Source organism: Chelonoidis abingdonii, chromosome 1, assembly GCF_003597395.2.
Source record: "Chelonoidis abingdonii isolate Lonesome George chromosome 1, CheloAbing_2.0, whole genome shotgun sequence".
In the NCBI taxonomy this organism is placed as follows: Eukaryota; Metazoa; Chordata; order Testudines; family Testudinidae; genus Chelonoidis; species Chelonoidis abingdonii.
Window position 1 is genome coordinate 260,497,085 of NC_133769.1, and position 138,328 is coordinate 260,635,412.

Sequence of the window (138,328 nt, forward strand, 5' to 3'; positions counted from 1 at the left end):
AAGGATATAACCGCAAGGATGTTGTCGTCAGCTAGGTCCAGCTTCCCATACAGAGAGCGCCAGCGGCCCTTTAAACGGCCAAAAGCACACTCCACAGTCATTTTGCACTGGCTCAGCCTGTTGTTGAACTGCTCCTTGCCGCTGTCAAGGCTCCCTGTGTAGAGTTTCATGAGCCACAGCATTAAAGGGTAAGCGGGGTCTCCAAGGATCACGATGGACATTTCGACTTCCTCTATGGTGATCTTCTTGGCTGGGAAAAAAGTCCCGGCTTGCAGCTTCCTGAACAGGCCAGTGTTCTGAAAGATGCATGCGTCATGCACTTTTCTGGGCCAGCCTGCGTTAATGTCAATGAAATGCTCACAGGGATCCACAAGTGTCTGGAGAACCATAGAGAAATACCCCTTCAGATTAATGTACTTGGAGGCTAGGTGGGCTGGTGCCAGAATTGGAATATGCGTCCCATCTATCACCCCTCTGCAGTTAGGGAAACCCATTTGTGCAAAGCTAGCCACAATGTCATGCACGTTACCAAGAGTCACAGTTCTTTTGAGCAGGATGCAATTAATGGCCCTGCAAACTTGCATCAACGTGATTCCAACGGTTGATTTTCTCACTCCAAACTGGTTAGTGACCGATTGCTAGCTGTCTGGAATTGCCAGCTTCAAGACTACAATAGCCACCTGCTTCTCCACCATGAGGTCAGCTCTCAATCTCGTGTCCTTGCACCACAGGATGTGGGCAAGCTCCTTACATAGTTCCATGAAAGTGGCTTTTCTCATCCAAAAGTTCTGCAGCCACTGCTCGTCATCCCAGACTTGCAGGACGATGTGATCTCACCACTCAGTGCTTGTTTCCCGAGCCCAAAAGTGGTGTTCCACGGTGGTGAGCATGTCTGTAAATGCCACAAGCAATCTCGTGTTGTATGCATTACTCAAGTCGATATCATCGGAGTCCTCACTGTCAGTCTGGATCTTAAGGAGTAACTTGACTGCCAAAGATGACATGCTAGCAAAACTCGGCAACATATTCCTCAGCAGTTCGGCCTTCATTCCCACAGACTGAAAGGGAAGACAAAGTGTGCAGTATAAAAAAGGTTGAAAGATGGCGCCAAATGTGGACGGAAGCACAGGGATTGCTGGGATGCTAACCGATGCATCACAGGAAGTTGGGACAGGACCCAGTATGCCCCCCTGCCCCCTTCCCACAAGACACAGCACCAGAATGTGAAGAGGTGCACCATAACGCACCACTCTCAATACCGCTGCAAGTGCCGCAAAGGTGGCCACGCCAGTGCGCTTGCAGCTGTCAGTGTGGGCAGACTGCAGCACTTTCCCTACTGTGCTCTACGAAGGCTTGTTTAACTCAAATCACTCTATATTTGCAAGTGTAGCGATGCTCTTAGATTGTAAGCTTTTGTGGGGCAGGGACTATCTTTTTGTTCTGTGATTGTACAGCTCCTAGCACAATGGGGTCTTGGTCCATGACTGAAGCTTCTAGCTGCTATGGTAACACAAATGATAAATAATGATACCCATGATATTATCTCAGAAGCATAAACAAAGAATATGGTTTTGTTGTGATTTAGCAGTTGGAAACGTAAATGGATAATTGCATGTGTGTTCACTCATGCATGAGTATGTGCATTTTAACAGTGTGTTCTTATTATTCTGCTTCATAATTTTTTTTCGTTTTCGAGCCATGACCTATATAATAGTCATAATTAGAAATGATTAGCAGGAGCAAAAACTGTTATAGTTAAAGTGTGTCCATTTTACAAACTGAAAATATGTCAGTAACAAAATGTTTGCTAGTTGTTAGGTTTCCTTTGGATCTAAAGAGTTTGTGATGCAACAATGTTTCCTGGCACTGTATTGTCAATGTTCTTTAAAGGGTATACGAGTAACCACTCATGTGCTTTGATAGATTAAATGTATTTACATTACAAAGTCAAACACTTGAACGTCAGGAAATGCCAGTTTTATGATAAGCCATTCAACCTTAATTCTACCTGTTTGGGCATCCATCATGTGCACTGAACGAGGAAAAAGTGTGTGGAAAAAGTGATAAGTGATCATCTAATTAAAGACTATACCATAATGCATACACACAATAGAGCTGAATTAAGGTTGCACAGGTAACTACAACAATGACATTTCCTAACTTTTGAGTGCCTGACTTTGCAAACTAAATAATGTTCCTTTATATCATTTTATAGATTTTTAATTTTTTTAAAAGACTCAGGTAAAAACAAATTTTATTATGTACAGGTGTAACACCTCCCATATCATGCATTATCAGCAGGGTTTTAGACCTTGAATATTCAGCACTGCAGAACAGATTGTTAGCCCTTGAGCTATAGCAATAACTACAGGAACTGGCTGCAGGAGAAAATTGTCCTGGTGTGGAGGGGCAGGTGTCATGGACTGTTAGTTCCAGAGGGTTGTGATGGTCGCCTGGTCCAGCTCTTTCTAATCCCTGCAGGAGTTGCGGGAGCTTCTGTCCTATGTGGGACCACCTGAGGAGAAGATGGGATTCTGGGACTATGTGCCATGCCAGTTCAGGGTTGGGAGTGGAACTTTTACAAAGGATAGTGTTACGCAATGTAAATATATGGTTACTTCTTCCTCCCTCTATAATTTAGTACAGGCCACTTATATGAGTAAGAATTTCCAGGAGTGGCCCTTAGTCTTCTTTTAACCACAAATGCACACAAGCAGCATTTTGCAAAGATGAATATGTAACCCAGGGGTCAGTGTGTGTTATGTGTGATATCTCTCTGCTGTGTCTACACAGTCTATAGGTCTATTTCAGTACTTAGCTAGAGATGCTTGCTCATTAGCTCAAGTGGAGACTCCTACTTTTAGTGCTAGGGCTTCTAGTGTTTTGGTCAAGGTGGTGGTCCATAACCAAGATGGAGGTACACATACACATATCTGCTTTCAAGAGGAACATGAAAAGCCTGCTATTTCTGTCTTTCCTGACATCCTCAGCCACCTCCCTCCAAATAGCAAAATTTTCCCAGTGTCTCTTTGTCTTTTCTGTTCAACATCACTATTAAGCGGTGGAGCTACATAATCCCTAGCCAAGGTGAAGCCCAAACTCCAGAGATTATGGAGGCTGTAAATCTCCATCAGATCCTGCATCTGTACCTAGGTGGCCAAGCAGTGCAGGCATCATATGATGGTTTCTTTTGGGCCACAACCTTGTTTGCATGGAAGATAGTTGAAATTTTTCCAGTGAAACAGTTTTCTGTCAGAAAATTCTGATTCCACGGAATGGAAATGTTTCAAGGGACAGTGAATTGATAACAAGCATGTGTGAAAGGAAATTATCAAAATGTTTCTTTTTGATGTTTGTTAGAGTAAGATTTATAATTTCAACTTTTCTATGAACTATGGGATAATGTATAACATAAAAATCACACTGTTAAGCTGCACGGAGCTATTGGGGAACACAGCATTTGGAGAAAGCAGATGAAATTTTGATTTCTCATCTCAGTTCAGGATGGAAACAAGTCTTGGAATTTTGCAATCTCCTGGGGGCTGGACGGTCCGTATTTTGGCCAGCCCTCATTTGCAGCATGACACAATTCGGTGACATCACAGTGTGGTGGTGCAGCTGGTAACATAGAGCAGATAAGGTGACAGCCTGAATCAATCTTGGGGCGTCACCCTAGTGGGAAGCAGGAGAGTCTTGGGTCTGGCAGGGGCCCTCTGGACCCTCCAACCTGTCATCATCAAAGGGGGGGGGCAATCTGAATATTCCTGTCCTGATTTCTGTGCTAATCCCAGCCGCCCCCTGCGATGGTAACGGACTCTACGTGGGGGTCTTGGGTCAGGCTCTGGCCGAGAGGCCCGGAGGTCAGTTTGTGCCCCGGAACCTCTTCGCCGGGGATGCGTGAGGAGGGCAGGAGGTGTTCGGCGCTGCGCGCTCCCTATCTCCCCGCGCACAGGGGCATTGTGGGCGCTCGCTGCTTTCCGCGGGTTCAGTTAAAATGGCGCCCTAGGTAACGGGAGGCGGCGGCGGCCGTTAGGCTGTGAGGCGCAGGGCGCGCGCGCGCGCGGCAGTTGCAGAGGGAGGTTCCCAGCCCCCTCCCCACGCCCCGGGGTGAGGATGGCGTGTCCGGATCAGAAATCCCCCAACGTTCTGCTCCAGAACCTGTGCTGCCGCATCCTCGGCAAGAGCGAAGGTAACAGCGCGCGGACAGCGCGAGCCAACAGGGCGCCGCCCCGCGCCGGGTCCCAGGGCTGAAACTCAGGCCCCCTGCGTGCGTGCGGGTGGCGGCGGAGGCTCTCAGCCCGCAGCCCGCTGGAATAGTAGGGCCGTGCCCGCCTTGAGCGGCAGCCAGGCGCGGGCCGGGGGGTGGAGAGCCCTGCCCCAAGGGAGGGAGTGGGGCGGCGGCTGAGAACCTGCTCCTTGCCCCCCTGGGGAAGTGGAGGAGAAGGAGCTCGGGGAATAGGTGGTGAGGGTGGGACGTGCTCTCCTTGTGTGTTTCTAGGATCCAGAAGAGGGAGAAGAGAGACCCAGTGGAAAGAGTGAAACTTCCATTTGCCTGCTGCTGTGGTAGTTGGAAAAAGGGGACACCTGTGAGCGTGTGTCTCTTTTCCCTCCAAAGGGCTGCAACCAAGGCAGGGATTCAGCCTTTAGCTGCAGCAGCAAAATACTTAGGACTTGTCCACACTTACAGTGCTGGAGCGGTGCCGCTTTAGCGCTTAGTATAGACTCTCTCCAGTTGGTTTAAGTGCTCCACCTCTCTGAGGGCTAGTCTACATTACTCATGCTGATGGGTGAGCGCCCCTCTTGGCATGCTACTTACTCTACCTCAGTGGTCTCCAACGTGGTGCCCACGGGTGCCATGGCCCCCCTGGGGGCATCTTAATGTGCCCATGTTCTGGCCCCTGGGAGAGCACCCGCCAGCATTTCGGCCGGGACGCCTCTCACTGATGCTGCTTGCCGTCGATAAGTGACGTCATCAAGAGGCGTCGCTCTCAGATTTTGGCAGGGATGCCTCTCGATGATGTCGCTTGTTGATGGGTGCTCCACCGCTGCAGTGGTCCTTCGGCTGGCGTTTGCCAGCCAAAAAGGTTGGGAACCACTGCTCTACCTCCAGGGGGGAAGCATCTGCTGCTGACATAAAGGCTGTGCACAGTGGCACTAGGCTGATGTAATTTAGGTCGGTTAGGGGGATATCTTTCATGCTCCTGAGTGATGTAAGTTACATTGATTTAAGCAATAGCGTAGACCAGCTTGAGAGGCGGTAGTTATGTCAATGAGAGAAGGCCTCCTGTCGACATATCACTATCTACACTCAGGGTTAGATTGGTATAACTGCATTGCACAGGGATGTATTTTCCATGCTTCTGAGTGACATACTTATAGTGACGTGTGTATTGTAGGCCAGGGCTTAATTTAATTCTGCTGCTCAGAGCCTGAGGACAGCCACAAAACACTGTCAACAGCTGTGTGCCTGGCTCTTGCCCTGGGGGTTGCCTGAAAAGTGTGTCTCACTTACCCCTTCTGTGGGAATGTTCATCCCCTTCCCCTGCTCTGTTACTGCCCTCCTGTAGCTCATCTCTGACGTGCTAATGGCCTGTACTGGGCATGGCAGCAGCTATCTCTGGGCTGGAGCAATGGGCTAAATGCCTGCTGGCTAGACACTGAGCTGAAAGGCTGTGCTCCCTGAGGCGGGGTGCTGCATGGCAGCATACAGATCCTTGGCCTGTAGGTGTTACATTTTGAAGTTCCCTGTCCCTTGCTGATTCTTAGACTACGTCTACACTACCTGTTTTGTTGATAAAGCTTATGTTGCTCAGTGGTGTGAAAAACCTCCCGGATGCGATTGGTGTGGACAGTGTCTCCTACCGCTGCTCGTTGGGAGGTTGTTTAATTATGTCTATGGGAGAGCTCTCTCCCATCAGCATAGAGCGGCTACATGAGATATCTTACAGCGGTGCAACTGCATCAGTATGGCTGTGCTGCTGTAAGCTCTCTAGTGTAGATATGGCCTTAGAAGAAAAAGCTGCTTTCTGGATAGAGATGCTCTCCCCTGGAAGATGGGGGGGTTGTGGTGGCTTGTCACTCTCTTCCATGGGGAAGGACATGCCTCTCCTCTCCCTCTTTTGATTCCTAGAAATATATAAGGAGAGCACTTCCAACCCTCTCCATCAATTCCCTGTCCTAATTTTCCTCCCTTCTCCATCACATAAACTCTTCTTTGCTGCCATCCTGTCAAGCTGCCCTTCCATGTCTACAAGGGCTTAGACCAGTGGTTCTCAACTTATTTATCATATATGCTGCCCACAATATGTTACCTGGGCCGCAGGAGCCGGGTGGCAGGGCAGCAGCAGCTCCCAGACCACTGCCATGTGGGGCTGACTGGCTACCCCGGACCCCGTGGGGCTGGCTGGGAGCCCCGGACTCCTGCCACGCAGGGTGGGCCAGCAGTCCCGACTGGACCCTGTCATAAACAGATAGCTAAGGGTTAATGTTTCTTTTACCTGTAAAGGGTTAACAAAGGGAACCAAACACCTGACCAGAGGCACCATCAGGATCCGATGCAAATGAGGGAAACTCGGGTAGTTTTTGTCTTTGGTCTCGTCCTGTCGTTGTTCTCTCGGCTATGAGAGGAAGAGAGGTTTTCTTGTCTATCTCCAAGCTTCTTTCCTACCCTTACTGTTACCAAGGTGTGAGACCAAAAGGAAAAAGCAATTGGTTTATAATTGTTATTTTTTTTTAGTTCAATTGGTAACCGCTTGGAATTCAATTGGTTATCTTTGAATCAGACTGTTATTCTATCATTTTCTTATAGCCATACCCTGTATGTCATCTTGATGCAGAGTTATATGTTATGTCTTCTTCTTTTTTTATATAACTCCTTTTTAAAAAACCTCTGAGGCCTTCTCTGAGTTAAGGCTAGGACGAAGGGAGGGGGAAATCTCTTTGTGTTAGCTTGACTAGTTTTGAATCAATAGCCTCAGGGGAGGACAGAGAGAGGTAAATTGCCTCGTTTGTTATGAGCTGCCGACAGTAATTCGCCAGGTAAACCCGGAGGGAGAGCGGGATGAGATAAAGAGGAGACAGGAGAGGGAGGAGTTGGTCTTGTGTTGAAGACTCAGGGTTCTGAGTCTATGGGGCCCCAGAAAAAATTTGGGAGACCCGGGAGAGAGTTATCAGTACTCCGAATCGCATTGGTGGCAGCGAGATCGGTTCAACGAATAAGCATGGAAGTGAGTTTCACTGCTAGCACCCAATTGCTGCTAAAGGCCAGATTTGGACAGGGCATTCACATGGTGGCAGCGGCTAGGGATGTAAGATCCAGAAGACAGTAGGAAATATTATTTTTCTTTTCCCTGCTTAGGGTTTAACAGAGAGAAAGTTTGGGTTTTAAAAGTAGCCAGAGACAGAAATTTTTTTTTCGTGCCTGCTCGTTGCGCTTTGCATGTTTTGAAGGAACCATTAAGGGAAATTAAGGCTCTATGTTAAGCAATAGGATTCCATTGGGAATTCAAGTACCAGCCAAACACACACAGGTAAATTAAAGTGGCTTTTGTTGTTGGTTAATTTACATATCAAGAGTAGCAAGAGAGAGAAAAACGAGTTGCTAGGCAGAACCCAGGAGGACTAAGGAGAGCCAGCAGTTCAGACAATAACCAGCCAGAGAGCACCACCACACAAGAAAACAGAAACCATGAGTCCACAGGCTGCCCTAAAGCAGGAACCGTGCGCGAGACCAGAGCAGAGGAACAATAAAAAATTGCCGATACAGGCGAGACCTGGAAAAAAAAAATTACAAGAGATGGAGTGAAGAAGAAAATAAAAAACGCTGCGTACAAAAGAGAACAAGCAGCACCAAGAGGCAGCCTTCCAATACGAGAGATGGAAAAACACCCGCAGAGATCGGAAACAACAGAGAGGCCGCCGGCAGGCCCTTGCAATTAGACAGCTATAGCATCAGAACGCAGCCAATCCTATACCCCGTCGCCAGTTGTTTCAAATCCGCACAAGAAATTTCCGCACTAAAGGCAGGTTGATGACATCTGAGACCTCTCTTAGAAAATTTTGAAAGAGCCTGTCTTTGGTCAAGATCCCTGAAGACCAGTACAATGCATAGAGCTGCAGGTCACACCTCAGTGGACCTTAGCAGATGTGGACGCTGAAATGCCAAAGGACGCAATGAATGATTAATAAAACTATTTCCAAACCAAGGCCAGATACAGAATGGGGATAACCCCGGAACATGCCCATCGGCGGTTCAGAACCGAAAAGTGGAAACCAGATGGGTCATTTCCCAAACACGCCTACCACGTTGGGAAGCATTATGACGCCTGGATATCAGGAACCAAGGTTCAAACCATTGACAAACTGCACCTCCTCATGGCAATGAAGCAGTTCTTGGATGGTGTTCCTGAGGACATAACACGGTACATCCTAGATGGAAAACCCAAAACTCTCACCGAGGCGGGGGAGATTGGAGCCAAATGGATGGAAGTGGCAGAAAGCAAGAAAGCTACTGTAAAGGGAAATGAAAACCCCAGGGGGCACGTCGACAATAAACCCTACAACGGAGGGCAACCCAAAACCCCACCTACAACCCAAGGGAAGCCACATACACTCTATCCTTCCACCTCACCAGTCTCCAGTAACTTACCTCAACCCAGTGAAGAGGCTTATTACAGACCCCAATCCTGCTGCGATGGGGCAGCCTGGATCCCACTGCTCTGGGAAGCCAGGACCTCGGACTCTGCTATGTGGGCTGGCCTTTAACACACAGCTGAGCTGGGCCACAGCTGTGTGCTAGTTGGGCTGCATGCGGCCAGCAGGCTACAGGTTGAGAATCGCTCGCTTAGACAGATTTGTGTGGCTGTCCTCAGGCTTTGATCAGTAGTACAAAGTACTTAGTTGCTGCTAGAAGCTAAATCCCTGCCTTGCCTCCAGCTGCTTAGGACATGTCTACACACAAAACCCTGCAGTGGTGCAGCTGTGCTGGGATAGTGCTTCAGTGAAGATGCTACTGTGCTGACGGGAAAGCTTCTTCCATCGGTGTAGTTAGTAACCGCCCTCGCAGAGGTGGATTATGTCGATGGGAGAAGCCCTTCTGTTGATACAGTGCTTGCTACACTGGGGGGGTTAGGTTGGTATAACTGTGTCACTCAGGGGCGTGGATTCTTCACACTCCGAGCAATGTAGTTATATCAATGTAAGTTTATAGTGTAGACGTGGCCTCAGGGAGATGAGAAAGAGATGCTCATGCTTTGTCCCCTTTTTCCAACTGCCATAATAGTGGGAAAATGGAAGTTTGACCTTGCCAGAGAAAATAACTTATTTGCTAACTGGGCAAATTAACTATTTTAAAGTCTGGATAGTATTGTCTTATAATACCTACAACTTCTCAAGTTGTATCCATTTCAACAAATGTATGTGAATGCCTTCTGTCCTACTAGTATTCCTCTACCCTGATATGACGCTGTCCTCAGGAGCCAAAAAATCTTACCTCGTTATAGGTGAAACTGCATTATATCGAACTTGCTTTGATCCGCCACAGGGCGCAGTCCCCCCCCCCCTAACACTGCTTTACCACGTTATATCCGAATTCGTGTTATATCAGATCGCATTATATCAGGGTAGAGGTGTAGTTAAATGACAGTTCCTGCCAGCAAGTGGTATTGTTGACTCAGTAGGCAAGATCTCTTCCCTGCCAGTCAGTTCTGAAGCAATGAATTCCCTGACTTTGTACTAGAGGCATTATACAGCAGGAGATGTTGCCTTTTTGAGATTAAATTTAAAACCAAGTTATAGACTACCTGTAGTCATTAGAGATTCATGGCCCTTGCAGCATTTATTTTTATTTAAAGTTAACTTTATTGATGTTATATTATATCATTGAGGGTTTGGCTCTGGCGGCTAAAGTCTCAAGTTAACAGTTATCACTGCTTGTTTTAAAGCTCATCGGAACACGTGAAACCATAGGCAAGTAAAATATACAGTCACAAGAAAAAGGTCCACTATCTTTTATCAATTTTATTAAAGTAACCAACAAAGTTATGAATGTCACAGCATACACAGCTCCTAGATATATCCATGCACCAGTTATAACTACAGATATACATCCTCCTAGATAGTGTTAGGGACTGGTGGGTCTTTTATGGATTGATCATCAGTAAAAGGATGGTTCCTGCTGGAGTTCTCTCATAGGAAACTCAATTTTCCTTCTCTGGGCAATTCCTTTGTATAATGTGATTCTGCCTATCTCTACATTCTGTGCATGTACAGGAAAGTGTCAGGCCTCCTTTTTTTTTTTTTTTTTTTTTTTTTTTGTATTGATATGGTGTCCCTAGAACTTATGGGACCCTCGATTTCTATAGGTCGTGTGGGTTCTCTTTATTCTCATTAGCACTGATGCACGACCTGTATCCTGTGGTTAAGACACGTGTTGGAGGCAGAAGTGCCTCCACAGCATTTTGTGATTTTTAAAATTAATCCTCTAGCTCAGGGGTAGGCAACCTATGGCAGCATGCTGAAGGCGGCAAGCGAGCTGATTTTCAGTGGCACTCACGCTGCTCGGGTCCTGGCCACCGGTCTGGGGGACTCTGCATTTTAATTTAATTTAATTTTAAATGAAGCTTCAACATTTTAAAAACTTCATTTACTTTTACATACAACAACACTTTAGTTATATATTATAGACTTATAGAAAAAGACTTCTGAAAACATTAAAATGTATTACTGGCACACGAAACCTTAAATTAGAGTGAATAAATGAAGACTCTGCACACCACTTCTGAAAGGTTGCTGACCCCTGCTCTAGCTATTTTTTCCCGCAATATTGCCACTTAGTTCCTCTTTTCCCATAATCTTAGGGCATCAGGTTATTCTTCTGTCCCTTACTTATCTCAGCGTGTCTTATCTTCAAGGCCTAAAATAGCTAAGCTAAAAATCTTGAAGGCCTCAGCCTTCTCGTGTTTCAGCCTTTCTTACTTAGATATCTAATACATGATTATTTCTTCTAAATACTGATCAGTCTTATACTTCTATTATTCTACAATTTACATACAGTGACGTGTGATGTTATGACTAAGGTGTTACAATAAATGAATAATAAACTAAAATAATGGACTACACCTTTCAGACTTAGGGGACTTAATTCCAATGTCCTGGACAAAAGACAGTTTTTATACAGCTATAAATTCCCTGTCTAACAATTCCCATGGAAATTTCAGTTGGAAAAGAGATTGCTCTAACTACACCAGCTGTACAGAATTGTCACTTTTGAGTCCTTGATCTTTAGCACAAGACTACAACTACTCTCTTAGTTCCTTAAGGTTTTTTGATGGTTGTAAGCAGTGATTAGCCCCTTGTTAGCTATTTATGCCATCCCTTATTGAGATCAGTACTGTTATCTGAATGTCACTCAGTTCCTTCTTTGGTAACCAGGAAAAGAGCATTACTTATTAAATTTTTGGAATTGAAGACTTTCTTTTCATGAGACTCCAGTGCCTGTCTTGATATTTTGGGGCTGCTTCAATGTGCCTATGTAGATCTAGCTCCAGCATAAAGAAGCTTTCCAGTTGGTCACGTCCTTTGTATTTTTATTAAAAAAAAAAAAAAAAAAGTCACTCTCATAGTAATTCATCTGTGTCATGGAAATGCTTCAATTGAAACTTCTAGTTCTAGTGAGGCGTGTAAGATGCTCTGTCTAGTGGGATTTGGACTGTGGTACAGCTTGAAAAATATGAGGAAATATCTGCCAGTATAGTTATCACAGTCTGTATCTTGGAGCAACTCCAAAAGTGTATTAACCAAGGCAAAGCTGGCAGACTTTATGAATTTTCCAGATCTGTCAAGTCCACTTCTTGAAAAACTTTTCTTGCCTGAAGACTCAACTCTTGGTATCTTTTGTTCTTTAAATAACTAACATGCTTGAAGTCTCTAAGATGATGTTTCCCTCTGTTTCTAAGGCCATTTTCACTGATGTGATCATTTAGTTTTTTGAGATCTCATTAATGACTCTTAGAATTCTGGTTTGATAACTTTTGTCACAGGGATACACGGGTAGAGTTAGTTTTCCTGTTCAGATTATATATTTATAGAATTCCTACCTGTTTATGATCTCTAGCTGAGTATTGGACAGCTAGCTCCTTTAATCTGTGGTGTCTCCTTGCGGTTAGCGTGAAGGAAAAATCTGTAGCTGATGATCAGTATAATACACAGTTTCATACAGTAATGTACTCTGATATATTTTATAGCATCTTTATATCCAGGGCTTTCAGAGAGCTTAGAAATATTGAGTGAAAACAGGTTTTATCTCACAGTTGAGTTACATATCTCCTTATGTCAAGGGAAGAAAACATATGAATGGTTGGCTAAGCTGGCAAGAAATTCACTCTGGGGGGAAAAGGTCCTCCAGAAAAGTTTATTCTAATTGCTGATGAACTCAGAGGAGCCTTCTTCAAATAGGCTTGTTTACTACACTGCAAGATGAACTGCTGTTTTTGCCCACCAAGGATTCTCCCTCCTTCCCTCTTTAGTTTTTCTATGCTTTTCACATGTGGTTTGTTTAAAGCTCCTTTTAGGCTTTGAAATGGAACATGAAAACTGCCTCATACGGTTCTGATAGATCACACTGTGGAGGGGGAGGGGAGGAATGAATGCATGCATAAAGGACATTCTCTACTAAGCTTCGGAAATTTGCATTTGCAGATGTAACATAAGAATCTACTTTAGGCAATTCAAATTAAGATTTTATAGATCTTGAATTATTGTTTTTTGTTTTTTTTCTCCTCCTCCTGAATGTAACAAGCTTTTTACACTGTTTTTAACTTTTATGTATTTGGTAAATATAGTCACTTACAATTAATGGCATTATTCCACTATGTTTGCATTCATAATTTTTAGAATTTTGACAGTCTTCTGCTTGCTTCCTTTCTCTGCATAAAAAAACTCACATCAGAACAATGAAAATTAAATCACCTCTTCCATAAACGATTTCATCCTTCCCATCTATTAGGCATATCACGATGACAGTGTTGTATAGCAGTTGCACTTGTTTACATATTTATACAATGAAATGTGTGTATCCTGTGTGTACACTTATATTTTAAGTTCATCTCATGTCTCATGGACGTTTGGGGGACAAAGACAATTCAACAATACATCTGCTTATGTAATTTCCTGTGTGTGTTGCTTTTGGACATATTACTGTTTAAATATATCTTTCTTTCTTATGACTTCTGTATGCCATCTTGCTTGTCCTGTACATGAAGTCAGACACGAAAAGTACTCCCACAGAAAGTCTCTTGCAAATCAGGGACTTTGAAATCTTGGTGGGATAGGTAAACATTTTGATTCAAAGCTATTATATGACTGCAGGTTCAATATGAATCTTAAGAAAAGTCTCAAATTCTGAAGGTTAGTCTCGTGAATTATTAAAGGAGGGACCAAAAGTTCATTGGTTCAATCTTAGCAGAGAGGAAGGACTGAATGGATAAAGAGACTGAATTACCATTTTGGCAACAGATGGTCTCTCCAAGTCAGGATAACCCTAAAAAGGATATTTTGGGTTAAGTCTCTCACTGGTGAGGATTTGTTTTAAAATTTTGTTGTTAAATTGAATATGGATAAGATTTCAAAATAACTGTTTAGAAACTTTGCTGCTTTTGTCCCATAATCTGCACAGCAAAATCATATTGCACCACAGAACTAGAAACATAGGTAGACTTTTACATTGGCTCATGTAGAGGCAGTTTTCAAGGGCACAGATACCATTATTTCAGAATTAAACATTTTGTTAATTTCTTAGACACACAGAAAGCAATACAGTTTTACTTGCTACAAAGGAATGTGTTTGTAATTGTAACACATGTACACCTTTAACTGTGACCCAAAATAAATGTTATTTTTACTGGTAATCTCAAAATGTAAATGCAATAGATTTGAAAAACAGAAATTGTATTGATCAGCTTCAAATGCAAGTCCCCATACCATAGTGGGGCTATAAATCAATATCATAGTCACTGTCCTAATAGACAGTATATGCAACTCCCTCTCAAGTAGGTGCTTTAACAAAAGTTCTACTGCCTGTAATGAGGGGGATGTATAGTGGTGGTATAGCTGTGTCAGTTCCAGGATATTAGAGAGAGAAGGTGGGTGAGGTAATATCTTGTATTGAACCAACTTCTGCTGGTAAGAAAGACAAGCTTTGAGATGTTGACTGACTGCTCTCCCATATATCCCTTAAAAGTATCTCTAGATAACAAAGTAATACACTTAAAATTAATATTTCAGAGTTAAGGTATTGTAATTAAAACATACATTTATTTATAATAGTAAAAATGTGGTGTGCATGGCCAGTGGAAGACTTTTGATGTACTGCTCTCAAGTGCTTGAATTTATAAAAATATGGTGATTTACCTTGCACTTTAACACCCTCAACAGTTTTTGGAATGCATATTTTGTTTTAAGATAGTGCTGTAGCTCAATTTCTGTGGCTTACATAAAGGTTTTCACTTTATGCTTTTGCAAATATATTTGTAACTCTGCACATATACAGAGCCAAACCTGCCGTAACAACTAGTAATATCTGAATACTTACACAAAAGGTCAAACGATATGATGGCATTGTTATATAATACAGTTTGTCAGACTTTTCCACCTGGGACCTCAAATTCACCAGTTATTGCTTTTCAGGACTTGCTCAAATTCTATAGCCCACTAATTTGAGTTTGCTGCAAAAATCCTTGGAGAGTGGGGTTGGATTAGTGGTATCTGAGAGGTAGTGCTAGGGCAGAAGGAGCGGAGAATGTTGTCTTCCTCCCTTAAGCTGAATCCTAGTGCCAGTGGAATTTTGCTGGGTTTTTTTCTTTCTACAGCGCAGATGGTACCTGCGTCTAGGTTGCTTTGCGTGGTGGAAAAACTGAGGATTAAGCTGATTCTTCCTTTGTTAGTGTTAGATGTTGATCAAGGTTAAACTAGCACTCAGATGTGCTGTTAATTGTCTTCCATTGCCAATTTGAGATGAGAGCTCAGTCTTTGAGTGGTTTTTCTACACCTTGCCCTTCTGTGCCATATGATTAGCATGCTGCTATATTTAAGTGCCTCCACTATGAATTTTATCTCTAAAACAAGTATATGATAAGTTTATTGTGATCATAATGAAATTGATTGTGACTAGTTGGGTTTTTGTAGGTTTTAAATGGAACTGGAGGCGTACTCTTATTTTTTTTGGTAGAAAGTTACTGGGGTAAAGTACTTGGTCCTTGTACATAACAGTTTAAGAAACTGAAAGATAATTTTGGTAGGGTAAAAAGTAAGTAGGTTTAATTGATTTGTCAAAACTAATGAATAAACGTGGTGTGAGAGTTACAGCTACAGCAGATCTCTAAGCAGTATGTTATATTACTATGGAATTCTGTAGTTTGACTTCAATAAATCTCCAGTTTGAGTCATGACCTTGACATCTGCTCTTGGGGAGCCTGGAATTCAGACTTGCAGAATGCTTAGACTAAGGAGGAAAAAGAGACCATGCACCCTCCTTTTTCAGTTTGTGTGAATATTGGCCCAGACCGAAGACATGTTATTGACTGAACTGTTCATGTTTGTAGATAGTACTGATGTTTGTTGCATGAAGCAAGATGCTAAGAAATATGCTGACAAAAGGAGGTGCCAGCATTTTTAAATTGCGTTTACTTCTATAATTGGATATGTGCTCTTGTGACTGTTTCTGCATAAGAGCATACAGGACAAAATACCCATGCAAGGTAGTATTAGGGGAAAGATTTGATCTAGTTGCTATCATATTTTATCTCGCATTTGAAACATCTACATTTTTTGTATTTTTATTTGACTTAATCACTTAGTAACATGGCAGCTCTTATTTATTTCTTCTTCATTTTAAAAGTTGGCTTAACTAACTTTTTTCCCTCCCTCTTTCAGCTGATGTAGCCCAGCAGTTTCAATATGCAGTGAGAGTTATTGGAAGCAACTTTGCTCCTACTGTTGAACGAGATGAATTTCTTGTTGCGGAGAAAATCAAGAAAGAACGTATGTCTGGCTTTCTTTCATCTTCAGTAATGTAGATCTGAATAATTTTAAAACGAATCAATATGTTTTGTAGAAGGTGAACATTCTAACCGCATTCTAAGTGTGTTTTTTAAAATACCACTCCAAATACCAGAAACTAGCTCTATAAGCAATAAGGGTGAAACTTGCTCACCATTAAACCTTAAATTTGACTCTAACGGGCAACCATTAAAGTCAGGAAATGCCAAAATTAGTTTTACACACACATCTCAAATACAAAATACGTTTTGTTTTTTTTTTACTACAAAATTAGATATACTCTGTTCTATTGCACTTTCTCTGCTTTGATACAAGAGCACCAGATGTAGTATGATGCAGTAGGGGTGCAGTACATCCCTCTACCAAAAAAAAAAAAGCATACTTGCCCTCTACAGATTCTTGAGTTCATAGTAAAAAGTGTGAGCAAGTTGTGTAAGGGAATATTTTAATTACATGTAAGCCTCCCACTTGGTAGATATTCAGAGCTATTAAGCGTAAACCTGTTACATTGGATCAGGATTAACATACGTCATCGGTTAGAATGCCTCTTAAAGAATGTCTGAGGTAGAGTTCACATTCCCTTCTCCACAGAAGAATTGCAGAATTCTCCAACTCAAATTTTCAAAGCACAAATATTCTTCAATATGGACCTTCAACTCTGAAGCTTTTCTATGTATTTTGGTCATCATTACGTAATGCAGCATATGCACCTGATTTATACAGTAGATTTGACACCAAGAGTTTATAAACTTACTCTTTCCATTTCTCCCCACCTTGCCCTCCTCCCCTATTTTTGTAGGTTGAGTGAGCCCTCATGAAAAGAAATAGTGGGTTATATCCTTATTAACTCTTAAGAATTGTAGTGCAGGAAGTGATTTTAGTTGCAAAAATGTCCTTAATTGGTAACTTTTAATACTGGCATGTAGAGTATTTGACACATTTATTTTTGTTATTATGTAAAGGTTTCTATAGATTATTGCTTCATTTGGAGTCTATATGATTATTTTTACTGTAATGTGGTCTTTCAAATGGCTGCTTTAAAGCTTAAGGCAAAACTCCAATTTCCTGAAGAAGCCTTTCCTGTTTAGCTGGTTAGATGATTGAGACTGAGATACATTCTTTTGATGTATCGAGGTACTATGCCAAACCATTTCCACCTATGCTCTTCACTTTCTGTGTGATGTTGGGCAAATCACTTCACTTCTCTGTGCCTTACTTTTCCCATGTGTGGAATGGGAATAATTTGCTTTTCATTTATAAATCTCAAAGGACTTTACAAAGCTTTCTGTAAGAGTTAAGGATTAGACCCACAAGGGAATTTAGGCACCTGACTGCCATTCTAGATGCCTAAACTGAAGGTTTAGATTTTCAAAAGATCTCCTAACCCTGGAGAAACCTAAAATCCCGTTACTCACCTAAATTTCTGTTGGTGGGCATGCACAAAGTTGTCTAAATTCTGACACTACTGCACTGCTCTGTGTTTAACTCATGCCTTAATCCTGGTCACTTCCTCAAACTAGGCTTTCTCACACCATCCTGCCTCCAGGCCCTAATCCAGCAGAATGCTCAGAGACTGGCAACTGGCTCAACCTCCACACACAGCACAGGACTGGCAGTGATATAGTTCTCTCTCTCCCCACCCCACCCCACTTATACCAATAGCCCAGAGGTGAGACGACTCACCCAGGATGTAGAAATGTTGGTTCCAAATGCCCCTCTACCAGATGTAGACTTGAGCCCATGTCTCCCTCATCCCAAATGAGCACCCTAACTATTGGGTTGTTGGCTATTCTGCAAGGGGAGGTGGGTCTGTCCAACCCTCCAGTTGAAGCTGTTCCACTTTTTATAAAATATGTATTGGACCAGAGAGAGAATGAATGACTGTAACCCAGTGGTCAGGGAACTCATGTGGGACACCCAAATTCTAGTCTCTGCTCCAATGATTTATTTAACAAGTGAAAAACCATCGTGTGTGACTGACTGACTCACTCTCCTCCCAGAATGCCCAGTAGACTAGGTGTCTGGGCATTCACCTGAGATATGAAAAACCTGGGTTCAGGTCCCTGCTTCACATAAGGACATCAGGCAGAACTCAGGTGAGTGTGCTAACCAGTGGGCTATAGGTTAGAAATGGACAACCACCACCTTCTCCCCAGCACTTACTACTGGCTTGCTTAGGCAGCTCCCTACTTATCTTACTGGCTTTTGTGAATCCCATACTTAGGCAATTGCTATAAAAAAAATCAAGGCACTTTGAAGTGGAGACATACAAGTCATGAGAGCATAAGTACAACTTAATAAATGTGAGGCCAGGTCTGTATAGGGACATTCAGGAAAGTTAAGGTGACGCAGCTGAAGGTGCAAAGTCAGTGCATGCTAAGACCACCTTACTCTTGAATAACAACATCCACATGGGGTTTTAACGGGTTTTAACTTCTCATATTTAGTTGTTTTGACTTAACTTTTTTTCTGGAGTGTTGCTGTAAAGTAACTCCTCACTTAACATTGTCCTGGTTAACTTTGTTTCATTATTAGGTCGCTGATCCTTTAGAGAACATACTCCTTTAAAGTCCTGCAATGTTCTCTTATAACATCGTTTGGCCCTACCCCCCGCCTAGTGCTCCTGCTGGGGAGCAGGATGGGGGCACGGGCTTCCCCCATTCTGCTCACCTAGCTTTCCAGCCAAGGAGCACAGTTGGGGCGCAGGGGCTTGCCCCGTTCCACCTGCCCAGCTTTCCAATTGGGGAGCGGGCAAGCCCCCACTCTGCTCCCGTGGAGCGTCAGGTGGGCGGAATGGGACAAGCCCCGCGCCCTGACCCTGCTCAACAGCTGGAATTCCCAGTAGAGTGCCCCGACCCTGCTATGGCCTTGCCTCAACAAAGCTTCACAATCATCATTGGTGAATACAGTATTAAATTGTTTGTAAAAGTTTTAAATAATTCTAAACTCTATATGTATATAATGTCTTTTGTCTGGTGAAAAAAATTTCAATGGAACCTAACCCCACATATTCCCGTTAATTCTTATGGGGAAATTGGATTCGCTTACCATCGTTTCACTTAAAGTTGCATTTTTCAAGAACATAACTAGGACATTACATGAAGAGTTACTGTATAGTCAAGTCCTTACTTATATTTATTTGTAGAAAGTTGTAAATCATCAGAAAGAGCTACGATACCTTAGAATTGAAATGGAATACAATTTTATCTCTGTCAATGGCTTGCTTACTTATGGCCCAACTGGTATGGACCCAAAGTCGTTATCATTTAACACCTGTATAGTGATTGTGAAGTGAATAGATGACCTTTGCTAGATGCTATTTTGCAGAAAAAAATAGAATAACTCTTGGGACCTCTGTCTGCAGTCTGGGGATATGTCTTCATGGAGTAAAAGGCCAGCGGCATGGACATTGCTGGCCAGGATCTGCTGATTTGGGCTTGGACTGTGGAGCTAAAAATTGTTGTGTAGATGTTCGGGCTCAGGCTGGAGTCTGGGTCAGCTGCAGGAGTTTGATTAATCTGCAGACATACCCTTGGAGGCTAAGGAGTGCATGTGTATGGAAAATGAACTCTCTCTTTATCCTCTTGCATTCCTCCCACTCCATAAATTGCACAAATGTATCAGTACAAAATAATGTTACTAAAGTTTCGTACCATAAGAAGCTTTTTTCTGTTAACAGTTGTGCGACAAAGAAGAGAAGCGGATGCTGCTTTGTTTTCAGAACTTTACAGAAAACTCCATTCGCAGGTATAGTATTGTGTGGCTTTACCAATAATTTCATTCTTACAATCTGTTTCTTCTGGACTTGCTGTTAAATTGCCTATAGTTCAAAATGTAAGAAACTAGCTTGGATTAAAGTAAAATTGGAAAATATCAGCAGTATTTTGGTTTGCGTATAACCACATAAAGGACATTTTATGGGAAGGAAGTAGGTTTTGCAAAAATAGAAGTGTTTATTTTTTTATGTGTAAAATTGAAGGATTATCTCACTGCCACTTATTTTTAGGATAATGTGTCTTGAAGTGTATCAATGTATTGATTTAGAAGTTAAGCAATCCTCTTATTTTGAGTTTAAGTGATCTGAGGTTTTCATGTTGAAGGTTAAGGATTTTGCTGACTTTGAGAGTTCTGCTAACACACAAGCACTTATCAAAGAGCAGTGTATGTCAGTCTTTTCTGACAATAGAAGGTAATATGTAGAGTCTATGTATCAGAAGAAGGGGGAGTCTAAGGCTAGAATTTCAGATGAAGTGGAAAGAAATCAATACTTTAAATGTGTCCTGAATTCTCAAACTCAAACATCTATCATGTTTGACGAAAATCTCAGTGAAACTGAGATAGGCAATAAGACAGTATCTTACATCATCTGTTTTGTGTAGTGTGATAGGGAGAAATATTGTAGGGATATTTTTAGTTTGCAAAAACCAATGTGCAGGATTAAAATTTCCAGTATAATCAGTGGTTTTCAACTTTTTTTTCATTTTTAGACTTCTAAAAAAATTTTGAATCGAGGTGCAGACCCCATTGGAAATTCAACCTGTGATCTGTCGCCCCCTACTGTAGAAGTCTTAGACTGAAAACTGACTGACTGAACAGAGTTCAGCTATAAATGTTGCACATTCTTGGCATAGCATTTAATGTGGCATGAGAGAGGGTGCTAAACTGGGGGCTTCTATGATAATGACAACACTTCTGGGTTTTGACCTGTAGGTGGGGGTACTCACATATTTTTGGTTGATCAGAAAAACACAATGCCTCTTCTGGGATCTGAAACATTTTCATCATCACCTTATGTGGACACCTTAGACATAGTTTGTGGGCCCCCAGAGGTCTGTGGACTACAGGTTGAAAACCATTGTAATAAAGGATTGTTAACACGTTTCAGTGACCACCCCTTATCTTAAAGGGGAAAAATAACTTGTGTTAAGTAGGATATAAAAATGGTTCTACTAAGGATATTGTGGCAGTGAATTCTAAAGGCTAATATAATTGAGAACAAGAGCTTAGCAAGATCACATGAAAATGGGACACTTGTATGGAGAACATCCAGAGTTACATCTAGAAAGAGTAAAAATTCCATACAGTAGTTTGGAAGGAATATAAACCCTCATACTTTTGGGCTTAAGTCAGTCTCTGACTTCAGTGGGTTAGGAAGAAACAGCTGCTAACTCCAAGACTTTTTTAGCACTTTTGTGAAGCATCTGGTACTGCCCATTGTCAGAAAGAATACTAGACTCTATGGAACCATTGATGGGTAGTACCTGTCTCATTACAAATGAGAAACATTCAGTAAATCTGATTGCTGCATTTAGGTCCCAATCCTGAAAACGCTTATATACTTAACTTTAATGATGTCATTAAAATTAAGCATATGCTTTAGAAAAATAAGGTCCTAAGCCTGAAAATGTTGTTGCTAAGCTTATCAGCTCACCTTTACTCCTTTTTTTTTTTTTTTTTTTTTTTCCTTTCCCCATCCATTCTACATATCTACAAGATATCTTTTCCATCTTCTGTAGTGATGGACAGTGTCACCAGGTTGCAGTAGGCTCCATCATCGGTTCTTCCATTTCAGCAGCACTAACTTGCAGCTGTCCTCAGGCCTACTGTCAGCAGTCTTGCTACTTTATTCTTGTAAGGTAGCTTTTGTGTGTGTAAAATACATACACACACCCTCTGCTATTGATCTAATATAGTATTATTATAGCTAGCAGTTGGTAAGAGTAATATGAACACACAGCATATGAAAACGACCACAATTTAAACCATTATAACACATATATGCACAAGTGCCATACATTGCTTGAAGCAGAATAATAGATGTGAGCACAATTACAAGAATGTGAATATAACATAGTTAAACTTTTAAACAGGTTTAACGTTCTGTTCCCCCCCCCCCCCCCATTTTGTTAGTTGACATCTACCAGAACAAGCCTATAACTATTTCATAGGCATTGTTTGGAACTTTCTTCCTTCTTCCCCATTTCCCTATACCAATCTCTCTTAAATGCTTGTCATTGTAGTATCTAAGCACTAGAATGATTTTCTTTTTTTCTCTTTTTGAAAAGTGCACACACTATGGTTTCTGAATACTAACAGTAGTGTAAGGGGTCTGTTGGCCCCTTACTGAAACTTAATGGGATTTCTTTGGTTGTCCATCTCCCAGTTCCAAAAGAAAGGGGAAGGGCCAATGAGAAATCAAAATCATGAGACTGACAGTCCACAAGGCCCATGGGGAGAGGCCAACAGTGCAGGTTTACCTGATTGACAAGGCAGGTAGGCCAATGAGAGAGTCAGGAGCCTGGGGTCTTGTCCTCTTTCAGAAGTGCCTGAGCCAGAGTAGCACACAGCTAAGGGAAGAGCAGCAGCCTGAATTGAGCTGGAGGCAGAGCAGCAGCAGCCAGAGCCAGAGGGGCCAGATAAGCAGCCTATAAAGCAGAGCTGGGCTGGAGGCTCAGCAGCAGCATGGAGCCAAAGCAGTGCTGGACCTAGACTGGTGCAGAGCAACCACAACTGAGCTACAGCGGGAAGCTGCAGGCCCAGAGCTGGGGAACATATGCGCACTGTGCCATAGGTAACACTGGCATCAAGTGCAGTGAGCAGCTGGAGAGAACGAGGGCCCAGCGCAGGGACACATCACCAGACAAGGTCTTGCAGGTTGGACTTGGAGGGGAGTCGTGACCCTGCTGGGAGGGAGGGCTGGTGCTGGGGAGAGAGTGAAGGCATATGGTAACCACCAGAGAATGTCTGGCCCATGGTATCACTGCAGTGCAGCCAGGGCCTGGGAAGGAGTTCTGGGACATGTGAGGAATAGACTGTGAACTTTTCTTACATCCTAGAGCCTGGTGTTTATGGTTTCCCTACGCACATAGGGCACATAGTGTTTCTTTCTGTTCGATAAATTATATTTTGTTTGAACTTACTGCAGTGCTCACTGGGCCAGAGAAGTAGCTGGTGTGGAGACAGTACCCTGAGGTGGGGACACCTTAGCCCCATCCCAGGTGACCATGATGAGACTGGGGGCGTAGCCTCCCAGGAATCCTGGTCCCAACCTTATTGGGTTTACAAGGCTCTGCCTCACAGGAGAGGGAAAGGGAAGTCCTTAAGGTCAGGCAAGTGTCTGGGTAAAGGGTATTGGAGCAAGGGACTCAGGTACTTTTGCTGTCTGATAGCCAGGAAAGTTCCCCACAGTAGCAGGACCATTCCCCTGCTTAGAGTAGCTACACAACTGATTCCACAGAAATATTTTATTTTTTTTTTGTGCTGTTAGATGTTGTATTAGCCACGAAAATCCTTTTCCTCCACATTTTATGTGAGTGGTGATGGTGTGGATATGTGTTTTATGATTAACTTTTTTTGCAACAGTCTTGGAAACTATCTCTTTCAAAAGTGTAGTAATCACTTTTCTTTTAAAGTGAAAGCTGCTTGGTACTTGTGAATTCCGTCTCCGCTCCCTGGACTCACAAGGCCAGTTCATATGTATTTAGTGGGGTATATCTAATGATCCAACAAGCTATATTTGTTATTCATCAGTTGACATTAAGATTTATCACATCACGGCTGGCCAGTATGTGAAAATTTTACGTCATTGTTCTTCCTCCTGCTTCCCCTCTGTTAATGAGGTATTCGCTGGTTCAGTTGTTTCCAGCAGGTGGAATTTGGATGCCCTGTCCAGTTTGCTGAATATCTGAACTAATCACAGAAAGGAGTAGTCATCTGACCTATGGGGACTTCTAACATACGTTTTGTTTTTTTACAGCACCTAGTATAGTGGTCAAAATCCATGACTAGGGCTCTTAGGTGCTATAATAATACAGGAAAGGGGTAAATATCAGGGATGGGCAAACTGTAACTCGCGAGCCGCATGTGGCTCTTTTACCATTAAAATGCAGCTCACAAGCCTCCTTCCCACCCGCTATTCTCCCCCTACCAGACTGGGTCTGGGGGGGGAGGAACTTGGGACCTCTGCCTTGCAGTGAGGTGGTGGGGTAGGAGCTTCTGTCCAGTGGGGAGGAGGGTCTCTGGACTTCAGCCGTGTGGGGTTCACTTGCCGGGGTTTGGGGCTTCAGCAGGAGCGAGGCTGAGGCCCCAAGCCCTGGCTCCCAGCAGGTGTGCTCTGGCTCTTGAACTTCTGAAGATTGTTGTATGTGGCTCAGAAGGCCAGTAAGTTTGGCCACTTCTGGTGTGTATATATAATACTTATCTTTTAAACAGGGGATCAGAGAGAACCTAGGGAATTTATAGGCCAGTCAGCCTAAATTCAGTACTGTAAGATGCTGGAACAAATTATTAAACAATCCATTTGTAAGCACCTAGAGGATAATAGTGTTATAAGGAATCTGTCAAGAACAAATCATGCCAAACCAGCCTAATTCCCTTCTATTGACCGGGTTACTGGCTTAGTGGATGAGGTGGGGGTGGGGGGAAGATGACATGTTATCTTGATTTTTAGTAAGGCTTTTGACACACACATGACATTTTCATAAGCAAACTAGGGAAGTGTGGTGTAGATGAAATTTACTGCAAAATGGGTGCATAATTAGTTGAAAGATCATACTCAGTAGTTATCCATGGCTGTCTGTCAAAGTGATGGGAAATATTTAGTGGGGTTCCCCAGGAATCTGTCAATATTCTGGTGCTAGACAATATTTAATTACTTGGATAATGGAGTGAAGGGCATGTTTTTATAAAATTTGAAGATGACACCAAACTGGGAGGGACAAATAGAACTTTGGAGGACAGGATTAGAATTAAAAATCATGGTGACAAATTGGAGAATTGGTCTGAAATCAACAAGATGAAATTCATTAATGACAAATACAAAGTACTGCAGGTAGGAAGGAAAAAGTCAAATGCACAGCTACAAAATGGGGAATAACCATTTTGCTAGGCAGTAATAGTGCTGAAAAGATCTGGAGTTTTCTAGTGCATCACAAATTGAATGAGTCAACAATGAGATGCAGCTGTGAAAAAGACTATTATTCTGTGGTGTATTAACAGGAGTGTTGTATGTAAAACACAGGAGGCACTGTGTCTCAGCTGGAGTGTTGCCTCCAGTTTTGGTCACTATAGTTTAAAAAATATATGGATAAATTGGATGGAGTCCAGAAGAGAGCAACAAAAATGATAAAAAGTTTAGAAAAGTGACTCTCAGCATTTCCTGCTTACAAAATCTGACCTAAAAATACAACTGTCCTAGCACACTGTTACTGAAAAATTGCTTACTTTCTCATTTTTACTATATCATTATAAAATAAATCAACTGGAATATAAATATTGTACTTACATTTCAGTGCACAGTATATAGAGCAGTATAAACAAGACATTGTCTATATGAAATTTTAGTTTGTTAGATTTTGCTAGGGCCTTTTGGGCATCAGCTGTTCCTTCCTGTCCTCACTGGGGGCTCCATTATGAGGGTGGCACCACTACTCAATTCCAGCTTGCTCCTGGCAGCTCTGGCCTCTGTGCTCCCCTCCAAGAGATCCCTTTTCCTGCACAGTTTTAGAGCATCCTTTGAGCTGGCAGGTACTGCTGGTCAGGTGGGGAGTGTGGGTGTGCTCGGAGGGTAGGCCAGCATGGGGATGCTGCAGCTGGGGCTGGCAAGATAGCACAGGGGCCAGAGCTGCTGGAAGCCTGAGGTGAGGTGGAACTGGGTAGTGGGACCATCCTTGCAGTGGAACTCTCAGTGGCATAGTTGATGTCCAGCAGGCCAAACGAAGACCCCATGTGGCCAGATCTGGCCTGCCAGCCTCTAATAAAAGAACACTGTTCTAGAAAGTGACCTTTTACAAAATTATCTAGGGTTCTTCATTATAAATTATCTCAGAAGATGGAAGACAAAGAGTCCGTGACCATAGAAATCTAGTGATTGGACATATGATCTTACTTGGATCGTCTGTCTCTGTGTATTTTACACAGAGAGGGATACTGGAAACTATTGACATAATATTTAATTTAATTAAAGTTAAGGGCCTTTCTATTGACTCTATTGAAGAAATGGAAGAAGAAAGGTAGAAGTGCATGGAACACAATTTCTCCATTTTTTGTGATTGTAACACTGGTTTTAAACAAATTACTAGAGTTAAGTGCAAAACCTAAATTGTAAAGATTTCTTACCTACAGTTGAATTTCCTGATTTGGTAAGGTTGCACTGGTACAGAATTTAGACAAATAAAATTTAGAAGGGGGGAAAAAATCACTTTTTTTTTTTTTTTTGAAAATTCTATAAACTCTTTCTCCTCAACTCTGCTACTGATTCCCCATGAAGTGATACATCATTGACCTGTTTGAAAGTTGTCAGCCACCAAACTCCTTTATATTTGTGAGTTAGTGGTGTAGAATAGAGTATATGCTTCCATGTGCACTAATGTGCAGTGAAAACAAGGAAACCTTTATACACTTGTCTTTATTACTCCTTACAAGAATACATTGGAATTCATATGGCATGGCTGTACCATTAAGTTATCTCTTGCAGGTCAACTTTCCTACTGAGATTTAAAAGGTTGATAATACTGTGTTTCAATGCAGCCAACACAGCTCCACTTTTCCTTTCTCTTGGTTTTTGTTTTGGTCCAGTCCAGAGTTGAGTGATCTCTGTACTTCTGACTTCATAAATAGTTTGGTAGTTTCCTTTGTCTCTGTGTTCTTCATGGAGATTATAATCCCAGGTTAGAGATCCTTCTTATTGTGGAGCCTCCCTGAAGGGGGATCAGCAGAGAAAAGGCAGCTATTTGTTAGATTTCTCAAGGATTGGGTCTTCCACCTCACTTCTATTGTAGAGAGTAGGGATTAATCCAAGATGCTGACTTAAAGAGTAGCTGATGTATGGTGGACATGAAGCAGTATGTAAACTTTCTTTATAGTTAACTGTGAATTTTGAAATTTGGTATGCTGATTAGCTGATCTTTCAGTGGTACGTGAGAATTTGTGACACAAGAATACTGAATGCTGGAGGAAGTTTTCTTCATGGAACTGACATATGAACTTCAGTGTCACTACCTTGAGAACATGACTTCAGACATCCTCCTTGTGTATATTTAAATTATGTTTTTGTGTAAGTTTTGGTGTGTTAGTTTTAGCCTGCTCTTTACAACCACATTGTGGAAATTTAGTTCCTTATGATCTAGGTTGTGAGATAGGGGTAAAAATGCAATAAACTCTGGAAATAATTGTGAAGCAAATCTGTTTAACTCGATATTCTCTAATACGTGCCTATCTCTGAATAGGGCGTCCTGAAAAACAAATGGTCAATACTCTACCTCCTGCTCAGCCTTAGTGAAGACCCACGTAAGCAGTCTAACAAGGTAGGTAAGGGGTTCTGTGTTTCTTCAATAAATGTTTTAAAATTCAGTAGAAATTCTAAATGGGAATGTTAAGAGATGTTAATATCCAGAGTAAAACAAACCTCTTCAAAAAGGGGAGTATCTGCAAAGTCTTTGGAAAGGCTGGAAGCAAGAAATTTTTAATTAAATATAAGGATGCTTTAAAAATGTATTTTGTGTAAATACTCTAAAAACGAGAATTAAAGAAGCTATTCTCTTTAAGCATAAAACTGGATAATTAATTAAACATGCAAGACAGTCATTATCTGGAACACATTGGATAGATTTAATTTAGGTCAAGTCCATACTGGATGGATATTTTATTTTATTTATTGCTGATATAGCAATTTTGGTTGAGGATGTGGTGTTTTTGGCAACATTTTGCTAGTAGCAAATGTCCTAGTATAGTTGCAGTTATGCTGGCAAAAATGTCCTTTTGCTGGGATAACATACACCAGTTTGGCAAGTGAAATGAACTTTACTGTCAAATGCATTCTTTGGCTAGTATAAGCTGCCTCTTCATTAAGAGGGTTTTGTCGATACAGCTATACCAGCAAACCTTTTCTAGTATATACCTGATTTTAATTTACTATTAGGAAAGGCAATAACAGTTCAGACACATGGGTGGGGAAAAGATTATTTTAGCTACTGATGTGTTTGACTAAAGTAACTCACAATTAGATCTTTGTGTTTTATCTTTAAGCCGTCAAGTTATGCCACATTGTTTGCTCAAGCATTGCCACGAGATGCTCACTCAACTCCTTACTACTATGCTAGGCCTCAGAGCCTTCCATTGAATTATCAGGACCGCAATGCTCAGTCTGCCCAGAGTGCGGGCAGTATGGCGAGCAGTGGGATCAGCAGCATAAGCATGTATGCCCTGAATGGGCCAACGCCAACTCCACAGTCCCTCCTTCCAGGGTAAATTTTAAATGTTGCCTATAATGAAGACATTAAAAATATTTTTCAAGATTACTTAGCATTTTTATCCAGTGATTTCAAATTTCTTACCCATAGAGAATGTGCTTATTACTGTATCTACATACATTTTCAAAGCACTTTACAAAATAGCAAACCTCAAAATATTGTTATGGGTTTGAGATGATATATGGTTACCTTGTTCACTATTCCTGTTAGTGAATATCTTCATGTCACTCTCTTTTGCATTACACTCTGTTTCAACTGCGTGCCTGTGAAGTTTACGTGCCTTGCAGTCTTGGATACTGAGGTCCTCAGTTTATCTGCAGAACAGCTACGATAGAGGCAGCACTTGTGCAGACTTCACACGCTGTCCTGTTAACATTGTTTTCTTCCTGTCTTTTTAGACAATCCTATCAAGCTCCAGGGGTGGGAGATTGCCTTCGTCAACAGCTAGGTTCACGTCTTGCATGGGCTCTAACTGCTGGCCAGCCTTCATTACAAAGCTCTACCTCAAAAGGCCTTCCAAACACTGTGTCTCGCAATGTGCCAAGGTCAAGGCGAGAAGGGGAGACAAGTGGTGAGCAATATGCTTTTTGCTAAAGATTTCTTTTTTTTTTCCTGCAACTTATTTGTTTCCTTGTTTTGTTGTGACTATCCTATACTCTTCCTGGGAATAGCTTCTGTTCCATTGTGTTACTATATGTGAAGAACTTTCCCAAGAGGACAGATTTTAAGGCAGGAAGACAGCACATATACAAAAGAGCAGTGTGTTTGGCTATTAACTTTTCTACATTCCTACTGTGAGGGGGAAAAAATGGTTTGAGTACACATTCTCCCCATTCAAAATTAATCTGTTCTTTGCTATTGCAAGTAGCATAGACCCAGTCCATTGCTGTGGACAGCAGGACTAAGTAGCAGAGCAGATGTATTGTGAATGAATATGCTCTTGAAAGCTTCAGTGTCTATGATGATAACCAAAAGTTTTAGGGGAAATGGATAACAAGAGGGACAAAACCCCCAAACACATGGAACCACTTATATTCACATATACACTGGATCCCCGCTAGAACGTGGGGTTTTGGTTCCATGCGCAATCCCTGCGTTAACCAAATTCATGCTATAAAGACGCGCATTCTAGCAAGGATCTGCTGGATAAGTAAAATGTGTAACTGTGTTTTATTATCTGAGTACACAGTCCTTGAAGTACCACCTCGCTGACACAGTTTGCCGCGATAATATTGAATAGTGCAGTCCTTTTAAAAATTATAATTGGTTAATTTATCTTACTTACATTGCTGTAAATCTGGACTGAATAGACTTTGAAGGAGCCGCTCATGGATTTACATTAACTGAGTGAAGAATTTGACCAGTTTAACTAGCTAACTCAACTATGAAGCAGCTGTTGAGGAAAGTTAACCTTCCACCTACTTGTATTCAAAAAGCTCTCCCATTCTTGTATGAACAAGATCAACGCTGAATAGTGACTAAAAAGAGACAAGGTGCCTCACAATACCATATTTTTAAATTGCTTCCTGAATAAATGTGGTAAGTTAGCAAATAAAAGATTTCCTAGCTGTCAGCCCTGCTAAATGTGTCCTGGATTTGAAAATTAAGCTGGGTTATTCCAATTATGTGTGGTGTTGCTAGGAAAAAAAAAAAGACCAAATGGAGTGTACATTTGTAACTGAAGACAGAACTTGGCTTTGCAATTAGAATCTGATTAACAATACTGTGAATGCATGAGAGGAAATATATAATTTAGCCCATTCTCTTATTGTCCCGTTAGCTTTTTAATGCTAATATAATTTGAAAAGTAATAAATACTTATTTTTCTCAATGTACCAGCAGGTATGACTCTTAATTCATACAAGGAACAGATTATATTAAGTGTACATGAAGTGTCAGTCACTTTTTGGAGTAAAACCACATTCCCTATATAAGAACAGGCAGCTATTGAAATTTACAAAACATACAAATAATTACAGAGCTCAGTAAATAGGCTGATTACTGTTAATTGGCATTCTCTGATATTGCCTCTGCAAATGTGCAGTTCAGGAGTTGTGAACCTGTTCTAGAGCTGTCTTACAGTTGAAATGCTAGTTGTAAGAGTGCACCCACGTTTTAGCTGAAACTATAAAAGGATCCCCCACCACACTGTCGTATGCCCTCAGTTCCTCTCTCCTTCCTCCAGACTATTGATTTTCTGAAGAAGGGAGAAAGGAAGAGAAGGTTCATATGGATCTGCAGATACAGTGACTTTGGAGAACCTTTTCTTTTTTCTGTTGTGAAATAAACTTCTTCAGGTAACATTTTTCAGCTATGTTTGAGAATTTGTACCCTCTAGACTGATGGGAATGTTTTAAAGCATAACATAGACTAGCATTGTTTGTCTGTGAGGTGTTCAGAAAACCTTGCTACATTTAAGGTTCAGGATGTTGATATGATGCCAGTCTCTCTTGGCTTCTGTAGGTTGTGTCCTTAGATGACCTAGCTGGCTTCCTTAGCCTAAACCAGGCACATCTGTATCTTCTCCCCAGACTTCTGTAATAAGACAAAGGAACTCACTGGGGTTCCCAGATCAGGACAGCTCTCTTGCCAGTTCCAGAAGAGGCAGCATCCTATTAAGAAAGAATCTGTAGTTGATACTGAGAACATTGTCAACACTGAAATGTCTTAGTTCTTAGCCTCCAAATAGGGTCACAAAAGTACAGGATACTGGAAGACCCAGCAAATGAAGAAAAGCTGCTCACTGTCTTGAATTGCCTTCTGTAAATTGCTTTTGTGCCTCAGACTAGTTATCAGTCTGGACTTCAATCAGAGCTGTGAACTAGAGGACAAATTGGATGCTCCGGCACCTGAAGCTGTACATACTCAAGAGCTAGAACTTTTTCTAGGAGCATTACTTAAATTTATCTCTGCATTTACTTTGCCTTGGATTTAAAGGGTGTACAGGTGAAAATGTTTGAGTGATTTCCCAGCACCCAACATTGGAGTAGGTTTTAAACGTGAAACCAGGATATTTTTCTCATAAGAAACGTTTTTTTAATAAGCAGATCTCCTTCATGGATGAGCTTTATTGTCTCCAAAGGAGACTATTGAAAAATTAACTCTGAAACAACAAACAAGTTTCAACTGTGCAGTCAAGAAAGGACAAGGAATTATTCAGGGCTACCTGCACTTATTGTAAGATCGAAACGGAGTTGACCTTAAAGGCTGTCTGTTCCTTTCATAATCTCTGAAATGTTGTGCTCAGTTTAGAGCGCACGCATCTGACGGCTGAACTGCTTTGGTATGTTTTCAGGTATAGGCAAATGGCTTTCTTTGTGCCTCTCGGGACAATTTCATCATGGAAAACTTTAAATAAATAGAAGGAAGTAGTTTTTGTTTTTCAATTCAACTTCTATAACTTTTAAGAAGAATAATCTAAATATCCTTACAAATCTAAACAGTGTTAACCAATGTTTTCTTTTTTAGGTAATGTTGAAATAACTGAAGCAAACCTTGTAAGAGACATTTTGTACGTCTTCCAGGGAATAGATGGCAAAAACATCAAAATGTGCAATTCTGAAAACTGCTATAAAGTAGAAGGAAAGGTACTGTACAGTTGCTATCACTTTATGAATGGAATCAGAACAAGCAGGAAAGCTTAGGGAAGAGGGATATCATCGGAATGTACAATATTTATATACACTTTATGTTCAATTTAATTTTTAAGAAAACCCATCTTATCAGCAATACCCAACAGCTCTAAATGTATCCACTATCATTGGTCAAACCATCTTCAAGGCCACTTCTTGTGTACTGCCTGCAAAAAAGATGGAGGAGGAGAGTGGCTTTACAGACTAGTTCAGAGAGGGCATTGCATGCATAAAGGGGCAGTGTAGGATAAAGGATGGAGATGATCCTATCGACGTGGACGAGGCTGGTATTATTGGATGTTAGGTGTGTTAAGAGGTGGGGTGGATAATTGAGAAGGTGCGGACCTGTGAAGGGCCATGAAAGTAAGTACAAGCAATTGTGTATGATGGATAAAGAGGAAACTTACGATAGTTTGCAGGGTACCCTCTAACAAGAAGGAATCTTGCCTATAGTGGCTGGGTGTTAGCTTCCTAACATCTCTATCCTTTCAGCCATTGAAGCACTCTCCTTCGGACTATGCCAGCCCTGTCGTTGCCTTTCAGGTTAACAAGAAATGCATCTAAGTCCTTGAGTCTTTAAGCATTCCCCTGTGATATCCAGCCCCTTACACTTGGTACTCACAGAAATCCCAGAGCCTTCTGCTTTCAGAGGAGCAATGCACCCCAGTTTACCATTTTTACCTTTAAATCACCACTCCTGTGTAACACATAGTACAGGAACCAGGGTCCAATCTTTCCTGAAACAACCCTTCTCAACAAGATGTCTCCTCACTGAACGGAATGAATGTCTTTCTCTACCCTCTGATATATACTGAATCAGTCTTTTGTCTTTATTAACAAACAGGTAGATGCCCTGTCTGTTAAGTTTCCTTTTTACCTCCAGCAGGTTTTGATGTTTATAGTTTCTTTCATGGTTTTCCATTGACCTTTCTGGGCTGTTGCAACCGTGGACAGTTGAGCAGTACGTTACATAATTGGTATGATGGGATAGCTTAATTTTGGCAATTAATTGATCTTTGATTATTAGCAGATGAATATGCCCAGTGGTCTGTGATGGGATGTTAGATGGAGTGGGATCTGAGTTACTACAGAGAATCCTTTCCTGGGTGCCGGCTGGTTAGTCTTGCCCACATGCTCAGGGTTTAACTGATCACCATATTCGGGGTTGGGAAGGAACTTTCCTCCAGGGCAGATTGGCAGAGGCCCTGGAGGTTTTTTGCCTTCCTCTGCAACGTGGGGCACAGGTCACTTGCTGGAGGATTCTCTGCACCTTGAGATCTTTAAACAACAATTTGAGGACTTCAGTAACTCAGACATAGGTTAGGGGTTTGTTACAGGAGTGGGTGGGCAAGATTCTGTGGCCTGCGTTGTATAGGAGGTCAGACTAGATGATCATAATGGTCCCTTCTGACCTTAAAGTCTGAGTCTGTAATTGGCTAGCCAGTGAGGGGTGATAACTTCCTCATGCTTGAATGGACCAGCACTGAGCCTTCTGGTTTCTCAGTGACTCATTTGAACTCCAAGACCATAAAGGATATAATTTTCATGTTGTTCTGTATATATTAATTGTACACACATCTCGCAGTGATTATTGGTAAGTTACAGTAGAGACCGCATACAATATCCTTCTTGGATTAATGCCATGAAAGTTTTGTCATAGGTGAGGTGAGTTTGTCTGGTCTCAGACAGTTGCTTGTAAAGAACCGTGAATCCTTTGCCTGTTGGTACCAGTGGGTCTCTGTGTCACAGAGCTAATGGAGGAATTCGAAGGGAAGTATGAGAAATGCATATTGAGAAGAATAAGGAGGGAATGTTATCTAAGCTGTAGAATTTTTGTTGGTCTGGGAAAGGGCAATGTGGGTGTTACAGAAATTCTCCAGAAAGGGCCAGATTTTGGACTTTAATGTACTCACCCTACACACACCCACATAATATGTAATTTAAAAGATTATTATATATACATTCAGATAAGATACGATGTGGAGCAGTCAAGTGGTGCTGTAAGCAGGGTGAAACAATGGTAGCCAAAGTGAGTGTCATTTTTTGCGCAGTACTGGAAACACTGCAATATGATTGACTACAGTTTTTACTGTTTAAGTTAATTTCTACACCTTAAGGTGGTATTTATTGGTCAAAGCTATCAAATGACAATGTATTAAAAGATTTTTATTAGTTTTGCATGGACAAGTATTTTTTTTCCAGAAAAAATGCATGTAGCAAAAATGGCGAATATCCACATTTTGCAATATGCTAAAATGAAATGTTTTCACATCACATATTCTTAATTGTCAAAGTATCTACCAAGTGATTATAATAGTTTTGTATAATAGTTTCAGCTGAAATTTGCTGCCCAGATCAGTTTCCCATAGTTTGTACAAAATAATGGAAAAGCTTTATTTGTACGTTTATGTGTACGTGTAAATGTACTTGAATCCTAATGTAATACTTTTACATTTGTAAACCTTTGTACATACAATGTAGCATCTAGTCTGCCTGACAGAAGGCTTTAATTTGTCATTGCCTGTGCATGCAGTACTAGCCTTTGAACTATTCTGAAAACTAGGTTTTTAATCCAGTACTCTTATGCACAGATCAGTATTAATTGAGAGATGGCAATACACAGCTTCATATTGGACTTCAGTCAAAGTGCTCACCAAACAAAAATGGCAATTTTGATACTAACAGATCTAGTTTATATCTAATTTTAGCACATATCTATATACTTGTGCAAAGTGAGAAGTGGTGGTGGTAATGCTAACAATATCCTTTGGGAATTTTACCTCTACAGGGATGTTACAGTATAGGAAGATATGGCAGATACAAGGCTTTTAAAGCGTACATCAAATAGAAGAAGACTCTCCACAAACTTTGAAAAATGTTATTTGTCAAGAAAATCAAAAGAATGTAAAATTTGTCAAAATCCATCAGTGCTGGACAGAATTCTTGGTGCTGGCAGCGGAAGCCAGGAGAGAGGAATTGTGTTGGCAGCTACTGGATGAGTTTTCTAATTTAGATGATGTGCTACCTATACTTCACAGGGTTTGCTTTCAGAAATACATAAGTAGAATTTGGTGCATGTCAGAGTTGTACTAGACTCAGGAAAGAAAACAGACTCTGAATCCAATCAGAGAGTATCATATTCACCTGGTTTTGTAGCCACCAGAGCAAGCACGCTCTCCAGCATTTCCTTCTGTTGCATTGTTGGCTTGAGGCAAAGCACACAATATGGACAAGAAACATCATAAAATAGAAATATTTGAGAGAGCAACCAAACTAAGGGAGGCATCACTTCAAAGAAGAGATGACATTTCATGGAATATCTATGTAAGACTTGAGTGTTAAGGATGCAGTTTATCACTCAATGTGCCTTTGTTCCTACTTGAGTAAAATGAATCTTAAAGCAAAGCGACGTAGTTATACTGCAAAATAATCATCTTATGACATTGCATTTTACCAGCTGATTGAAGAGAGAGACAGTGATCTTATGTACAGCAAGAAGGCTGTTCTCCTTTCCAAGCTGCTACAAAGATATAAATCCCTACTTCCCTTAGATATAGATACTGCAAGCTATTTCAGTAGCAACTTCTGAAACTTCATGTCATGAATAGAATGGACAAGGCAAGTCTATCGTCATTCTGTCCAGCTCAATAACACTATCTGACTTTAGTCAAGCTGCTAGTAATCTGAAACAGTAACTTAAGTCATTTGAGATTGTTTGTAGATGTTCTTTTGGTGTGTGAGCCTGATGAACAGCTTTTAAATGAACAGGTAGCTTAGTATAATGCCACTTCAACCCTTGTGTCTGAAATAGTCAAAATGAAAGCCTCCGAATATTATCCAAAGTCAGGTCATTGTAATTTTCAGAGGTCGTTTGCTTTCATGCCCCAATTGGAACAGGAGTGTCTCGTTGGTTGGTTGGTTGGTTGGTTGGTTGGTTGATTGAGGCGTATAATTCAGCCAGCAGTTCCGAAGACACTGAAAGATGATGCCTCTTAGTTGTGGAGTGCATAGTATTAACAGATTCAAATCTCATCCATGAAGGAGATGATGATATACACATCAACGTAGAGGCCATTGATGGAAATAATACTTTCCAATGAAAGGCTAGAGTGGTATTTCAACAACAGGCTGCAGATAGTGATATTTCTTGTGATGCTGGACTGAAGTGCTGGAGAGAAGTCACTTGCTCTCTCCAGGCAATGAGTCTCTTGTGCAGTGTCCAGAACTGATTCACTGTGGAAAAAGTACTTGAGGAAAATGAACTCTTGTCACCTACAAATGACTGCTGTTTGAGATCTCTTTTGTTGTCTTTTATGACTTCTACCTCATGATGTCCTACCAATACCAAATGATGTTGACATTGTTCATGCTCAGGTGATTCCAATCTGGACTGATTTTCAGCCATAAGCTTGCAACTAAGAGCACCTACGCAAAAGTTACATCTACACTTTTTTTGTGGATGCCAGACCAGCTGATATGTCCACAGTCTACTACAATGCTGAAATGTAAGGTAATCTCATCAGCCCTAGAACAAGCAGTATACCATTCAGACCATGGAGCATTAGTCATATGCAGTTGCTCAACAAGTGAAATGGACTCTCCCAAACAAGCTTGGTACCAATGTAATTTGCCTGAATAGTTTTTCGCAGCCTGTGCTGTTTTTACTGCATTTTTGGGGAGATGACTGGAGAGGAGTTACTCCTGTATTTCTAGCATTTTGTCTGGCAAATGTTGGGTGACCACTCAAGATGTTTTGAGTCTGAAGGCACTGAGCCCTTGCAGCATCCTCAAGCTCTTTAATGACATGTTATAATTCAGCATATGCTGCTACTAGTATTGGAGGAATTTCAGACATGGGGGTGTTCCCAGTCTACTACATTCAAGTTTTGGGATTGCTTTCTTCAGGTTGTAGAGATACTACTTCTAAATGTCTATGCAGAGTGAGGAGATGGTTGGAAACTTCATCTGCACATACAGTATGTCATATTGCGTACTTCTTTATTGCTAACAGGCCCAACTATTCCAGGTGGAAATCAGTCTACCTTCTTGATGTGTTAAATCTTTCAAGTACACAGTGCTTTTGAACCTGGCGAACTTGCTGTGCATCAGACTCCGTGTTCTTTTAATGGAATTTGGAGTGATGTGGGAACAGAAAACTGTTATCAAAGACTCAAAGCGCAGCAGTAGGATTGTAGGACTGACCAGAAGGAAGCTAGCTTTTGTCAGGTGGACCCTCGCAAGACATGTCCTGAGTGGATATGCAAAAGCCAAGAGAGAAAAGTGACCTAACGAGACAGTCCCCAAACAAGTCTTTTCATCCCTCCTCAGTGCAGAGGCAGAGCATGTTACAGCTCTTACCAATCATATCTCGAACAATATGGCAAAGTCATGTAGCCATGACTCACATCCAAAGATGCTTATCAACATATCCACTAGGCTGCATGTGACATCAGATGTACGAGAGTCTTTACTGAAAATAGCAGATGTTGATGAAGAACAAATAGATTTGTGAGAAGTGCACTTGACTGGGCTGAAGAAGCTACATGTCCCATCAGAATCAAGAAATCTAGCAACAGAACATGGCCAAGACAACCAAATTTAAGTCTGGTAAGGGATGGACAGTCACAGCAGCCATCAGTCTAGAAATTTATTTTCTGAAGAGCCCTTTCCTTATCAAGAAGCAGAGATGATGTTTCAGTGGTAACTGTTGTTCACCTATTAGGGCTTGTGCCTCTGTTCCTCTTCCATGCTGATGAATGAGAAGAGCAGACAAAGCTGAATTTAAGACATCAGCTAGAAGCTCAAGCTGAAAGGATGTATGAGCTAAGAGCATTCAACAAAGAAACCCCAATGTACATCAGATGCCATGGCTATCATTCAAATGATATCTGGAGACAGATTTCACACAATTGATGAATTGGCTGCCAAGTACTTGAGGTAGGTCCTAAAAGGATTGACAAAGCTAATTCTTTAATCTAAGTCTTTGACAGATATGAGAACAGTAACTGTGAACTGCAGCTAGACAGAATCTAAAGTTGGATGCAAGAAATACCAGATAATTGCTGGAAGCCCTGTGCCTCCATAGAAGAAGTTTCTAAATATGGCGTCCAACAAGCAGTTACTTGTAACATTCCTCTGAATTTATCGTTCAAAGTGCACCTGTGTGTAGGAGCACACCCAGCACAAACATTCCTTCTTGCTGGAGGCTTTTCCAGTGGTGAAGCAGCAAAGTCCATCACCAGTAGAAGTGCTGAAGAAGCCCAGAGCTTGTACATTGCTCAAAAGGAAGCAGACACCAGCATGCTTCTGCCTGCTGCATGTGCCAATATGGCTTTTTTTTCTCTTAGTCCTGGTCTATGCTGGGGGTGGGGTGAGGTCAACCTAAGATACGCAACTTCAGCTATGCTACGTGTAGCTGAAATTGGTGTATCTTAGGTCAATTTACCTGGCTGTGAGGATGGCGGCGAGTCGACTGCTGCCCCTCCCCATCGACTCCGCTTCCACCTCTCACGAGCTGGAGTTATGGAGTCGACGGGGAGCATGTTTAGGATTGATTTATCCACGTCTACACAAGACATGATAAATCGATTCCCCCATAGAGAGATCACTACCCGCTGATCCAGCGGGTAGTGAAGACCTGCCCTTGGTGTGAAAGGAACCATAGTAATTAGGTCACCTGATACAGATATTTTGGTCCTTGCTGTTCACTTTTGGGCACTGTTACCAGCACAACTGACAAGCATTGCTTTATACCAGTGCGTACAGTTTGACACACACACTCACTCCATCTTGTGCAAGATACTTTCTGCTGTACATGCATTAACAGGGTGTGACTCTGTCATCTTTATAGGTATGGGGCAGGGCGTGGGATTTGACAACATTAAACACAAACATAAGGAGCTTTCTGCTTAAGAGATCTTGCTAAACTGGGAGTGAATGATTGACAAGGCACAATTTCTGCAGGAAGGAAATTGGTAGCAGTGCTGTATGTCCAGGCCAAGAAAGAAAAGGACACTCACAGAGACTTGAATTGCTTGTGTCTCAATGTAGCTATCAAAAAGGACAAGTCACTGCCAAACTCCCACTATGTGAGACAGTTTTGAAGAGCATGTCAAAAGAGGCATCTTTGCAAACAAAAGTTTGGATGTCTTCTCGACAGACATTGGATCACCATTGCAAAATAGATAGCAGTTCATCATCCACATTTTTCTTCTTCTATTCTTCGAGGGCCCAATGGCACCTGAGCTTCTGCAAAACTTATTCAGGCTTGTACTAGTAGGGGTTGCTGCACAATCAACTATGTCTGTAGTCAGAACAGTCTTCCCTGTACAGAACTGTGTTCATGCCTTGGAGATGAACACTGTAATAATCCTTGTGGTCTTGATAGTAATCGTTATGATCTCTAAGATGATAATATTGACTAGATATGTCACCAGTGCTATTATATTTAAATGATACTTGTGCAAATTTAATATGATTGTTGTGATGCTTTGAGGTTTAAAAAAAAATCTAATTTGGTCTCTCCAAATTATAAATAGTCATAAAACTAACAGAAATGAATGCACATATTTCAACATGGTCATTTGAAAGTGTTTGATGTTGTTTTTTATCTCTATGTTTATGATAACAGCACTGCTAGACAGCTCCACATCATACCCCGTCTTAAAATAGACATAATAAGCTTTCAAATGATGTATGATGTGCATGTGTAGAGACGGTACATTAAGTCAATCAAATTGGTGGTATCTGCTGCTCACCTAAGAAAATGAGGGCCTCAACAAGATTTCTAGCTGTGTGTATAGAAAGAGAGAGAGGTAAAAAAAACAACCAAATCTTAAAAGTGTTATGGGAGAAATGGGAAGATATGGCCATGATAGGAATCCGATTCATGTCCTGAAGAGTCAGGTATAGTGGTATTGTCAGCAGTGTTAGAAGATAGAGATGGAGCAGGTATGGATCTAAAGAGTTAACTTTTGATCCTGTTACTGGTGATCTGTCCAAACAGGCTCTAGATAGGCTGAGATGTGGGAAACGTCAGGAATGGGAAGGCTAGTCTGTAAGTTGCCATTATAAAGATAGTAGTTGAATCTATGTGATCTGATGAGCTCATCTAAGTAAAAGAGGAAGAGGCGGAGGGGCCATAAACTGAATTTTAGGAAAGCAGGAATATAGTAGAATTACCCATTTTTAAAATATACAGTCTCCAAAGAAGTAAGGAGAACCAGGAGAAGTCAGAGATGTTGAGGACAAGATGCTGTGAAAGGAAGTACAACTGTGTTTAAAAGCAGCAGGAAGGTCAGGGAGAAAGGAGATGGAATAGTGACACTGAGGGTCTGGTGACAGCCGTTTCAGTGAAGCAGACTGGAAGCCAGATATGCGGTGGAGGTGTTCTGTGGTGGAGCTGGAGGAGAGGATCACAAGACAATGATTGTCAATGGTGCATCTAGTGAGTTTAGAAATGAAGACTAAAGATGGAGCCAAACTTGGAGAGGCCAGAGAGATGAAGGATCAACTTTTTTGAGGCTGCAAGGAGACTAGAGTATGCTTGTATTGTAGGGGCAAGGAGCCAGAGAAAAGAGGTAAGGGTGGGGGAGCAGTGGACCCTTGGGTGGATCTAAATGCTTTCCTTAACCCCCTCTACACTTTTCAGCTGGTTGCTGCTGCTTATAGCATGAGTAGTACAGTGACAGTCCTTCAACTGCCTTTAAGTGTTCATTCATATGAAGGATAATAGGTTTGGTTCTCATGCACTCCGCTGCTCTGGCAGCGTAACATACCCTTATAGATGGTGAAAATTACTTTCAGGCCACTTCATGGTGCCAAAGCAGTGTAGAGTCGCCATCATAAATGAAAATCAGGCCCAGTTTTGTGTGTGTTGGGCTTTTTGTTCTTTTAGTTGGGGGTCTGCACATGTGAAATTCATAAACTACCTTTTCATGAGATGATCAGGTATCCAAACAATAATTGGGGAGATTTTTCATATCCAGGTAAATCTCTCTCAGCAGCTTGCTTTTACAAAGCTTTCCTTCTGCCTTTGCAGAATACAAAGCCTGAAAACTCTCCCAATCCCTTCTTTCCAGAGATTCCAAACTGCTCTGAGAGTCAAACTGGGTTCTTCCCTTCATATGCATCATTGCCAGTAATAAAAGTTCTGCATAGTGAATTAATTGTGTCTTCAGATACATCTGTGCAGCCCGAATGTCTTTGGCTTTTGCCCTTAGTGATAAAACTAATAAGCAGTTTTAATGCACGAGAAAGCAAGGAACTTGGATTCCATTCTTGTAGTTGTGTTGGATGTGCATTACTAATCAAAAAGTTGTCAAAACTTACATTTGCCCATGAAGGGAGCAGGTATGTCTCCGAATACACAGGAGCAGATTTATTTAGTAAGTGCCTTTTGCACATGGTAATTTTTCAGAGTAAAAACACAGAAAATATATATAGACACAGGTCAAATATCCATATTAATATTGTTAAGCCTGTTGGTTACATTCAGCAGTTAGTGAGCTTGTGGAGTCCCACACTTGACTTAGTTGGCGTGGATGTAATCTCACTAAGCTGTTTTTGTTCTTTCCTCTCATATGTCACTGAGGGTCACTCCTCACCAAGTGCCCTTGCTTGTGGAATTCTTAATGTGTTGCTGTTGTCATCTGTGTGCTAAAGTTGTGGGTGAAACTTCCAGTTCCACTTATTGTAAACAATTTCCAGTATAAAACCCTGCTTTCAGTTGTAACTTTGCCAAACTATAGCCATTTGGGCTGAAATTTTCCATGCTGGGTTTTTGTCTCAGGCCGATTTTTAAAAAAAAACAAAACCAAAAAACACTTTTTTTTCTTCAAAAACTATTCGGCCATATATGAGAGCAGAGAGGAAAATACTGTGTTTTGTCAACGTTAGTCTTACCACAGTTTCACAGAGAAGCTGTAGCACCTCTCAGCTTAGAAGCAGGGTCTTGAAATTTGGCAGGGGCTCTAAAGTCAGATGCCTTTTGCTGTTTCCATGAAAATGCACCAGATCTGCCTGAGTTATAAGCCTCTGAAAATGGCCACTTGCAAATGCTCAGAGACTTGTTAGCATTTGGCAGCTAAATTCTTCAAAGATTTTTGTCTGCACTGAGCATGTTCCCAGCCCAGGACTGACCAGGACTTTTCCAGCAGTTGCTCCTCCCAGCTGCTGTGGCACAGAGCAGCAAAACCACGAACAAGGCTTTCTCTCCTGTGCTCTTTGCTCCTCCTGTTGATACCCAGGCAATGTGAAGGAGGAAGCAGCCTGACAAATACAGAAGAGTGAGCACCTGGATGGAACAGAGGCAGGTTAGTGGAGGGGATGAAAGGGGATAGCAGGTCTGTAATCACTAAGAACACACTCCCTGTCCAGGACTTGGAATTGAGCTCTTGATTCCTGAGTCTCTGCTGTCTAGTAAATGCAAAGTATGGATCTTATTTGCTTCTAGTGGCTGGTCCACAAAGAGGATAATAGTGTAGTGCTGCTACCATTAACTTCATTAATTCAGGTACTAGAGGTTTGTGGATCTGAAGGTTCCAGCTCTGCTGCTCACTTACCTGGGATTCTCTGTGATGGAATTTTTTTATTTTTTTATTTTGGTTTGCATTTTTTTAAAAAGTAGGAAATTTCATTAAACCTATGTTAAAAGACCATTGAGGTTGCAAAGTCAAGCATTCAGAATTTAAGAAAGGCCAAAATTAACATTGCTTGTTCACCTTTAATGTGGCCACCTTATATGTGTACATTATGATAGTCTTTAATTACGTGCTCACTTTTGTTTTTTTTCTCTCAGAATCCCTTCAGGGTAGGAGATGAATGGCATTCGCTGAATGAGTTTGCTCTATGCTGAGCAAAGAGATACTTGGAGAAATAGGGAGGGATTGCTTTTGTTTTTTTAATCCAGACTTAATGAGCTTTTGTTGTTTTGCTAACTTTGTAGGTTAGCCTCTCCAAATCGCTCAGAGATACCACAAGCAGACTCGCAGAGTTAGGATGGCTACACAATAAAATAAGAAGATACACAGACCAGAGGAGCTTGGATCGTGCCTTTGGGCTTGTAGGTCAGGTATGTTGGATACAAAGATGGCCAGGTTACAAAACTTTGGTTTCATTCCCTTTAGAACTGCTGGATCTAGAAATACAATACGGGAATGGTGGGGAGACTCTGGAGAATTCATAACGTGGAGTCCTTCTGTATCATTTGATTTACTCCTGTATGGACTGTCATTGTTGGCTGTGAGCCAAAATCTGGGTGTAGGGTAAAGGAGCTCTCAGCTGAGTCATAATAGGGTTCATTCTTGCTAGTTCTGTGGAGTACTCTTGCCCTTCTATCCCCAGTTGGGAGTGCCTCCTCCATAGACTTAAGTTAATTTTTTTAAAGTTTACTTTTATATTTAAACAAAAATAATAATCCAGGAATGGCATAGTGGCATCTCTGAGCTAATTAAAGTGTACCCACTTGCATTGTTAGGAGAGAGATTCTGCTTTACTTTGTAGTTCTCCCCTGAAAAATGTGTAAGGGAACACTCTTGACTAGCTGATAGATGATGTTCATTGATGTTAAATAAAATACTGCACTACTGAGGCTGAATGCAAATCACCAGTTATCTGCTGCCATTTCTTTTGAATGCAACATCAAAAGAATGTCAATTTTTGTTTTTATAGGTCCATCATCATGATTTATAGTCTGCAGTAACTGCACAGCTGCTGTAAAACCTAAAACCACATTTACTGCTAAGGCATTCCTGTTTCCTATCACTTGCTCCCTCTGTAAAACTGGATATTATCCCTTCTGAGTCATCAGAAATGTTGTTGTCCCTGCCTCTAGCCATAACATCCTACCTAATCTGCAAAGAAAGTGAAGTGCTCCTCCCTTCAGTCTAATTTTTCTTGAGGTCAGTAGAGACACTGTGGTGCATTCTGCTTTTCTATCGTTTTTATTCTGTCCCCTTCTGACTGTCTCAATTTCTAGGTGAGGTTTCCTACCCTCTTTCATAGAATAGTTTCCTGCTTATGCTTATTTTCACTGTCTCTGGTTTTAGTCTTTCATTTCACAAAACAAGAGACTGTAAATTCCTCAGTAAATTAATTTTTTTATATCTCTGACATCAAGTACACATTTCAGGGCCTGTGTAGAATGCTGTGTAGGCCATCAAGTGTATCTGTATAACTTTCCATTCATGATTTGTGTCTGAAACTAGCATTTGTATGACTTCTGTGGCATCAGTGTATGAGGATAAAGCTGTATAATTTACTTAAGCTGTCAGTAACTAGGTAGAAGACCATGTTTTATCATTCTTGAACACTTCTTTGACAATTTCAGATGCTGCATGCTCAGCATTAAGAACTTATTATTGCAAATATATTGTGCAGTTGAAAGCTTCTTTAATTTGCTGTCTCCGAAAATCTCATCCTTATTTAGAGCACACGCAGAAAATTACACATTTATTTTTAAGCCTAAACCACCTGTATATGTTACTGTTAACTCAGCTTTTTGACTGAAATATGAGGGTCAGAAACTAGCCTGTCAGCTATTAGCAATACATGTCAGATATATTGCACGTTGACCTTTTTATTTTTCCACCTACACTACTTAATTGTTGCTACTTTTCCAGGATAATCAGCAGTGAAATATAATTACCTTACATGTTCACACTTCTCAAAGAAACCATCAAAGTAGAGTTGAGGTGCTAAGCATTTTAAATTCCCTCTCTTGAGCACAAGTTCTACTTTCCCCTTGAAACCATGTTGTAAGCCATGTCAGACTTCTAGGATAATATCCAGTTTTCATTGCATACTTGGTATCCCAAACCTTATTTTACCAAGTAATTGCAGTTGCCGCTGAATGCAAATTTGAACTATTAAAGTTCATTTCTTTTACTGATGATCTGATGTCCAGTATGACTGTAAATGCTTTGAATGCTGAAGTTAGAAATGTTTAACATAAGGAATGTGGATAAATAACATTTAACTAGTGCCTTTGAGTGTTATCTTACTGTAGACCCTATTTTGCCCTTCAGTTTAATGGGCACTGCTTTGGTAGATTGTGCTGAAGAAATAAGTGAGAAGAAATGGAAAGTAGGGTTACATGTCGTGGAGTTTTTATTCTTCAGCAATCTGTACATAACTCTTGACCCCTGTCTGGAATAGGATAAACTTATTCTCTCTTGCATTTCTCTTTCTTGCTTATAAAATCGAATTGAAGAGAGGAACACTTTCATTTACTTTAAAGGATAGGATCAAATGTCAGGACTGGTTACATTTTTCTTAATCTGGAAAGGAGATGATTCTTTTGATAAAGAACTTAAATTTATGGAAGGAAAATTAGGATCTTTCTTCCTTCTGTCAGTAATAATTATTCAATGGGATACATCTAAGGTAGCAAATAGTTAGTTTACTTTTACAGAGTACTGTTAGCTCCAGTTTTTTTCTTTGGATTTGCCTAACTTGGTTTTAGGCTGATGGGGATAGGGAGTAGATAAATTTCACTGTATATGATGTAGCAGACTTCTTTATGTAAATATACTGACATGGACTGTTTCCAGTTAAATTTGTGAAGGCAGATATCAAAATTGCTGATTTACTTTGATTAGCAAAGAAGTTTAGATATTTCATAAAGTGTTAATCATTTGTTACTTGAAATAGATTAAAAAACAACACACATCTGTCACAGTTCAAAAATGGTAATCAATTTTTGAAAATTTGATTAGTCTTTTTAGCCTACTGTGCCAGGTTAACATAATTAATAAATAGTGATAATAGAGAGTGATATTTCATATCCTCTCCTAGATCAATTTCCACCCAAATAATAATAAGTAAAAATTTCTGGCTAACTGTTTTCAACTGCCTTCAGAAAAATATTTAATCGAAACAGTAGTTCAGTTATTTTTTGGTTATACTCTAGCAATATAGGCCTTCTTGGAAGAAGGTGACCAAATGGTCTGTGATGCTTTTGTTTCTGATGGAATGCTATATTTGCAACTACTAAAAGCTCATTTAAGTCAATGAAAGTCTTTCTGTTGCAGTGGTTTTCAAAATTTGTTGGCCCTTTCCAAATACTGTAGTCTACTGTGTACCCCCATCTGAGAAAGGGACATGGCAATCTAATCAAAGGTGTACTATGTCTTACTAAATAAAATCTGTTGTCCACCATTATAGGATTTTTCTTGCGTACCCCCTGATGAGAGCTCACGTACCCCAGTTTGAAAACCATTATTCTATTGACTTCTTTGAGCTTTGGGTCAGGCCTTTGTAAAATTGACCACATTATCATGGAGTGCACCTTTCAGACCATTTAAACTTTTCATTATTGTTGGTCTTCCTTTTCTTCAGTGTCAGGTGAGGAATGGCAGGTGGTTATCACATGTTCCAATGCCAAAATGTACAATACTAATTTAAACAAGTAGCACCTAAAGAGGGAATATTAATTCTTTTCAAAGCACAACAGAAGAATGTACTGGCTTGCCATGATGTACACAGACCTCTCCTTTATATATGATACTAGTTTTTAACTCTGCGTTTTTATTTAACATTTTATATTGCGGTCATGCCTAGAGGCCTCAATTAAATTGAGATCCTTTTGTGCTAGGCACTGTACAAACCTAGCAAATGCCATTCTTGCTCCCAAGAAGTCTGCAGTCTTCATACAACTCATATGAACAATGCTGTTGTACTGCTCATATTTTTTTTTTTTTTAACCATTTGAGAACCCAGTTACTTAGGGTATTGAAGTCAGAATTTACACTGTCAGTAGAATTAAGTTGGTAGCCAGCAGAAATTTTCTTGTTCCAATGTATATACCTATTAGCTGCATGCTGAAGAAACAGGCAGCAGCTGGTGCATTCTGGATGATACCTAATTTGGCTTTCTTGAAGACATTTTAGTTAAGTTTGGGTTTTTAAAAAAGGCGCAATCTTAATATCAGTGTTTTAAAATGCTAGATAAAAGTGAAAATGGAAATAGCATTTATTTGATTTTTTTCATCTCTTTCCTTCCGCCTCCTGCCACCCCCTCAGAGCTTTTGTGCTGCCTTACACCAGGAACTCAAAGAATACTACAGGCTTCTCTCTGTTCTACACTCCCAGGTAAATTAATACTTCTGATTTGGTTCTTGAGTTCACCCTTTCGTGTTTACAAATCACTAAATAATTTTCTAGACAATTGTGACTTTTGGTTAGACAGTTTTTATTTAGCTAACTGGTACAATATGAGCATTGTAAAAGCATGAATCTGGTTGGGGAAGGGTCTGTCTATGTGGCATCTGGCAGCTATGAAGTAAGATACCAGGTGTGTCACTCTGAAGCCTGGAGTGTCTATAGAGACTGTATGAAGTAATGGAAACAGCTACAAGCATGGTTGAGGACTCTTGTATTCAGAATATCACCAGGTTGAATCATCACTCAGTTTTGCAGTCTATTACCATCCAACTTTTAAATTCTCAGCCATTTTGATTTCATGAATTACATCTGTGCACATTTCTTCTTTTAGTGCTTGCATATATTCATTATAGTGTAGGTGTGTGCATGCCTCAGCACTGGTGGAAGAGTTTTCCTTAGCGGTACCTGTAGAGATGGTCCTGCCCATTGCCAAGCTTCTTGTTTTGGAAAGTGAGGGTAGAAAGGGTGGAGTCATCCCACCCTCAGTTCCTTCTCCCAAAGAAGTTTGTGGTCAGAACGTTCCTAGTGATCTATTTTAAAGCAAGAGGAAAAAAAAAAAAAAAAGCCATATAGCTTTCATCCAGCACCAGACCTGCTGTATCAGACACTTGAGAGTATTCTCTACCCTGATCTAGAATTGTTATATTTGGCTACCTGGATGATAGACTCTTAACCAGCTCTGCCCTCTCTTGCTGTACAACAGGGATCTCCAAACTTCATGAAACGAGGCCATATTATATTTTTGAAGGGGCTTTGCGGACTGAAGCAACAGTGAAAAAATTAAATATATGCAAAAGTGTTTAAAAAAAGATATATTATTTTAGGATTAGTGAGAAGTATGGTACTGATGGTTTTTCTGACAAAATTGCATTTAGCTGTGGTTCAAAGTTAGTGTTCCCTACCATCAAAATTGACTGTAAATGTTCATCAGACAAGGTCGATCTGTAGTTGGATTTTACATATTTTGTCATTGAAAATGTTTTTTCACGCACATATGTAGTGCCAAACACTGACATTAATCCACAGACAGAATTTTTTACATGAGCATATTGATCACTTGGCAGGCATTTATAGAACTCTACCAGATTTTCTTCCTTATATTTGTCCTTCAACAAGTCATTGGATTGCAGGACAATCACTTGCATTTGAAGTTCAGGTGGCAGTTTTTCGAGATCTCAATCAAATAGGTTTTGGAAGATCCATATTTCTCCAGCATTCACATCAAGGTCAGAGAAATGCTCCTGGAACTGTCGTTTCAGATCAGAAATGATTTCTTGTGCAAACCTAGTTGGGAATCGTGATTCAGTTTCTTGACTGAACTTTTCACAACATGTAAAATGAGCAAAGCAGTCCCTCATCAGTTGGGACTCGAAAATAACTAGTTTAGTTTTTGCCTGAATGGTTTCCCCTGGGTGCACATGTCACAGATAAGCCCGTTTTTCCCCTTGTAGTCTAAGATTGAAGTCATTTATGTGCTTGGTCAAGTCTACAAAAAAATGCTGATTTCCAAAGCCATTCGCTATTTGTGAGTAAAGGTAGAGGGTTTTTAAAAAGAACACTTCAATTTCAGTTCAGTGCAACAAAAGCTTTCCACAGCCAAGCCATTGAACTGAAGTGTGGTAGAGCAAATCATGATATTCTGATGCTGTTTCCACCACTATGGGTTCCATGATACATGACAAATCCAAATATTTCCTGCACAATGCTCGCTGATGATGAATGCGGTGAAGAATCATAGGCTTGGGGCAGCCCGCCTTTCACAAGCTTTGTAGATTTGTCCAACCGAACCTTTTTTTTGAACCGCACATTTCTGCCTCCATCGGTTGTAACGCACTTCAGTTGTTTCCATTGCAAGTCGTATTGAGACAGTGACTTTTCAACTTCGTTGAAAATCTCTTCACCTGTGGCTGTTCTATGCATAAAGCTAGTTCTTCTATAACTTCAAAATTACTGCCGACCCCACGAATAAACAACAGCAGCTGCGAAGTATTGGAAACATTGGTTAACTCCTCAAGTGCGAGGGAAAACCATTCAAACGTCTTAGCATTTTTCATTCAGTTGGAAAATTATATTCTTGCCAATGTCCTTAATTTTGCGAGCAACTGTGTTCGCCAAAAGACTAATTGTCTTAAATCTACTTTTTTGGGGCATATTTCTTCAGCTCCTTGAATCATACGTAATTTAACTAGCTTACCATCAGTAAATGGTTTTCCTCATTTTGCTAATAGGTGTGCCACTTGGAAGCTGGCTCTTGTTGCAGCTTCGTTCTCGGTTTTCTTATTAAATATAAAATGTTGTGATGATAAGCTATGTTTCATGGATTCTAATTTATCTGAATGTAACTTTCCCGTAAATTGAGAGTAATGCAACCAGTGCTTGGTTTCATAATGTCTACGAATGTTGTATTCTTTTAGCACTGCGATAGTTTCGTTACATATTAAACACAATGCTTACTACCTGATTCGATAACAGAATGGTCCACGCTGCATTGTTCTTTAAACACACGACATTCAGAATCAACCTTTCTCTTCTGTCCTTTTCCCAATATAATCACCCCAATAGCAATGGACTTTAAATACAACAAATATACGTTTGTCACTAGTCTGACACTCGCTAAGACAAAAGCTGAGGGAAACGACGACACTCTCACACATCTGGTTTCTTCTGCCGCTACTAACCTACCTACTGTGTGCTCATCGACTCTGTGACCCTGGCAGGAATGCAGCAACGTCATGAAGTTCTGCTGCTGCTCTGGGGTTTCTGCTGCTGGCTGCTTGCCAGCTGGGGTCCTGCTGCTTGCCAGCCGGGGTCCTGCCACTGGCCCCATCCAGCGCTAGCTGCTGGCCTGGGTGAAGGAACCCAGGCTGGCAGCAGGCTGAGACACCAGCTGGCAGAGTCTCGCTGTCCAATGTGATGTTGGTTGGGGGGCTGGACAAATTGAAGCCGTGGGCCATAGTTTGGAGATCTCTGCTCTACAAGAATAAGAAGTTCTTTTTCAGTCTAGGCACTTGCCCTTCCCAAGGGCTAGGGTCAGAGATGGAAGAGTTTCATTACTTGGGTGACTACTACAGGGATTGTTCCAGGGTCCTCCTGTGTTCCCTTATATGAATTACTTGTGACACCTCAGGGAATTAGTTCTGTCCCTGAAAGGCCATTCAGCTGCAATTTTGGCATACCATCATCTTGTCTACATGATTCTTCCACTCTACAGCTATGTATTTTTTCATGTATTTGCTTGTGTACTCTCAGGCTAGGGTCCCCTTATTAACAGGGGTTGGCACCTACTCACATATGATACAGCTGCTTCTGTGTATGTTTTGAGCAGATGCCCTTTGGGAAGATTTGCAGAGCAGCCACATGGATTTCAATTCACACCTTAATTAAGCACTGTTCATTAAATCTGAAGTAAAACTTTTTCAAAAGCACCCAAGTTCCATTTCCAGAAGTGACTTAGGCTCCTGTATATTAACAATACTCCATCTTTGAACTTTGTTGTCAACTTACTTGCTTTGTTCTGGTGACCTTTGAAGGAAAATTTCAAGAGAATTTGTCCCATGCGGAACTAAAATCAAGCTGCTGATGTCATGGTAGAAATTTCACTATTCATTCTGTGGCTCTCAGGATTCTTGTTTTACACATTTTGTTTTCTTTCCACTTTGTTCTCTGAATAGCCCTCTCTGATTACCACCTGCTATCCTTCAGCATTGTTTCTCTGTCCTTCACTGCTTTTGTAACTACCTCTCCATCAAGCTATCTGATGCTTCTGTTGCATACTCACCCCCTCGTGTCTTCCCTACCCTCTTTTTTTTCTTCTGTCAAATCCATTATTTTTACATTTTGCTCTGAGCTTTCATCTAGACTTGATTCTTGGTTTCTTCTCATGTCAGTCTGAAGTTTTAGCTTAAGAATTTTACGATAAAATGTATGTATTGACTAGTTTCATGTAATAAAAAAACTAAACGACTTTAACTTCAGATCAAAAATATAGAATATCAATTTTGTTGCCAGTACTTGATTGCTGTGTTTTTTCACTGTACCTGTGTGTTTTAATTTGATCAGCTGCAACTTGAAGATGATCAGGGTGTAAATTTGGGACTTGAGAGCAGTTTAACACTTCGTCGTCTTCTAGTCTGGACATATGATCCTAAAATAAGACTCAAAACACTTGCAGCACTTGTTGATCACTGTCAAGGTCTGTTATTTTTGAAATATTTCATTTTTTTTTAAAAGTTTTTGTAACTTCAAGAATGATTGTGCATGCCAAGCATGGATGCCAGTTATATTAAGTTAATGATATTTGAGATTAAACTAGTAGACTTCTGGTAGTGATATGGCTGGTGGAAGACCAGGTAAAAATGTTCACCTTCCCTTCAAATAAGTATGTAAGCAGTAGATCCACCAGACTATCTTCAGCATTTTAAATAGATATTTACATAACCATAGTAATACTCTCACATACTTTTGTACGTTTACTTACTAAAAACATTTAAATTATTATATACTTTATTTCCTTTCCTGTTGTTGCTGGTTACCAAGCTATTTGTGCATAAATGCAGATTCTTCAAACTGCTCATCTAACTAAAACTCACTGAAATCTCTTGTCCAGGATACATTTGAAAAAAATTTTAGGGTTAATGGTCACTTTTCATGTTCTTCATAACTGAAAGTTTCTTACTCTGTGGAGCCTGAAGATTAACGTTCCGCTCCGGAGAATTACACTAAGAGCTACGCGCTTTCAAAATGGCTGCCATCTCCTATTGCTGTAGTGGGTCTGACTTTTTCTCTGGCACAGAGAGTATATAGTTTGCCCTGAGGAAAGTTTGGTTTCACTCATATTGGAAACAGTGGGAGGCTATGGCCATTTTGAAACTATTTCTTAATGGAAGAATGCATATGGCCTTGGAACCAGAGAGAATAGTGAGACATGATAGTCATTTTGTAAGAGGGTCGTTCATTGAGTTTCTCTGAAGAACAAGATTTTATGTAGCAGTCTGTGCTGACACAAACTTTCACTTATGTGACATAATGGTAAAGAGAGATCATTAATCCTAAATATTTTATTTCAAAAGCTACCGATTGCACTAAAGCTATTCAGATTGCAAGAGGAAGGGGAAAACTGTGCAGGGGAAGATAGGAAGGATTGGAGAGAGGGGGAGAACTCTGTGTGTGCATGCATGCCCACAGGGGAATGTAGGGAGGTACAAGAGGCAAGGATAATTTAGAGGATGAGAGAGGAAATTGAAATGGACCCTCAAGCTGGGTTTATGGTTGGCTTGCTTCACCAAAGCAGTGTAAAGCAAAAACTAACTAGCAAGCTTGGTCTTGCTTGCTTCAGGGTGGCATAAAACGACCAGAGCTTATCAGTGGATGTGTCCAAACATGTTAAAATAGAGATTTAAGTTTGATATTTGATATTTAAATCTTCCTTCTAGTGTGTGTGTGTTTGTTTTTTTTTAATTGTCATAATTCTAAATGTATGTCTACGTTGCACGCTCCTTTTGGTGATGTGTAGAGTGCATACGCTACATGCCCTTATCCCCAGCAGGGGTATAAACAGCAGTGTAGATGGTGAGGCACTGCTTCGGTGAGTAGACTAAAGACACACCTGAACCATGTGGTGTACCTGGGTATGTACCATAAATGGCGCTCTACTTGCACAAGCTGCACTGCCCTCATCTAGACTGCCTCCCTGCTGCCAGCCTTTTCCTGCCGCAGGGAGCTGCCAGAGCCTTTTACTACTGTGGGGGAAAAAGCTCTGGAAGGGAGGCAGGCAGCAGGGAAAGGTTCCAACGGCTCCCTGCTGCCAAGGCTTTCCCTATACCTCCACACTACCAGAGTCTTCCACTGACATGTGTAGCCACACACTCCACCCCTCCTGTGTGACTGCAGTCTGCTTTTCTCCATAGTATGTAGCTACATATACCCTAAGCACTGCTGCAAGTGGCATGCATTGTAGACATAGCCTAAATGTTGATATATGTGTTGGATTTAAAATTGCTGTGTAATGAAGTCGGAGATGGACAGACATACAGTTAGTGATCAAGGCCTGAAGAACTTTATTTTTGAAGTATAGAGTACATAATCAGAATCTGCTCTCTTTCCTTCACCTATCTATTTTTGTTTCCTTAGGAAGAAAAGGTGGTGAACTAGCATCAGCTGTCCATGCCTACACTAAAACAGGAGATCCCTATATGAGATCCCTGGTCCAACACATTCTTGGTCTAGTGTCCCATCCTGTCTTGAATTTCCTTTACCGCTGGATTTATGATGGGGAGCTGGAGGATACGTACCATGAAGTAAGTTTTATGTGTAACTAATAATATTGATACCTTTTCGAGTTCTTCTTTGAGTAAAAATCAATGATACATTTTGGGTGAGAACTGCAGGATTGAACCCACTATGAGCATAAGAATAGTTCAGTTGCACAACATTATTTTAAAGCAGGGGTCAGCAACCTCTGGCGTGCGGTTCGCCAGGGTAAGCACCCTGCCGGGCCAGGCCAGTTCGTTTACCTGCCACGTCCGCAGGTTCGGCCAATTGCGGCTCCCACTGGCTGCGGTTCGCCGCTGCGGGCCATTGGGGGCTGCAGGAAGCGGCACCGGCCAAGGGATGTGCTAGCCGTAGCTTCCCACTGCCTCCATTGGCCTGGGTTAGCGCACCACGGCCAGTGGGATCCGCAATCGGCTGAACCTGCTGATGTGGCAGGTAAACGAACTGGTCTGGCCTGCCAGGGTGCCTGCCCTGGTGAGCCACGTGCCAGAGGTTGCTGACCCCTGTTTTAAAGTATGAAATGGCCTGTGTGACTGACTGTGTATGTAACTAAGCTACATGTGGTAATGATCTGACTGAATTGGAAAACTGATCCATCTAGTCCAACATGCTGCCTCTACTCATGGCAAAAAAACTGATGTTAGAGAGAGCTCAGACTCTTTCAACCTCTTTCTGGAAGACGTACTCATAACATTATGGTGTACAAAAATTGTTCCAGCCCTTGCAAGCAATCCATTTTGTGCCTCCTGTATGAGATTTGACTGTTTCTCTTGCTTTGTAGTTTATTTTTATTAATGTGTTATGGTTACAGTTCCTACTATTATCCTAAGCATTAGTGCAAATAATTTCCATAGATTCCAAGGCCAGAAGGGACCACTGTGAGATCATCTAATCTGACCTCTGGTATAACACAGGCCATAGAACTTCCCCAAAGTAATTACCGAAGCATATCTTTTAGAAAAACACCCAGTCTTGATTTAAAACTTTTTAGTGATGGAAAATTCACCGCAATCCTTGGTAAATTGTTCCAATGGTTAATTACACTCCCTGTCAAAAATTAATGCCTTATTGCCAGTCTGAATTTGTCTAGCTCCAACTTCCAGCCGTTGGATTGTGTAATACGTTTCTCTGCTAGATTGAAAAGCCCTTTATTAAATATTTGTTCTCCATGTAGTTAATTATAAAGTGTAATCAGGTCACCCCTGACCCTTCTCTTTAAGCTAAATAGATGTAGCTCTTGGAGTCTTTCACTTTTTCAAATCCTGTAGAAAATGTTATGAGAATGAAATACCTTTAAAAGTCCTACAAAATTTGCTTTGACTTCTGCAGTAATAGATTTTTATAAAAGACATCCTTGTTCTAGTTATTCATGTACTATCACCTTTCTAGTACCTCCTTATTCTATCATTTAACAAAATTAATAATCAGAGTATTCAACTCTTATATAAGGCTTTTTATTCATAGATCTTGTTGACACTTCACTGTTAACTGTACCTGTATACACTTACCTTAATCATCCCAACGCTTGCTTTTCTCCTTGCCAGGCTACAACTCTGTTTATGTAATCTTATTTTGAATTTCAATGAGATTTAGGAGCCTAACCTCCGTTTTTAAAAATGAGTTAGGCACTTAGGTTACTGAGTTACCTAAACTCTTCTGAGATTGTTAACTGTGGACTAAGTAACCTCGTCAATTTCTATGATTCTATATTGGAGTTAAAAATTAAATTAGCATGGAGAATGAATTAGTGTCATCCAGAGCCTGTTTTTGAGGTCAACATAGGGAAGCCTGTATCTATTATGTGGTCAAATAGAGAACTTCAGTCTTTAGGCTGCCTCTATAACACCTTTCAAAAGTATTAAAGTAACTTGTCCCCTCTCCTCTGCCATATTTGAAGTAAAAAATTAAACTCATAAGTGATTGAAACTGTCGCTTATTAGTTGTCAACTTTTTGCAAGTAGCTTGTTTAAATTTACATGTGTACTTAGATAATCCATCTTAAATACTGAAAATAAACAATAGCTTAATGTGGTGTGTTGGACTTACAGCTTACGTTTTGTCTGAAGGCCATATGTTAGTCTTAATAGCAGTGGCATTTTGAAAAAAAAATCTCTTCTCCAGTAAGGTCTGCTTGCTTGATAAGATGAAGATGGGATCCTTCACAATCCATATTAATGAATCTAATGTTTGAAATTTGTTCCTTGATAGAAATTAAAAAATGGTAAATTTTCTTGTTTTTAGTTGGGAGGCCTTGGCATTTGTCTAGCTGTTAAATTGTACAATGAGTTCTTATTTTTTTCTGTGGTTCTTTGTGTGTGATATAATAATGAAAATCAAAGACCTTGAGTGGAAAATGAATCAATAAAATAAAAGCATATTGCAGTTATAGTGTGACCTTGATTTCCCTCCCCCGCCCCACTACCTCTTCAGGATCTGTATTTTCACAGGATTAATTATAATCTAAAATGCATTCCTGTCTCTTTGTATTTGCTACTGGATGTTTTCTAGATACAGTAATTGCATTTTACTTTGCCCTTAGAGGAAGCATTGTTTTCATAACTTCCAGAAGTGACTGAATTGTCTAAGGTTTTTCTTTTTTAAATTACATTTCTCGTTGTTCATATTGATCAAGATCTAGTTCCATGCCACTTACCAAGATGGTCTGTATGTTGTCGGCAAAAATTAGCCCTTGTGGTTAAAGGAATAACAAATAAATGAAAAGCATTACTTTATACCTAATCTCTTGGTTGAGTAAATTTTTTTAAATTTCTAATTCTTGGGGTAGTGTGTTGTCTCAGTGCAATATAACACCATCAGCATCTTACAGACTGGTCCTAGCCTCATTATGTGAGAGATCCAGGCATTCTTGAAAAATAAAATAATCTGAGTATTTTGATTTATATACATAGTCTGACTGTTTACTATAATTTCTTAACAATTTCTATAGTTGGTCTTTGTAAATCCATGCCAAATACCACTATATATTTACATATGTCTACTCTGTCAGTTGTAATTGTCACCAAAAAGTTAAGATAATTAATAATAAAATCAGATTATTAATTTTTAAATTACTAAACTGTTCTGATAAGGTATCTAAGTATAGATACAGCTGCTGATCTGAATATTCATTTAGTCAGACTCAAATTCGGGGGAGAAATATTGGAGGCTTTCTCTGAAGCTCCACGCACACAAGATGTCACTAACAGATAGCATATCCACTGCTGGGCCTTTCAGACCCTGGCTCCCACTTGCTGGCATTTATTTACGTTTGTGGGCAAGGCTGGATTAAAGCCTAGGCAGAATAGGCATCTGCCTAAACTCCTGGCTCATTCATGTCACAGCATCAGAATCTATTTCATTTAAAAATATCTTTGTAAACATTCATGGCCACAAAGAAAAGCTTGAAAGTATGACTTGATTGTAACTAATGCAATGATCTCTGCTAAAACCATCCAGAAGAGGAGTGGGAAGGAGGATCAGCAACTACTAGCTATAGGGACAAAGCTATCTGGCTTCTTTAGGGGAGGCCACTTTGGTTATGTGGGGACAGGGTTTGGATATCATCCTGGCCTCTGAGTGACTGACTCCCCCTTGATGAGTTTCTCATTCCCTTGGCCTCTGCTCCTCACATCTAGTGTTCGAGCTCTACAGGTCAGGTTTGTTCAGAGGAAGAAACTAATGGTACTCTTCAAAGTGTCATACCCTAAAGTGGCACCAAGTTGAGTTGCTACTGAGTAGATTGTGAAGACCTTCATGATATGACTGTCACTTTTCTTTTTTTATATGTTTTAATCAGCACCGAGAACAATTTTGACATTTAAATTTTTCTCAGTGGGCACCCCATTGAGATGAATGTGTCAGTTCACACTTCCCAGAACTATTTCTGGCTTTCTGCAGGCTCGCACAAGCATCTTTGCATCAATTACACTTTGTTGAGAGCAAGATGGAAACCTCAGCATTCTAGATCACCAACCCAGCAGAAGCTCGCCCAATTTGAATACAGAATGTGGCACTTACTATTTAAAGTGTAGTCCAAAATGTGGTAAGCCAGGAATTCTCAAACTCTTTGGTAGTGTAGACCACATCTTAATGGAGACGGTGTCTTGTGGGCACTTCCCTTCTCCTTTGTGATAACATTGCTTGCCTACTTGCAACTTAGCATGCCTGCTTACCAGAAAAAGTAACATTAGGAAATCATTTTATAAGTTCCTGTCTGGTTTTTAATGAGATTTAGCAGGTGGCTGTAAGTAGCAGAACCAGTACTATGTGGCCAATCAGCTCTCCGTGGATCAGTTTGAAAACTTCTGTTAGGCACTTTCCAAACTCCTATGTAGACAAATTCAGCTTTCATGAGTATGTGGTGTATTCTTGTTGCATCGTCTTTCCTGGATCCTGCCAATCTATAATCAACCAACTAAGTTTAATGAAGAATAGGAACCAACAAAGCAGCAACTAATTTTCCAAGTACTAGGATCCTCATGAAAGTGCCCCCCCCAGCCGACTCAGCAGCAGAGCCTGTTTGTTTTTTTAATTAATTTAGCTATTGCTGTGTTGTCAGTCCTTTCAGAATCTGAGTAAATAAGAAAATACATAAAACAGTATGTTGTGTGTTAATTAAGTTAGTCTGTAAATAACATACTTAACACAAATCCCAAACAACAAGAAATTGTAAATTAAGGCATCTGATTATGCATGCCCTCTACACTCCTCACCACTGACAATGCATCACAACCTTAACTCTGCCCTTGTGGGGATGAAAGTATTAGAGCTCCTTCTTCAGACTGCACCATTACAAACAGACCAGATTTCCCTCACCCCACTATCCTATCTGTACGTCTCTTACTCATGTTTGAGATAGAGGGTATTGGAAGGCAGGAGGGGCTTGGAAGAGCCTGCCAGTCTGCAGTCTGGGCTGTTACTCTTTGTTACATTATTGTGCATAGCTGCCTGATCCTGACTTTCTTCCCAGTTAAACCTTTTTATGATAGATCTGCAAGTCCTTGTTTAAAGAACTTAGTTGGGAAGAGACTGCCCAGAAAGGGAGCTACCTCCTCCCATACTCCTGGCCTCTCATTGGCCTCATCCTTTGCAACTAGGGCCTGGTTAGGCAGAAGGACCCACATGAAAGAGTTCATATCTGAGTCAGATCCAGTGTATACCCTCCCAGACGGAGGCTCCTCCAGATCAAGCCAGGGTCTTTGCCATTGAAGACTTCAGATCTCTGTGAAGAGACTATTCAAGTCAAATAAAAGGCCTTTTCTCTCAAGAAGACTCTCTGGGCAAAGAGAGCATCTGGCAACATGCTGTTTTTTTTACCACCTGTCAGAGATTCTGAGAGACCAGAGAAGTGGTCCTTTTTGTGCATAGCACAGGCTCTTCTCATAGAGGGCATAGCTTCCTTGAAAGATCCTTCTGACAAGCTCAGGAAAAATAATGAGCTAGTCTTGGATTCAGCTGCAGCTCTTTTTTTGTACATCAAAATACTGCTGTCCACCAAAAAAACAGTGGTGCCAAAACACTGCTCACACGGCATAAAAGTACCAAAATGCTTATACAAAAATACAGTTTGATTTCTATGTAGTATATGCGTGCATTATTCAAGGAAACAACAAAACAAGAGAAATCCACTCCCCCAAAAAACCCAAAGGCAATGATAACACCTGCTTGACATGGGACTATAAATAAACATATATATGTAATATGTCTCCACTTAGAAATGAAATACAAGAATGGGTGTATGTGTGAGAAACATAAATGCCAGGTAAATTCCTTTTATATCTAATGCTTCTGTCAACCTGCAGTTTTTTGTAGCTTCAGATCCTACAGTTAAAGCAGACCGGTTGTGGCATGACAAGTACACTTTGAGAAAATCAATGATCCCTTCATTCATTACAATGGATCAATCAAAAAAGGTATCGGAAAAAGGTTTATTTGTTTGATGTTTCATTGACCCTTTGCTGCTGTTTATGGCTGGAATAATATTAAAAACATGTAGCATAAATTTAGCAGAATGTTCTGAACCTGCCATGTTTTCTGAAAAAGGTGTTTGGATAACCTGGATTGTTACTTTGAGATGGAGGAAGAAACTTTGTTTTGTGTAATTGAATTACCGGTACTTTGAAGAAAGAGGACTTTAAAAACAAGTAGTGCTTGATATATAATACAGATGAACCCACTGATGTAATTCAGGGGTTGGGAGTTGGGAGGCAACAATTAACTTATGGACAACATCTCATTTTTATTGTTTGTTTATATAAAAATAACGTCTAAAAAGTTTATTCTCTTTTGTGTTTAGGTCCTTCTAATAGGAAAATCCATAAACTTCTTACATCAGGTTTGTCATGACCAAACTCCATCTACGAAGATGATAGCTGTGGCAAAGTCTGCAGAGTCACCAAAAGATGGTATGATATCAAAACTGATAACCTAATTGTACCTTTTGAACTTCAGACCTGTTGTAATTAGTGTTTTTGGCAAAGTAAAGTTTAACTGGATGTTTTTTGTTTATAGAAAACTTTTTCTAATGATGTTTTTTAATGTGCAAAATGCATTTATACATAGGAAAGTGTAGTTAAGAACATAAAACCACCATACTGGATCAAACCAATGGTCCATTTAGCCCAATATCCGGTCTGTGGACAGGGGCCAATACCAGGTGCTTCAGAGGGAATAAACAGAACAGAGCAATCATCTAGTGATCCATCCCCTGTTTCCATTCCCAGCTTCTGGCAAACAGAGGCAAGGGACCCTCAGAGTGTGGTGCTGCATCACTCACCATCGTGGCTAATAGCCACTGATAGACCTATACTTCATGAACGTATCTAGTTCTTTTTTGAACCCTGTCATAGTCTTGGCCTTTACAACATCCCATGCCAACGAGTCACTGTGTGAAGAAGAACTTTCTTTTCTTTTAAACCTGCTTATTAATTTCATTGGGTGAGCCCTAGTTCTTTTGTTATGGGAAGGAGTAAATAACGTTTCCTTATTCACTTTCTCCACACCAGTCAAGATTTTATAGACCTCTGTCATATCTGGAAGCTGTTCCATACCCATAATCATTTTTGTTGCACTTATCTGTACTTTTTCCAGTTCTAATATATCTTTTTTTGAGATGGGGTGACCAGATTTGCACACAGTATTCAAGATGTGGGCATATCATGGGTTTATATAGAGGTGATATGATATTTTCTGTCTGATTATCTATCCCTTTCCTGATGGTTCCTAACATTCTGTTAGGTATTTTTACCTGCTGCCACATATTGAGTGGATGTTTTCAGAGAACTATCCACAATGACTCCAAAATTTCTTTCTTGAGTGGAAACAGTTAATTTAGGCCCTATCATTTTGTGTATATAGTTGGGATTATGTTTTCTAATGTGCATTACTTTGCATTTATCAACATTCAGAAATGTTCCTTTCAAAAAATTTAAGTATGGTATTTCTGTGGTTGTTAAATAGATTCGCAATACAGTGTTGTGCATACTTTATCAAAATGCGTTATGATTATCATATTAATAAATTTTTGTGGGCATATGAACCCTATGCACTTCTTCTGTCCCTTCCTAAATCTTTTTTCATATAGTCTAGATTCTGTGGGTATAAAAGCTTTCTCCTCTGAAGTTCATAACATCTGGTAAAATCTTTTTTTGTGCCATACCTGTTCTCAAATTTCGCCCAATTTGCCTTTCTTCTCTTGGCTACTTCCAAATTGAATATAAAAAACCAACAACTTTTGATTCTTCTGCAGGACACTCTTTCCCTGTAGCTTCACTCTGCAGTTCGCTCACGGTAGGAGCTCAACCTTCTCCTCATACTTCCTCCTGCTGCCTGTTGCTTTTTATATTTGAATAATCTTATTCCCTTCTGGTGGGACTCATCTTGTAATCTGAGCTAGTTTAGCCCCAGGTTCTCCAGCCCATGGGCAAGGTACCCCTTTACATGGGGAATTTATTTTTCTGAGCATACATAGTGCAGTTATTAAATGAACAAAGGAAATAAACTTGAAAAAAGTCGCTAATCTTTCAATTGCAGCAATTTTAGATGTTACAAGTAACACTAATTAAAATGTTTTCAGATAGCAGTGGGTTTTTTTGGTTTTATTTTTAAATTGACTCCACTATAGTCCTACTCTGTTATGATCTTGGCAGGATTGGGGACTATACCTTAAATACACCATTTGTTTGTTGGTTTGTTTTGTTTGTTACTGTAGTGACAATTCTGCTAGATATTGTACAAACATAGAACAAAAAGACAGTCCCTGCCCCTACAGTTTACACTTTAAGTATAAATGGTATGGTAAAATAACCATTTCTGTGTTAATTTGTATAATTTTATCTTGCCCATCCCCACAAGAAAATAAAATTCTGTCAGTGGTGAAACTGCATTTTTAACTCATCCTTCCCTTCCTGTGCATATCTTCTTATTTGCTTAATCTGCCACTGTTGTGAAATTTCCCTTTATATAATTAATCATAATAGGGCAAATTAAAGAGTTCCAGTCTTAACTCTGGATTTCTTTGTTTTTGTCATTTTAAATCCTAACTTTATTGTATGTATTGAATGTATGCTTTATTGCTTTAATTAGCTTTGGATTTTTTTACATTAGCATTAAAAACAAGTTTTATGGAAATGTATGAGAGAATGTGACAGCTGTTAGTGTATTAAAAATATGTATTTAGACCTTTTAAAAATATACACAATTTATCCATGGACAACAGTGTTAAATTTTTGTAGTCTTAGGTGAATTATATATGTAGACGCATTCTAAATATTGATGTTTACTTCAGGTGTATGTATAGGTGTAAATCTTTATTTAAAAAGTCTTAAATTTATGAAGTGTTTTCCTGGTCAATCATAAATGGTACATTTGGAAATATTGGGTTAACTTTTGCAGTACATTGCAACCTAGATGCATGTGTGAAGGCAAATATTGAAGTATTTGGGGTCGGGAAGGAATTTTCCTCCAGGGCAGATTGGCAGAGGCTCTGGAGGTTTTTCGCCTTCCTCTGCAGCATGGGGCACGGGTCACTTGCTGGAGGATTCTCTGCAGCTTGAGGTCTTCAAACCACAATCTGAGGACTTCAATAACTCAGACATAGGTTAGGGGTTTGNCAAAAAATCATGCTGTTTGGAAAATCCCCATGATAGTGTGAATTTTATACAAATGAATTAGTCCACTTGTTAAAACAGTGCCAGCCACTCAGTTCACTGGCTACAGCATTTCATGGTGATTGATTGATTAATGCAACAGAGTCCTGTGGCACCTTATAGACTAACAGATGTATTGGAGCATCGGCTTTCGTGGGCGAATACCCACTTCGTCAGATGCATGACACGATGCAAATACTGCATTTAGCTGTATGGAATGGAAATCTCTTTTGACATGCATCTGACGAAGTGGGTATTCACCCATGAAAGCTCATGCTCCAAAATGTCTGTTAGTCTATAAGGTGCCACAGGACTCTTTGCTGCTTTTACAGATCCAGACTAATACGGCTATTCCTCTGATACTTTACACATTTTGATATTAGTTTGACAAACACAGTCTATAGTCACCATTTTTTTTTTAGATGTTTGACTTAAAGGGAAGCCAGCTGGTTAAGTTTTTAGCAAATTATTTTATTCAAACATAAAATTGCTGTCTTTAAACTAACACTGGGTTCTGACAGTGAGTGGGTGTAACCCAGGTAGCTTAAGTGCAGTGGAAATATACTTATTTGTAGAATACTGTCACTATAATGACTAGAAATAAGTATATTTACAATAGAGATTTAAAAAAACAATAGCGGTAACTGAAGACACATTGTCAGACATAAGCTATGTTATTAGTTCTCTTTTTGAATGTATAAATCCACCACTAGAATCACATAGTTCCTAATGTGTTCTTGAATTTACTAATCTTACTTTGTAAAAGTGGTTTCCTGCATCCTCTATCTAATTACTTCCAGATGACACCAGATGCAATTGGAAAGAGAGCTTGTCAGTCTCATTTAACTTTTGATATTTTTGATGAACAATTATAGAATGACTTTACCATAGTAATATAAATGAATTGTAAGCTTTCTTGATGGTATACTTAGACTTCTGTATGTTTACTTGCTATATAACATGAAAGTGAAGCTTGCTGCCTAGAGCATAAAGTTATAATTCTCTGTTTGGTCAATACTTTGACCTGCTTACTATCAGTGCCGATGATAAAAAAAAAAAAAAAAACAAAAAACAAACCCATAGGAAAACAAAAAACACCCAAACACAACGTGGTTTCATGGAGGTAGAGGTAGAGAACTATAGCACTCTAGGGTTTCAAATTCCAGTATGTTTAAACTTCAAGGTTTGCAAATGCCGTTTGTTTTTGGCTTCAAGAATCTACAACTTTGAAGACTAACCAGTTTGTCATAGTACTGCTTAATTACTTTAGTAGTACCTGTTTCCTAATGGAATGGAGAAGAGAGAGTGAGGTTATGACTGATTTGTGTGTGACAAAGTTGGTGTTAAAGTGTTGAGTTCCTGGCTCCCACTCCCATGTTCAGTCCAGGAAATTACATTAATTCTTGTGATGCATTGGCAGTGCAGTGAGTGAAATATGCTCAGTTCCATACTAGAGTTGCAGTTTCTAAACAAGTGACAATAATTATGGGATGTTTAAACTTGTATCCATGGAAAGAGATATTTATGGGAAGTGTAGAGAAGGTTACTCAGGTTTCCTGTCTCATAATGCTAGAATGAGAGCTCAATGTATGAAATTGAGAAAGGAATCAAATGTAAAACTGATTGGAAGGAAGCTATTCTTATACAATGAACATATGTATTTGTTCAGTGTTCACATCACACTCTCCATTAGTACCTGGCCCAGGCCGGGGAAGCTAATGATCCAATCAGCGGACCAAATTCGGTGATGAACCCTGGTCACGTCATCTGAGGCATGCTGCGCATATGTTTAAGAAGAAATCCTTTTACAATAACCCTCACTTAGCTGCCTTACACCCAGAACAGAAATGGCACTCTACAGCTATTAATCAAAGAGGAGTGTTATGCAAGGTCTGAACGTAGGTCATGTGATTAGAAGTTCTAGCTCCTTTCTGGCTCATTTGTCATTTATTTTGTCTTGCCTTCCACTTGGGCTCAAAACACCCTGTAGAAGGAAGTGTCTCCTCAGGGACTGAGCTTTAGAACACATGACTTTGGGGTGGACCTTGCATAACATTGTTTTTCTCTCGTCCTGTCCCTTCCTTGAAGGGTTTTCTTCCTACTTTTCAACATGAACTTATGGCAAAGGTAACAACTGAGGCATGCAGCAGTTCAAATGGGGGACAACACTAAGTTGTCCAGCACAAACAACTCATGTAAGCCTTAATTCTTCTTCAAGTGCTTGCTTATATCGATTCCAATTAGGTGTGTGCGCACTGCGTGCATGATTGTCGGAAGATTTTCACCCTAGCAACACTCGGTGGGTCGGCTGAGGCGCCCCCATTGGCACCGGATATATGCCCCGGCCGACCCAGCTCCCCTCAGTTCCTTCTTACCTGCCGTGTCGGTCGTTGGAACTGTGGAGCACAACTTAGCTGATCTCCACTCTCCCTAGCATTCTCTTTAGTACCTGTTAATTTCTGATTAGTTGTTAATAGTTGGTTATAGTTGTTAATAGTTGTGAATTACTTAGAATAGTTAGTTTAATTAGTGGGGGGGGGACGGGTTCTTCTCCCTTCTCCCCATCCCGGTACCCAGGCCCATGCCTGGGTCTCCGGTCTTCAAACTCTACTCGGCTTGCCAGAGGCCAGTGCCAACGAGAGACCCACCCCACGACTCTTGCCTAAGGTGGGTCAGGGAATCCCACCAAGCAGACAAGTACCGCATTTGCAAAGCCTTCAAACCGAGGACCAGGAAGGAGCGGGACTTTAGACTGAAGCAGCTCCTTACGGAGGCGGCACTTAGCCTGGTCCCTTCCTCCAGGCGCCTAGACTCGGCACCGTCATCCTTGGTGCGGAGAGCCCCTGCGGCACCAACTGTTCCAGCATGGTGTTCGGACTCTACCAGAGGCTCACGGCGCCAGACCTTCCTGGCACCTCCACCACCACGAAGCAGGTTTCTATCTCCGAGCCAGAAGAAACAGCAGCCCGAGCAGGTGCTGGCAACTTCTTGTTTGTCAGTGCGGGAGCCGCTGACTCTTCCTGCACTGCAGTTGGAGCGGCATCCATTGCCAGAGCACATACGACAAATATCCGCTCCTGCACAGTCGATTCCAGCGCCACAAGGGCCATCAAGTCTAGTGCACATCAGCTCCCTAGTGCACACCGCGGTCGAGCTGAGAATACCCTCCACACCGGAGACCTTTTCAACCATCCGGCACGGACAGTGCTGTCAAAGGGAAAGCTGTCCCCTCTTGTGACCACTGTCGCTTACTGGAGGACGACGACACTGGTCCCAGTCCCGATCCCGATCGTCTTCGTGGCACCCATCACGGCATCGCTCGCAATCCCAGCACTGTTCTCGCTCTCGGCGCCGGTCATACTCGCGACACTGCTCCAGCTCGCGAAGATCTGAATCATCTTACGGCCGGTACTGTTCGGACTCCTGGCACAGCTTCCGATACCAGTCAGAGCAGTACTTGACTTGGAGCCGGTCCCGACACCGATCTCACTGGAGGTCGCCATTGAGATCCAGATCAGGCTCCCGGTACCAGTACGACTGCAGGCACCGATCGACGTCTCGGTACTGTTCTGCCTCATGGCACCAGTCCACAACACCATACAGCACCGGGGTACTCGGCACTGGCGTGTACAGCACCGCCTTGGCCATCTCGCTCCACCTCTGCGTCGTCGCGCTAGCAAGGTGGCTACCAGGACCAGGATGAGGGCGGTACAGGGCAATGGCTAGAAGGAGGCCAGGACCTGGGCCACGAACCCCCACAGTGGTCCTTTTGGACCCCCTGGGCTTACCATCAGGCCCAGGGGGTTCCTTTGGGGGCTTCCCATTCTGCCCCTTCAGAGCCCCGAGTACCAGAGGCCACTGTCTCTTTCCACCTTCCCCCCCCCCCCCCCCGAGGCTCTGAGGTGACTGCTCCAGCGCCAGTGCAGGCCCATGCTCCTAGCGTGATGGACCTTGAGCAGTAAGATCCTCCACAAGAGGACCTCATGCAGGATCCCTTAGTCCCAGGGGTATCTTCCTCGTCCTTGCCCAATGAGGCAGTGGTGGGGACTTCGGTTTTGGGCCCTCCTCCTATGGACCTCCGCACCCACCAGGGCCTGCTCCACAGAGTGGCGAGCAATATGAATCGCTAAGGTGGTGGAGGTGTCAGACCTTGTGGTGGACATTCTGTCCACGGAGGCACCGTCTAGAGTTGCCCTCCCTGTCATACGAACCATACAGGCCAATGCCAAGACAATCTGTCAATTGCCAGCCTCTATTCCACCTATGGTCAAGGGGATGGAAAGGAAGTACTTTGTCCCTTCAGAGGACTACAAGTACATCTATATGCACCCCCAACCATGCTCCCTTGTCATGGCTTCAGTCAACGAGAAGGAGCAGGACGGTCAGCAGGCCACGGCTCCTAAATCAAATGACACTAGACACCTAGACTTATTTGGGCTCAAGGTGTACTCGGCCGGAGGCACTCCTGAGCCCATATGACTATAATTCATGGCACTCTATGGAGAAATTCAAGGAGTTGGTTCCACAGGAGTCCAGAGAGGAATTTGGGATTATAGTGGAGGAGGGCAAGAAGGTGGCCAGAACCTCCCTACAAGCCTCTCTGGATGCCGCAGACTCTGCAGCTAGGACCCTGACCTCGGGCATAGCCATACACTGCATCTCATGGCTGTAGGTGTCTGGCTTACCACTAGAGTTGCAGCAGACCCTCCAGGACATGCCCTTTGATGGCCAGGGCCTATTCTCTGAGAAGACAGACTCAAGGCTGCAGAGTCTGAAGGACTTGAGGAATTATCATGCGCTCTTTGGGAATGCATACCCCAGTAATGCAGAGAAGGCCCTTCAGACCACAGCCTCAGAGGTCATACCCTCCCCTTCGGCCGAGACAGGACTTCTTTAGAAGACGCAGCCAAGATGGTAAAAGGAAACAAGCTGGACATCAAGCCAGCCAAGGCCAGGGCCTAAGCAGAACTTTTGAAGGTGTGCCCGAAGGCAGAGCACCAGTCTCCATTCAGGGACCGTTCTCACAAGCACCTCCTTCTACAGGAGCTCCAATCACTCCTGGGTTTGGGAGTGATAGAGGAGGTTCCGGGAGAGTCAAGGGACAAGGGCTTTTATTCCCACTAATTCCTAATCCCCAAGGCCAAGGGCGGGCTTCGGCCCATCCTGGTCCTACATGGACTGAACAAATTTATGTTAAAGCTGAAGTTCCGCATGGTCTCACTAGGGAGCATTATTCCTTCCCTAGATCCTGGAGACTGGTATGCTGCCCTCGACATGAAAAACGCGTACTTCCACATTGCGATCTACCCAGCGCGCAGATGCTTCCTTCGCTTTGTGGTCAATCAACAGTACTTTCAATTCACTGTCCTTCCTTTCAGCCTATCCATGATCCCCAGGGTGTTTATCAAATGCATGGCTGTGGTGGTGGCCTCCTTTCGTCGACAACGGGTCCAAGTGTTCCCATGTCTCGATGACTGGCTTATTCGGGGTCGGTCCAGGGATCAGGTGCAGTTTCATGTTCAGCTCACCATGAACATGTTCAATTGGCTGGGCCTCCTGCTCAATGTCGTGAAATCCACTCTGTTACCAACCCAGAGGATAGAATTCGTAAGAGCAGTATTAGACTCAGGCCTAGCCCGGGCAGTTCTGCTGGAAACATGCTTCCAATCCCTGGTGAACATCATCCACAGCCTGCAAAGCTTCGTGACCTTGACTGTGAAAACATGCCTGTGCCTCCTGGGCACATGGCCTCTTGCACATTTGTGACCAGGTACACCAGGCTGCGACTGCGTCCACTCCAAGCCTGGCTATCAACAGTATATCACCCAGGTCGGGACACCTTGAGCATGGTGGTTACCATCCCGCCAGGGGTATTAGCCTCTCTAGGCTGGTGACTGGACCCCAGATCAGTGGGCAAAGGGCTGCCATTTCACACCCCGTAGCCCTCCGTGTCCCTCGTCACAGGACTGTCATGGGGAGCCCACCTTGGGAACCTCTATACACAGGGGCTATGGTCGGCAGGAGAGTTATCCCTGCACATCAATGTACGGGAACTCGGAGCACTGCACCTGGCATGTCAAGCATTCCGAGAGTGCATTCAAGGCCCTTGTGTTGCAGTCCTCACAGACAACACTATGGCCATGTTTTACATCAACAAGCAAGGGAGAGCCCGGTCATCTCCCCTCTGTCAGGACGCCAATCGTCTGTGGGAATTCTGCATAGCCCACTCAATCCATCTGGTGGCGTTGTTTATCCCAGTGGTCCAGAACACCTTAGCGGACCACCTCAGCAGATCATTCCAGGCTCATGTCTGGTTGGTTCACCTGGACGTCATCCACTCCGTCTTTCTGAAGTGGAGCTTTCCCCGATAGACCTATTCGCTGCTCACGAGAATCGGAAATGCCAGGTGTTCTGCTCTCTCCAAGGGCGCTCTCCAGGTTCCCTGTCGGATGCCTTCCTAATTCAGTGGAAGGATAACCTGTGCTATGCCTTTCCTCCATTCCCGCTAGTCCACAGGGTCCTAATCAAGCTGCGCAGGGACAGAGCCCGTCTGATTCTGGTTGCCCCAGCGTGGTCCAGACAGCCCTGGTATATCACTGTCGGCGAGGCATGTGTCTGAGCTCCGGGCACTCACATCGGAACCACCATATATAGTGTTCCACAAGGATAAGGTACAGTTGCGACCCCACTCGGCCTTCCTCCCTAAGGTGATGTCTGCCTTCCATGTCAACCAGGACATATTCCTCCCTGTCTTCTACCCGAGGCCGCACGCCTCTCGACGGGAGCAACAGCTGCACTCCCTAGACATTCGCAGGGCCCTGGTCTTCTACATCGAGCAAATGAAGCCCTTCAGGAAAACATCACAGCTGTGGCAGACCAGATGAAGGGCCTTCCAGTCTCCTCCCAGCGCATCTCATCCTGGATCACATCATGCATCCGTGCATGCTATGACTTGGCTGGTGTCCCATCTACGCACCTTACTGCCCGCTCCACGCGAGCTCAGGCTTCGTCCTCTGCTTTCCTGATGCATGTGCCCATTCAGGAGATATGTAGGGCAGCGACTTGGTCATCGGTGCATACCTTCGCCGCACACTATGCGATAGTGGAGCAGTCCAGGGGTAATACTGCATTTGGTTCAGCAATCCTTCACTTCGCGACCTCTCACTCCGCCCCCACTGCCTAGGTAAGGCTTGGGAGTCACCTAATTGGAATCGATATGAGCAAACACTCGAAGAAGAAAAGACAGTTTCTCTCCTTTGTAACTGTTTTTCGAGATGTGTTGTTCATATCCATTCCAAACCCACCCTCCTTCCCCACTGTTGGAGTAGCCGGCAAGAAGGAACTGAGGGGGCACTGGGTCGGCAGGGGCATATATCCAGCGCCATAAGGGCGCCACTCCAGGGGGCGCCTCAGCCGACCCACCGAGTGTTGCTAGGGTAAAAATCTTCTGACGATCGTGCACACGGCGCGCGCACACCTAACTGGAATGGATATGAGCACACCTAACTGGAATGGATATGAGCAACACATTTCCAAGAACAACAAGTTACGAAGGTGAGTAACCATCTTTCCACCTTTTGAAGATAATGGTGAACTGGCAGGAGGCCAGTCAGGGTTGATGAACCATTAGAATTGATCAGGCATCTCTGGTGACATGTCACCTCCAACCCATTTGCCATAATAGAATTGTACCTATTGATAGTCCCAACCTCCTCCAGTTATTTTACCTGTACCAGTCAGTTTTGGGCATCCTAGGAATACAGGCATTGTAATGTCTAGTCTAGTCATTCTTTATTCAAGAGTAGCTATAACCTGGTGCTTCAGAGTAAAGTGTGAGAACCCTGTGATGAACAGGCAGTTGCTTGTGTCCTAATATGTGATGGTTTAACACTTACAAATTCTTATCGTAGCTAGGGTTACTGCAGATACCATTGTTATGGCAAGATCTGGCACCATCACCTGTAATTAAAGTTGTCTGCCACTTTGCCTTATCAGAACCTGTTTTCAGTTGCTTTTCACTTTCCCAAACTGTTTTGGTATAAACACTGTATGCCAGGTGTGTACTTCAGGCTGAATTTTTTGGAAATTTTCAGCCAAACCAGTTTCCAAGAACGAAGCTACTTTTTTTGAGAGAAACTAGTGTCCCTATGATATGGAATAGGGTTTTGAAAGTTAACATGGGATAACTTTTTGTCTTAGGGTTGTGCCTTTTGCTTATTCCTGTGGGGAAAATCCTCCAAAATTTGGCCAAATTACAAGCTTTGAAAAATCCGTTTTCACATGTGCAGTAGAATTTAGCAGCTAAAATCTCTGAATACTGTGTATACTGACCATACTCCATCGCCCCACAGCTTCTAATGCTGACACTATCCCCACAGCACGACTGAGCATGTTCCAGGCTAAGGCCACAGGGATGAATCCAGACATTCCCTGTAACTGTAGCTGAGCTCCTAGGTGCACTGGAACAAGGTGGATCATGGCATCAAAAATGAGAGCTAGGAACCTGTCTCTCTCCTGTGCTTTCACAAGGCTGGAGAAATAGTCTGCCTGACTCAGATGCAGAGAGGTTGAGAGCCACACCAGGTGGAAGAGGGAAAAGAGGAGATTGATGAGGACCGTGGTGAAACTGGGGCCTGAATGAGGAGAAAGAAACTGAGGGTGGGAGTTGTGGGGGCATGGGGATTGGCAACTAGGAAGGAAGACTGGGACTGATTGGACAAAGAGGCTGAAGCTGGGACCACTGGCAGGGTAATGGGTATTTACAGAGGTGGGGGGAAGAGAGACAGCTCAAACAAGGAGCCAGCCTGTGGGGGGTGAACTGATTGAACAAAGAGACTTGGTCAAGGAGACAGGATGAGGGGAGGGACTGAAATTGGATGACAAACTGGAGTGGCGGGGGTAAGAAGGGGAGAACTGTGACAGGTTGCTTGGTCAAGGAGAAGGGGACTCGACTGAGAAGCCAGGGACTGGGGAAGAGACAGTATTGGGATAGGTTGTGGGGACCAGGGCAGAAGGGGTCAAGCTTGCGAAGGAACTGACAGAACGGTCTTTGATTGCTAGAGAACGCTTCCTCCAGAACCTGGAATGGAATCCAAGGTTCCTGAGTCTCACCATTTCTCTGTTGTCAGCAAATATCTGTGAAACCTTCAGCAAAAGTGTGTGTCTCATCCCTGTTTGCTTGTCCACACAGAGGATGATGACCTACTGTTGCTATCAGTTACTTCGTTATGTCAAGTGGCAGAGGTCTGTATGGTGGATCCAAAGTTTCCAACCCTACTAATGAGCCGTGTGGGTGTCAGTGTTATGCCACAGGATGAAATGACTATGTTCAGTTTGCAACCTTAATATTCTTTAAAGGTTTTTTTGTTTTGTTTTGTTTTTTTTTAATGTGTATGTAACTTTATAAAGGCAAAGTCAAGCACCGCAAAGTAGGTCTGCCCTGTGCACTGAATCAGGCAAGGATCATGTAGGGAAAAAAATAGTGTGTGAGATCATGTAATTAAAGAATGTCATAATGCATGCACATAAAGGAGGCAAGTTAAAGTTGCACACTCAACCCTAACCTGGCATTTCCTAACTTCCAAGTGCTTGACTTTGCAACTTGAATAATATTCTTTTAATGTAGTTATTTATGTGTAATATTTATAAATCCTAGAAATGTAGGACTGGAAGGGACCTTGTTAGGTCTTCTAGTCCCATGCCCTGCAGTGAGGCAGGACTAAGTATTATCTATCAGTCCTGGCAGGTGTTTGTCTGACCTGTTCTTAAAAATATCTGGTGATGGACATTTCACAATGTCCCTAGGTATTTAGTTCAGGTGTTTAAACTCCCTAACTGTAAGGATAGTTTTCCTAATGTCTAAACTAAACCTCCCTTGCTGCAATTTAAGCTCATTACTAATTGTCCTATCCTCAGTGGTTAAGGAGAACAATTTATCACCTTCCTCTTTATAACAGCCTTTTATGTACATGAAGACTGTTATGTCCCTTCTCAGTTTTCTCTTCACCAGACGAAACAAACCTGTTTCTCTCTCTCCCCCCTCAATCTTTCCTTATAGATCATGTTTTCTAGACCTTTAATAATTTTTGTTGCTCCCTCTGCTCCAATTTATCTACATCTTTCCTGAAATGTGGTGGCCAGAGCTGGACATTGTACTCCAGATGAAGCCAGTGCTTTATTTGTAATGAAAGAGGTGCCAGGGTTCACACAATGTTTTTACATTCATAACTGATGCAGCAAGCCCAGAGGTGTCAGGGCTATGAACTACCAAACTTGGGGGTGCTGGGGCTCTGCCCTGGCTAGCTCTGGCACAAATTAAGCACTGGATTAGGTCTTATCAGTGCTGAGTAGAGTGGAAGGATTACATCTTTATCTTCCTTACAATACTCCTGCTAAAACAGGGATTCTCAAACTGGGGGTCGGGACCCCTCAGGGGGTCACAAGGTTATTACATGGGGGCGGGGTTCGCAAGCTGTCAGCCTCCACCCCAAACCCTGCTTTGCATTCAGCATTTATAGTGGTGTTAAATATATAAAAAAGTGTTTTTAATTTATAAGGGGGGTTGCACTCAGAGGCTTGCTGTGTGAAAGGGGTCACCAGTACAATAGTTTGAGAATCACTGCGCTAAAACTTCCCAGAGTGATTGCTTTTTTGCAACAGTGTTACACTGTTGACTCATTTAGTTTGTGATCCACTATGACATCCAGATCTCTTTCTGCAGCACTCCTTCCTAGGCAGTCATTTCCCAATTTATTTATGCAACTGATTATTCCTTCCTAAGTGTAGTACTTTGCATTTGTCCTTGTTAAATTTTATACTATGTAATTCAGATCATTTCTCCTGTTTGTCGTCATAATTTTGAATCCTAGTCCTGTCCTCCAAAGGATTTTCAGCCTCTTCCAGCTTCGTATTGTCCACAAACTTTATAAGTGTACTCTCTTTGGCATCATTCAAATAATTTATGAAAATGTTGAATAGAACCAGATCCAGGACAGCTCCCTGTGGGACTCCACTTGATATGCCCTTCCAGCTCAGTTATGAATCCTTGATAACTAGACTCAGAGTATGGTTTTCCAGCCAGTTGTGCACCCACCTTATAGTAGATTAATCTAGGCTGTATTTCTCTAGTTTGTGTATGAGAAGGTCACGTGAGACATATCAAAACCCTTACTGTAGTAGAAATATATCACTTCTACTGTTTCCCCCAGCTACAAGGCTTGTTACCTTGTGAGAGAAGGATATTAGGTTGATTTGACATGATTTGTTCTTTACAAATCGATACAGACTGTTACTTCTCACCTTACTATTTTCTAGGTGCTTACAGATTGATTATTTGTGCCATTGTCTTTCTGGGTACCAAAATTAAGCTAACTGGTCTATAATTCCCTAGGGTTGTCCTTATTCCCTTTTTTATAGATAAGTACTATATTTGCCCTTTTCCCAGTCCTCTCAGTTCTCTCCTGCCTCTGAATTCTCAGAGATAATCTCTAATAGCTCATCAGTAAATTCTTAAGTGTTCTAGGATGCTCATCAGGGCCCTGCTGATTTAGGCATCTAACTTGTCCAAGTAATTCTTCTTCAAGTGCTTGCCCATATCCATCCAGTGGCCGTGCTTGAAAAGTTTTTTTTTTTTTTTTTTTCCCCTCAGCAGTATCTGTCGGCTCTGGTGCCCCTTGGAGTTGCTCTCCCATAGTGCTTGTATAAAGGACCCCGCCGTCCACTCAGTTCCTTCTTACCGCCCAAGGTGGTCACTGGAACTACAACTTGTTCTTGCTGCTGCAAATACTCCTCAGTGGACTTTTCTCTCTTTATTGTATATAGTTGATTTAAATTTAGTAGTTAACTAAACTAACAACTGAAACTTAAGAACCCCGCTAAGTGGGGTTAATTCCCCCTTCCCTCCCTCCCTAGCACAGTGACATGCCTTAGTCTCAGTGTTTCAAGCTTATGCCTGTAAATGACCCCCATTCCAGTCATCTTAAGTGTCTCTGGGAGAAGCTCACATGCAGGAGCGGTGCAAGATTTGTAGGGATTTTAAGCCCCACACAAAGTAGTATAGAAATGCTAGACTCTGCTCTGTCTTCACGGAGGCAGCACTCTGACTTCCGTCAGAGCTGGGCCACTTGGACTTGGCACTGAATACATTGGCCTTAGTAAGGAGCACTCTGGCTACACCTAGTGCCATTCTCTAGCTCCGGCACCAAGACGAGACGTTCCGATCGCAAGTAAGGAACCTCGGCACTGTCAGTGAACCGCGGTGCCAAAGAAGGATGTGCAGGCGAGAGAGCCGAGGCACCTTTCACCATCGCTGGTGTGTAGGAAGAAGCAAAGGAAGACTGATGAAGGCCGGTCACCAACACTGAGGTCAGTGGGACAGAGGGACACTGCCAGGGTACAACCTGTATCAGGCCACCCTGTGACATTGATAACCCATGCCACGCTGTTGATTCTGGTCCCGGAATGGGAGCTGTTGAGTCTGGCACTGATAGACTTGCCACCATGAGAGAGGCACTGGAGCCCTAAGACTCTGCTGGTACTGTCAATGCTGGAGGTGTTTGAAATGATGAGGGACTTATTCATGCTACTGGTACCAATGTCCTCTGCCATACAGGAGCTGTCAGTAGTGGAACTGACTGGAAAGACTTCTGCAGGCTATAGGCCTCAAATATTTTCGAAGGGGAAACCAGTCATGATAACCCAACCCCAGTCTCCTCCCTCCTGGCACTGCTCACCGGCACCAGTCGGCTCCGCTCCACCCTGGTGTTGGGAGGGATCTTCGGAGACTAACTCAGAGGCAGTGTCTTACGTCTCACGGAGAAGCCATCATCGGCATTCCAGCAGACGCTGTCCTGCTATAGATCAGAGACAAAGGGTACCACCTCTGACGTGGCCACCAGGACAGTGGCAGTTCCCCATGCAATGGCCTTTCTGGAATCCCTGGGCATTTCCAGCACAGGCAGGTTCCCATTCCAAGAGGTCATATTCGGTGGCTTCGGAGTCCAGACTGCTTCCACCACCAGAACACGATCCAGGCTCTGGTACCATGTACCAAGAGAGAGTATCGCAGGACCTGGCCAGTGCTGAGGGCAAAGAGCAGGGCCCTGTGCTGGTTCAGGCATCTTCCTCCTCTTCCTTAGATGAAGCAGTCCCAGGAACTGATATTTTGCCTCTTGAAGAGGATTACAAGGCGCATCCGAAGTACGTAAGGAGAGTAGCTCAGAACCTGGGTATCCAGGTGGAGAAAACTAGAAGGTCCTCCCGCTCCCTTGTGAACATCTTGATGGCAATGCTGAGACCTGCTTCCCATAGGATCTTACCTACCAATTATCTGAGTTTATTAAAGTCTGCCTTCTTGAAGTCCATTATCTTCTGCTGTTTTCCTTCCTATCATTCCTTAGAATCATGAAATCTGTCATTTCATAATCACTTTCACCAAGCAGCCTTCCACCTTCAAATTCTCAACTAGTTCGTTCCTGTTTCTCAGAATAAAATCCAGAATAGTTTCTCCCATAGTAGTTTTCTCCACCTTCTATGATAAAAAGTTGTCTCCAGTGCATTCCAAGAACTTGTTGTATAATCTGTGCTCTCTTTGGACTCTTGTTAAGTGCTTGCGCTCTGTCTTGTGGCTGAGAGTTCCACAGGTTATTAAATTAACTATTCCCACTTTTCAGATTCCAATTCCTTATTTTACAAAAACAAACAATGTGCCATGATTAATTCATTAACTCCATCCATTGGACAATGCAGGATTATTCCCTGCAATTCACTTTCTAGTGTTCTTTGTCCACTTCAACTTTAAATGTAACAACCTTTTTCCCATTGGAGAATCTCGTTCTAACATATTTCACTCTTAAATTTTTCAAATTTTGTCAGTGTTCTTTCTTACTTTTGTTCAGTTTCTTCTAGTTTCAGTCCCTTGTATCACCCTAAATATTTCTTCTCCATTTATTCTTAAAATATCTGTAGCCTATTATAGCTCTACTACACACACACACACACACACACACACACACACACACACACACACACACACACACACACACACACACACACACACACACACACACACACTCTTTGTCATTTACCTAGTTATTCATATTTATTCCTTAATCTTTCTTTATAAATGTAATCTAGTCTCTTGGTAACTTTTGTGGTTTCTCACTGAATTTCATCAATGTCAATGGTAATAAGATGTGAAGGCTATAAATACGATATTCCAGGTTCATTTGTACCAGAGTCATGTAGTGATGTGATTCCCTTGCAGTTTTGAAGTGTGTGTGTGTGTGTGTGTGTGTGTGTGTGTGTGTGTATAATATATATATAAAAAAAAATTCCCTCTCACCCCCTATGGTGGTATGATTGTCTTCCTCACCTCGGGTCATCTACCAGAGGCCTGGGAGTTTTGAGGGTTCTGCGCAGTAATCTTAAGCTGTTCTAGCACTGCACTCTTAATGGACAGAGAGCTCCTGATGTTGTTCACTGGATTGTTGGAGCCCATCACCCAGCTTAGGAGTCCAGCAGCCCCGAGGGCTTCCTACCACTGGGACCACTTTGGCTTCACGTTTCACATCCTTTCTAGTTCTCTTTTCAGGCCTGGTACTGTTCAGCTTCTCATATTCCTTCTTCCTGATGTTGCTGTCACTTGGCACTGCTATATCTATCACCACTGTCTCTTGTCCCTTGTCTATTACAGATGTCTGGTTGATTGGCTAGTATCTGCCTGTTGTCTGGATCTGGAAGTCCACAGAATCTTAGCCTGCTATTCTCCAACAACCTTTTTGCGGAATCTCCATCTTGGTCTTGGGAGGGTCTAGCCATCAACGCTGTGCAGATGTTTCTGTCGACACAATGCAGCACTTTGGTTGTGCCGTAGTGTATGCTGTTATCTCCTGCATTTACATCCTGCACCTAATTGTGTTGGACTTGTCTCTGAGGCCTCTCTGCAGGGTTCTGCACTTGGGTCTCTCTAGTGTGGTAGACCTGCTTCAATGGATCTGGTGCTCATGCTGTTCCTGTGGCTGCTATGATCCAGTGCCTCAGTGCTGTCTTTAGTCAGCCCTTTCCAGCACTGGTAGGATTTCCCAATGTCAGCCACTGCAGCTATCTGTCGAATGGTAATTCCCATGAGGTCTTGTCTTGCCATGGCACTTCTTCTGCTTGGTCTTTCCTGCCCATGTCTGCTGCTTGCCTCAGGCATTCTTCAGAGCTCATCTTTGGGGGATCTTACTGATGTACTCCTGGATGTATTCCGGGTTTCATCCAGGATAGTGGCCTTGACGCTCACCAAGCCCCGCCCGCTCTTCTTTCCCGGCTGGTATACAGTTCCTCTGGTGTTGGACTTGGGGTGGAAAACCTCCGTGCATTGTGAGGAGCTTCCGGGTTTTCACATCGGCAAGCCTCCATCGTCTTTTGGCAGCTCAACTATACCGGGCAGGGTATCTGATGACCGGAAGGGCGTATCCGTTGATGCGTGGATCTTGTTCTTCCACTGAGGCTGGTCTTCAGGACCTGTTTATCCTTTGGTGTATACGGATGTTGCTGTTTCCTTGCTTCCTCATCGTGGTTTCCATGTGACTGGGGATGCCAAGGTAGCTTGTAGCTGGTCTGTATGTCTGCTATGTGGCCCGCTGGTAGTTCCACCCATCAGTCTTTGACTACCGGTTTCCTCTCTTCGACTACCATCCGGCAACTTCTCCCAGTCCGAATGACCTCTCCGATACTCCTCACTGTAGATCCGGTCAGGTGGAGTTAGCGAGTCCGATGTCTGTTCATTCTTAGCATACCAGCTTGATGTCATCCATGTAGAGGAGGTGGCCTGCTGGTAGTTCCACTCCTGAATGTACCCGTATCCAGTCCCTTGTGATTATCTGGTTGAGGGGGTTTAAGCCTAATGCAGAAGCAGCGGGGACAGTGCATCAACCTTGGTATATGCGCACTTGATGGCCACTTGTGCCAAGTTGCTTGAGTTGACTTCTAGTGTTGTTTCCATAGTCCCCATGACGTTCTTGAGGAAGGTCATTAGTGTCCTGTTGACTTTGTATAGCGCCAGACACTTCACGCGATCCACGTGTGCGGCATTGAGTCCCATAGGCTTTCCTATAGTCAATCCAGGCTTGTGGCCAGATTGGTCCTGTCTAGACCTTGAGTTCTAGGCGACTGCTCCTAGTCTATGAGCAACTGGTGTTTTGAGCCTCTTGGTGTTGTTCCCATGCCATCTTGAGCTGTGCTCAATGTAAAACTGGGGGCCCAATTTGGGGTGGGGTTCCCCGGGAGTTACAAGCTTTGCCTTTTGGCCCAAAGTCTAATGATGCTGGTAAAGACTTTCCATGTTGTGGGAGGCAGGTATTGGCCGGTAGTTGGCTGGTTCTGTCCCCGTTGCAGGGGTCTTTCATGATCAGCACTGTCCTTTCTTGTGTTAGCCAGTTTGGGTGGGGAGCCTGCTGCTAGCAGTGGTTCATCTGTGCTGCTAGGGCGTTCATGCACTGCTGTTAATTTCTTTAGACAGTACGGTGTGGATCATGTCTGGTCCAGGTGCTGTCCAGCTCTTCATGTTTTGACCCGCTGCTGGATTCTTCTACTTGAGGTGAACTGGTTTTCTGTTTGGGAGATTGCTGTGCTCTGTTCTCAGGTCTGCAGCACTTTGCACTGGTGTTATGAACGTTCTTCTCTTCTCTCCCATATGTTCGTCCAGTACTGTTCAGTTTATCTGCTGCTGGTGGCTTATGCTGTTATTGTGGTGTTGCAATGCAGTTGGGGAGTACACCTTGGATGGTTCCGGCTGTGAGAACAGGGCATTTACTTTTTTGGCCTCTTGCTTCTCTAGTGTATCTCCTTAGCCTGGTAGCAGTGCTGTGAGCCTTTGTTTAGCAGTCTCTAGGGCTTCAGATGGAGTCAGGCCCTTGTATTTTTTCAGTAGCAAGTCTTATCTTAATATCTGTACACCCCCTTCTGTAGTTCCACCAGCTGATACTTTCTCTCCGAGTCCCTTGATCTTATCCTCCAAGCCTCATTTTCCCAGGGTGGGGTACATACTTGTTGTTCTTGCTTTGATCGTGTAGCCAGCAATCTCCAGGATTACAGAGGCTGTAGCGTAATACAGTTCATTGGTTTGAGTTATGGTGGTAGTAGGGATTGTGATGAGGCTTCTACTTGTGGCATCTTCTACAACATAACTATCATGATGGTATTCTCACTTGAGCTTGGTTAATCGGTCTCGAGGATTGACTGTAGCTTAGTTTTTCATGATCTTATGCTCATATCAGCTGCTGTGCTCTGCTAATGGAGGGGGTGGACAGTGAAGTTTCAGCTTTCAGGTGGTGGCCTGGTGCACATCCATTGTTCTTCCAGATGTTCTTCCTTGAGTCTGGGATGTAATGTGGAGTTGGTCTTATGTCTCAAGGGCGCTGTGAAAGAAGAGAGCGTTCTCTTTACTATGGTTGAGCGTTGTTGGGTAATTCGTAGCTGGTTCATCTGATTGGTGTGGAATGTATGGGTTGTTTTGTCCATTCACAGTATCCTCATACGTCTTCATATATCTCTCATGTAGGTATACTGTTGTGTAGTAGCATTCCATCAATTTTCACAAGGTTCTCTTGTCTCGTCTCCATGAATAGTTTGTATAATATATATATAATATATTATATATATATATTATATATATATATTATATATTAATTATTATATAATATATATATAATATATATATAAAAAAAATTCCCCTCTCACCCCGTATGGGTGGTATGTGTCTTCCTCAACCTCGGGTCCTCTACCAGAGGCTGGGAGTTTTGAGGTGTTCTGCCGCAGTATCTTAGCTGTTCTGCTAGCACTGCACTCTTCTGGACAGAGAGCTGCTGCTGTTGTTCCTGGGATTGTTGGAGCCACTCACCCAGCTTAGGAGTCACAGCCCAGGGTCCTACCACCATGGGACCATTTGGCTTTCACTTTCCACATCCCTCTAATTCTTCTTTCAGGCATGGTACTTCTCCAGCTTCTCATATTCTTCTTCCTGATGTTGCTGTCATTGGCACTGCTGTATCTATCACCACCACTGGTCTTCTGGTCCTTGTCTATTACCATGATGTCTGGTTGATTGGCCAGTACCTGGCCTGTCCGTCTGGATCTGGAAGTCCACAGAATCTTAGCCATGCTATTCTCCACAACCTTCTGTGGAATCTCCATATGGTCTTGGGAGGTCTAGCCCATACGCTGTGCAGATGTTCCTAAACACAATTGCAGCCACTTGGTTGTGCCGTTCAGTGTATGCTGTTCCTGCCTGCATCTTACATCCTGCCACTATGTGTTGGACTGTCTCTGAGGCCTCTCTGCACAGTCTGCACCTTGGGTCCTCTCTTGTGTGGTAGACCCCTGCTTCAATGGATCTGGTGCTCAGTGCCTGTTCCTGTGCTGCTATGATCAGTGCCTCAGGTGCTGCTAACTCTTGTAACTTTTTTTATTGAGTCTTGTGATATTTCATGTTTTTCCTTAAAGCCCCAGCTCCTGGATTCATGTGATTAGATGAGAATCTCAGCTTTCATTTTTAAAAAAAAAGTAATTTTCTAGCCTGCGTGGTTGTAGAGAGAAACTGGAATGTGAACTCTAAAGGTTCAATCACCAGAAGGCATATAAACTACCATAAATTTATTATTTTTCTAAAAATCTCACAACTTCTTAGTCAATCTTATGACTTTTTAGCCTGATGCTTGCTTTTTGCATGCTCATGATCAGTAATACTAAATTTACTTTCCACTCACACTTAAGTCTCTTGCAACAGTGGTGCTTCCTTGGGCCTGGTCTACACTCGGGAGTAAGGGAGAGCTAAGTCGCTGTAAGTTACGCAATTTCAGCTGTGAAAATAGTGTAGCTGAAGTTTACGTACTTAGAGCTACTTACTGCGGTGTCTTCACTGCGATAGGTCGACTGCTGACTCCCCCATCGACTCCACCTATGCTTCTCGCTCCGGTGGAGTACTGGAGTCGATGGGAGAGCGCTTGGCGGTCGATTTTATCCCGTCTTCACTAGATCCAATAAATCGACCCTCACTGGATCCATTGCTCCGGAGGTAAGTGTAGACATGCCCTAGGTTTCTCCTTCCTGGTATGTATGTATTTCAACTATTTCCCCCAAGTATATCATTTCTTGGTTGCTTACCTCTTCCCCCACATTTAAATCTCACTGTTACATTTCTGCCACCGTTTATAACTTCTGTCCCTTTGTACAATTTCATTGGTCTGACTAGTGTTTTTAGCTCTAAATAGAATGTCAAGATTACAATTTAACTCTTTAAAACGTTGTTTACATTATTAACCCACAACTCTCTCTCAACTTTTAAAGAGTTGTTTTATTTAAAGCCATCACATTTTGCCTTGTCCCTTTTTGCATACACATCCTATTCGTATTTTCTGTTGGGTGGTTGCAGAACAGTGTGTGATCCTGAAAGCTGCAATATGACAGCAGCTGGAGAAAGTAGACATTTGCTGTAAAAGTTATAAAATAGTATGAGATCTTAATTTGAAGGGCAATATTGGCAATCTTTGCCTAATGTTGTTTGACACTGATGTACCGGCTACTCCAGACCTGCTTCATAGGTAGGTCAGTTCAGAAATAGAGAATTAGAATCTGTGGAAGTGGTAGTACCTCTACATTTGTATTTATTTTTTTCATCTTCAATGTTTTTCTTAAATACATATATTAATAATCCTTGTATTTTCTGTGTTTTGTTTTTGTAGCTGCTGACTTGTTCACAGATTTGGAAAATGCATTTCAGGGAAAAATCGATGCAGCTTACTTTGAGACCAGCAAATACTTGCTGGATGTTTTCAATAAAAAATACAATTTACTGGAGCACATGCAGGCTATGAGGCGCTACTTACTTCTCGGTCAAGGAGATTTTATAAGACACTTAATGGACTTGCTTAAGTAAGATGACATTTCTATTATTTGCAAATATACAACAGATCATTTTCTAGAAAGAAAACATTTTAATGCAGCTAATATTTTATTATTATAAGGGTTACCTAGACATCCTTAGATTCAACAAAATATTAGACTGGATTTTTTCACCTTTTAGTATTAGTTGAAATTTGTTTTTTCCTGTAAGTAGCAAGTATGAAAGAAGAAATTTCAAAATCTTTAAAAGCTAAACTACTGTTACCCTCTCCCTCCTGATGTGCCCTGGGCTGCCTGCATTCCAGTGGCTGTGCTCTGTGACTTCTATATTCTGTTTCTATTTGTAATACTCTTAAAAAACCACTCATGAGCACTGCTATAAACACAACATTTCTACATCCTTTTTAGCGTATTTCTTTGATTTTTTTTTTTTCCCCTCAAAATGTTTAGCGTGCGTAGTTAATATTTATGATTACAGCTTCAACTGACAGCTCACAACTTTAACATTTAGCTCCCTCAACTGCAGGCATAAGTGCCCAGCTGAGTTCGTAAGAAGCATACTTGCATAGCGTCTTGTTTTAGTTCGTGGTCATGTTGCTGAAATTTCATGTGTAGGAAGGAAAAAGATCCATTAAGCAGCTCTCCTTTTTCTGCAAAACAGATTGTGTATTACAAAGCTTCCATTAACTTGATAAACATCAAAAACAACTTTGGCCAACATTTTTTATTGATGAAATGTGTGCACTGCACTTTTTAAGAAAGCAAATAATGTGCAGCAAAAAAACCTAGGGATGGTGTATAGAATCAATACTGTATTTGACACACACATAGTGAGGAACTTTCTAGTGGGGGAAAAAACCACCTCTTGATGTAGATCTTTAAAAAGTTCCTATTAAATTGAGGATTATGGGCTTGAGATACTTTTATCAGCATACCCACTAACTAAAATTAGTGGCTTGCTGGTTGTAGCTTTCATATTAATACAGTACAAATAAACGATAGTTCATTCTAATTGTAAATGTGGCTTAAATTATAGAACAGTTTTATGTTGGATACTAATATAATCTTTAAAATAATTACTTGCATCAAATGGTAATAAATCTAGCACTAGCACTGATGTTTGTGTTATATAAACAAATAGACAAATTACTTAAAATCTCTCAATGTTATTAATGTTTCATTTCTCAGTCGTTCAGGTAGTGAATGTAGGCAGTTGTCCTTAACTCTGAAAGTACAATTTGGAGAGAAATTTTTAAATGTTGTTGTACAAACTCACTGCATTTGCTACCATAATGCAAAGTAAATACTATACAATGTCATAAACTGTATATAATGACTTTATTTTGTAACCTCTAGGCCAGAGCTTGCCCGACCAGCTACCACTTTGTATCAGCATAATCTGACAGGAATCCTTGAAACAGCTGTCAGGGCAACTAATGCACAGTTTGATAATCCTGAGATCCTCAAACGGTTGGATGTTAGACTTCTGGAGGTATTCTGTGTCATTCAGTTTCTGACATGAAAGTTATTTTCTGGGTATAAATATCTAAAATTAGCTCTTGGATCAGCATCAGGTGAACTTCTAATCTCTATTCATGCTGAGTCACATTCTTCTGTCCACTAAGGTTACTTGTATTGCTCACACAGCACAAACTGGCCTTACCCTGGCTGGAGATTCGCAGCAGAGAATTGCTTCTACTCATCTAATGTTAGAGTGAATCTTTGGTGTAAAGCTGGTGGATGACACACAGCCTCCTTCTACACCAACTATTTCCTCCTCTCCCCACCCCACACGTGTAAGATTACCTCTGCTAAGTTTGATCCTCTGCTGATATAAGGTCCCTAACACTAGCAATATGAGAGAGAGAGAGAGAGAAGGGAGCGGTCTGCTGTTGTTTAAACAGGGGCTGGTAGCCCAGAATCAGGGGGCTGAAATTAGCTCCTTCAGTCACCACTCTGAGAACAGAGGCAAGGTCTTTGTGTCACTGGTGGTATGGAATCATGAAGAAAATGAACAGTGAATATTTTCTGGGGCAGCCTTGTATCAGAGATGCTTCTGTAAATTATAGGAGTTTATTGGGAGTATGTGGTGCTTAGCCTCAAGATATCTAATCTACATGTTAGTAAACCAACGAAACAGAGTTGTAGTATTTCTTTGTGAAAACTATCAATATAATATATATTGTTAGAAGCCATTTTTGGCAAATGTAACTACTTTTTCATAGTTCTTGGGGGAACAGTAAACAAGATTTCAGCCATGTGCAGACTTTGGTACTTGACTAAATATAGCATTTTTTTTTTCATATAGGTATCTCCTGGTGATACTGGATGGGATGTCTTCAGTCTAGACTATCATGTGGATGGGCCAATTGCAACGGTAAGGCTTTTTCTTGTAGTTTGTGTGGATTTCTCAGATATCCATTTAGATTGCTAAATGCTTTGTTATTAAAATAGCCTTTTTACTCTAGAAATAGATGATTAAAGAGATTATTTGGCATGTCAGATGCACCCATTGTATTAACAGTTCAACCAAAATCTCAATTTCTCTAAATTATTAATGACTGCTAAAATGCTACAGTTAAAACATTCATTACTTAAAATAAATAATTCATTTGTTCCAGCAAGATTTTAGCAAGTACTTAATAAATGGATTGTTCATTTTCTGCCATTATTTCTAGACTGTAGCAACTAATTTGGGATAATTTGCAAGAAAGTGTAAAATATGTTTAGGGGAATCTGTTTGTACTAGTTAAATTTGATATGTAGTATTCATTAAAACTGAGAAAATAGTTGCACTATTGTTCAAAATGCTTTTACCGTATGTAAAGAATTTCAGTGCGCTTTCTTTTTTTTTTTTTTTTTTTTTTTTTTTTTTTTTTAAAGAGGTCTCAGTGACCAGCAGAAGGTATTTTACATGGTTGTATAGTTAGAGAAAGGAGAAAAATACCTCTCTGGGCCTCTAATTTGTTCATCCATTCTCACATTACTCATCCATATAAACTTTTTTCTTCAAACCACCTCCCTTAATTTAATTTTCACCATTTGACATTACCATTTGGAGAAACATGGTGCAATTCTCAGTTGTGATGAAATGACTTTCAGCAATAATACAGACGCTTTCTGTGTATCCATTTTTTTCACTTTTACAGTTCCTGGTAAACAAAAATTTACATAACTTTTTACCATTCAAAGATGTAGACAGCTGAGCAAGTAATTAAACACATAGAATGTACTTAACATAATTGATTTAAAGGGGACGTAAAAAAGGAATGTTATGTTCATTGTAAATTTAAATGCTGCTACTTAGAAATAATGGGATCAAATATTAAGTTCATCAGTTGCCAGTGAAACATATCACTGCTTGTTTGTTAAACGTTAAAATTGACTAAAATACTTTTTGAAAAAATTAAGTTCTTATCCCTACCAGCCCCTGCTACTTCATCCAGAGTAAAATCTCTAGATTCCAGTGAGTTCCTTTTAACATACACAGAAATGTGGTCTCTTTTCCTGGAACTTTTGATTGTCTACACTGCTATCTATCCCCCATGCATCAGCCAGGATGCAGGCTCCTCCACAAATGCACCATAGTACCCATGTCTGCAACTCTTATGCTATTCTAGAATAGCTCATTCAGTAGAGGAGGAAAATTGGGTGTGAGGGGTTTGAGGTGTACAGCTGTCCACTAGAAACTAGGTTTGGTGAAGGGCTGTGTGCTTCATGCTCTCAAGCAAAGTGATATTTTTAGGAACCAGTGTAGAAAAATTAGCATCTTTTTATGAAGGATTAAAGTCTCACTGGATCCTGAGTTTGTTTTTTCTGAGCACTTTGAACAAAATGTCACTTCATTTTTAAATTACAGGGAAGCCAGCCAGCAAACCTTTGTTTGGGAGACCTTTTGAAGGTCACATTTGAAGAGGAATATTAAAACTGCACATGAATAGCAAAAGAAATACTGAGCACTTCTAGGAGAGTGCTGGGCATTCTTAACTCCTAGTTATCTTATTGGGAATTGAAAGGTGTTCAGAACCTGCCAAGAACAAGAAGTGCTTTCTCGTCTGACAGATCCCAAGGGTTTGTAATGGGAATAGTGATGGAACCATAATGAAAATGGAGGTTTATGATCCTGCTATAAATTGAAAATGGCAAGAGCATCCTTAGAAATATAGAAAATTTTTTAAGTGATGTAACTTACTGTCATACAGTAATCTGTAAATCTAATGTATAGAAACCCATATAACATTTAATGCATTTATATATCTTATTCCTAATCAAGTCAAGAGTATAATAATATAGCAATGTTGATCTTTGTTCATGTATGTCTTAAAGTGTGTTTATAGAAGCCTCTTCACTGTTGCAAATGTAAAAATCAAAATACATATGGTATAAGCATGTCCAGTGTAGGTATACGCTGGATAAGTGAAAATGCTACATTTCTGCAGTCCGAAGTGTTAGTGGTAGTACAGGGGTCGGCAGCCTTTCAGAAGTGGTGTGCTGAGTCTTCATTTATTCACTCTAATTTAAGGTTTCGTGTGCCAGTAATACATTTTAATGTTTTCAGAAGTCCTCTTTCTATAAGTCTATAATATATAACTAAACTATTGGATGTAAAGTAAATAAGGTTTTTAAAATGTTTAAGAAGCTTCATTTAAAATTAAATTAAAATGCAGAGCCCCCCGGACTGGTGGCCAGGACCCAGGCAGTGTGAGTGCCAGTGAAAATCAGCTCGCGTGCTGCCTTTGGCACACATGCCATAGGTTGCCTACCCCTGTGTTAGTACTTGGAAAGCTTGCAGTTGCTGTTTCAGTTAACAAGAGGAAAATGCTTTAGACAAGCACTGTGTGTTGCTCAGGAATGCATTAGAAAATATCTCTGCTAGTGCTTCAGATCTCTGTATACATAAGACTTTTATTCTTAATGGACTACAGTTCAACTATATTTAACGTGTGTGTGTGTGTGTGTGTGTGTGTGTGTGAGAGAGAGAGAGAGAGAGTTTCTCCTCTTGCATCTGCAGATAAAACAGTTGAGATTAAGCAAAAAGGATGACTTAGCAGTGTCCATAGACCAGCCTAGACAGTTGGTACAGATCGTAATACTAGGAGATGGAGATGGGAGGGAGCAAAGTTTTTATGACATGTCTGTCCCTATAAAGAGGGTATCTGGCCAATCCTGCTTAATTGTTTTCCTGTTTCCAGCAGGTGGACAGAACCAAGCAAGAGGGCTGGACTTGGGCTATTGGGCCCAGATTTTCCAAATAGCATATGCACAATTACCAGGATTGCATTCAGTTGTGGTAAATAGACATATAACATTTGAGCATGTGCATTTCTGAAATCTGGGTCTTTTTGTCTATTTTTTTCTTGTGGTGATTCTTCCTGTGACAGTTCTCAAAGTACCCAGGATTTTGCATCACCTTGTTACCACCGCCCTGTCAGGGCTCCAGTGTGAGGGAAACCTGCTTGTGCCTTCCTTGTGCTTTACTGACGACATCAGCCTGTTACCCACCTAAGCAGTCTCCTCTGGGCTATGCCTTCCTTTGGCTTGCAGGTTAACAGGTGTACCCCAGTTGCTGCGTTCCTTTGAAGCATTCTCCTGTAGTATCTAGCCCCTTCTCCATTGAACACTCTCAGAAATACTGGGCCTGCTGCCCCCAAGGGAACAACATACACACCAGCCTGTTTGATTCAACTCAGGATTAGCTTCCTGTATAATACCACAACACTAAGATATAGTGTTGTTTTCACTATAAATAAGTTTGCCATCAAAGATTCAAGAAATAGTGAGTAGGGTTAGTGGAAACAAAAGGGTTACATACAAAACAAAAGTATAACAAGCTTTCTAGAGGCTAAACATAACCTCCTTAGCTTAGCCTGTTATCTCACCCCAAATGTCCTTTGTAGTGACCAAGGCTGGTTGTGATCCAACTTTTCATGACTGTAATCACACTGCCCAATTACTTTCCTTAGGTGCAGGATAAAGGGGTGTGTTCCTTGCCTTCTGTTTATATTCCCCCAAAGTTTATTGTTTGTACTGAGTCAGGATAAGCCTCTGTGGCTTATTTTATTCTCTGGTGTGTTGCCCCTCTGTTGACTTCATATGTAAATGACTCTCCATTGTGGTAGCTTACAATGCTTAATTTACATGCCAACAGAGAGATTCACTTTTCTGTCAGAAAATCCATTTGTCAACTGTACATTAATACATACATTAAAACATTTTCAGTAAACATACGTAACCCCTTACATAGCATCTGTACATACATTTCACAACGCTATTAACAACCATTGCGATACTGGCTTTCATGTAAGATCCCATGTGCCATTCTTTGGTGACCCAGAATGTACATGACAGAATCAGGATATTCTTGTAACCACCTTGCCAGTTGGCATTGAGGGGTTCATGGGCTACACATCCCACTCCCACATGCTGTTTTGTTTGGGTTTTTTTGGCAGGGTTAGGAAGAGTAGGTGCTTCATAATGAACTCCATAATGAAGGAGGCCTCAGCCCTCCTTCCTGGAGAATGGTCACAGTTCAGTCTCTTTCCCCCCAGCTCTCCTTCCTGGAGTTGGGTTATCATCCAAACAGTCCCTTTACTCTGTGGAGGAGCCTGCCTCTCTCTCTCTCTCTAGCACTCACCTGCAGCTGTTTCCTCAAGCCAGGCACCCATGCTTCTGTCCTGCCTAGCCTTCCCATCTATCCTAGATGGTTTGTTACAGGCTCCCACTTGAGCTTCTCTCTCTCTCCCACATTCTTTTCCCTAATTAGAGGTTTGATTGGTCACCTGATCCATTTGTCACAGAATCTTCCTTCCTCTCACCTGGAAAATGAATTAAGCTTGTCATAGGTGGTCTTAGATGCTTCTCCCCTTAAGGGGCCAGCCATCTTGTGACGTGGTCCTTAGGAATATCTGAGAGAGTCTCACATTTAAACTTTTTTTTTCTGGCAGCTATCTGCTTGATGATGGGTATATGGGGAAACTTTTATGCTCTTTCATGCAGGGATATGTTCCTGGTTTATCATTGGGATAGGCTTAATCATTGCTTTTTCCTGTTGTCTTTCCCAAGATGGGTTCCCTTTTCCCACTTGACTCAGCCAGTTTCTCTTCCTGTCCTGTCCACCCCAGTGAAGTAAGAGAAAAATATCTTCATACACTGAAAGAGCGCTGTGTGTGTCCGAAAAGAGGTCCGGAAGTTACTTATTCAGATCAGCTCTTGCTCTCTCTTTGAGGGTGTTAAGAAAGTCTAACAGGTTAAAAAGAATCAGTGTCTTATTTGTATTGATAACCATAGGGAAGCTTACACAGTCCAGTGTAAAGAAACTCTGTCATTGTTCAAGGCTTATTCCTTTGTTGGGGTTGTCTGAGACTGAAAGGGATGTTTCAGTCTTAGTGCTCTAGAGCCACCTGGGCAGCCTTAGATACATCATTGCTGACTTGACATTGTAGTCTGTAAACTGCACCACAGCCTATGACTGTTGTGACACAGAGCGATCCTGGAGACTTGCCTTATCACATGGTTTTGAGAAGTCCTCCTCTGCCAGTCCAGACTTTGACTTTATTTTAGTAAAGTGGAACCTTTTACTCTTTTTTTTTTTTTTTTTTCCTGATTCAGCTTTTATAATGGTGTTTTGCTTATTGCTGGGGCAGTTGATGACTGAGCCAAATCAGCTCCCTGCATAGAGGGAATAACCTCCCTAGAGCTTTGGATTTATTTCGTGTTGTAATCTTCTGGTAAAACCTGTATACATTGCTTGGGATAGCATAGAAAGATTTAAAGAAACAAAACAAACAGCAAATCTGGTAATTTTATTTTATGCTGCTATATTGATTTTATTTGCAGGTATTTACACGAGAGTGCATGAGCCACTATCTAAGGGTGTTTAACTTCCTATGGCGAGCAAAGCGGATGGAATATATTCTCACAGACATATGGAAAGGACATATGTGCAATGCAAAGCTCCTGAAATGTATGCCAGGTAGGGGAAAAACAAAATGGGTAATGTATTAATTGGTGTTTAGATGCAATTTAGTTAAAATTGTACACCAGGGAAAAATCCAGCTAGTGGAGATAAAAAAGAATTTATAAATAAGACATTTCTGAGTAGGTGGCAACAAAATGTTTTTATTATTTAACTTGATCACATAAGAAATTTGGTAGTTGGGAATGGAAAGTCTATCCTATGACTTTTGTATTGCTGCTTGTTGATCGTCAGTCATTGAATTATTGTAGCATTGAGAACTTCTTAGGCATTTGTTCACTTTTTCTATTTTTTTCAGGGGAGGGAAAAGACGAAAATCAGTGCAGATGTTTTTAAAAGATACATCAAAACTGCGTGGTGTCAGTCAGAAGTAGCTAAACTCTGCCTACTATGTATATTTTTAAAAAGATCTCACAATCAAGAAAGAGAGAGAATGTTTTAATCAATTTTTCAGAATACATTAAATCACTTATTTTGTATTTTGGCAGTACTGTTCGCTACAGTCTGGCAGTTATTAGATGGCTAAACCTTTTATATAATAAATAAGATCCCAGTCTTGTGAGGGACAACATGAAGGTGAACAGCTACACCCATGCAAAGCTTGATTGGCTTCAGTAGAGTTTCATGTGGGCAGTTTTATTCTCACATTGTCCATTATATATTATAGGGACAGCGCTGATATCTGAAATAGCTTTTCACATATTCATAGGTTAGTGTATTTTAATTTTAAAGTTTTTTTAAATATCTTCCTTAGTTGTAGTAAATAAGATAGCGTTCTGCTTATTGTCCAGAGCAAAAGCAAATTTTGTTCAATAACTTGGAACTGTATTTGAAAAGAAAATCCTGTGGTAGGCTAAAACTGAAATTAAATACTCAATTGCGCTTCCATACATGGTGATAACTTTAACATGGAGCGTTTAAGAGCATAAAGCCAATATACTTTGTCTAAACGAGAGCACAAGAGGCAGTGGGTGGAGGTTTTGTTCAGTTTTAAATGTGCTTTGAGGTTGTTTTCGTAGTTGTAACACAAGGAAAATAAATTAAGGTAACCAATATTGATAGTTTTCATTGTTTTATGTAATAAGTACTTTTTTTAAAAAAGCATAAAACAACTTAAGTATTGAGCTACAGACACAAATTTTTGTTACAAATTTTATTTTTTCTAATTAAATTTCAACTGGTTTCGATTACAATAAGCTAAATGGGGCAGAGCCCTTGTCTTCACAGCTGTCAGCAAAGCTACTAACACACTGTTAGTGCTATACATATAATAACTTCGTATTGTAATCTGTAACTTGGATCCATGAACCTCTTGGCTGGCAAAATCTTGCAGAGGAAATTGGGTCCATTATTATTAGAGACCCTGCCTTCCTGAAAAAAGGCATAATCTCCTAAGGCCCAGGATTCTCAAAGTTCATTGCACCATGACCCTCTTCTGATAACAAAAGTTGTTACACGACCCCAAAAGCGGGTACCAAAGCCTGAACCAAAAGCTGATCCCCGCTTCCCCAGGTGGAGGGGGGCGAAAGCCAAAGCCCAAGTCCCACCATCCTGGGCGGGGAGGCTAAAGCAGAAGCCCAAGGACTTTAGCCCCAGCAGGGAGCCTGTAACCTGAGCTGAAACCCTTGGGCTTCGGCCTTGGGCGGTGGGGCTTGAGCTTCAGCTCCGGCCTTGGGCCCCAGCCAGGCTAAGTCAACCCTGGTGACCCCTTAAAATGGGGTCACGACCCACTTTGGGGTCATGACCCACAGTTTGAGAGCAGCTGTCTTAGGCCTATCCTCAGAAAAACATCTGCTGCTCCTGGAGATATTGCCAGTTATTGGATTCTAATTTTTCCTTTTTTGATGAAGGATATGACAAAATATTTCTGCTATTTTCATAGTCTTCTCTTTTCTTTGCTGGTTTTTTTTCTAATTCTCTCTGATGTTTTTTCCCACCTGCTACCACCTGTTCTCCCCCTTTTCTTTGTTCCCCTCAGCCTGTCTCTTCCCCATAGTGCTTTTTTTCTCCTCTTGCTTCTCTGTTCCACATGTTCTTCATGGTGTTCCACTCCCCAGCTAAAGGGAGTAGCTGTAGTTGAAAGTAGCAAGCCTCTTTGAATCACCCTTCAGAGCTTAGTAGTTGCCCTGCCTTACTCCACTCCATAGCTAGGATTAAAGCGGAATAAAGGAAGGGAGGAGGTGTAGAGCTGCCAGGATAGGAGTGAAATTAGAAAGCTCTGACGCATACTAGCACTAACAAAAGTCACAACAACTTGTTGCCTTCCAATTCAGCTGACATCTTACCAAGTGGATTGATGGTAGTAAGGTGCAGACTGGTGGTAGAGAGTGATATGTTGTATTGGCCTAGTCTTTGGGATCGTCTACACTACGGATTATTCCGATTTTACATAAACCAGTTTTATAAAACAGATTGTATAAATCGAGTGCACGCGGCCACATAAGCACTTAATTGGTGGTGTGCGTCCATGGTCCGAAGCTAGCGTCAATTTTCCAGAGCGTTGCACCGTGGGTAGCTATTCCATAGCTATCCATAGTTCCCGCAGTTCTCCCTGCCCCTTAGAATTTCGGGTTGAGCCAGTGGCTGATGGGGCAAAAATCATTGTGCGGGGTGATTCTGGGTAAATGTCGTCAGTCATTCCTTGCTCCGGGAAAGCAATGGCAGACAATCATTTCGCTCCTTTTTCCTGGATTGCCCTGGCAGACGCCAAAGCACGGCAACCATGGAGCCCGTTCAGTTTTTTATTTTTTTACGGTCCACGTATGTGTACTGGATGCTGCAGACAGAGGTGATACTCCAGCGCTCCAACAGCTGCATTCATTTGCTTTGCATGATAGAGAGATGGTTATCAGTCATTCTGTACCGTCTGCTGCTGGGTAAATTGGCAATGAGATGACGATTATCTGTCCCTCTGTACTGTCTGCTGACTCTGTGGGTGCCTGGCTGAGAATCGGCCGGGGGCGAAAGCAAAACTGGGCATGACTCCCCAAGTCAATCACCTCCTTATATGGTTTCTAAAATAGTCGTTCTACTAGAATATGGGCAAGTGATACTAGAGAACCCGTGTATCAGACAGCACAGGCTGCTCCGTGTCGATCCTGCGAAATGATAAGCTACATGCCATTCACAGGGGGTGCCTGCAAACCCACCCGTTGACCCACCCGCACACTCCATGGGCTGAGCGTTGCAGCTGTACCCCAACCTTTGTTATGCATTAATAACAAGAATGCAAGGAATAAAGAAATCAGTAGAGAATCTGATTGTAGTGAGATCAAAACTGGAGGGGGAAGAGACCTCCCCGGTGCTTATGAAAGTCAGCAGAGACATTAAGGGGTGTGTGAGGGGGAGGAAGCACATCCACCATGCAATGAGTAGTACCAGGCAAAGTACAGAACTTATATACGTCTAACATGAAAGAGAGGGCTGACATAGACTCACAGCCAAGATTGTTTCTGTGATGCGGTTTTTGGTTAAGCTGTTTCTGTCACCCTACTGGGAAGAGTGACACGGAATCTATTCCTATTTTTACCCGAGCGCCCCCCGGCTGGCCTACACTCGGCTAGCCAGGGGTAATCAGCAGTTATCAAGCATGGGAGCAATCAGGGTTGATAAAGAACGGTTACCAGTCCTATGCACATGCCATTGGGGGAGGGGGAGGAGCGAAATACTGGCACTTCACTGCTGCACATCGCGTCTACCAGCCGCATTCAGTAGACCATAGGGTGACACTGAAAAGTCATGAAAGCGGTTTCTTTCCCCTTTTCTTTCACCCGTGGTGGGGGGGAGTAAATTGAGGAGCTATTCCCTGACTCACGCCGGACAATATGTTGAGCTATAGGCACTTGGAAGTCAACCAAAAATGCAAATACTTTCCGGAGACTGCTGTGGATTGGTGGGATAGCTGGAGTCCTCAATACCGTCCGTCTACCATGACGTCCATTTGCTCTGACTTCCGTTACGCTGTCACACAGCACTGTGTGCCTGGAGATTTTTTCAAACGCTTGGCATTATCGTCTTCTGTAACGGAGCTTTGATAGAACAGATTTGTTTCCCATCAGCGATCAGATCCAGTATCTCCCGTACGGTCCATGCCGGAGCTCTTTTTAGATTTGGGACTGCATTGCCACCTGTGCTGATCAGAGCTCCACACTGGGCAAACAGGAAATGAAAATCTAAATTTTGCGGGGCTTTTCCTGTTTACCTGGCCACAGCATCCGAGTTCAGATCACTGTCCAGAGCGGTCACAGTGGTGCACTGTGGGATACCGCCTGGAGGCCAATACCGTCAATTTGCGGCCACACTAACCCTAATCTGATATGGTAATACCGATTTTAGCGCTACTCCTCTTGTTGGGGAGGAGTACAAAAACCAATTTAAAGAGCCCTTTATATCGATATAAAGGGCCTTGTAGTGTGGACGGGTACAGCGTTAGATCAGTTTAACACTGCTAAAATCGGTTTAAACGTCTTTGCCTCCCTCTTCCCCCCCAGCTCCCCTGAATCTTCACGTTTCATTTATATTGGTCAAGATGGCTACTACTTTCCTATGGTGTGGGAAAGTAACACATGGAATGTCACACGTGGGTTATGATATACATCCTATAAACAAAGAGAACTCTGCAATTCTTGGCTACAGTCGGGTGAGATAATGACAGCATTTCACCCTCTGTTTCCTCACTTCATTGGCTTTTCACAAATATTAACACGGGGTCGGCAACCTGCAGCACACGTACCAAAGGCGGCATGCAGGCTGATTTTTAGTGGCACTCTGCTGCCAGCTGGGGTACTGGCCACCGGCCCTGCTCAGCCCATGGCCGGCCTGAATTACAAAACCCCAGACCAGCAGCGGGATGAGCTGTTCAGCACGCTGCCAGTCTGGGGTTCCAGCCTCTGGCCCCTTGTCAGCTGAGGTCCCGGCCGCTGGCCCTGCTCAGCCCGCTGCCAGCCAGGATGGATGGAACCCGGCTGTCAGCAGGCTGAGCAGGGCCGGCAGTCGGGACCCCAGACCGGCAGCAGACTGAACGGCTCAGCCCATTGCTGGTCTGGGGTTCCGTCTGCCACCCGCACTGCCGGTCTGGCATGCAAAACCTTTTACTAGTGCGTGAAACCTTAAATTAATGAAGACTTGGCACACCACTTCTCAAAGGTACCTACCCCTGTATTAACACACACTTTTATCTGTTGGGGCAGCACTCTCTGGAACTTTACACTATTTCCATATCAATCTAAAGTTGGAAGCTGTAACTTTAAGTGGCTTGAGAGCTCTTCATGTCAGGATTGTACCTAAATGTATTTGTGTGGCCTTGAGGTAAGGGATTACCTGAGCTGTACAATGAGCACTTTTCACATGCATGAAAGTGAAGTCACTCCACTTATCGCGATGAGTATAGTGAGGGAAGTCTCCAATAAAACATAGATGAAAATGAATCTGACAGATGCTATTTTGTTGCCTGTACCCCGCATTTGAAAAGCCAGGACTTATCTCGTGCTTCTATAAGATTGTTTAGAAATATTTTTTAGGATATGTTGCAGAATGCGCTCTGGATTTGTATTAATTGGTTCAGTTGCACCTGGCATAAAAACATTGGAGATATTGCATTCATTATATTTCCATCTTATGCGAATGGAACCAAAAGTAGTGGTAGGGCAACACAAGTTCTAAAATAAAATCGAATTGTTCCATCTTCTGAATAGACAGATTTGTCCAATTCTTTGTAATTCCAGGAACTACAGAAAGGCAGGACTGAGACATTGACAGATTTATGATCAGAGTCTTGATCTGTACTAAACTCCTATGAAATTTTTGCTTCCCCACTGTCCTAGTAGTAGCAAAATAGGATGTAAGGTTAACAATAAACCATACATACACAATGTTACCATTTCGTCAAGCACCCTAACACTGGATCAAAACTAAGATAATTATACTGTATTGAGTACTCAGTGCTGGTACAGCAGGACTCAACAAACTCAGTTGGTAGAGCCCTGCAAATTCGTGGATATCCACTTTTATATCCACAGACTGTTTGCAGATCAGGTGGGGATACAAATTTTATATCTGTGCAGGGCTTTATCAATGGGACATTCAAGATTATAGATTTCCATCTGTAAAGTCTGTAGGTGAGAGATCATTGCACTCTTGATTTAGTTTGTGGAAATACTGTAGCAATGTAGGTGATGTGAAATGATGTCTGGGAAAGTCAGGTAATATCCAACCTGGAAAATGATATTAATAGAGAGGTCTCACAAAAAGGGCATACAGTTATATCAATGAATTAACACTTGTATTGGAGTTCAAAGGGTTCCATTTGCAGTGATTGTTGGCCACAACTTGGCAGAGCTATTCCATATGATGAACATTACTTTTTCCTCTTCCTTTGCCTCAGCGTAATAAATTGAGAGGTGCATCGTAGAGTTTAAAACTGTTCAATCTTAAACCTTTCAGTTCTCCCCCTCCCCCCAACTCCCACCCTCCACAAATATGTACATTTCACTAACTTACGCTCATAGACTCGTAGGTCAGAAGGGACCAATATGATCATCTAGTCTGACCTCCTGCACAAAGCAGGCCACAGAACCCTACCCATCCACTTTTATAACAACCCCTAACCCATGGCTGAGTTATTGAAGTCCTCAAAATTGTGGTTTGAAGACAAACCCTCTCACACACAGGCATGCACAGATCCACCAATCAGTTCTCCACCCCCTGAATTTTTAATCAGTTGCAGGGAAACTTCCTGGGCCACATGACTCAGCTTTGAGGTCTCTAAAATTTTTCATGTCTCTTTCTCTAGACCTTGAAAGGTACCGCTTAAGCTTATTTGTGAAGGAGGCACTCCATGCACAGGACTATGCCTCTCACTTCATTACAGAGAGAGATGGGGTTCAAACTTGGATTGGAACACAGAATCTTAGCCTACCAACTGTTGCAAGGAGCAGTCTTAAAGCCTCTGTTGCAAAAGAGAATGATGTTGGGTCCTCTAGAAAGAAAATACTCTCTGCCAACACTTCGTGAGAGTGTTCTGCCTCATGATCCATCAAGGAGTTTGAGCAGAAGGGGGCTGTAGGGACCAGGAAATGTTGCCTTGCCTTGTTCTCTGTCCTGGAGTATCTCTGCCACTGATTTATAGCTCTCACCTATCCACTTGACAATGTAACTAGAACATCTGAATTGTTGAGATGAGCGAAGTTTACACTTGCACTAATAATACAACAATGAGTAAGACCTGTTGTGACCACTGTCATTGGGCCCAATTTACAAAAGAGTTGAACACTCCCTTTGACCAGGCCTATAATTAGAGGCCCTCAACTTCTTCTCCAATTCAACCACAGACTTGAAGGAAAGCCACTTTCTAAGACCCAACAGGCAGTTTTTGTAAATTAAACTACCCTATTTTAATCTGTTTTTCAGACTAAACAACGTTATAACACATGTCATCCTCAGTGATTCTACTTGGCCTATTATAATGAGCCTGGCAGTGAAACCAACAAACAGACAATCTTGAACACAATAGATGATTTTCAATGGCTTAGAAATCTTTAGATGTTAGAAACTATATGTCCCAGCCTGTGATTAAAGAGTAGGTGTTTTGATACTTGTACGCTTTTAATTTTTGCAAAATCATTAACAAAATATGGGCTGGACACCTGCCACAAAGCTAATTTGAACATGAAGAATAGCATGTTTATTCCAAAATTTGCAATATATTCTGTTCTATAATTTTGCATGACATCCCATCATACTGAGCTGTAGTTACACTGTTATTTGTGACTGTGAGTACAGTGGTTAAGTAGGTTTAAAATCCTGACTCTGTCAGTCTGAGCACATTCTTTAGGGTATTTCAAACTTATTTATTTGTTTTAATTCCAGCATCTCAATACGGTAAAAATTAATCCTTTAGAAAGTGATGACAAATGGACACAGCCTCTGCTCTCTCTTTCTCCCAGCTGTAAGCTTTATATTGTGCTTACTCTGATTGGAAACTTTGATCGGTTGAGCATAATTCCCATAGAAGCCAGTTGGAGAAAAATGATAGAATGCTGCAGAAATGACCACCAGAAATGACACCAGATGGACATACAATAAAATGTCCCCAAATAAACTTGCCATCTGACACCAATGCCAACCTGGCTCCTCTGGAATCTGCTTCAGGCTTGCAGAGTGAGTGGGTCCAAATTACTACAGATGTGGGCATCATTTAAAATTTTTTCCAAGACCTTACATACTAACCATGACGTCCAAGCTAACAGGCCTATAGTTACTCAATCACTTTTTTCCCTTTCTTGAAAAATAGGAACTACGTTAGCAATTCTCCAGATCCGTACGGTACAACCACCGAGTTTACCGATTGAGTAAAAAATTCTCGCTAACGGGCTCGCAATTTCATATGCCAGTTCCTTTATTGCCTGGGATGGAGATTGTCCGGGCCCTCCGATTTTGTTCCATTAAGCTGTTCAAGTTTGGCCTCTACCTCAGATGCGGTAATATCCACCTCCATATCCTCATTCCCGTTTATCATCCCTCCATCATCCCTAAACTCCTCCCCTTAGACTTACTTCAGATGCATCTCCGTTACTAGTTTTTAACTTGTATCCTATTTTATATATTGCCTCCTGTCCCTTCAGTAAAGTGAAGTCTGATTTGGTGGCAATGCATGTGCTGAGAGGCTGGAACAGGAGTGTAGCAAGCAAGGCAATGAACAAGAGGTGCAAGAGTGGTTATATAAAAGTAGGTGGCTATCTACTTTAACTCCTAACTTCTTCCAGTTCTTTGGTTTGTAAATTACATTGCCACTTTCAACACATCTTGACTACATCAGTTTAAGTAGGTCTAACTTGACACCTACTTACATTCCCTCTTAATTTGACCTGTGGGTTATGCGCTTGCAAAATCAGAAGTAACACTAAAGCCCTGATTTGTATTAATTAACAGCAAAACTAAGGGTTATGTGGAAAAATTACCCTAATCATTTATGCTTGGGGGGAATTGTTGGGTTATGTTTTACGTTTTTGTGTGCTGGAATACTTGGGGATTCTAGTTCATGCCAAAGATGGAGTTCTGGCCACAGTCTTACTCTGAACTACTACTGTTTCACTGCATGTGTTAGGTGGTAAATGTAGACTATTAAAAAAACACACCTTTTTTTGTCTTATTCAGATTAATATAAACTTCTTGTGGCTATTTTTACAATGTCTAGTCCAAAGATGTATGTAATACACCTGTTTTTAATCATCCAAACTACAAAGTTGAAATTCTTGAAACGGCCTTTAGAGGGCAGTAGAGAATTACAAATGGTTTTTAGCAGTGTGTGTTTCCTATCTACAGAGCCAAAGAACTTTTTTTTGTTTTATTTGGATTGTTTGCACAATATAGTCTAGTTTTCTTGTCTAATTTTACAGAAGATGGTACTTGTTAATCCTTAGAAGTCTGATTTTGGTTCATTGCTGCTTTGGCATAGTGTTGTGTTCTGCTTTCTCTGATTTTTTTTGCATGTGTGTGAAATACAAAATAATACTCAATCCAGAGAAGATGAAAGTGATGTTTGTTTGTTTGTTTGTTTGAGAGAGACAGCTGGCAGAGATCCATATTTGCCCCTCTCTGGTTGGTTGGTTTTGCTTTTTCTTTTCATTTGTGGGGCAGGTGAACAATCTAGAAGTCTGGTTGGACTTCTAGCTGTTAAAAGAGCACATATCAGCTGTGGCCAGAACAGCTTTATTTCATGTATTTACAGCCAGGAAGCTGCCATTTTTTTCAGATATGAATGGACTAGTCACACTTTTGTCACTTCTAGAATAAACCACTGTAGTGTGCTCCTGTGTGGCTAGATCTTGAATCTATTCAGAAGTTTAAAGCTGATTTTGAATTTTTCAGTGCTCTTTTTATAGTGTACATCTTTCTGGGAGCACACAACAACAGTGTATTTTGGATCCATACTGGCTACCTACTAGGTATTGGATAATTTTTTTTACTGATTTTGGTCTAGCCCTAAATAGACTGGTACCTATGTGTCAGATCACCTCTCTCCCCATGGTTTGCAGTTACTGTTTTGAGCAGTGGAGGTGTCTGAATTGGAGCTCCACTCATACAAGAGTGAAGGAGACATCTGGTGGGGTGTTCTCCTTGAGGGCCATTCCATTTTCCAATTTGCTTCTTCCCCTCCTGCCTCCCATCTGATCCAAGGCCCATGTGTGTATTCTGTCCTTTGAGACTCTGGGAGATCACAAAGAGAGGATATATATAGTAGCAGCTCGGTTATGGATGTATTGATTATTGGACAAAATGAGATTACTGGAAGAGTCTTGAGTTTTTTAATTGTTTTAAAATATATGAAGGATTGCCTAGAACAAGGGACAGGTGCTTCTTTATATGTAATAAAAGTTGGGTGTAAACAAAGCTGTATAATAATACTATGAGAGAAGCATGTATGCTATAGTGTAAAGCTTTTTGTCAGTATGCTGGCCGCATGCTTGCTACTGGCAAAGGTATAAGAGACTTATACATGCCAGTGAAGACTTTGTCAGTCATAGAAGAGCCAAATACAAATAGAGAATTTTTAGAAAAAAATTAACTTTATTTTTAGAGGTTTTTCAAAATCCCCCCCCCTCCCCCAACACACACATACCTGCACCATACACCTGAAAAGGCAGGCTATATTATTATCATGTATCCAACTGTACAAGATTTAGAAAGGGGAATTGGATTATAACTAAGTATAGAAACTTCTGCAATTTACGTAATGTAGCTTTCCTATACAAAGTGTTGAAATGTTAAAGTCCCCATACCTTTGTACCTATGTGGCACTTGAACTGCCCAGATATTTGTTGGAAAAGTAATATGGCAAGTACAAAATCTCCAGAAAGTTCTTGGAATGCGTTGGGGACAACTTCTTGTTTCAGGACGTTAAGGAAGTAACCACAGGGCAGCCATGTTAGACTTGATTCTGACTAACAGGGAGGAATTGGTTGCAAATATGAAGGTGGAAGCAATTTAGGTTAAAGTGATCATGAAATGATAGATTTTATGATTCTAAGGAAAGGAAAGAGTGAGAGCTCCAGTATAAGAACAATGGAATTCAAAAAGCAGACTTTAACAAATTCAGAGAGCTGGTAGGTAAGGTCTTTTAGGAAGAAAATCTAAGGTATAAAGGAGTTCAGGAGAGCTGGCAGTTTCTCAGAGACAATATTAAAGGCACAATAGCAAACTATCCTGATGTGAAGGAAAGATAGGAAGAAAGAAGCCAATATGGCTCCATCAGGGGTTCTTTAATGACCTGAAAATCAAAAAGGAATCCTACAAAAGTAGAAACATGTCAACTTGCTAAGCATGACTACCAAAGAATAACAGAAGCATGTAGGGACAGAATCAGAAAGACTCAGGCAAAAAATGAATTACACCTAACAAAAGATATCCAAGGCAATAAGAAAAGGCTTTGTAAATACATTGGGAGCAAGAGAGAGATGAGAGAATGTGTAGGCCCTCCCTGCTTGGTGGGGAAGGAGAGCTAATAACAGATGACATCAAAAGGGCTGAGGTATTCAATGCATATTTTGCTTTAGTGTTCACTTAAAAGGTAAATTTTGACCATATACTTAACACAATTAATATTAACAGCAAGGAGGAAGGAATACAAGTGATATAGAGAACAGATTAAAGAATATTTAGATAGGTTAGATGTAGTCAAGTTGGCAGGGTCTGATGAAATTCACCTTAGGGTATGTAAAGAACTAGCTGAAGCAATCTTGGAACCATTAGTGATTATCTTTGAGAACTCATGGGGGGACTGGAGAAGCTAAATATAGTAACTATCTTTAAAATGGAGAGCAAAGAAGACCTTCGAAATTATAGACCAATCAGCCTGACTTGGACACCCAGCAAGATTTGGAACAAATTATTAACCAATCCGTTTATAAGCACCTAAAGAATAATAGGGTAATAAGTAATAGCCAATATGGATTTGTCAAGAACAAATTATTCCAGACCAACCTAATTTTCTTCTTTGACAGGGTTACTTGACTAGTGGAGAAGGGAGGAGGAAAGCTGTTGACTTGAGAGAGCTTGATTTTTAGTAAGGCTTGCTAGTCTCATACGGAAACTCAGGAAATATGGTCTAGATGAAGTTACTGTGGGGTGGATGTGTAGTTTGATTGAAAGACCATACTTAGAGTAGTTATCAGTGATTTGCTGTCAGACTGAGAGGATATATCTAGTGGAGTGACTCAAGGGTCTGTCCTGGGTCCAGTTCTTTTCTCCAACGCTTTTAGCAATAATTTGAATAATGGACTGGAGAGTATGCTTATGAAGTTTTGCGGATGACTCTAAGCTGGGAGGGGGGTTCTGGCATTTGAAGGACAAGTTAGATTTCAAAATAACCTCGACAAATAGAAGAATTAGGCTTAAATCAATAAATACAGTAGAAGGGAAAAATCAAATGCACAAATACAAAAATGTGAAACAATTGATTCAGCAGTAGTACTGCTGAAAGGGATGTGGGGGTCATAATGGATGACAAATTAAATATGAGCCAACAACAATGTATTGCAGTTGTAAAAAAGACTAATAATTCTGGGACTTATTAAAAGGAGAGTCAAATGTAAGACAGAGGAGGTAATTGTCCCACTCTGCTCAGCACTGGCGTGGCCTCAGTTGAAGTACTGTGTCCAGTTTTGGGTGCCATGTTTTAGGGAAGATGTGGATAAATTGGAGAGTCCAGAGGAAAGCAACAAAAATGATAGGTCAGGTTTTCTAAGCCTTTTTATGTTGAAAGGCTAAACAACTGGGTATGTCTAGTTTTGAAAGAAAACAGTTGAGTGGGGACCTACTAATCTTCAGATGTGTTAAGAGCTGTTATAAAGAGGATGGTGATCAGTTCTTCATCTCTGCTGAAGAAATAAAAGGCTTAATCTGCAGCAAGGGAGATTTAGGTTAGTAGGTAAACATTTCTAATTATGAGGACAGTTAAGTACTCAAGGGAGGTTGTGGAATCCATATCATTGGAGGTTTCTGGGAACAGGTTGGACAAATATCTGTCAGGGATTGTCTGGGCATACTTGTTCCTTCCTCAGCATAGGGAGCTGAACAACATGACTTCTCAAAGTCACTTCAACCCTGCGTTTCTTTGATTCTGTCTACCAACTCTAGAAGCATATATTGTATCTCACTAGAGATCTGGAACCTTCTCTTTTAATTAATGATTTCTAGGCTCCATCATGAGGACTAGCTGTTACTGGTACAAGACTGAATATTGATGGTCGTGGGCCTTGTGCCAAGGTAACTTTTCAGGAAGATTCCATGTTTGGAGTGAAAGGCAGGAGAATAGCAAAAGTCTTTTTTTTTTTTTTTTTTTTTTTTCCCCCCCCCCNTTTAATTAATGATTTCTAGGCTCCATCATGAGGACTAGCTGTTACTGGTACAAGACTGAATATTGATGGTCGTGGGCCTTGTGCCAAGGTAACTTTACATTAACATAATTTGTTTAGAAATGCAATTGAAAAGTCACTTAAAGTTTCTTTTTTTTTTTTTTTTTTTTTTTTCCCCCCCCTCAGGTTTTTTTGTTTTGTTTTTGTTTTGATGTTAGCTGTTTGAAGGAACTCAGTTTTGGAGCAAGTCCTGTTTGGAGGAAATTGTTTCACTAGTTTTTGAAGCAGGCATGTAGCAGCTGGAGTTCCCTTTCATTCCCCTGAGCCTGCCCAGAACTGCACTGTCCCTGGTGCTGGTCTCCTGCTCTGGAGACAGACCTTCTCCCATGAAGGTCTGGGACACACTGCTTGCTGCTATTCTGGGCAGCCTTTATATATGGCCCAGCTGAGCCCTGATTGACTTTCAGTAAGCCCTTTCCTGATTGGCTGCCGGCCTGCACAGCCTCTCTGGCCTCCTCTAGCCCCCTCTCACGTGGGGGTGGGGCAGGCGCCCCATCACACTCTTGTATATATTAGGATTTTCTAAAAGACATCTTTTCTAAATCTATGGGTTACAATGTATAGCATGTTCCTACTCAGTAGATGCTATATTTTTCCTGTTAAGTCTTCAGTAACTTTGATCACTTAGAGTGCTGTGAAACACATTGGCTTAATCTAAATCAATAATTACGTTGAGTCTGTCAAGTCCTTTTCCTTTGGCCTTCCCAGGATGCCCTTTCTTTCGTGTCTCTCTTGGGTTGCAAGTCCCTCAGGATAAGGACCACCTTTTGTCTTGTACAGTGCTGGTGTTTAGTGATCTGTTTAACAATTCTCAGAAGATGTTGGAAAAGACCCAGAAGGCCCTAAAGGAATGAAACCGTGGCTTAAAAATTTGTGCATATGGCTGGTAGCAAAATGTACTGGAGTTTTAGTCAGACCTCTGTCATTGGCTGCCCTTTATGTATTTCTAGAATAGTATCACTTTTGGGTCTAAGTGCTACACTCAGCAATATAGAGTCACGCAACACTGTCCATAAATGGCATCGCAATGTGTTCTTCTGTTTGTCTCTACCTGATTTGCCAAAGCTTTCTTTACCATGTCTTTTGATTTTTGGGATTATTTTACTTTTGTAAGTGTAAGTAATTCCTTGTCTTCACGTATGGCAGGTAGAATGTGACAGATGGGTTTTGTAACACTCTCTAAAAAGCGACAGTCCTGTGGCACCTTATAGACTAACAGATGTATTGGTGCATAAGCTTTCACCCATGACTCTTAGTCTGGATCTGTAAAAAGTGACGAACACGGCTACCCCTCTGATACTCTCTAAAATAATCTTTGGTACAGTTTTAACTTACTTGGTAGGTTGTTCCATAGTAGGTACCCTTGACTGAGAGTGCCTTATTTTCAGTTCTCTCAAACTCTGGTCTGGGCTTTTAGATGCATTGTTCCAGAAGAGTGCAGCTGTCTTGGGAGGGTAATGAATGGAGAGTCGTTCTTTAATGTAGCCCAGTCCTGATCCATTGTGGCCCTTAAAGATTAAGAGGGTAAAACCTTAAACTGACACCAGAAGCAAACTGAAAGCCAGTGGAGAGTGCAGTATATATTTTCCCAACAATTTGCCCTGGTGTGGAGATGTGCTGTTGTGTTGTCCATCTTCAGCTTTAGACACAATGTATTATAATCCAGTCTGGGAGATTCACAGTGCATCAACTTCTATGGCCAGATCATCATTCAAGAGAAAGGAATGTGTTTCCTTAAAAAGCTGCAGAGGGAAGATATAGTATTAATAATTTGCTCTAACATAGTGAGCTATTAATACTTAGCTAAGCCTTTCAGCTTCTATTCCCTATGATATGGGTAAATATCAGTATCCCCAGTTTACAGATGGAGACCCCAGGTTGGAGAAGGTAAATGACATGTCCATTGTCATACACAGTCTGTGCTGGAACTCTGATACTGTCTTCCAGCATAATGCCTATTCCCATAGGTCAGAGTGCTGCCCACAGTGACTCTAACTTGGAGCATAGAGGTCACAGAAGTACTGTTGGACTCCAGGTCTGCAGGAGAAACTCCAAACAATAACAGGTCTAATCAATAAACTTTAAGCCCATAGAACATAAGGAGACACTCGGACACCTGGCCGCAGCACTCGTCCATCCCACTCTCTCCATTTCCTTCTCTATGAAATGGCACTTCACAGTCACTTACCTACCCCAGTTACCTCTTGCTTTGTGAAAAGCTGATGCTCTATTTTGTCATTCTCATATTTTGGTTTGAGGGAGCAAGAATGCAGATAACATATAAACAGCCTTTTTAAAATGTATTACAAAGAAAAAAGTTAAAATTGATGTGAAAACTAGAAAAATCTTAAGCAGTTCTTAAATTTTCTTTTTACTGGGAAGAAGCCCACTGTTTTCTGTCAAATCCTTTCCCCTGGGAGCCTTTCTTACCCTCCCAGTCTTTGTGATAAGTTTCTTGTAGATAAAAATTGGATTATTCTCCTTAATGTTTAAAATTCAACCCAAATTAATCCTGCTCTTAATCTCAGAAATTTACAGAGACATAGGAGGAATAGATATAAAAATGAACACAACAGGGGAATAGCAAAGTGAGGAAAATAGGAATCTGCTTGTTGGCAGGCTTTGAACTTACCTAATATGGAGTTCATGGCTTTGCAGCTGACTTCAACAATCACAAGTTTGATCCTTTGGCTGAAACAGTTATCAACTGTATCAATTCGTAGACAAATCTGCCCAAGTAGCATTAGGAGGAGTTGAAATCCATAATGGCAGAGGGTCAACTGACTGCCTGTACCTCGGACTTGCGAGTCCTGGAGATTTGTAAGCAAGTTTCAGTCCCTTCCCAGGGTTCACCCTCGCCCGATTTCCTTTTCAGGGACCCATCTCTTATGAGAGATTGTTAGAACAAGATGCAGACTCCCTTCAGTTGTACTGGGATCAGTGGCAAACATGCCCTTAGTGTTCTGAACTGGGGTGTGTGTGTAATTCCTCCTACTTTCTGATTCCAAGGAACAAAGGGGATGAGCTCTGCATCCTGGACCTTAGACATATCAACACCATCTGCTGTTTCAAATTCAGGTTGGTAACTCTCGTCTCCATAATCCATTTTTTAGATCTGTAGGACTGATTCATGGACTCAGCCTGCAAGATACCTACTTGCATATATCAATCCACCCAGCTCACAGAAAGTACCTCAGATTCCTAGTAGGAACATCCCACTACTAGTTCAGGGTTGGATCTTGCCCTCTGGTCTTTCTATGGCACCGAGGGTTTTCATCAAGTGTCTGGCAGATAATGGTCTGGCAGTTCATCCAAGGAGACAAGAAATCCAGGTCTACGCACACGTTGAGAACTGGTTGTTTTAAGGAAGATGACCACAACAAGTGACCAGCTTGTTTTCATGTAATTGTAAAGCTTTACTTTACTAGGTCTCAAACTCAATAGACAAGAATCCACATTGACTCTGACTTGGAGCATACAGTTCACAGGAGCACTATTGGATTCCAGATCTGCAGTTTCCTCTCTCAGAAAACCAGAAGGATTCTGCTTCAGGCTTTCTCATCTCAATACTACCCCTCCTTATTGCAACAGCATAATCCAGATAACCCAGAAGAAAAGTCCCAAACATGTTGTGGTAAACGTCTGTCCCAAATCTGGACCTTAGCGTACAAAATCTGGGTGCTTACTGTGAACCTCCCCAAGCTTATACCCAGCTTGGATCTTATCTCGCTGCCACCAGCCGAAGTTTTGGTCAGCCTCCTCGGGATTCACCCAAACCTTTCCTTGGGGGACCCCCCAAGACCCCAGAGCCCCCTGGGTCTCCTCTATCTCATCCCCTCAGCTCCCCCCTTTCCTGTTAGCCGGTGCGATGCTGTCCATTCCCTGTTGAAATACAACCAGAGAGGCAATCTAGCTTCCCCCGAGGCCTACATCAAACCTAGTCAGCTCACTACAAGAGACTCACCCCTACCCTTTGTCCAGTAGCCTTTTGCCCCACCCTGGGACAAATAGGAAAGTAAGACACAGAGCTTGGGCCTTTTCCCTCCCCACGCCTAGCCGTCCAGATAAACAGAGCTCCGGCACAGAAAATTCCTCTCCCCTTACCTCCACATAGAAAAGAAACTCCACAAGTTTTAAAAAAAGAAAACTTTATATAAAAGAAAGAAAATACAGAACAATAAACTGCAATTAAGAAGATCATACAGGCCATTGCTTATAAGAATAATGATAACCATCTGATTTAAAATAATAGCCAATTTCCAAATCAGTCCAGCAAAGTCAACCATACCCATGTAAATACAAAACAACAAAAGCAAATAACCAAGCCTATTAACTTTGTTTACTTTGTACTCACAGATGTTTAGTAGAATATTTGAAAGAAGATGGAGTTAGAAGAAAAGCTTGTTTACTCACAGCCGAGGAAAACAAAAAGACCCCGAGTTTCCAGTTCCCTCCCAGACTCTTAAAAAAAAATCCAGGTCTCTGATTGGTCCTCTGGTCAGGTGTTTGGTTCCCCTTTTGTTCACCCTTTACAGGTAAAAGAAAATTAACCCTTACCTATCTACTTATGACACATGTAGTCCATTTCTAAAGTCCTTCATTTTCAGTTTTTACTGAAAAAATCGTGGGTTTTACAAAAGCCATTATTTTTTTACTGATTTTTTTCCTCCTGAATTTTACACCACTGAAATACTAATGCATTAGATTTTCTGAAAACATTACATTAAGTAAATGTTTGTTAATAATTTAGTCTAAGTATAAATACAAGGCTGTGTTAAAGTAAGGCAATATGATGGAAGACATACATTCATGTATACGGTTAATATACATGTTCACGAAGTAAACCACAGCCTTAAACTGCTTTTATTTTCAATACTTTTACTTTTCATTGTTGCTTTTTTCCTGCCCTTGCATCCCCCGGATTTAACCCTAACATTGACCCAGAAAAAGTTGAAGTTTAAACGAAATAAAAACTGAAAATGAAGGGCCTTATTCATTTTTCACCCTAATGCAAGCAGTCATTAAAACTCAAGACATCTCATCCCTTGATTCTCTACATACCACATGCCAGTGTCTTCAACCATGTCTGGACTCTCAGTCCTCTCCTGTCTTTGTACCAGGACTGCAACACCACTCTTTCCATTGGGAACCTCCACAGCCTCTCTCCTGGGAGCATCTTTGCCATGCCATGCCTAGTGTCTTCCTCCACACCTAGGCTCCTTGTCTGTCCTCTTCCATTGGTCTTCCAGGACAGCCATTCCAGTTAGAATGCAACACCGCTCTTCCCACCAGGAAACCCACAGGCTCCTTGCTGGGAGAGCATCCTCACTCCCCCTGACCCTTTCATGGTTCATCTTGGTCCAGCTCTCTGGCCCTGGAGCTGATAGCAAGTAAACTCCTTCTCTGCTCCCCTGCCTTCAGCATTCTTTGGCCCTTGACTCCAACTCTCTGGCTTAGAGCCAACAGGCAACTCTACTGCTGCTTCAACTTTCCAGCTTGGGGATGTCAGCCAGCAAACTCTTCTAGCTGTTCTTTGCCTTCTGTCTTCCACCAGCAACACTTTCTGCTTCCTCCTGGGACCTTCTCTAGTCCCCCTTGTCTCTAATAGCTCTCACCTGCCCTTCCTGAATGAGCCAGTCTGCTCTGACTCAGTGGAACTCTGTCTCACTAAGTGTCTCTGTTATCCTTTGTAGCTGCTTAGGTGCTGCCTCGTCCTCTTAATTGGCCGAACGAGAGCACCTGCTCTGGCACAAAGGAGCTGGATGTATTTCATTTTTTGGGGCCAGCTCCTCTGTGACAGCATTCCTTCCTCTTCTTTAGGAATCCCCAGAACAAGTGCTGACAGACAATTGCACAGCTGAACATCATGTCAACAGGCAAGGGGCAGCATGATCATCCCCACTGTGTCACGAAGCTGTATGTCTATGGAATTGGTGCATTCTGAACCAATTCACTCTGGAGACTCTGCACCTTCCTGGCCTTCAGAACACCATAGATGATCAAGTCAACAACCACGAGTGGTGTCTCAAAACTTTTGCAAAATTAGGATTCCCAAAAGTAGACCTGTTGGCAACAGACCAGAACAAGCAGTTGCAGACATTCTGTTCCAGTGGGGCTTCAAGTCCAGGCTCCATGACAGACTCCTTCCTTATCCTTTGGACACCAGAGTTGGTATATGCCTCCTTACCAATCCCCATGATATTGGGGGTCCTGAGGAAACTGAGACTAGGTGCAAGATCCACAGTTATTGTAGTGTAACTAGCTGTTCTTTCTTTGTGATGGTCTACACAGATTCCATTCTTTGTGGCTACCAGGCACATTGTCTGATTGCTTTGAAGTGGGTAATAGGCTCCTACCTAAACAATGACTGCCAGACAGCCCTACCAGAACTGGCATCTAACATGGAAGCCTCTGCTAAGAAATAGTGTTGCGTTAAGTGTGTGGATCAAGTTCCACATAGCTGCTCTACAAAGTTCAGCTATGACTGTTCCTCACACAGCCCTATTAATACTATATTATGATCCCAAGAATGAGGGGACTGCTGTACTGGGAGAAAAACCATGCATGAGGCGTTTGAGGAGTCTTGCCATTGCAGAGTGAGAAAACAGTGTGACCCTAGTGGGGAGTGGGGTGTAACAGTGCTAGATCCGGGTGTAGGATCAAGCTGTCATTCTGGGAGACTGTGTTGGGCAGGAATGGGTAGTAAGGTGCTCAGACACTGTATTGAGAGGTTCACCAGATCCATATACCAGAACTGCACGACTCATGCTAAGGGTATTGTAATCATGCTTCTCTGAGATGTGTTGTCCAGGTGGATTGTATAATCTGCCCTCCTTCCCTGCTACTGTGGAGTTCTACACCTGTGTGATTTTGTATTGGTGAAGGAAATGAGGCACGCAGGTACAGCTCCATAAGCAGTGCTGGCCAAAAGAATCTGATCTCTCACTTGTGACAACACATCTTGAAGAACCACCATTACTATGGGGTAAGTAACCATTCCTTCCTTCCTGTCTGGGAAGTTGGATTCTTCCCTAATATCCAACACATCTATTTGGGGTGGAGGCTGGCAATAGGTTTTTCCCCAGAGTGACCACGCTTATCAGCCTACAAATTATATAAACAATGAAACTGAATATACCTGTTTTGTCCTGTCTCTTTATGCTCCCACATACTTTGGTCACAGGGTGGGGAGGGGAAGCAAATTGATACAATATGTGTTAAAAAACAAAGTAGCAGAAGCAGCCATTTCATATAAAACTAGTTAATCAATTCTGGCTCCACATCCTTGTTTGAGCACATTGTTGCTTTTATAGCTTGCTTCAGTCACCATCCGTAAAATAGATGAGATGTAACAGTCAGTGTTTAATTAAACACTTTTAGTGTTTTTAACTGGACAGTAAAATCAAGCTGTCTTTTTTTCCCTCGTTGCCATTTAAAGAAAAAAATAGTGTCACGTTTGTTCCCTCTGAGGCTTTTCTGGTGACTATTCAAAAGAGATTTGTTTTTTATTTGACTCCTCACATGCATTAATGTAATGTAATGTGCTAGGAATAGTTTATGTACAAAGAAGTTAAGAGTGAAGAGCCAGGGGTGGTACTCATCGGTAGACCTTCAAATTTTGTGATGGTTTTATAAGCTCACAAAGTGTTTTGTTTTTTGTTGCCCACCACCACAGTCTGAACTTGTCCTTAACTCATTTCAAAGTTTCATATTTTTCTTGGGTGGCAAGACCACCTTGCGGTTAATGAAATGTCATTTCTTTAGTCTGTCACATTACTTATATAGTCCCATTAGTATAGTAGCTGAGCATCTCAGTCTTTTATGTATTTTATTCTCACATCTACCTGGCATGGTAGAGAGGTGCTATTATCCCTATTTTTACAGATGGACAACTGAGGCAGTGGGACACTTAATGATTTGGTCATGCAGGAAGTTTGTGGTGGAGCAGAGAGTTGAACCTATGACTCCTTAGTTCCAGGCTAGTGCATTAAACACTGGACCATCCTTCTCTTTTGCCTCAAAATATGTGAGAGAGCGCAAATATTTCATGCACAGTATGCAGAAGAATTTAAAAACAAACAAACAAAAAACCACCACAAGGAGAGTAAGTGTTTGTTTGAGACATTGAGATGTAAGATTTTCATATTTAAATATTGCATGCAGTTACAATGCATTTCTTTCTGTCTTTTGGATTTGAGAAGCAAAAGGCTTTTACATACTGCAAAGCCATAAAACACTATATGATTAGACATCTGGTTCCTTGTTTGTCTTACATTGCATAGAAATTCATTAGAGAAAGATCCTTACCCAAGCATTACCAACTAGTATTAAAGCTAGTGATGAAGACTGTCCTGCTGTAGTGTACTTAGTATGTTGGATAAAACAATATTAATACACCGGCTTGTTGTCTGTTCTTTGTTTTAACATACAAACTCTTGGATTTTTACAGAGCTTTCTGGGGTGCTGCATCAGTGCCACGTTCTGGCATCAGAAATGGTTCATTTCATTCATCAAATGCAGTATTACATTACATTTGAGGTACACTTTATCCATCTAATTTATTACTGTTAAAAACGGAGAATAGTCAGATTTAATAACAAAGGTGACTTATATGTCTTCTATTTAGATTATATAGTTACTCTTCTACTCTATCAAATATAAAACAGCTCAGCCCTAGGTCCTTATTTTCTAGGTACTTGAATGTTCATGGGATGAGCTCTGGAACAAGGTCCAACAAGCACAGGACTTAGATCACATCATCGCTGCTCACGAAGTTTTCTTGGACACAATCATCTCTCGCTGTTTGTTGGATAGCGACTCCAGAGTAAGCCTTTTTCTTTGTATAAAATCATAGCTATGTTATGTCAGCTCATGCTTAAATGATGATAAAAAAAATTTTTTATATATGTTACAGTAGCACCTAGAGTTCTCCCCCTGGGATCAGAGCCTTGTTGGACTAGGTGCTGTACACAATCCGTACACTGAATCCTCTTCTCCAGCTACCCCTTTCTTTAAGTGACTTCCTCTACTCACATGGCTTCCACCAACTCTAGGCTGATGGCTCAAATCTACCACCTTACCCCTAATTTGTCTGCCTCTGTCCAGTCCTGTATCTCAGCCTGTCTAACATCTCCAGGATGTCTTGCCATCAAATTAAACTTCGCAGGGCCAAAACTGAATTCTTTGTGGCCCCCCCAACTCTGCCTTTCTGTGTCACCAATCACAGGATTGAGTGACAAGAATGAAGATAGTGTCCATGGAGTATCCTTTAACTCCCACTCCAGCATCATTCTGACCATGTCTGACACACACAGCTTTGAGTCCCTCCACTACCATCTCCCCCACACCAAATACAAGCTTCTGATTAGACCTCGTTTGGAAAAAAGGGAAGAAATTGTAAATTAAGTTCATAAATATTTACATGCTCTGTATCTTACCACATTTCTCCACATGCTGGTTCCCATCTCTGTTGCATATTTGTCCACTTCTCTCACAGGAATCTTCACACCTTCCTCGTGCCTCCTTTTTATGTGTGGAATACCCTCTGCAGACTAGAATGTGAAACCACTCCCTCTCCTCTTTCAGATACCTTCTTATGACTTGTTCTTCCATGATGCTTATGGGAATCTGCCAAGAGAAAACTACTAGATAGATAGCCAGTACAGACTTCAGATGTTTCTTATCTTTTTTTGATCTGTGTAAATCCCTGTTCTCATTACCATTGCCCTCATCTCCTCTCATATTCATTTCAATGGTGTAATCCACCCACTTGTTGCATCTTGCCTTGATTATATTGTAAACACTTTGGGGTGGGTACCATATTGTTTTGTATAACACACTGGGAGCCTTCAAGCACTACTGTAATACAAATAATTATTTCCTTGATGGGCCAATTAGCCATAAAAGCTGCTTTTGAATTGGAAAAGGGCAATAGCAGAGCAAAGCGCTTTGTTAAAAAAATCAGTTGTTTTACACAGCTAGTAGGACTGTACAACTAGTAAGAATTTTAAAAGAATCCTTTAGAAGAACCAAGAGGAACTGCAAAATGTTCTCGCTTTCCTTCTTTCCAGACTTCCTGTAGCGGTAACATAATTATTTTGGACCTAAGGGTGGACTATTGACCACCTGTTTTACTCCACTTCTTCCCTTAATGTTCTTAACCATTGTGATAATCTTCAGATAGAAAAGTGGGTCCCTTGACTTGCATTTGGGGTGCATATGCAGGAACAGTGCTTGAGATGACGCATGTTGCTATTGCAATATGGACTGGCCCTTTTTGGTTCCAGTAAGAAGTGTATTAATGTTTCTCCTGAATCTGGGTTTTCTGCATAGTTCTGGTCTAGGTTACCAATTTGCTTCCAGCTAAGTAATTCTTTAGAATCTCAACAAATGTAACAGTAGCTTTAAAATTCTCTTTATATCCAAAATTTTCATTTTTACCCTTTCTAAATCTTCTCACAGACACTTCTTAACCAGCTTCGAGCCATTTTTGATCAAATCATTGAGCTTCAGAGTGCTCAAGATGTAATGTACAGAGCTGCTTTGGAGGAGCTGCAGCTGAGGTTGCAGTTTGAAGAGAAAAAGAAGCAGCGTGAACTTGAGGTACAGTAAGACTGACAGTGCAATGTATTATGGGTAACGCTAAGATATTATCACGGTTATTTTTAGTAAAGATCACAGACATGTCACAGGCAATAAACAAAAATACACGGAAGCCTGTGACCTGTCCCTGACTTTCCCTTTAAAGTAACTGACAAAGGGGAAGGAAGGGCTAGAAACTGTGGGGGGGCCCTGGCCATCCTGGGGCTGAAGTGGAAAATGTCATGGAGGTCTCTGGAAATCATGGATTCTGTAAGTCTTCAGTGACCTCCATGACATGATCTTAGCCTTAATTATGGGTGGCAATTATTTGAGACAGATGGAAGAACAGTGCACTTTTTAATTTAAAGTGGATGTGTGTTTTAAGACAAAACAAACATCCAAGGTTGTTAGGTACCTTTGCAACAGTTAAAAATATAGTCCGAGAGAGAATATATCAGCAGCTTCCACACACTCCAGTGAAGGTTAAATAGAAGGTCTTGCAGGATGTCTTAAAAGTCAGCCATTTTTGAGATGTTTCAGACTGAGGAGTAGGTTCAGACCTCTGAACCCCTCATGGAAAATGTCTTGCCTAAACCTAAAAGTCAAATCCTTTCCCCTCCCATCATACATTCAATTGGGAGAGTGGATATGTGATGAAACCAGCTCATTCCCAAACACACAAGAACTTATGGAATTCTCATTTACCATTGTCTATCTTATAATAATTCTTGGCAAGTACATTTTATAACTTGTTACCTTTTGTAGATTCGTTAACACAACTTGCTAGTTATATTTGCTGCATAACCAGTGTGACGGGTTTGACAGTCACAATATGAGAAGCTGAATATGTGGCTTATGATGATTTTTGATGTATGAACATGTCAGTTTAGTCCAGTTGGTAGCTGGACCCATAGTTTTTAAATGTGAGGTTAAACATCTCTCTCACTTTGTTCTGTAGGGTGAGTGGGGAGTAACTACATCCGAAGAGGAACAAGAGAACAAAAGGATTAGAGAGTTTCAAGAATCTGTACCAAAAATGTGTTCACAGCTGCGAATACTTACACATTTCTATCAGGTGACCTTCAGATTTATAAGGATTGTTTAATCTGTTCCAAGACAATAAATTTGCCAGTTTTGTATACATTTGAGTTTCTAAAAATCAAAACTACCTGCAATTTCTATATGAATGTTTGTCCATTATCTGGATTTTTTTTGTTTTAAAACATTCATGTTAGCTAGTCCTCAATACAGTATGTTTTGTCTTTTTGTATATGTTTTAATTAAGTCAAGGGTAGGTCCATGGAAAACATCAATCTTAGGAAAATTGATAGTTTGTAGGTGGATGATATTTGGGAACGTCTAGTAGCTGTTCTGTATGAGCTTTGAAAGCAAATTCTTTCTTACATCATAGACCATGATAGCCTCTTCTGTTAAGTCTCATACTTGTTTCATAATGGATTTTAATAGATCTTTTAAAAGTAATCTTAATCAGCATAATCCCAATTGCATTCCATTTACCTTCCAAATCTTTGCAAATGATTACTACCCAAATAATTCTCTTAAAGAAACAGTCATTTTCTATTCTTATTTTAGGGATGTTGAAATGGGTAGTGTTTGAGCAGCTAAGTGAAAGCATGCAGAGTCACATGCTGTGAAAAGAGAATTATTCAGGCTTTCTCTTAATTAGTTACGTTTTATTCCAAATGCACCATTCACTAAGGAAGCCAGTAGCTACATTTCAAGCAAAGCATTCCACAGGATTTTTTTTTTTTTAAGGAAATTAATGTTACTGTAATCTACCATAAAACGTTAGGGCCACACTATCAGTTTATGAAGGTCAGGAAATTGACTGTCAAGGATAGATTTTAAGTTTCAACTTGCCCTGTTGTGTCTATTTGTCAAAGCTCATCTGAAATGTTTCATCATGTACTTTTCTGAAACCCCCTGCAAAGTATCTCTGTGTAGGATAAGGACAGCATTTTTTAGCTTTAACTATTCAAAAGCCAGTAAATAAAATCCAAAGTTAGATGTTGAAGATTACGGTGAGTGGGGCCGGCTCCAGTGTTTTTGCGGCCCCAAGCGGGGGGGGAGCTGCGATCGGCAGCACTTCGGTGGCAGCTCTGCCGCTGCTACTTCATTATTCGGTGGCAGGTTCTCCCCTCCGAGAAGGACTGAGGGACCCGCCGCTGAAGAGCTGGACGTGCTGCCTCTTTCCATTGGCAGCCCCAAACACCTGCTTGCTGCACTGGTGCCTGGAGCCAGCCCTGATGGTGATATCATCTTAATATTTTAATGCATGTTTCTAACTAAACTTGTTGGGCCAGTTCTCTCCCTTTTTGCTGTTTATAATTTCCTACATGTTTAGTACATTAGATAAAATACAAGATGTTAAATGTAGACACATTAAATAAAAAATAGATCAGTGAATTAGGGAGACAGCAGAGATTTCTTCTAAGTGAACCATGTTGTGCATTTATACAGCATTGTTGTTACCAGGACTGATGTATACCTTAGACAATAAAACACATGTAGAGGTTTGTTTGTTTTTCCAACACTAAGCCACCAGTAGTTCCACCGTTACTGCTTGCAAGGATGCATCGTGTCTACACTAGCTGTTCTGGCTGTTATAAACATGTTCAGCGTGTCCTTGCACAGCACTCCTCCATCTTTTGCAATACCAGTTTCTGGGTATCTGGCTCATTGTTTCTGACCAAGGGCTCCAAAGCTGGGTTTGTGGTAGTAACAGCCACAGCTGGGAAGGTTCTGTACTAAATGCTTTTAAAAAGCAAATCTCGAAAATTAGCATTTGTTTTGTAAAATGAAATAATACCAGCTCCACCTAAAATACTGATGCTATTAAGGTTGTCCGGCACTTCCCAGGATCCTGTTTTGAGTTGCTTATAACTTTGTGAAATGTTAACCCTTTGGGCTGAAAATTTCCGTGCCGACTGTCTGGCTTGGGGCGAATTTCAGCCAAAGTGGTTCAGCTATTTCTGAGAGGGAGGCTAGGTAAAAATGTTCTGCCCATGTTTTAAAAAAAAAAAAAAAAATCTGGCAACCATATTGCAAAAGCTCTATTGCTTCCAAGCTTTGTAATTTGGTAGGGGAGTGGCATTTGTGTCAGAGACATTCCTCTTGTCATCCCTGTGAAAATCCATCTAAACTGGCCAAGTTATAAGCCTTTGACAAACTGCAGTTCACACATGCTCAGTAAAGACCTCATAAAAGGTTTGCAGTTTAATTCCCTGAAAAGACAAGTCAGTCTGTGAATCTACAAGGCACCTGCTTGCCACACAGTTAACATCCCATGTGGGCACTGCTAAAATTCACTGCAAGTTTTGTAGTATGTGTTGATGTCATGTGGGGATGAATCAGGATTATATAGTGAAGGAAACTGTTGGCTGTAGGACCCCTGCCTCATTTATTGTAGAATTTGGAATGTGTGTAGTGAATGAGGCAGAGGATTGCTGGAAGAGAAATGATGGTCTCAGTCTTAGGACAGTGATAGTGGTTGAAAGCCATCCCAGACAACTAGATTCTATTCCTGTCTCTGTCAGGGAGTTCCTGTATGGATTAAGTGACTTGGCCAGCATCAAACTTTTCACAGGTAGACATTAATTGTGCATTCCGCATTTTCTGGGTGCCCCGTTTGAGACCATGGGTCTGATTTGCAGAAGTGCTGAGCACTCACAACTGCAACTGAAATCAGAGAGAGCCCTACTTTGAACATATAAAATTTGCTATAGAAAAATCAAGTACTAGGTGTTGGTTGACACCTAAATTGGCTGGATATTTTTTACCTTAATCTCTCTGCTTTAGCTCCCCATCAGTAACTTGGGGATAATACCACTCCCTCGCCTCACAGAGATGTTATGAAAATAAGTTTCTGAATGTTTGTGAAGCACTTGGACACTATAGAGATGTGCACCAGAGGAAAAGCCCAGGAGGAAATTAATAATTGATTTCAGAACAGAGTTTGAATAGTGTGTAGTAAATAAGGCCTAGGGCTGCCCATTGAACTAAGAGGAGAAGACATACTGTTGAATTAAGTGAGCACTGTCTGCTCTGTGCAAACGAGGCAGGGACCTGTGGGAAAAAAGTAGTGTGAGATCATGTAATTAGCATCATATAATGCATATGCACAAGGGGAGTGAATTATGGTTTCGCAGGTAAACTTAGTTCTGATATTTACTAACTTTTGAGTGTTTGACTTCACAACCATAATCAAGCTAGTTTAACAGTTTTTCTGTGAGATTATAAATAAAACATTTTTAAAACAAGCAAAATCTTGAGTACATGCACTGCAGCTAACGGAACACAATTTATGTGCATATAATTACATAAACTGCAGTAGCTCAAAACAGAAAAATAATTGATAGTATAAGAAACATTGTAAAATAATAGAATATCAGGGTTGGAAGGGACCTCAGGAGGTCATCTAGTCCAGCCCCCTGCTCAAAGCAGGACCAATCCCCAACTAAATCATCCCAGCCAAGGCTTTGTCAAGCCTGACCTTAAAAACCTCTAAAGAAGGAGATTCCACCACCTTCCTTGGTAAAGTAGCTGCTGAATGGGTTGCAGGAGAACCAGTTGCAGTGATGTAACTGCAATATCAGTGCTTTCATGCTGCAATGACATTGGTGCAGGATACAAAGCTGAAGAGGCTTCTCAGAATAAGTGGGGCCTAACTGTCTTAAGAGCTTCTGCTGTTGCTGTTATAGGTTTTCTATTTTTAACTTCAGTCATGAAGTCCTGGTATATAGCTGTGGATTTGTTATATTTAGTTTTGTACTTCTGTAAAACCATCTCCACTTGATTTGTAAACTACTAGTTCTAAACATTCTGCTTGGGATCTCCCTTCCTTTGGGAGTCCTCTATTCCTTTAATACCGTGCTCCCATTAAGATCCTTAGTTTGTCAACAAATACTATTCCACACGAATGCACCATCTGTACATTCTGGTGAATCTATTATTTTTCCCTTTTCATTCAGGGCATTGTGCAACAGTTTTTGATCTTACTGACAACCAGTTCCGATGAAAGCCTTCGATTTCTTAGCTTTAGATTGGACTTCAATGAACATTATAAAGCAAGAGAACCAAGACTTCGTATGTCTTTGGGCACTAGAGGGAGACGCAGCTCACATATGTAAAGCAACTTCTAATGACTGTTCCTGGATTTCGGAAGGATGTTAAACCTGGTATTGGACAAGGCAGTCAATGTCTACACACTAAAACCAAATGGCATGCAATAGGTGTCTGTCATTTCTTCAGGCAATATGTTTTCAGTCGTGATTTGTGTGACACTATGGGACAGAGCAAAAAAGTCTTGTTTTTTACATTGACGTTTGTAATATTACAAAATTAAATGGGCTGGTTTAAACTGTTCCAACTGATCTGCTGAATCTTCCTATTAATGAAGACCATATTTTATTTGGGGCTTTTTAAGCTGTCTTCACTCTAACGTATATTTGTCTCCAGGAAATCACATCTTAATTTGTTTCAGAAGGCACTGTTTCCTTTTTTAACAGTAAAATAAGAGGGCGTTATTTTTTCTATATATATTTGTTCTGTTGGGATATCGCTTTTGTTAAAGCCAAGAGATTTGGATTGAGACCTAATATCCTTAAGAAAAACATTTTACTATACTGATTTTTCAGTGTTGTGATGTATTTGTGTGAGAAACTTTGTATCCTGGTATGTAAACTTTACATACATTTTTTTTAATTTTTTTCTCCAAGGATAACATTTTCAAAATTTTGATTTATTATTCCAGGCAAATTCTGCTACTATACAAAAGCAAATTACAGGAACATAACAGGTGTGACATGTATCACATAATATAGCATCCTAAAAATTGAAGTTAAAACCTCAGTGCTATCCCAAGTGAAGTAAAGAAATGTGTAAATATGGATAGAAGTGAATGAAGTATTTTGTGGTCAAAATATGATGATTAGAAAGAAATTGACTTGGATAATGAAAACTACTTATTTCTTTCCTGTCTATTTTTCCATTGTAAATATTTATATATTGCTGTCCAGAAGTTAGGGGGAAATGGTTTTTGTAAAGATGTCATTATATCAAGTCATTTTAAGTAGCCATTTATTATGTTCCACAAGTAAAAGCTTAGAAAAATAAAAACGCAACTATCTTTCAAATACTTTGCTGGTTTTTGTGACTGGAAAATGACACATTTTTGGAGAAGGTGGAAAAAGGGTAAACTGCATGGCAATGTGCATAGATCTTTTTTAATTACAAAATCCCTATCGATAGCAGGTCTTGGTATGTTCACATCAACTGAGATCACAATTCTACAAAGAGTTATAACATACAAATAATTACACTGAAATCCCAATAGCCCAGTCCCATAACAAATCAACCAATGTGATCAAAGCAGTTGATCAAGTACTCCAAAGCTTGCCTCTTTCCCTTTCTCTTCCCCTCCCTGAACATCTGGGGAAACGGCCTACATTGCATGCTGTAAAGCCCCTTTGTCTATCAAGTTTGGGCTACTTTGGGCCAAGAGGAAGAAAATTCCGTTATGGAGAATGCCCTGTCACACAGCAGCCTTGCCTACTCTAAAACATTGGTGCTTCAGTTCAAGCTCTTCCACTGACTGTGTAATGGTGTCAATGGGGAAAGGTCCTTCAGATAAGGAGGTCGTTCAGGTCATCAGCCAAGAGGAGTGTGGGCCTAAATCACAAGCTGTGGTACAAAGGTCATTCAGCTCCAGTACCTGAAAGAGACAGCTAAAGCATTGAGCAAAGATGATATAAAGTTTTTCCATTTTCAGTATTGTCCTGGTACTATGAACACAGTTCGGCCTGAATCATCAGGTTTTTTTTTTTCTTCAAAACTATAAATTTGCCCCACAACAGGAGGCACTTGAAATAGAAATGAATTGAGGAGACAGTGAATTAATCAGAATGTCAACTTGAAACAAATCAATTGACCAAGACCTTGTGGCTTCTAAAATAGAGACAAACTTTTTTGCCTCCCTCCCAGACGCAATATAAGATGTCAAGCATTTTCAGTAGAATCATCTGGATTCATCCTGAAACTTTCACCACTGATGTTTTAATTGTTTTTCCTCTTGGTTCATTTGTTGCAGATTGAGGTGATCTGTGAGAATGAAGCTATGGATTAAGACACCTAAGGGCCAGTGCACTGATGGGAAAACAAGAGTCTAGTACAGTATGAAGTCATAATCATCCAGTAGCATGGTCTAAGAATGGAACAGTTTTCTTCAATTTGTGTGGAAATGTCCAGGTTCAATTAACCTCTGAAGGCAAACCATCAAAAAAACCCTGCCAGGAAAGCTGTGCCCTAACTGTACAGTAGTCAATTTACCCACAGTGACAGTTTCTTCCTAATCCCTATTAGCTAACGGCTGGTTTATGCCCTGAAGCATGATGGGTTATATCCCTTCCAAAACTCTTGGGATTTTTAAATCCTTGTTATCACAACTCTGGCTATTTGTTGTCCAAATAAAAATCTGATTTTTATTTTATAACTCCTACTAGCCCCTTGACTTAGTATGTGGATCTCATTGCCACATTTAACTGTGCATTGTGTGAAAAAATACTGCCCTTCATCAATTTTAAATGCTTTGTCTCTCAAGTTAATTGAATGGCTCCTTATGTTAGGAAGGATTTTGTCAATGTATTTTCTTCAACTTTCTCCTTAATTCCACCCCCCAGTAACGTTTTCTGTTTCTTCACTGCACCTAAACGGCCCTAAGACAATCTTTTTGCCAAGTGTAAAACAGCATTTACTGCATCCATATAAACACTCATGTCTTATTTTTCTTCAACACTGTGGGCCGTTTCTCCTTTCCTCCTTGAGGCCCTCTCCTATATAGGCTTCCTTGATTTCATTCCCTGCTTTCCCAGTTCTCCTACCTTGCTTAACTAAGCCTGTTGTGTTGACTTTGGAGAATCCTATTTTCCCCCTCCCTTCCTCCCTCTTGGATGTCCCTTCTGGGTATGTTCACAGTCCTCTTCTCCTTTGCAATTTAACTCACTTCTTTTCAACTGCCACCTTTGCAATGACTTGCAAATCTGCCTCTTCCCCTGACAACTTAAGTCAGATCTCAACCTGTCTCTCCAGTAAGCCAGTCTAGAACCCACTCAGGCTTGCTGCTTTAAGTTTTGAGTTTAAACATGGTCACAGTGTGGGTACTTAATCCCCATTAGATAAAATGCTTAAGTTATATACTGAGTTAACGTCTGTGGCTTGAATATGACCAGAATGTAACTGATGCAAAGACCTGAGTCTGTAGATAGTATGGAACAACAGTTTTTGAGAGAGGGGAACTGTCCCAAATATGGTAATGGGGCATTAATTCCAAGACACACATCAGCACCATCCCAGTAGAGAGGACTGTGCAGGAAGTCTGGTCTCCCCACCTATGCCAATATATCCTGGAAGCCAAGGTAAGTACTGGGGGACCCCTGCACAACCACTTCTGCTGTTCCTAGTGCACCTGGGGACCCCATCCTGCTGCCCCTCCCTCCCTGGAAGAGTAGAAGCTCCTTTGCCACTTTCATTCTACGGGTTGCAGGGTTGAACCCCAGGAAATTCGAGTCATAGTGTTCCTAGGTCACCAGTTTGCCTTCATCTGGCCCTGTGCACCTGTTCCACCTTCTCAAAGGAGTTTACATGATGATAGAGTCCACCTTGGAAAAGGTTACATCACGTGAACTTATGAAACTTGACATGGCAGACAACTGGAGTCTTAAATTCCATATCTTATCCTCTCTGAATGTTTGTGCCATTACCATCATATCAGACTGCCACACAAGCAGGAATAAAGTTATCTTCATAACACTGCTGGGATGTATGGGTGCGGAACAGAGACACCAAACTATAGGTTCAGCAAAGCTCAAAGGTCTGTGTAATTCTAATCGATGTGAAAGTCCCCTTGAAGTCAGTAGGACTAACTTGCATGTAAGTGTTTAAGTTCTTTGTTGGATAGGGCCCAAGAGATCCTCAAATGGTGGGGCGTGCCTGCTAGAGGGACATGGAGGAACTTGGGGGGGCGTGGCAGGAGCTGGGCCAGCCCCCATGGGGGATAGGGAGAGCAAATGGGGTCTCGCTCCCAGCTCTGCCTCAGCCGCGGCCCCCAACCACAGCTCAGCTGCAGCTCCTCACCTGGCCCTGCCCTCAGCCTCCGGCCATGACTCCATTGCCAGGTCTGCTCCCGGCCCCAGACCCAGCTGCGGCCCTAGCCTTGGCCTCCTTACCCCTGGCACATCTCCCCTCTCCTCGAGGGACCACAGCCCTGCTCCCAGCCCCGCAGCCTCCAGGCCCCATGGATGAGGAGGAACGTGACCCTGAAAAGTTCAGGGACCACTGGTCTAAGTGACTGCTTCGAGGCCACACAGGAAGTCCGGCAGAATGTCATTGCCCTATGTTATATGGTGAGTCAAGTCATTTGATCTTCTCTGCACCTCGAAGACAAAAAGAAGATAACTGTATTTGCTCACCTTTGGAAGTGTTTTGTAAGCTACTCCTTGAGAAAGCTCTGTATAAGTGACATTGGTTTTGTAATGTTCTAGTCTGAGTTCTCCCTACAGCAATATTGTTGTTGTTGCTTCTGGGAGGAGACTAGTTGTAATGTATGCGGAGTGTGAGGTTTGTGGATTAGCTAAATCTGTATTTTAACAGGTATGGGGGGAGAAATGTGGCGGGGGGGGTGGTTGGGTTCTTTCTGACCCATCAGAGTGGTAATGTTGGGCTAGCTTAAGAGAGAGTTCTTGTAATATTTGATAGGTAGCCCATCCAGTCCTGGCTTTCCTCAGATAATAGGTCTTCTATGGCCTTTTGGATTTCCTTGGTGGGTCTGCTGATGGTGGTCTTTTTCTTGATATGCTATTTAAAATTGGATTCCATTAGAAAATTTATTCCTCTTTTTTCTTTTTAATTTCACCAGTGAATAAATTTTTTTTTTTTTTTTTTAATCTGGAAGTGTTTTATTAATTTCCTCTGGAAAGGAAACAGTCAGCGTTGGTTCATTTTAGACAGAGGATATGATTCCAAGAGTTTCCGTTGAATATTTCTTTATCAGCCTTGCTGTTAGCTTTTCTGCTTTATCTCCAGTGTTCATATATTGACTGCATGGAACCGAGTATTGCTATTTCCATGGATATTTTTAATTTGTTATGCTCTGTTCGATTTTTCTAATAACAATTAATATTACAATCTTTCTCTTTCCCACCCAAGTGCCTCCTATTCCCTTTACATTTTAATCCTTTCAGCCCAATAGTGTGGTTTTCCTAGAAATTTTCACTGGACTCTTGGCAAACTCTGACAAGTTGATACTTTGTTCTGAGTTAAAACACATTTGACACTTTTTTCCTTCTAAGTGCACCCTTCTTTTAAAGAATGGGATTATAAAAAATAAAATAAACCTACTTTTTCCTATTTTTCTGTTGTCTTGCTCTGCGGTCAGACTTGCTCTCACTAAGACATTTCTCCCAGATTAGTACTCTAAGGCCTGCTTCAGAAAACGTCCCTATTCAGGACTGCACTTAAACATGTGTCAATGGGACTTAAGCACACACATAACTTTAAGTACACGATTAAGTGCTGCCCTGAACTGGGGCCTAACCAGTAAGGCTCCAATCCTGCAAAGATTGATACACATGCATAACTTCATGGAGGTGTACTCATGCTTAAGGTTAAGCATGGGTGCAAGTCTTTGCAGGACTGGGGCCTGCAGGCCCTAAAATAGCTGACTATATTCTTATCAATGATAGTTTTTAGAGAACAGTAAAATTTATGCATGTGTAGGTGATGAGTAATTTCTTATGTACAGTTTCACTTAACCTTCTACAACATCGCAACAAATGTTGTAGAAGGTTAAGTTTGGAGCTTCTGTTATAAATCCTCATTATCAGCCATATATAATATCAAACCAAACAAAGACAAAAAACCCACCCTGTATTTTGGGCTGAAGTTTATGCTTGGTTTCATCCAAAAGATGAACACAAATCTTGATTAATATCTATGAAACTAGTTAGAGTAATGCACAAGGGAGAAAAAATAGGGGTGGGATTTTAAAAGCATTCAGAGCACAGGCCTAACTCAGGCTTCAGTTAGAGCACAGTTAGGCTAACAGAGAGAGCTTTTGAAAGTCCAGTGCTACAAGTTTTATGTATTAAAATGTAACCTTTCTACCCCTCTGAGTTGGCAGCAACAAGAGCTGGGTTCAGTATCCAGGGGTTCTGTTTCAATAACACAATGCATAACCGGCTTGAGCCCCCACCCAGTGACCTGGGACACTTACATACCAACACCCCCGGGCACCTCTAGGAGGCAATACTTCCCCACTCGCAAGCATGGAGTCTGAGTGTAGCAAAATCCTTTTAATAAAGGAGGGATACAGTGTGGCATCACATTGGAGAAACACCACAAACAGGATTATAACACAAACCATAAGCAAAAAACCCACCTTCAAGTATGTCTGGCAATGTTCTTTTCCCCCTTAGGGTCTTAAGTCCAATCACCCCAAAGTCCAACAACCTGAAAGTCTCTGGTCAGTGCCACCCCAGAGTTCAAAAGTTTATCTGTGGAGTTTTACCTCCCCCCAGCCTGGGTGGAAATGGGGGGAGGGGAAGCCCACACAGGGTGTTAAGGGGCACCTTACGTGGGCCAGGGCCAACTGCTCCACCTCTCCGTGGAGTTCTGCTGCAGCCTTCACCACTACCGACTCTCAACTACACCAGCTTGGCACTCCTCCACGCAACTCGGAGTCACTCTCAGCCGTCCTGCAAACCGCTCCCACTCTAAGCTCACTGTTTCAATGGCTTGCTCCAACATGCTGCAAACTGCGTCCGCTCTTGCCACTGTGCTAAGCGAATAGTTCCTTCAGCTCCCCCACTAGTTAACACAGCACTCAAGATCTCAGCTCAGCTCTTTAAGTGATTATCATGCTCTAAGTAAGGGGAGCCCTGGTGCTGGTGCACCATTATCCCAACATGAAGTTCAGCTCAGCAAGTCGTCTAGATGGACTCCTAATGGAATCAAAAATAGCTCTAACAGTTGGAGCGAGGAGGATGTGCAATGTGTTCCACAGGCCCTAAAAGGGCCCATACAATCAAGTACACACAGCCAGTCCTCCAACTCTCTCAATTCACTGGGTTTTGACCCTGTCTAGCAAAGTACTACTTTAATTTAGGTTGAGGTCATTTCTGGCATAAAGCATCTCATAGTTCCTTCATCTCAACATAATTAGGGTGACCGCACTTTTTTTCCTCTTGCCCTAATAACAAGAAGTGGGGATCCCAGCTGTCAAAATAACCAATCCAGGCTGCCGTGGTCCTTATGCTAGGTGGGCTGGGTGGTGCATGAATGCAAATACCTGGAAATTCTCTCCAGCACTCCCTGAGATTCTTTCCACACTCCCCATAATTTCACCATCAGATGTCAGGGTAGAGCTCATCCTGACTGCTTACATCCACCCCCCAGTCGAGAATTTGTTCAATCCCGACAAATCACATTCCCCTACTACATCAACCTTACTGGTTCCTCCAAAGGGCCTCAGATAGCCCCACTTGTGCCTTGCCACAAACCTGTGTGCTAAATGTATTGGCTCTCACTATTCAACGCCACTTTTTTTATCTTACATCCTGTCTCGCCTATTGAGAAATCTCCGTTCTGTGGTAGGGGACATCCTCTTTGAGTGACAGATGGGGAGTTCCTGGCCAGTTTCCCTCAGATACTGGCATAGGCCCTGCATTTCAGTTCTAACAGTGGAGGGTGAAGGTGCTGCCAAGACATCCTCCATCTGTAAAAGTCACCACCTGTCCAATAACCTGTGTAAGTCATCACATGGGAGTTCCATCAGTGGCTCAGGAGTGTCATGGAATGAGCCTAATTACTTCTGCCATAAGGTTATAAGGCAGAAGAGTGAGGTGCTCTCTTTTGATTCAGCCGATCGAGACTGAAATCTTGTCTTCATCCTAGGATACACCATGGTTGTGTCTTCCTCCTCAGACTCACTCTCAGATGTGCTGAGTAGGGAGGCCGATTGTCCATGTTGGAAGGTGGCTTTGGTACAGCACCTTCGTTCTGCCCAGTTGCCCTGTTGTGGCCCATCTCATAAGGGCTGCCTACCAATTCCCCCACAGGGAGCAAAAGGTTTCTATGCACGGTCTTTGTCTGCCCTGGACCCTCTTCAGGTTTGATCTTATAGACCGGCAGGTCTAGCTTTTCCATTACTAAGTAAGGTATTGCCTTCCATCTGTCAGTTATTTTGTGGTTGCCAGCAATACCCAAATTTTGCAGCAGGACTCTGTCCCCTGGCTGGAGCTCTTGCAGACGTACCCTACCATCATATCAATGTTTGTTGCAGTCTGTGTTCTTCCGAGCTGCAGATGTAGCTAAGTGATAAGCATCCCGCAGCTCTTCTCATAATTGATATATATATTGCTAATGGGTTTCATAGCTATCACCATCCTCTGATAAACCAAAGCACAGGTCTATGGGTAATCTTGGTTCTCGCCCAAACATCAAGAGATACGGGGTGACTCCTGTAGCATCGTTCTTTGTGGTGTTATAGGCGTGCACCAGAAATGCAACATGTTGGCTCCAGGTTGCCTGCTGCTCTGGCCGCAAAGTCCCTAAGATATCTAATAGGGTTCAGTTGAACCTCTCTGGCTGAGGGTCACCTTGCGGGTGATAATGCGATGTCCTCGACTTCTTAATTCCTGCGATCCTCAGCACCTCCTTCAGAAGGTGACTCTCAAAGTCTCCTCCCTGATCCGAGTGTATCCGGGCTGGGAATCCATAAACTAAGAAATATTTTTCCCATAGTACTCGAGCGACAGTGGTGGCCCTCTGATCACGTGTGGGATATGCCTGCGCATATCATGTATAATGGTCGGTCACTACTAGAATGTTCCCAATATTCCTCTTGTCCACTTCTAAAGACAAGAAATCAATGCAAATCAGCTCCAGAGGTTTGTTGCTGGTGATGTTCTTCAGATATGCAGCCCTCGTGTGCAGAGTTTTCCTTTGAACACATCGAGCGCAGGTCTCACATTTCCTGCAAACATCTTCAGCCATCCGAGGCCAATAGAACCTACTGCGGATAAGTTCCAGGGTCCTCTCCATCCCTAAATGTCCAAAGTCATCATGCAGGGCCCTCATGGCCAGGGCTCTGTACTCTTTCGGCAGCACTAGTTGGTTCCGTTGCTTTTGTAGAGGGTCTGTGGTCATGCGGTGTAGCACTCCCTGAATCAGTTTTAGTTTGGTCCGTTCTCTCAATAGTAGTTTGCCCTCTGGGGTAGGTGGGACAACCGCAGCTGGGCCTTGCCCCTCCCTTTTGGCAAGTAGTGTATCACGAATGTCAATATCTTGCAGCTGGGCTTCCTGGCCTTGGTTTTGTTGAACAGTTTATAATCATTCATTTTGTCCTTTGGCATTTAGCCGCCACTTCTGCTAATGGTCCACTGAGGTGTGACCTCAGCACTACCATGTACTGGTCTTCAGAGATGCTGTACCCAATGCAGGCTTTCAAAATTTTCTAAGAAGGCCTCAGTGTCATCACCTGCCTTGTAGGTGGGAAATTTCTTGTGCATTGAACAACAACTGGCGACGGGTGGTTAGGATTGGCTGCGTTCTGATGCTTAGCCTGTTCTAATGCTAGGACCTGTTGGTAGCCCCCTGTTTTTCCATCTCTGTTGGTTTTCCATCTCTCGTTGGTGGGCTGCATCTTTGGCTTCTTGTTCCCTTTTATGGGCTGCCTCTCTTTCTTCTTTCTCTTATCTCCATCTCTTTTGTTTTATTGCTAGTTCTTGTAGTTTGTTTTCCATGTCTCGCTGGGTCTGGTTCATTCTGATTTGTGCCTCTGCCTCCAGTCTTGCTAGCTCCTGTTTCAGGTCCTTGGTATTCATGGTTCTTGTTTTCTTGTGTTGGGGTGCCCTCTGGTGGTTATTGTCTGAACTGCTGGCTCTCTATTGTCTCCTGACAGTGCCTAGCAACTCCTTTATAACTTACTAGCCTCTCCCCGAACAGTTAAAAAGCAAAAGAAAACCCTCTTTTGTTTTACAAATGTGTTCTGGCTGGAGTGCTTTGCTGACCACTTAAGGCTGCTTTGTTTAACAAACGAGCCGTCATTACCTTTAATAGCCCTCCCTCTGCACAGCTAGCAGGGAGCAAGGAAAAAAAATTCTCTGGCTGCAGTTTAAAAAAAATAAAACCCTTCCTCTGCTTATAACCAGCTAGCAGAGAAGCAAATTAATAATCTTACTGGCTTTTGGATTTTTATCTTTCCATAGCTTTCCTACTCAGATTTGAACCTTAGCGTTCATAACCTGAGAAGCTAGCATGAACCCCTCTAAGCTTAATTACCAGCTTAGATCTGATCTCGCTGCCACCAGCCAAGAATTTCCAGTGTCTTGGCTCACTCTGGTCTCCCCAAAACCTTCCCTGGGGACCCCAAGACTCAGAGGCTCTGAGTCTTACCACAAAGGGAAATAAACCATTCCCCCCACCTCTCTCCCACCCAGAATTTCCTCTCTGGGCTAACCTGAGAGTTACTGATGCAACCTCTTTACATCACAATACCAAGAAGCATGTCTCCTCTCTTCCACAAAGAGACAAACCCAAAGACAAGGAAACAGAAAAGATTCTATCTCTCTTCCCCCGTAGCTTCTTCCCGCCCTGGGACACTAGGAGAGTTAAACACAGAGAGCAGTTTTCCCCCCCCCCTGTCTTTCCTTTCTCCCACCAATTTCCTGGTGGGTCAACTAGAAAAAAAATCAACAGGTCTTAAAAAGCAAAACTTTTAATAAAAAAAAAGAGAAAGAATAGAATAGAATAACAGTTCTCTGTAATCTAGATGGTAAGATACAGGGTTTTCAACTTATAGAAAATGAATAAACAATAGAAAAGGGATAAACAGCCTTACCCAAAAACAATACAATTTAAAGTACTTATAGCCAAATACACATAAAGACTCCACCAGCCAGATACACAGATGCAAATACAGCAAAACAATTTAAAAGACTATACTTTTGCTAACTTTGTACTTACAACTGGGAAACAGAAGATTAGAAGGACTGGAAATAGACCCTCTCATAGCTGAGAGAGCACAGAACAGACAAAGACCCAAGACCAAGAAAAACCCCAAATTCCCTCCCTTAAGCTTTGAAAAATCCGGTTTCCTGATTGGTCCTATCTGTTTATGACACCATGTCCCTTGTCCAGCAAGTGCTACTTAATCATGTTGAGACATTCTCTGTCATAAGCATAAGCAGTCTCATAGTTCCTCATTCACATAATCAGGGTGACACTCTTTTTTTCCTCCTGCCCCAATAACAAAGAAATTGGGGATCCCAGCTGTCAAAATAACCATCCCAGGCTGCCGTGGGCTTATGCTAGGTGGGCTGGGTGTGCCAATGCAAATACCTGGAATTCCTTTCCACACTTCCTGAGATTCTTTCCACACTCCCCATAATTCACCACCAGATGTCAGGGTAGAGCTCATCTTGACTCTGCTTACATCAGTAAACATTCAATTATTGCTTTGCACTAAGAAAACTAAACAGATTTATGCACAAATTTGAAAATATCATCCTCTTCAGTGCAGCTTAAATTGATGATCTGTTCTAATATTTACTTGTATGTGAACATTTCTTGTTGTGTATGATTATACTTCATCTTTCAAAATGTTTCTTCATTTAGGCCCTGATTCAGCAAAGCACTTGAGCTGTCCACTTGACTTCAGTGGGACCATTCAAGGTTAAAGTTTAGCATGTGCAAAGGTGCTTTCCTGAATTGAGCCCTTTATAATGTGCGGGGTCTCTCTCATTTACAATTCTGGTGTTGGGATAGGGGTAAATGTCTAGCATCCATCTCTTCTTGCTCAGTTGGAACTGGACCAGTACCGGATAAGGGATTTAATTTTGTTAGAATGCAGGTATCAGTAAACCAAACCCTTCACATTCCAGAGAATGATCACTGGGGTGGGGGGAATTGAGACAAAAACATTTGATTAAAAAAAATCCAAAAGGCTTGATAGATTAACATTCAGTATGGGTCTTTTCTGTGTGGCTCATTTATGGTATTAGTATTGCAATATTAGTTATGGGCATTGTGAAAACTCAAACATATAAAGAAAATTTGCATGTTAGCTTAATAGTTTATAAGATGTCATTAACAAACCTGAAACTAATCTCTACATTAGCAAGCACTGAAGCCTGATATAAAAATATTTATTTATTAGCATGATTACAAAAGAAAACAACCTCCATGACTCACAGGACTACCATGATCACACGTGGTAAAATGATTGGTACTACGTGCTGCTGGATATCACTGATCATGTAGAATGATAATGTTTACTCCTTTGAGTGCTACTAATGTTCTAATCAGAATATGAATCAGAGCTACAAGAACCCATTCTGTGCTGAGAACATGTACACTTTGAACCATCATGTTGGGATATTTCTGATAGATGTGTTTTTGCAGTTGTATCTGAAGAAATGAATACATCTGATGAAGAATCATCACTAGGACTTGAGTCATGACAACATCCATCTAGAAGTGAACAGTTTGAATGACTTGTATTACATTTTGTAGACTTTGATCTATGTCTGTCATGCCTAGATGATCTTTGATGGTTTAAATGTTTTCTATGAAGAGTGATATCTTTATCCCGTAGTCTTTTATAACCATATTCTTTTGGTTCTGTACAATGTCGTCTTGGTTTGTGACAACCAGATTGATTTGTTTTTAAAGTTCTAGGTCTAGTTCTGTCGTTCTCGCATGTTTTCATTTCTGAAGACGAACAATTGTCAGGGGGCATTTGTGAACAGTGGTTAAACTTTAAAGGTTCAGTTGATGTTGACAGAATTATATTTCTTTCATCAATCCTTTCTGATGGAGAGTTAACGGAGGAACTATTATGGTCTGGTTGTTTTTCTGAAGGTTCTAAGTCTTGACCATTTTCTTTAGATTTGTCTGTTGATAAATGCAGTGGTAATTGATTCAGGTTACTACGTTCAGACTGATTTTTCACTACAGCAATGTCTTTTTTCAGTTCTTTGCTGTCTATTTCTGTGATTGATTTGGCTTCATCTTTTGTTGGGTTTTCTCTTTTGTAAATGTTGTAAGTATTAGTTATTACTGGTTCCCTACAATAATAAAAATAAGTTCAGAAAGTAATATACATTTTTATGAATTTGGATAACAATTTAAAAATTCTCACAGCAGAAACCTAATTTATAGTCTGATGTTGTCTTTTACTTTGAGGAATTAACACTGTGCTCCAGAATTCAAAAAAACCTTATGTGTATTTAACCATAACATCTTAATTATTCGATAGCAGCTATGTACTATATAATGGGGGGAAAGCAACTCACTGTTTGTTCTTCTCAAATATCGAAGTAAATATGTGCATCAGCACTATTACAGCCAATATCAAACCAGTGACCGCTACGCAGGCTATGATGATGTGCTTCAGAAGGCCTTTAAGATCTGCAGCTTTTGCTTTCTTCTTGTCGTGAATACCTAAAGGAAATTATACAATTCCACATTAGAGGAGGAAATGAGTGTATGTTCTAAACATTGCCGCAAATCATAGTAAATCATTTCTTCTCCTTTTTGTAATTTCTTTGCATTAGTAGAAATCCTGTTACATTTTTGCATTAAAGTAGCACCAAACAGAGCTCGTTAACGTCATGCAACTTGTGCACGTTGGGATATGTTTTTGGTATATTTTCTTGAAATGCTCTTATGACAATGGCAATTTAAATATTTTGTATAGATCAACTAGTAAGGATGGAGCCAAATTCCCTCCTGTCTCTACTCCCTTTCCAATCACTCAGATCAGCTAACAGACAAGCATACATGAGAACCACAATACATACTCTCCCATTCATGCCAATAAAGCTTTGCTAGTAAGGCCAGTCCTGTAGTCCTCAAATGTCACCAGGAAGTGAACTGTAATTTCAATATTTAAGGAAGGCTGTGAAGTTTTATTATTTATTTAAACTCAACACTGTATTTAGTGTTTACATCATTGGATCAATTTTAAATACAAATTATCTTTGCCTTGGAATCTTGCTGTCATATAACCTATCCAAACTGAGGACATTTCAAACAATGCATTGTGGATCAACTCACTAGCGACTTAAATGGTGGGGTAAATTAGATGTCAGGTGCAAGAAATGAAATATTGTAACTTTCACTAATGTGACACTTTGGCCCTGATTCATCAAGATACTCTTACACATGTACCTAACTTTAAGCTTATAGACTCCTGGGACTACTCATGCTTAAAGTTCGGCATTGTACTTAAGAACCTTCATGAATTGAGGCCTAAATGTCAAAATTAGGCAAGTTTGATACTACTTCTTACACCTGACATGCATTTTACACCACTAATTAAAGTGTAAAAGGATACTGAGTCTGACCACAATTGGGATTACTCATATGCTGAAAGTTAGGCAAGCAATGATGTAGCTTGATAACTGAAGCCCTCAGTGGGTGTGTAAAAATAAGTGTAACCACTGATTTGGTATTCTAGGATCAAATTCAAGGCTGGTGTAAGTGGATACAACTTGTGTGGAAGTTAATGGTAGCTGCTCCGGCTTATGCTGGGCCTGGACTTTCTCCCAAATGTGTTGAGGATGGTGTGGATGTAAATTAGAATGGGGAAGGAGATGGGAGGGAATGAGGAGGGCAGCCTTCATTTCCCTGCTCATTACAACACTCTTCCATGCCATCAGCACAAAGCTACACTTATTTTGCATAGCCAATGAAAGCCAAACTTGCAACTTTTACTTTTTCATGCCCTAAACATGTTTAATTTACAGCACTTTTAAAATATCTGCTAAATTTGGCTTTACCACCATTTACTTCAGGTTGAATATGGCCCTCTGTTTCTTCCCAAATACTTTTAACCTTGTTTATGAGAGCTCTAAAACAGGACTCGTCACTACTCCGTATGTGCCTCTGTCACACAATAGCTCCTCCTAACTCTCCTACTCTTGTAATTAAAATGCATAGAAGCATCGTAATAACGGAGATGAGTGAATAGATAGTCATGCTTAATAAATGTATTTAAAATAGCAACAAGCTATAGTTTAAAATGTCTGATCATATTGTAGGGGGCTATGTGTAATAATGAATTACCCTTCTATCTCTTTCAAAGAGTAAGATTTAGGGGAAGAAATTTGAGTTTCTGTCAAACAGTCCTGCCCCTATAAGTAAGCTATTTGCTTCTATGACTTGTCTCCCCACCCTGTCCCCGCGCTCCCATACACACACTGATTTTCATTTATTTCTTCTCCCCAGACCCTGTTCCTACTAGTCTCCATCTCTCTTCTAGTGTCTGTATTGCTTTCCTTCCCCCATTCTTAGTTGCTCTTCCTTTTTGTTTTGTTAAGGAGAAGAAGGAAAGCAAGAGGTGTCTTGTAGGACCCATTTCAACATTTTACTTAATCTCTCTACCCTTAATATAATTCATTGTGATGATCCCCCCCTTCAAAGTCAATCAGTGATGCTCCTTCAGCTGAGTTGAGGTTATCCCTAGAGAGATGATTATCTTCCCTCAGGGCTATGTGAACTGCCTCTGCAGTAATCTGACCTTGGACTCAGATGCTCTGCCAGTAAACATTTGGCTTCAGAACAAAGCTTTGCAAGCCAAGAAAAATCAGTATGCATAGAAGCTGGACACATGTTGTACTAAATCTACTCCTTAGAAACTGCACTCTTAATTCTGGCAACCTAATCTGCAGCAACAGTACTCTGGAATCCAAAAGCCAGCATTTATAGCAGTAATTTAGCATATATCTCACTAATCCACTAATGTAAATAAAAATCTCTCAGTGCAATAGAGAGAGACTACCAGCCAGCAGTGCTGCTACTGGACTCCACCTTATTCTCTCCAATAAATGCCACTAGTAGCCCTTCCTTCCCATAGTCTAGTTTCTAGGAATCACATGCTGTAGGTTTTCAACTGGATGATTGGCTGTTCGAGGGAAAATACATCCACCCATATTTATTGGTTGCATTCATGTTAAAAATAGCAATACTGCATTCATTTAACCTTTCTTTATCTGTCAGCTCAACTTGATTCCATAGATAAAGTCCAGCTAACCCAGAGCCATACTGGTGAACTATCTGTAAATTATTTTCTTGTGACTTGTTTGATGAATTCTGAAACCAAAGCCATGCAGCTTGAGTACAAAATTAAATTTAGTAAATAGGTAGACCACAGTTTTTGTATCGTATTTAGCTCTGATTTCTCATGTCTCACTTTATTAGATACTTTTATTGTAATGTAAGCAGCACAACAACAACACAATCTGCCCTTTTAATGTTGTAATTGAGGTCTATGCAAACAAATTGCCATAGCCAGAGAAAAATGTTTGCCCTCTTTCAGCTGAACACACACAATACATTTTAGCTGAATAAAACTCAACTGAAAGGCATACATCAAGAGTTTAAAAATAGCAGTAGCTTACTAAGTCAATAAATACAGGACAACAAAGCTGAAATTATACCCCTGTTGCATTAGGTAAGACTCCTTTTAACTAAACTACAGTACATTTTGTTGAGATGGGCAGGCAGAGCAAACTGGTATTTTATCTGTTTGCCTACACTAAAGCCTTGACTTTATGTGCAGCTTTATTTTTTTTTAAATAAGTAACAGCCAATATTTTACCTTCATGCTCTTTAAAAAATTCAAATCGTTTGGCATCCTTCATGTTTGCCTTTGTTGTGACACTTGTAGGCTCTGTTTGGGGGGGGAAAAAGAGTAAATTCTAAATGTGTCTTAATTAGTAGCACAATAAGCACTAAGTCAAATTATGGCTTCTTAGCAATCACTTATTTCAGCCCATAACTGTGACATGCTAACAGGTTAAACGTAGAGATGTGGTGAGCCCATATAGGCAGAGATATCGAGACACTAAAGTCAAGAAGATAAACTTAGAAAAGCTTTTTCTGATTTATTTTGAAAAATTTGACAGTTACTAATATTTTAAAGCTTGGCCTCTGACACTGTGCACACCTGCTGGAGTAGTTACATGTCTGTCTACCTGCTTTGTGAATGCAAAACTTTCAGGTACAATTTTGGAGCTCAGTTTGAGGCAAGCGCAGACTATGACCCCTAATATTTAGGTGCAGTCTGTTGTAGTTTAACATAAAATCAGCCTGTGGTGTATAGCAAGTAGTCTATTTAGCAGAAAACAACTGAAGTGAAAAGCCATTTAGTGGTTATTACACTATGAGATAAAACTGGAGACATTATGTACAGCAGATATTTTGATTTGCTACTCCAGTTTATAATGAATGGATATTACCTGGCACAAGTGTCACTTTAAATTCGTCTATATTTTCATCTGAGACTTGTAGACTGCGACTTTGTCCCTCAAAAGGTGCCTGTGTCTTGTTTTCCTTTTCACTGGATTCTGACTTCTCTTTAATAAGAGAAAACAATTAATTTAAAAATGGCATTTGTTAAGTCTTCACTACCTGATTGTGACCATATCAATGCTGTAATATTTCTCAGCTTTAAAAGTTAAAGATCATTTTGTATTTTTGTGAGTGAGTGATCTCACCCATCCATCCCCAGACAACCAACAAACAAACAAAACCAAAACCCCCTATTTTTCTGGGGAAAATTTAAACGACATAATAGTTTTCAAAATCAAGTTAACTGATGCAGATAGATAAACCAGACATATTGGGTGACTTCCAAATTGCACATATTTTACTTTACTACAGTAAGAAGCTTAATAGTTTATTAACAAAAACCAAAAACACAAACGCCACCGCACAATTTTGTAGAAGCAAGTCCTATTATGTAGAGCCCTGACACTATAGGCACAATATCCAGATAGAAAGTGGACTGAGCCAAATCACCGCCTAGATATATTCAAGGCACCCTGGTAAAAATGAATGAAGACTATACAGCCCATGAAAATAGCAGCACTACCATATCAAAGATACTTAGTCTCAATATATTCGGTTAGAATTAGATTAAACTACCCCCACTGCCACATATATATTTCACACATATTACCAGTAGACTTTCATCTCCCCCCTCCCCACTCCCCTCACTCCCAAAAAAGCTTTGTCTATGATAGGAGGGTGGGAGGAGATAGTGTATGATCGTCTTCTGGCCAGTTGGTTTTAAATGAAAGTATAAACACATTTAATGTGCTTTTTGTACTATAAGATTCTGCTTTAAAGCTCACTGAAGTCAATTGGAGTCTTTCCACCAATCTTTCATCCAATTTGAGGATGACAATTAATATCCCTTTTTTTGGTTGTACAGTAAAATGTTTTATATTTCAAATAGTTTGTATCCCATAATATTAATGTATCAAAAAGGAAATGGGTAACTGAAATATTGACTCATACCATGTTACATCAGTATAAATACAAAAAGTAACAATGGTAACAAAGTCAAAGTACAAAACATTTGTCATGTAACTGAAAAATGTCTAACAGCTAATGCAATATTCAACACAAAACTAACAATTTATTAGAACCAGCTCCCACTACAAACTTCCATATGCTGAGAGGGACAAAAGAAGGTTAGGGGAGAAGTGACTTTAAAAAAGAGCAGTGAGGAAGATGTGGAGTAATGGGGAGGGTCTCATGGGAAAGGTTCTAAAGACCTTGTGGATCATTATTATTGTGAATCCTAGAGGCTTCGATACCATTGTGATCTAAGCTCTGTATAAACTCACGGTGAATGACAGTACCTACTCCAAAGAGCTTACACTCTAAAAAAGAACAAGATATAACAAAGCAGCAGAGAATCCTGTGGCACCTTATAGACTAACAGAGGTTTTGGAGCGTGAGCTTTCGTGGGTGAATACCCACTTCGTCAGACGCAGGTAGTGGAAATATCCAGGGGCAGGTATATATATGCTAGCAAGCAAGCTAGAGATAACGAGGTTAGTTCAGTCAGGGAGGGTGAGGCCCTGTTCTAGCAGTAGAGG

The 138,328-nt window shown here is 41.4% G+C and overlaps 2 protein-coding genes across 4 annotated transcripts in view; one reads left to right on the forward strand and one right to left on the reverse strand.

Annotated features, from left to right (window-relative positions):
- Positions 1-3,935: 3,935 nt before the first annotated feature.
- On the forward strand, positions 3,936-120,517 carry TUBGCP3 (tubulin gamma complex component 3). Of its 3 annotated transcripts, XM_075061484.1 has the most exons (23): positions 3,936-4,189; positions 15,928-16,035; positions 19,733-19,800; positions 27,279-27,356; positions 28,078-28,295; positions 28,700-28,872; positions 31,770-31,888; positions 42,879-43,004; positions 46,954-47,022; positions 51,154-51,286; positions 53,224-53,390; positions 59,166-59,276; positions 59,660-59,768; positions 82,235-82,424; positions 83,751-83,886; positions 84,703-84,771; positions 90,231-90,366; positions 91,037-91,078; positions 112,231-112,319; positions 112,474-112,605; positions 114,243-114,383; positions 115,321-115,437; positions 119,354-120,517. In XM_075061484.1, exons 1-23 carry the CDS (start codon positions 4,114-4,116, stop codon positions 119,510-119,512), a joined length of 2,766 nt encoding a protein of 921 aa, XP_074917585.1. In that variant the 5' UTR covers positions 3,936-4,113; the 3' UTR covers positions 119,513-120,517. The 3 variants fall into 3 exon arrangements, with proteins under 3 accessions (XP_074917585.1, XP_032647734.1, XP_074917586.1); XM_032791843.2 differs by lacking the exon at positions 91,037-91,078; XM_075061485.1 differs by lacking the exon at positions 46,954-47,022.
- An 11,063-nt stretch (positions 120,518-131,580) lies between these two features.
- The window catches only part of LOC116831668 (uncharacterized), a 23,949-nt gene continuing 17,201 nt past the window's right edge, over positions 131,581-138,328 (reverse strand). The window contains exons 6-9 of the mRNA XM_032791839.2: positions 136,679-136,795; positions 136,039-136,110; positions 132,731-132,878; positions 131,581-132,502 (exon numbers count right to left, since the gene is read on the reverse strand). Of these exons, the coding sequence (XP_032647730.1) occupies positions 131,734-132,502; positions 132,731-132,878; positions 136,039-136,110; positions 136,679-136,795 (1,106 nt within the window). The 3' untranslated portion in view covers positions 131,581-131,733. The remainder of the gene's footprint in view (positions 132,503-132,730; positions 132,879-136,038; positions 136,111-136,678; positions 136,796-138,328) is intronic.

Bases quoted from the DNA above. Each gene is read 5' to 3' on its own strand.
- TUBGCP3 (XM_075061484.1), top strand. From the start codon at position 4,114: ATGGCGTGTCCGGATCAGAAATCCCCCAACGTTCTGCTCCAGAACCTG. The intron at 53,391-59,165 runs GTAAGTTTTATG...GTCAACCTGCAG, and splicing joins TGGAGGATACGTACCATGAA to TTTTTTGTAGCTTCAGATCC. The intron at 114,384-115,320 runs GTACAGTAAGAC...TTTGTTCTGTAG, and splicing joins AGAAGCAGCGTGAACTTGAG to GGTGAGTGGGGAGTAACTAC.